The sequence below is a fragment of the Aotus nancymaae genome, unplaced genomic scaffold, assembly GCF_030222135.1.
Source record: "Aotus nancymaae isolate 86718 unplaced genomic scaffold, 86718_ANA_hifiasm-v0.15.2.pri h1tg000040l, whole genome shotgun sequence".
Lineage (NCBI taxonomy): Eukaryota > Metazoa > Chordata > Mammalia > Primates > Aotidae > Aotus > Aotus nancymaae.
In genome coordinates this window covers 18,348,805-18,492,983 of record NW_026988454.1, presented here as the reverse complement: position 1 = coordinate 18,492,983, position 144,179 = coordinate 18,348,805, and the positions used below count along the sequence as shown (strand labels likewise).

At 37.1% G+C, this 144,179-nt stretch overlaps 1 protein-coding gene and 1 pseudogene across 3 annotated transcripts; one reads left to right on the top strand and one right to left on the bottom strand.

The window, feature by feature from the left end:
• The first annotated feature begins 44,728 nt into the window (after positions 1-44,728).
• On the top strand, positions 44,729-141,572 carry TAB2 (TGF-beta activated kinase 1 (MAP3K7) binding protein 2). Of its 3 annotated transcripts, XM_064360584.1 has the most exons (9): positions 45,055-45,120; positions 69,199-69,347; positions 77,901-78,018; positions 95,637-95,827; positions 103,962-105,462; positions 128,098-128,258; positions 128,470-128,563; positions 129,608-129,688; positions 139,523-141,572. In XM_064360584.1, exons 4-9 carry the CDS (start codon positions 95,726-95,728, stop codon positions 139,663-139,665), a joined length of 2,082 nt encoding a protein of 693 aa, XP_064216654.1. In that variant the 5' UTR covers positions 45,055-45,120; positions 69,199-69,347; positions 77,901-78,018; positions 95,637-95,725; the 3' UTR covers positions 139,666-141,572. The 3 variants fall into 3 exon arrangements, with proteins under 3 accessions (XP_064216655.1, XP_012307989.1, XP_064216654.1); XM_064360585.1 differs by lacking the exon at positions 77,901-78,018 and having other exon boundaries at positions 44,729-45,120; XM_012452566.3 differs by lacking the exons at positions 69,199-69,347; positions 77,901-78,018 and having other exon boundaries at positions 44,729-45,120.
• On the bottom strand, positions 124,181-125,525 carry LOC105717356 (GA-binding protein alpha chain-like; annotated as a pseudogene).
• Positions 141,573-144,179: the final 2,607 nt, after the last annotated feature.

Here is a 144,179-nt window from a genome sequence, read left to right as displayed (position 1 = left end):
AGCATATTCACAGACTTGGGGGATTTGCCTGTGGTCAGCTTTAGGGAGACATTATTCTGTATCCCTTACCAGGACATGGACTTTTAGACTTGACATCAGGAAAGCTGGTCACCCCATTGCCACAAGATCTTTGGCAATATCTGAAAACATTTTAGATGATCACAATTGTCATCTAATGCAGGGGTCCCCAACCCTGGGGCCACTGGAGAGTGAATCCTATTGTGAACTGTACATGTGAGGGATCTAGGCTGTGTGCTCTTTATGGGAATCTAACTAATGCCTGATGATCTGAGGTGGAAGTTTCACCCAGAAACCATCACCCCCACCCCCTTACTTCCCCTCACCTTTCTCCCCATATCCGTTGAAAAATTGCCTTCCACCAGACTGGTCCCTGGTGACAAAAAGGTTGAGGACCACTGATCTAGTGGGTAGAGGCCAGGGATGCTGCTAAACATCCTGCAATGCACTGGCCAACCCTCACAACAAAGAATTATTCAGCCCAAAATATTGATAGCGCCAAGGCTCAACTCAAGATTAGTGGTACCTAGAAAAGCCAAGAATGGCATCCTTAGATGGTGAAATTGATGATTTCCTTTCTGCTGAGCTGAGGCGGGGGAAAGAAAATGGAGGGAAATGGTAGGTCTTAGAGACGGGCAGCAGTGAGAGGCATGATTTTCTATTCTTGGCATGGAGCAAGCATTTCAGTTTCCTGTGGGTTGACTGGCTCTTGTGGAAGCAGGCTGGGAGGAAGCTGCCCTGTCAGCGCCATGCTCTGAAGGTCTGTCCACCAAGTGAGTGAACTCTGGCAGCAAGGGCAAACTGCCAAGGGCTGGAGGCTGGACCAGGGTAGGCCAGAGCAAGGCCTTCCAAAAAGGGAACTGTGCAGTGGGGGAAGCTTCGCATAGCCTCCTAAGAACTTATTTGAAAATTCTGTGGGCGAATCAGCCTCTGGATGCCTGCCACAAAGACAGCATCCACAGCCCATCAGGTCATTGCAGCAAAAGAAGCTGTAACAACCAACATGAGGAGATGGGGGTTGTGTCCCCACTTTGTCTCGAGTCCCTCAGAATGAAATGATGAAAGAAAACAGCAAGGCAGGACACACACCTTCTGTGTTCGATATCCTTTCAGCCAGAAGTCTGCCCTGTGATGGGACAGAGAGAAAGTTTTAAATGAGATGTGAGATTCGAGTTTAAACCAAACTAATTTCAATAAATTGGAAGTGACTAGAAAAGATCAGCCCAAGGTGTCTGAAAAAACTGCTGCTACTTAGTAGAGCAACAAGAGTGGACAGACGGTAACTGAAAGCAGTGATTAGAGAAAAAATAATTTCATTCTTCTACCTCACCAAGTTGTCTTCAAAGTGTAATATTTCTGACCAGCATCATTGTTGGGATCATAAAATGACCTCAATCCATAACTCAAAAGTGTGGTAGAATCTTGCCCAGGGCCCAGAAACATCAGTTTTCCATGAGACATAAATAATAGTGCATTAGAATTGCTATGGCTGGGGGGTCTTGCCCTCAGTCACCCAAAGGCCTCACAGGAGCCGCTGACCCAGTTAAGGGATCCTGTTGCTAAAGTATGTCACGTGACCTGAGTACTTGCTCTCTGTAACGAATTCACAGACTCTACAACCGCACAGCAAATGTTTCTCTTGTCCCATAACTGTAATTAAAAGCAGCTTATTACCTTAGCTTTCTATACCCAGATATCTGTTTATGGGAGGAGCCATACTGAAATATTATCATGGCTTTGTCCTCCCTCTATTTCTCCCTTTCTACCCTTTCGAGCAAGTAGACAGATATTTTTGTGCCCTGTGATAATGGGATGTCTAAGAAATTACAGAGCCTAAAGCAGAAGCTTCCTGCAAGATAATTCCCTTTCTTTTGAAAAAGGCAAAGTGCTTTAAAGAGGCTGCACTCATTGTCATGGAGGAAAAGTTCCTTTGAGAAAGGGTTAAAAAAAAGAGTAACGATTTGAACCTTCATTGAAAAAGGGAAGGTCAGGGTTCCAGACAAAGTGAGGGCCAGGGCAATGCTTATAGAAGGCCCTGGGTAGTGCCAGATGCTGGAGTGAGGGCTGTACCTGTACCCAGAGCTGGATCCTCTCCTCACCCCAAGTGTGGCACAACGTCATGGAGCATTAGAACCAAAGAAGACCACGTGGGCTCTGACCACAGGCATCTCCACAGTAACCAGGCCAGAGAGAGAACCAGCTCCAGTGCCTTGGGGCTCCACAAGACCCATGGACCCTGGTGCAGCTTTGAGCGTAGGTCCCCAAGTACGTTCAAAACAGAATGTCTTGCTTCTCTCTCCACCCTCTGAAGGACAAGGGGTTAGATTTAGATGAAGGAAACAACCTGGAGTTGAGGACTAATACTGTAACAATACCCCATCGTTTCCCCAATTTTCTTTTCGTTTCTTCTTTTTTATTTTTTTATTTTGAGTTGGAGTCTTGCTCTATTGCCCAGACTAAGAGTGCGTTGGTGCTCACTGAGCCTTGAACTCCCTTGGGTTCAAGTGAGCCTCCTGCCTAACCCACAAGCAGCAGCTGAGACTACAGGCACACACCACCACACCTGGCTAGTATTTTACCTTTTTGGGGTTTTTTTGGTAGAGATGGGGTCTTGCTATGTTGCTCAGGGTGGTCTTGAACTCCTGGCCTCAAGCAACCTTCCTGCCTTGGCATTGCAACGTGCTGGGATTGCAGGATGAGCCACTGCACCTGGCTCATCTCCCCAGTTTTCAACAGAAGCCTATATTCTAAAGTTACATAACTACAATAGTTATTTTTTATTTTAGAAATCCTGCTTTTCAAGAGGCTAGAATGATCCATGTGGGAACAGATTGGACTTGGAGATGTCAATATGAATTCACACTTAGTTTAATATGGATACAGATGGTTACATATAGAAATATTTGTAGATATATATGTATACTCAGGTTAGTATACCTATATGTATTTCCTCACTCTGTCAACTGAGAGGACCTAAAAGCCATTACTCTGGTAAAATATCCCTTGAAAGTAGACTGAGCAGAGTTAAAGCTATGTACAATAAACTCTAAAGCAACCACTATAATAACGAAGTGAAGAGTTATAACCAATAACCCAACAAAGGAGATAAAATGAAATCATAAAAAAAACTTGATTAATTCCATTACTGGGTGCCGCTGTGCATGCCTATAATCCCAGCTACTCAAGAGGCTGAGGCAGGAGGATCACTTGAACCCAGGAGTTCAAGACCAGAGTGAACAACACATCAAGACACCATCTCAAAAAAAAAAAAAAAAGCTTGATTAATTCAAAGGGAGGTATAAAAAGAAAAAAGAGGGGAACAAAGAACAGATGGCACAAATAGACAACAAATATCACGGTGGTGAATTTAAACCTAACCTTATCAGCAATCATATAAATGCAAATGGGACCTAAGCAACCCAATTAAAAGACAAAGATTCCCAGGAGAAATGTTGGTGATTAAAAAAAAGGAGAATAAAAAGAAAAAGGCGGCCGGGCGCGGTGGCTCACGCCTATAATCCCAGCACTTTGGGAGGCTGAGGCGGGTGCATCACGAGGTCAAGAGATCGAGACCACCCTGGTCAACATGGTGAAACCCCGTCTCTACCAAAAATACAAAAATTAGCTGGGCATGGTGGCGCGCTCCTGTAGTCCCAGCTACTCAGGAGGCTGAGGCAGGAGAATTGCTTGAACCCAGGAGGCAGAGGTTGTGGTGAGCTGAGATCGCGCCATTGCACTCCAGCCTGGGTAACAAGAGCGAAACTCCATTTCAAAAAAAAAAAGAGAGATTAAAAAGAAAAAGAAAAAGGCAAAGATTGCCAAATTTAATAAAACAGACAAACCCAACAATATGTTTCCTACAAAAAAATACACTTTACATATAAAGACACAAAAAGATTCAAAGTGAAAAAAAGAAAGCTGGAAAAAATATGATCAATTGCATTAATGCATTTTCTAATATTAAAGGAAACTTGCATTTCTTATAAAACAAGCTGGATCACAATCTGTTTTATATACATGTTGTATATATACATTATATATGTGTATATATATTTTAAGACTATGCATATATATAGATATATACATAGTTGATAAAAGAAAGCTGGAGATGCTATTTTAATATCTAACCAAAAAGATTTTAGAGCAAAGAATTTTTTTTTTTTTTTGAGACAGAGTCTCACTCTGTCACCCAGGCTGGAATGCAGTGGCATGATCTCAGCTCACAGCAAACTCTACCTCCTGGGTTCAAGTGATTCTCCTGCCTCAGGCTTCTGAAGAGCTGGGACTACAGGTGTGTGTCACCACACTCCACTAATTTTTTTATTTTTAGTAGAGACAGAGTTTCACCATGTTGGCCGGGGTGGACTTAACTCTTGACCTCAAGAGATCTCTGCCCGCCTTGGCCTCCCAAAGTGCTGGGATTACAGGCGTGAGCCACCACGTCCATCATCCCCACACCTAACGTCCACAGAGCCAGCAGCCTCTAGGATAACAACCTCAGAGGTACTGCAAGGAGCAGGAGAGCGCTTTGGAATCTGGGGCACCGTCACACAGAAATGAAAGATGTACCTGCTACATATACATGCTTTGGGATCCCATGGTTTGATTTCTGTTCAGCCTCTGACTCATATCTCTGTGACACTGGGCAGGTTATTTTACCTCTCTAAGTCAGGTTTTTAAGAGGCTACATTCTCCTGGTTTGTTGGAGGACTAAATGATGTCATCTCCTTTGAGTTCTTTAGAAGGCTATGTGGTAGCCTTCCAGGAAATGTCAGTTATTACCCACAGTACCCTAATGGGCAGACCGAAAGCAGGGGACCCCTGGGGGTAAAGAGAGAAAGCTAGAGGGCATCAAAGACAGCCCTCAAATACTTCCCAATTGTGCCTGGAGCCTGAAGTCTTGTACATTTCACTCAGCCTTTCTTTACAGGGTAGTGGTCTCCCATATCATCCAGAGGTAGGACTAAGCCCATCCTATACAAAGTGATCTACCTCCTCCTCAGCTTTTTTCACATTTCTGCTTGTTGCCCCCAACTAATTCTGCAAAATCTGGAAGCAACAAGGAATCCTTCCACCACATGAGGTGTGAAAGACGGAGATGGTTCTGAAACTTGTCTGTTATTTACACACCCTCTTTGTCACAGATGACCACGTACTAGGTACACTGAGTGACTTCTCCAAACATGTGGATAAGGAAGGTGTATAAGGCAGAAAAACCCCTTCTATACCTCAACTGGTTGCCCATGGCTTCAGGTGAAAGTGGTTGGGGTAGGTGGACAAACTAACTTGCTTGTAAATCTTAAATCAATGGTTTTCAGACTCAGCCATGCATCAGAACCACCTGGAAGACTTGTTAAAATATGGATTGCTGGCACCTCCCTGGATTTCTGATTCCTGAGGCCATGGGGCCTGAGAATTTGCATTTCTAGGAAGTTCCCAGGTGATGCATCTACTGCTGGTCTGAGAAGGCACTTTGAGGACCACTGCTCTACAGAATACACCATGAAGTTTAGAACAACTACATTTTAGTTTTATTTTCAGGGAAAGAAAGGGACCACATATATTTTATAAATTATTTGAGTGTTTCTTTAAAATAAGATATTGTTCTTAAAAAACGAGGTATACATTACCAAAAAAGTCTCTTTTTATCAATAAGTAGTTCCAATCAAGTTTTTCAAACTTAATTACACACTGCTATTTAATTGTTATTAATGACACGGTCTTAAGATTTGAGAGTTAGAAGAAATTCCAGTTGGTATCAATGGACTTCCATATGCAGTATATGCACAGAACTTGAAAAACTATTTTCAAATATTATTGATATGGTGCACATCACTATTCAAGTTGTTTCTGTAGATCTAAGACAATTATTTTCTTTTTATGGTAATTTAATTTTTCTAGGTTACTAGCAATACTTGATATCATTCTACTTTGCTTCTTCAAACACGATGAGAAAAGCATTTTTTAAATCTCTTTTAAATTAAAGCCAGAGAGCCCATCATCTTTTGAAGTACTTCCACAGGCGAGAACTGGTTCAATCTTTTTGGAGATAACTTTACCAATATGTATCACAACCCCTAAAAGGTTTCAGACGTTTTGATTCATAAATTCATCTTCCAGAAACCAGTCTGGAGGGAAATTTCTGACAGAAGGTTTATGCAAAAAAAACTGCATTATTTATAATGGCAAAAACTGTAGACTCAATTATCACAATAGGGGATTCGTTGAGTAAGCTATGATTCGTACATACATTGACATATTTAGCAGCTCTTAAAAATGAAGAACTTTTAGTAGCATGAGAAAATACTTATAATATTAAGGTGGGGGAAGGAGGTTTAAAAAAAATTAGATATTGGCTGGGCACAGTAGCTCATGCCTGTAATCCCAGCCGTTTTTTTTAGGCAGGTGGATCACCTGAGGTTAAGAGTTCAAGCCCAGCCTGGCCAACATGGCAAAACCCTGTTTCTACTAAAAAATGTAAAAGTTAGCAGTGTAAGGTGGCAGGCGCCTGTAATCCCAGCTACTCGGCGGGCTCAGGCAGGAGAATAGCTTGAACCCAGGAGGCAGAGGTTGCAGTGAGGCAACATGGAGCCACCGCACTCCAACCTGGGTGACAAAACCAGACTCCATCTCAAAAAAAAAAAATGTAGATATTGTTTAACTTCAACTGTGTAACCATAAAAAGTATATACTGAAAAAAGACTCAAAGCAAAACCCAACATATTGACCTGAGTCAACAGATGAAAGGATTGAGGATAGGTGAGTTTTGTTTGCTTCTTTATATTTTTCTACATTGAGCATGTATTACTTTTATAACAGAGAAACAATAAGCACTGTTTTAAAAACAAATAGATAAAGCTGGAGAAAGCCCTGAACTATGTACATTTATGTCCAAACTAGAAACGCTTCCAGAAATATTAAATGGGTAGAAATAATAAGCTTACCCTACACATAAAGTTACAAGGGAATATAACAAGCAAACTTTGTTTTACTTTTTTCTTTTTAAAGAAAGTATTAGGAAATTGGGACTTTTTCAAATGGTCAATGAATTCTGCTTTTTAAAAGTTGTTGTAAAGGCATTTCTTTGAATGCAAACTCCTGATGTGTATATTAACTTCCTCGCCAGCAGACAAAACACAGGGCACTCTCAGTCAGCTTGTTACTGAACTTGCTTTCAATGTGGTACTGTGCCTAGTTTTAGTCTTTATATGTGTTAAAAATAAAGACACTGTACATGCTTAAACTGCCACATATCACTATTCTCTGGGGAGAGAAATTCAGGAAAAGGCAGGTTAGTACTGCACATTTGCTCAAGTGGATTCATAAATAACAGCCCTGAGCACCTATATATGGGGCATGTTATTTATAAGGAGGTCTTAAGCATTAATCTCAATGTGGCAAAACTTCACTAAATCATTTCTCACTATATAGTGTTTGGAGCTTTGATTCACTCCTTAAAAAGTGAAATGTTTAAAATCAATCCCAAAATTATGTTAAAGAAAGAATTAAATTATGGTTATAATTTGTTTTTGTTTTTGTTTTTGAGATAGAGTCTCACTCTGTTGCCAGGCTGGAGTGCAATGGCGCGATCTCAGCTCACTGCAACCTTCGCCTCCCGGGTTCAAGCGATTCTCCTGCCTCAGCCTCCCGAGTAGCTGAGACTATAGGTGCATGCCACCATGCCCAGCTAATTTTTGTATTTTTAGTAGAGACGGGGTTTCAGCGTGTTAGCCAGGATGGTCTGGATCTCCCAACCTTATGATCCGCTGACCGCAGCCTCCCAAAGTGCTGGGATTACAGGCATGAGCCACTGCGCCCGGCTGATTTGTTCAATTTTTAAACACATATGCAATAAAGAAATAGCAAGTATTTTTAAGCCTATACTATGGGCCTAGTACTATGCAAACTACCTATGCAGACTATCTTATAAATGCTCAAATCACTTTACAAAGTGGTACTATCATCTCCAGATGACAAACCTGAGGTGCAAATATCCCAGTAAAATGGTTCAAGTGTCACTCAGTCCCGACACCATGATCTGCTTGGTAGAGTAGATGTTATCACGGTTCTCTCTGCCTTTCCATTCACCTCAATGCAAAATAGCAGAGAAGAGAGTTACACGTGCACAGAGACTACGGGCCTCCTGCCCCGTTGTAGACTCTACACCCTTCCAGGCAATGGCAGCAAGCAGACATGGCTCCTCTGTGGCCCCATATCCTGTCACCAGCTCATTTTCTCTGGTCCTGCCCATCTCTCAGGCCCCGGATCCATGAATGATAAGTGAGGGGCATGGGGCACTGTCACAATATCAGGAAAAGAGTCTTTTCCTCTTTGTTCCCTAAAACCTCACCAACCCCAACTATGGCAGAAAAAGTAAGTCCAATTAGTGAAAAGCTTAATTCCAGAACACTTGTCAAATAATGCAATTATACTATGAATGAAGGAACTTGAAATATACTTTACAAGTATTAACAATAATTGATATCAGGACTTACAGGATGTCTTATCATATTCCAATAAGAGTCACTTGAACTAACGTTAGTTCTTTGTAAGACTGCACACAAATAGCTTTATTTCAAGGCAATGGGTTCCCTGCTTCTGCTCTTGCCCCTCAACACAAGGATCAGAGTGATTCTTTCCTGGGTTCAAGTGATTCTTTTGCCTCCGCCTCTGGAGTAGCTGGGATTGCAGGTGTGCACAACCATACCCAGCTAATTTTTTTGTATTTTTAGTGGAGATGGAGTTTCGCTATGTTGGCCAGACTGGTCTCAAACTCCTGGCCTCAAGTGATTCACCTGCTCAGCCTCCCAAAGTGCTAAGATTCCAGGTGTGAGCCACCGTACCCAGCCAAAGTGATTCTTTTTTTTTTTTTTTTTTTTTTTTTAATGTCAAATTGCAGGGTCTTTATTGCCGGCATCCACGGAGGACTCACATCTCTCCAACCCATGGCCCCAAAAGGAGGGTGTCAAGACCTTTTATACCCGTAAAATCACCTCGGGAGTGAGGGTGAGGGACAGGGGTGGGGGTGAGGGTCTTCAGACGTTCTGAGGGGTAGTGGATTCTGTAAATCACTTCCTGGGCGAAGATGAGGGTGAGGGGCTCTGGACATTCCGAGGGCCAGGGGACTTTTGACATTCTGATTGTTACTTAAGTGGTTCACAAAAGCAAAGATAAGCATTTGTTTACACATTGGCTGGGTAGGGTGGAAATTACAGTCCTTAATTATTCACATCTGGGTTATAGAGAGCAGTTTCAACAGAAAGCTGTGGTATGGTTGAGGTATGCAGTTTTATGGCGCTTTTACCATGTCACATTCCCTCCTTGTTTTATTTACAGGAATTAAATCATTGATTCCTTCAACAGGTTAGTATTGTTTGTTGGTTCTAAGGGCTCATATCGAGACCTTAATATCATTAGTCTATATTTTTTTTGGTGTATCCTGATATAGTGGAGATAGTCTTAGCTTTGGTGAATCAGGGGATGAGTGTTTGACGCTCCATTGTCCTTCCGGTGGGGCAGTCTTAACATGGGTGTGATGAATCCAGGTCATTAGTCCGTCCACCTTGAGTGCAGTGGGTGTGGTCAGGATAACTGTGTAGGGTCCCTTCCAACAGGGAGTGAGGCCAGAGGTGGCGAATCTTTTGACAAGGACAGAGTCTCCAGGCTGGAAGGGGTGTGTTGGCTGCTCTTCAAGGTCCAATGGGGTGGGACGGGTGTCCTTAATGAGCTGGTGTATCTGGGATTGAACAGACTGGAGCACCTGTAAGGACTCCGGAGGTTCCTGGGACCCTGAGGAATTTGGGTTGAATGTCGGCCGGGTAGTCACTCATCCTCCACAGGGCTGGAACTCTGGAGCCCTGGAACATCTCAGGGGGTGCCTTCCCTAGAGGTCCCCGATGTGAGAGCGGCTGCCCGGGCAAGACACCGAGACGGCTTTTGTCTGGTGATGGACAAAGATAAGTCTCTGTGGGACCTCCAAAATGTGGTACGGGCCCGAGCATAGAAAGTCAACACCAAGACAAAAGTACGCCAAATTGCAGGGTCTTTATTGCCAGCGTCCACGGAGGACTCACGTCTCTCCAACCTGTGGCCCCCCAAAATGATTCTTTTTAAAAGATAGATCACATATCTGCTCAAAACCATCCAATGGCCTCCATCTAGCTCAAAATAAAAGGCAAAATCAGGCAGAGTACAGTGATTCATGCCTGCAATCCCAGAATTTTGGGAGGCCGGGGCAGGAGGATTGCTTGAGCCCAAGGGGAATAAGTTCATGCCACTGCACTCCAGTCTGAGTGAAAGAGCAAGACCCTGTCTCTTAAAAAAAAGGGCCAAAGTCCTTACCATGGCCTAAAGGCCCTCATTGATCATTGGGGAGACCTTTAAAGCCAGAGAAAGTGAGTCAGGGCCTGGGCTTGAGTCCTTAAAAACTCCACAGGTGTTTCCTACATGCAGCCATGTGGAGAATCACAGTCCTGCCTGATCTGACCTCATTTTCCAACTCTCTCCTCGCCCAGTCCACTCCAGCCACTGGGCCCCTGGCTGGGCCTGTGCCTGGAAACTACACACCTCACTGCTGCTGATGAAAAGAGTCAAACTCTGTAAAATATTTGAGAAGATTTATTCTTAGCCAAATAAGAATAACCAATGGCCTGTGACACAACTCTCATGAGGTCCTGAGAACTCGTGCCCAAGTTAGTTGGGCTACAACTTGGTTTTATACATTTTAGGAAACCATAAGACATCAATCAATACATGTAAGATGTACATTGGTTCTGTCTGGAAAGAAGGAACAACTGGAAGCGTGGGGTGGGGGGTGGGGGGCACAGTGGGGGTGGGGAGTTCCAGGTCATTGGTGGGTGACAGTTATTATCTAAAGACCTGGAATCAATAGAAAGGAATGTCTGGGCTACGATAAGGGATTGTGGAGACCAAGATTTTATCATGCAGATGAAGCCTCCAGGTAGCAGGCTTCAGAGAGAATAGATTGTAAATGTTTCTTATTAGAATTAAAAAGATTCTGCCCTGTCAGTCTTAAGTTCTCTGTGTTGATGTTTATGCTGGTCAGCTGTGAGGCAGGTCCAGCTTCCACTTCCCATCATGACCTGAACTAGTTTTTCAGGTTAACTTTGGAATGTAATTGTCTGAGAGGAGAAGTCCATTCAGATGGTGGAGGGGCTTCGAATTTTATGTTTGGCTTACACTGCTTTTGCAGGAACCCATGACTCAGCCCTCACTCTTGCAGGTCTTTGCTCAAACATCATCTTTTCAGGGGATGTTTACCTAACCACCCTCTGCGCCCTTCACCCCTCATATATTCTCTATTTTCCCCATTTTTCTCAATAACAATTGTCATCCTATAGATTTACTAATTTTTAATTATATTTTCTGTCCCACTCTACTTCACTAGAATGTAAACTCCACAAAGGCAGAAATCCTTGTCCCTTTTGCTTTCCTATGAATCCCAAGAGTCTAGAAGACTGTATGATATTTAAGCTGGGCATGGTGGCTCATACCTGTAATTCCAGCACTTAAAGAGTCCAAAGTGGACAGATTACTTGAGCTCAGGAATTTGAGACCAGCCTGGACAACATGGCAAGATCCTGTCTCTACTAAAAATAGAAAGAAAAAAAAAAAATAGCCAGGTGTAGTGGTGCACACTTGTGGTCCTAGCTACTCCACAGGCTCAGGTGGGAGGATGGGGTGAACCTGGGAGGCAGAGGTTGCAGTGAGCTAAGATTGCACCACTGCACTCCAGCCTGGTCAACAGGAGTGAAGCCCTGTCTCAAAAAAAAAAAAAAAAAAAAAAAAAAAAAAAAACCAGTATATGGTATTTAGCAGGGACCAAATAACTTGCTGTAGAACAAATGAATGATTTAAGTTTCTTCACCTTCTTTACATTAATAATTTACAGGGTAAACCCTATTTTCATAGCTAGAACAAAGGTATACTTCACCCTACTCCCTGTTTGGCATTTATTACAAAGTACAAAATAATGAGATGCAAATTGAAAAGCTTTTCTTCTATTTGGGGTTTTGTTCCAATTTGTTAAAATCAAACACAAGCTCTGAGTTCCTGCTTTATGCAGAACACCACATAGTGAACTCTTGTTTATTTGGAATGACTGGGGAGAATATACTCTGGGATCTGAAAATGAGGACATACATTTAAAATTCAAGGTTGCTGAATTTCAAAAAATTGGACTATAGCATGAAACTCAGTTACATTTTCTTTGATTATTCAGAAAACACCCTAGAATTTTCCTGTGACTGGATGTCATCATTAGAAATATTATTTTAAGCCGAGCACAGTGGTGCCTGCCTGTAGTCCCAGCTACTCTGGAGGCTGAGGTGAGAGGATCGCTTGAGCACAGGAGACCATATTTGATGCTAAAGTTAGTGCAGACACCTGATCAGCCAAGCCCAGGCTGGATATTGAGCAGATCAAACTCTCACACTGGGCTGGGCACGATTGTTCACACCCCTCTTTATAAATGAGAAACTTTATAAAGGGATAATTCTGGATGAGAGATCCAAGATGGCCAGTTAGGAGCAGCTCAGGATTGCAGCTCCCAGTGAAAGCACAGAGGGTGAGTGGACGCTGCATTTCCAGACAGATTTTTATTGCCCACAGACCAGGAGATTCCCAGGTGGAGGAGCTCCATGGGTCGCCAGCTTGGCTGTTTTGGCCGGTGCAGCTGTTTTGCTGGTGCCCCAGTGCAGCGGTTCTCACTGCAGAGTAAATGGGACTGGGTCCCCCCCTGTTAGCCAGCAAGGGGTGCTCCAGGAAGCTCCAGGAAGGCAGAGTCACTAGTTCATCTGATTGAAAAAAAGGGGACTGAAACAGGGAGCCAGGCCAGGAGATTCCCGGGCAAAAAAGCACCACGAATCTCAGTGCCGCTGTTTCAGCCAGCACAGTGGGTCGTCACACAGGAAATCACACAGATCCCGGTGCCTTTTCAACAGGCGACTATTAACACCTGGGAGAGAGCCGACCATTCAACTAAAAAAAAAAAGGCTCTGAGGCAGGGAGCCAGGTGATCAGGCTCGGCTGGTCCCACCCCCACAAACACACACACACACACACACACACACACACACACAAACTGCAATTGGAAACGCTCTGGGTTGAGAGTTTCACAGCAAGCACAGCTGAACCTGGGACGGTCCAGCTCTGTGGGGGAGGGGTGTCCACCATTACCGAGGCACTCCACCACTACGGAGGCAATCCCCCATTGCTGAGGCAGCCTGCCATTGCCAAGGCAACTCATCATTTCAGAGAGAGTCCATCATTACAGAGGTGGGCCACCATTGCCAAGGCAGTTCTAACTACACCCATATAAACAAGACTGCAGGGAAGTTCACATGGCAGCTGGGTGGAGCCCACGGCAGCTCAGCAAAGCATCTGCAGGCAGACAGTGACTAAGCTGCCTCCTTACTGGGCAGGGCAGCCCTGAAAAAAAAAAAAAAAGGCAGCAGCACAGCGGAAACTCATAAATAAAGCCCTAACTGCCTGGGACAGAAGACCTGGGGGAAAAAAGGGGGTTTATGAGAGTTCTGCTGCAGCAGACTTAAACGTACCTGCCCAGCAGCTCTGAATGAACAACAGAGCTCACAGTTCAGCACTTGAGCTACTATAAAGGACAGACTGCCTCCTCAAGCAGCTCCCTGACCCCCATATATCCAAAGAGTCATCTCATAAAGGAGAGCTCACACTGACATTTGGCGAGTATCGTTCTGGGACAAAGCAGAAGAAGAAACTGGTAGCAACCCTTACTGTTCTGTGGCTTTTGCAAGTGATCCCCAGGCAAGCAGGGCCTGGAGTGGACCTCAGAAGTCCTACAGCAGAGGGGCCAGACTGTTGAAGGAAAACTAAGAAACAGAAATAATTTCATCATCAACAAACAGGACGTCCACTCAGAGACCCAATCAGAAAGTCAGCAACTACAAAGACGACAGGTGGATAAATCCACAAAGATGGGAAGAAACCAGCACAAAAAGGATGAAAACACCCAAAACCAGAACACCTCTCCTCCTACAAGGGAGCACAACTCCTCACCAGCAAGGGAACAAGACTGGATGGAAAATGAGTGTGATGAAATGACAGAATCAGGCTTCCGAAGGTGGGTAATAAGAAACTTCTGTGAGCTAAAAGAACATGTTCTAACCCAATGCAAAGAAACCAAGTAGCTAAAAGAACATGTTCTAACCCAATGCAAAGAAACCAAGAACCTTGAAAAAAGATTTGACAAAATGCTAACGAGAATGGACAACTTAGAGAGGAATATAAGTGAATTGATGGAGCTGAAAAATACAACACGAGAACTTTGCGAAGCATGCACAAGTTTCAACAGCCGAATTGACCAAGCAGAAGAAATGATATCAGAGGTGGAATATCAACTCAATGAAATAAAAGGAGAAGGCAAGATTAGAGAAAACAGGTTAAAAAGGAATGAACAAAGTCAACAAGAAATATGGGACTACGTGAAAAGACCTAATCTACATTTGATAGGTGTACCTGAATGTGATAAAGAGAATGAATCCAAGCTAGAAAATACTCTTCAGGATATTATCCAGGAAAACTTCCCCAACCTAGCAAGGCAGGCCAATATTCAAGTCCAGGAAATACAGAGAACACCACAAAGATATTCCTCAAGAAGAGCAACTCCAAGGCACATAATCGTCAGATTAACCAGGGTTGAAATGAAGGAAAAAATGCTAAGGGCAGCTAGAGAGAAAGGTCAGGTTACACACAAAGAGAAGCCCATCAGAATCACAGCAGATCTCTCAGCAGAAACCCTACAAGCCAGAAGAGAGTGGGGGCCAATATTCAACATCCTTAAAGAAAAGAATTTTCAACCCAGAATTTCATATCCAGCCAAACTAAGCTTCATAAGTGAAGGAAAAATAAAATCCTTTGCAAATAAGCAAGTACCCAGAGATTTCATCACCACCAGGCCTGCTTTACAAGAGCTCCTGAAAGAGGCACTACACATAGAAAAGAACAACCAGTACCAGTCACTCCAAAAACATACCAAACGGTAAAGAGTATCAACACAATGAAGAATCTGCATCAACTAATGGGAAAACAGCCAGCTAGCATCAAAATGGCAGTATCAAATTCACACATAACAATATTAACCCTAAACATAAATGGACTAAATGCCCCAATCAAAAGACACAGACTGGCAAATTGGATAAAAAGCTAAAACCCATCGGTGTGCTGTATCCAGGAAACACATCTCACATGCAAGGATACACAAAGGCTCAAAATAAAGGGATGGAGGAAGATTAATCAAACAAATGGAGAGCAAAAAAAAGCAGGAATGGCAATTCTCATCTCTGATAAAATAGACTTTAAAGCAACAAAGATCAAAAGAGACAAAGAAGGGCATACATAATGGTAAAAGGATCAATGCAACGAGAAGAGCTAACGATCCTAAATATATATGCGCCGAATTCAGGAGCACCCAGATACATAAGGCAAGTTCTAAATGACTTATAAAGAGACTTAGACTCCCACACAATAATAGTGGGAGACTTTAACACCCCATTGACAATATTAGAAAGATCAACGAGACAGAAAATTAACAAGGCTATCCAGGACTTGAACTCAGACCTGGACCAAGCAAACCTAATAGACATTTACAGAACTCTCCACCCCAAATCCACAGAATATACATTCTTCTCAGCACCACATCACACCTACTCTAAAATTGACCACATAATTGGAAGTAAATCACTCCTCAGCAAATGCAAAAGAACAGAAATCATAACAAACAGTCTCTCAGACCACAGTGCAATCAAGTTAGAACTCAGAATTCAGAAACCAGCCCAGAACCGCACAGCTTCATGGAAACTGAACAACTGTCTCCTGAATGTTGACTGGATAAACAATGAAATGAAGGCAGAAATAAAGATATTCTTCGAAACCAACGAGAACGAAGACACAACATACCAGAATCTCTGGGACACATTTAAAGCAGTCTCTAGAGGAAAATATATAGCAATAAGTGCCCACATGGGAAGAAAGGAGAGATCTAAAATTGACACCCTATCATCAAAATTGAAAGAGCTAGAGGAGCAAGATCAAAAAAACTCAAAACCTAGCAGAAGACAAGAAATAACTAAGATCAGAGCAGAACTGAACAAGATAGAGACACAAAAAAACCCTTCAAAAAATCAATAAATCCAGGAGCTGGTTTTTTGAAAAGATCAACAAAATAGACAGACCACTAGCCAGATTAATAAAAAAGAAAAGAGAGAATGACCAAATAGATGCAATAAAAAACAATAAAGGGGATATCACCACAGATTCCACAGAAATTCAAACCATCATAAGAGATTATTACAAACAACTCTATGCACATAAACTAGAAAACCTGGAAGAAATGGATAAATTCCTGGACACTTGCATCCTCCCAAGCCTAAACCAGGAAGAAGTCAAAACCCTGAATAGACCAATAACAAGGTCTGAAGTTGAGGCAGCAATTAAAAGCCTACCACCCAAAAGAAGCCCAGGTCCAGATGGGTTCACAGTGGATTTCTACCAGACATACAAAGAGGAGCTGGTACCATTCCTTCTGAAACTATTCCAAAAAATCCAAAAAGAGGGAATCCTTCCCAAATCATTTTATGAGACCAACATCATCCTGATACCAAAACCTGGCAGAGACTCAACAAGAAAAGAAAACTACAGGCCAATATCCATGATGAACATAGATGCAAAAATCTTCAATAAAATACTGGCAAGCCAATTGCAACAGCACATCAAAAAGTTTATCCACCATGATCAAGTAGGATTCATCCCGGGGATGCAAGGCTGGTTCAACATACACAAGTCTATAAATGTAATTCACCACATAAACAGAACCAAAGACAAAAACCACATGATTATCTCAATTGATGCAGAGAAGGTCTTCAACAAAATTCAACACCCCTTTATGCTAAAAACCCTCAATAAACTAGGTATTCATGGAACGTATCTCAAAATAATAAAAGCTATTTACGAAAAACCAACAGCCAGTATCATACTGAATGGGCAAAAACTGGAAGCATTCCCTTTGAAATCTGGCACTAGACAAGGATGCCCTCTCTCACCACTCCTATTTAATATAGTACTGGAAGTTCTAGCTAGAGCAATCAGGCAAGAAAAAGAAATAAAGGGTATTCAAATAGGAAAGGAAGAAGTCAAATTGTCTCTATTTGCAGATGACATGATTGTATATCTAGAAGACCCCATTGTCTCAGCCCAAAATCTCCTGAAACTGATAAGCAACTTCAGCAAAGTCTCAGGATACAAAATCAATGTGCAAAAATCACAAGCATTCCTATACACCAATAACAGACTTAAAGAGAGCCAAATCAAGAACGAACTGCCATTCATAATTGCTACAAAGAGAATATAATACCTAGGAATACAACTAACAAGGAACGTAAAGGACCTCTTCAAGGAGAACTACAAATCACTGCTCAACGAAATAAGAGAGGACACAAACAGATGGAGAAACATTCCATGTTCATGGTTACAAAGAATCAATATCATGAAAATGGCCATACTGCCCACAGTAGTTTACAGATTCAATGCTATCCCCATCAAGCTACCAATGACCTTCTTCACAGAACTGGAAAAAACCACCTTAAACTTCATATGGAACCAAAAGAGAGCCTGCATAGCCAAGTCAATTCTAAGCAAAAAGAACAAAGCAGGAGGCATCACACTACTGGACATCAAACTATACTACAAGGCCACAGTAATCAAAACAGCATGGTACTGGTACCAAAACAGAGATATAGACCAATGGAACAGAACAGAGGCCTCGGAGGCAACACGACATGTCTACAACCATCCGATCTTTGACAAACCTGACAAAAACAACCAATGGGAAAAGGATTCCCTGTTTAATAAATGGTGTTGGGAAAACTGGCTAGCCATATGCAGAAAGCGGAAACTGGACCCCTCCCTGACACCTTACACTAAGATTAACTCCAGATGGATTAAAGACTTAACCATAAGACCAAACACCATAAAAACCCTAGAAGAAAATCTAGGCAAAACCATTCAGGACATAGGTGTAGGCAAGGACTTCATGACTAAAACACCAAAAGCATTGGCAACAAAAGCCAAAATAGACAAATGGGACCTAATAAAACCCCACAGCTTCTGCACAGCAAAAGAAACAGTCATTAGAGTGAATCGGCAACCAACAGAATGGGAAAAAATATTTGCAGCTTACCCATCTGACGCTGATATCCAGAATTTACAAAGAACTAAAAAAGATTTACAAGAAAAAAACAAACAAGCCCATTCAAAAGTGGGCAAAGGATATGAACAGATACTTTACAAAAGAAGACATACATGAGGCCAACAAACATATGAAAAAATGCTCATCATCACTGGTCATTAGAGAAATGCAAATCAAAACTACATTGAGATACCATCTCACGCCAGTTAGAACGGTGATCATTAAAAAATCTGGAGACAACAGATGCTGGAGAGGATGTGGAGAAATAGGAACACATTTACACTGTTGGTGGGAGTGTAAATTAGTTCAACCATTGTGGAAGACAGTGTGGTGATTCCTCAAGGACCTAGAAATAGAAATTCCATTTGACCCAGCAATCCCATTACTGGGCATATATCCAAAGGATTATAAATCGTTCTACTATAAGGACACATGCACACGAATGTTCATTGCAGCACAGTTTACAATAGCAAAGACCTGGAATCAACCCAAATGCCCATCGATGACAGACTGGACAGGGAAAATGTGGCACATATACACCATGGAATATTATGCAGCCATCAAAAACGATGAGTTCACGTCCTTTGTAGGGACATGGATGAACCTGGAAACCATCATTTTCAGCAAACTGACACAAGAACACAAAATCAAACACCGCATGTTCTCACTCATAGGCGGGTGTTGAACAATGAGAACACATGGACAAAGGGAGGGGAGCACTACACACTGGGGTCTGTTGGGGGGACATAGGGGAGGGACAGTGCGGGGGTGGGGAGTTGGGAAGAGACAGCATGGGGAGAAATGCCAGATATAGGTGAAGGGGAGGAAGGCAGCAAATCACACTGCCACATATGCACCTATGCAACAATCTTGCATGTTCTTCACATGTACCCCAAAACCTAAAATACAATAAAATAAAAATAAAATAAAATAAAGGGATAATTCCAATACTTTGGGAGGCTGAGGCGGACAGTTCACTTGAGGTCAGGAGTTTGATATCAGCCTGGCCAACATGGCAAAACCCCATCTCTACTAAAAATACAAAAATTAGTCAAGCATAGTGGTGGGTGCCTATAATCCCAGCTACTCCAGAGGCTGAGGCAGGAGAATCACTTGAACCCGGGAGGTGGAGGTTGCAGGGTTGCAGTGAGCTGAGATCGCACCACTGCACTCCAGCCTGGGTGACAGAGTGTGACCCTGTCTCACTGTCTCAGTAGTAGGATCACACCTGTAAATGGCCACTACACGCCACCCTGGGCAACATAGTGAGATCCTGTCTCTAAAAAAAAAAAAAAATCCATATATATTATTTTAGATTTCTAGGTGAATGGGTGCTAATCACAGTGATGTTACTGGTCATATGAATAGTAGAAGACATGGTACCAACTCATGAAGGTTTATAGTCTAGCTATGAAGACAGATCATAAGAACTAAATAATTAGAAAAGTTATAAACTAACATACCAATGAACATTCATGAAAATTTTTGCAAATTAAGATCTAAACGAGCAAGTTTATAGAGGGGTCATCTTAGAAGTCTTCTAGAGATGTGATCAGGGACTGGGTTTTGCCGAATGTAAGTATAAAAATGTTAAGCAGATTGATTCACTAGACAGAAGCATGATGCCTCTAATAGTACAAGGCTCTGCAAAGAGTAAATGGTTTAGTACATGTTTTACAACAAAAACTGATTCCCCTCATTTTCCAGTGCCTTGGAGCATCAAAAAAAAAAAAACCTCTTTCACAATTGGAGTGCACGTGAACTGAACAAGTCAAGATAAAAAGCACAATTTTAGAATGAGTGATTGATGCAACTAAAATTATTAGTAAGCAACAGATTGGCTCTAAAGTAACAAGTTTAAACAATGAGACCATGCCAGTAAGCATTTCTAGAATTTCTCCTTACTTTGAAAAAGATAATAAAATCACCTTTGAAAAAGGGAATTTAAAAAATTGTTTTGAATGGAAGAAGAACCAGTCATTAAATCTTATTTTTTAAAAAACACTAAACTATGTTGTTGACAGTATTCAAACAGGTAAATTAAGGAGCATAAAAATGACATATAAAGAAATACAGCATATTTTTGATTTGTAACAAAAGCACCCCTGAAGTTTCTAAAATCAATGTACTGTACCTTAATCAAGCAACAGTGAGCTTTCTCTGGAGTTTTTTCATAGCTAACCATATGACCTATTTCTTTAATGTTCTTAATCTTAATTAAATTCCTTTGTTTTTCGTTAATAAAAGTACCATATAACCTAAGCTAATTATAAATGTTTTTATTGTTACTCAATATATGAGTAGTAAATTAAAATCCTTTTACCAGATAAATAAATAAATTTCTCCAGGTACATATCTTCACTAGTTTTCCTGATTGAAATGTTGGCAAGTTGGGAGTTTCCCACTAAGGTTTGCTTCCCATGAAAAGAACCATGTGAGCTACAGAAATTGCCTTTTCAGGCCAAGCTTCATAAGTTCAGGCCTTCAGTTAGAGGGGCCCAATAATGGCAATACATTAGAAAACTTTTGATTTCTTCTTCTTTTTAGAATTAGTGAGAGAGGAATTTGGGGGAAAGCGTAAATGGAATTATTTCATTTAAAAAAATCACTGAGTGGCCGGGTGCAGTGGCTCAAGCCTGTAATCCCAGCACTTTGGGAGGCCGAGGCGGGTGGATCACGAGGTCTAGAGATCGAAACCATCCTGGTCAACATGGTGAAACACCATCTCTACTAAAAATACAAAAATTAGCTGGGTATGGTGGCGTGCGCCTGTAGTCCCAGCTACTCGGGAGGCTGAGGCAGGAGAATTGCTTGAACCCAGGAGGCAGAGGTTGCGGTGAGCTGAGATCATACCACTGCATTCCAGCCTGGGTAACAAGAGCGAAACTCCGTCTTAAAAAAAAAAAAAAAAAATCACTGAGTATAAAATGTTCTGAAATTTTTTCCTCTTTGATGTATAGTATAAATTTGTTTTACATAAATCTACCATCTCATTCAGGATGATTAGCAATCTACCTCTTTTAATCCTTGAGAGAAGGCTGGAAACTGCAATTGAAATTTTTCTCTTTTTGAGTCATCTCCAGTAAGCTGTCATTAATTCACTTCTTCTGTGTGTTGCTGTTGTTTATTTGCATGGGTTTTCTGATTTCAAAATAGAACTGGTCTCAGATGCAGCTGTCCTGGCTTGTTGTTTGAATCTTTGCACATTCCAATACCATTTTCCGCTGGAATGTTGAATTTAATGAATGAAAGACCAAATGTTCCAGGTACATTCAGCCTGGGTAGAGAAGGGCATAAATGACAGGGTCTCAATACTTTTTCAGGTAGTTAATAAATTAGCATTTATGTTAACTCTTCAAAAATATCTCCCCCTAAATATGAGCATAATATGTTCTGTTAAAGTGAAATGTTTATCTTCCAAAATGTTGTTGGATCACTTCACAGATCATACAACCTCATTTACATCATCTGATATTATGAAAGTAACCATCATAGAAGTGGCTATTCTGCTATAACATAATAACCATGAAACCTCAATTGATCCAATATATAATGTTATGAAAAATTTGTTTCAATAGTAAAAAGTAGAGACTAGAGAGTGTCAAATACTCAGTAGCAAAGTTATTTTCTCTGAAGAAAATTAATGGAAGGTTTTTAAGGTTACAAGTGAAGAACTAAAAAACCTAAGCACTGCTGTATAAATCTAGTATCTGATTATATCTGGTTTTGCTGGAGAGTAATGGCCTTTATTTTCTTTTAGTCAGTAGCTATGTTAGCTGGCTGGGGCTGCCATAACAATACCACAGACTGGGGTCACTTAAACAACAGAAATGTATTTTCTCACAGTCCTGGAGGCTGGAAGTCTGAGATCAAGGTGTAGGTAGGGTTGATTCCTACTGAAGGCTTTGAGGAAAGGGTGTGTTCCAGACCTCACTCCTTGGCTTGTAGATGGCGTCTTCTCCCTGTGTCTTCACATGGTCTTCCCGCTGTGCCCATTAGTGTTCAAATTTTTTCTTCTCAGGACACCAGTCATATTGGATTGGGGTCTATTCTAATGGCCTTATTTTAACTTTACCTCTTCAAAGACCCTATCTTTAAATAGAGTCATATTCTGAGATACTGAGGGTTAGGACTTCAACCTATGAATTTTGGAGGAACACAATTTAGCCTATAGCACTAGAATATACTTTGAGCATCTCCTCTTTTCATAAGCAAAGTAAAACAGCTGCTTTGGTTAAGTTATAGCTCCTTCCTTGTATCTAATTCCATGGTCATGTATAGTTTGGTATTACTTTATAGCCAACAGCACATCATGTAATATAAATTATGTTTCCCAAACAAATGGATTACTTTATGAACAACTGTCATTAAATTGAATGCCATAGGAAGATACCTACAAACTGGGTTCTCGTGCAAATTCTCCCACTGGCCAGCTTTGTGACTCCACTTCTTAGAACTTTAGTTTTCCTCAAAGAATTGTGACCATCAGATAAAATCATTATTGTAAGAATGTCTTGAAAAACAATAAAAGGTTATGAAAACATAAGGCTACTAAAACATTTTTAGTGTAAAATCTAACACACAAATAAAGAAAAAGACACAGTCATATCATGTAAATTACAGTTTTCTTTCTTCTTTCCAGTCATTATACTCTTATGTTTCCGTCTCACCTTACTGTACTGCCAAAATCTCCCATACAAAGTTGAAAAGAGTTTTCATCATGAGTGAAGGCTAAGGTGAACACCTAAAACAGGCTCAAGATCCTCTGGAAGAATTTGTGAGACACCTGATTTCTTTCATAAATGTTTAGTAGAGCTGCCAGTGAAGCTATCTAGGCCTTTACTTGGCCCCATCATCACTCCTTTGAAGATAATCTGTCTTTTTTTCTGTACTAAGACTTTTTTTTATCATTGGTTTTCTGCTGTTTCACTACAGTGGATTGGTTCTAAGTTAGGATTTTTTTGTTTGTTTGTTTGTTTTATTTACCTGGCTTGAGATTCACTGGGGATCTGTAATCTGTGAATTGGTATCATGAAAGATACCATGAAAGGCTGGAAAATTCTCAGCCATTGTTTCTTCAAATATTACCTTTTCCCATTGTCTCTGTCCCCTCCTTCTGGAACTCCAGTTAAACCTATGCTAGATCTTCATGCAGTATCCTTTATGTTTATAATCCTCTTTCATATTGTTTCTATATGATTTTTCCAGAATCATTTCTTCTGATCTGCTTTATAGTTTGCTGATTTCATCTTTAGTTGCCTCTAATGTTAAAATCATCTGCTAAGCTCAAAACTTTTAGTTATGATTTTAATGTGCTTTTGGTAGTTACATTTGATTATTTCAAATGTGTCATATTTACTCTTCTCAGTTATCACTTATCTTTGTGCCTGGTTATCTTTTTTTTTTTTTTTTGACACAGAGTCTCATTCTGTCGCCCAGGCTGGAGTGCAGTGGCGAGATCTAGGCTCACTACAACCTCTGCCTCCAGGTTTCAAGCAGTTCTCCTGCCTCAGCCTCCTGAGTAGCTGGGACTACAGGCATGTGACAATATGCCCAGCTCTCTCTTTTTTTTATTTTTAGTAAAGATGGGGTTTCACCATGTTGGCCAGGCTGGTCTTGAACTCCTGACCTCGTGATCTACCCACCATGGCCTCCCAAAGTGCTGGGATTACCAGCATGAGCCACCGCTCCTGGACATGACTGGTTATCTTTGATGTATTACACATGCATTTTTAAAGGATTTATAGGAATAATTTGAGGCTTATGGTAAAGGAACTTTGCTTGAGAAAGGATCTGTGCTTGCTCCTGCCCATGAGGGTCAAAGGCAATTCAAACTGACAAGGGGATTTGAACAAAGCTGGTTGTCTTGCTTGTGCTTCACCCCCAGGTTGCAACCCTTTGAAGTCTCAGCTTATTGTGAGAGGCATCACTGGTTCAAACCCCACTCTGAGCAAGCTCTGGACTTTGATTTTTGTCTTTCAGGTCCTCAAGCCTGTCAAATGAGGGTTCTAATATTAAACAATTATAAAATGACCTCAATGCAAAAGTGACTTCTTTCTTCATTTCTCTCTGGGTTCTCATTTTCCTTCCATGTTTGGCCTTAAAAATGTCTTACTGTCTTGTCATTTCTTCCATATTTCAAGAAAATTTTTAAAATGTTATATGCAGACTTTTTTGTTGTCTTCTGCTGGAGGAAGGAGAAGGGAAATTGATTTGAGTAATTTAAATTAACATTACTGTAAACAGAAAGTTCTCACATAAGTTACTATTAAAGAAAATGGATGTTAGTCTAGAGGAAAGGAGAACCGATATGTATTGAGAATATTAGGTCAGGACATCTTTCGTATAATTCTTGAAAGAATGCTTCAAGGTAGGTAGCATTTTTATTTTAAGGTGGTAGAGCTGAATTCCTCAGAGGTTAACTAGCTAGGTCAAGGTCACCTGGCTATTAAGTAATTCGTAGTCTGGAATTGAACACGGATATTTCTAGCACCAAATAGCTATTTTCATTATAGCACATTGTTATGATGTATTCTATTTTTTCCCTCTTATTCTTTTTATTTTGAAAATTTTTAGACCATTAGAGAAGTTGCAAGAATAATACAATAAAATCTAGTTATTTTTACTTAGATTCACCGGGTAAAATTGGTAAAATTTCCATAGTTGCTTTTTCTCTCATTCACCTTCTCTCTCTTTCTTTCTTTCTTTCTCTCGTTCTTCTCCTCCTCTCTCCTTCCTTCCTTTCCTCTCTTCTTTTCCTTTTTCCTTCCCTTCTTATTCCATTTGATGGTTAGGCACAGACATCTTGACAGTTCAACCCAATACTTTATCACATATCTCCTAAAAACAGGGATGTTCTTCTACATCCACAGTATAATTGTCACTCTGAAGAATGTAAATATTAAAACAATGCCATTATCGATACAGAATACATTTTAAATTCCTCAGTGTCCCAAGTTCTTTAGTGTCTTTTGTGTGTGTGTGTGTGTGTGTGTGTGTGTGTGTGTTTTTTAGCCAGAATCCAACCAAGGATCATGCATTTCATTTACTAGTCATATCTATGCATTTTATTTACTGGTCATATCTATGACTTCTCATTTTAAAAATGAATGATTAGAAAGATTTGACAAGATATATACACACAAATAATGATGTGGGTGAGGAAGAGGAACTCAAACTTTTTAGTTCATACCCTACTGCATTTAATTTTTTTCAGTTAGCATGTTAAATTTATGTAATTTTTAAATATATATATACATATATATGTGTTATACACTTTTTTCTATTTTCTTTTTTTTTTTTTTTTTTGAGATTGGGTCATGTTCTATTGTCCAACCTGGAGTGTAGTGGCATGATCATAGCTCACTGCAGCCTTGAACTCCTAGGGTCAAATGATCCTCCCAGTTCAGTCTGCTGAGTAGCTAGAACTATAGGGTTATGCCACTACAACTGGATAATTCTTTTTATTTTTATTTTTTTGGGGAGACAGGGTCTCACTGTGTTGCCCAGGCTGATCTCAAACTCCTGGCCTCAAGTGATCCTCCCACCTCTGCCTCCCAAAGTGCTGGTATTACAAGTGTGAGCCACCATGCCTGGCCTGAAACCAATGTATGTTTTAATGAAAGATCACTTTTTAAAATAATTTATGATGTTCATAAAGCATTGCTATGTCTGCTGCTTAGTATTTTTCTTATTATACTACAGGTTCCCTATTTGCTGAAAAATATTTGATTTTCTGGGACAATACATTGGATTATGAAAATGAAAATTCTGAAAACAATTACTTTATCTTTCACAATATCATTATAAATTTAGTCTGTTTTGCCTAAAATGTAGAGTTAGCAACTTAAAATACTCAAAGCATCCATTGGTACTAAATCATAATTTAATTGAAAAAAAATTAAGCAATCTTAAAGGATTTCAGGGTTATATTCAAGCTACTATAGCATTTTGGACAAAGAAAAAATAAAAATAAAATCAGAAAACATTATTTCAAATCAAGACTCCACTATTTGCCTGGCATGTGGCTCAGCCACTTGTAATTCCAGCATGTTGGGAGGCCAAGGTGGGCAATGACTTGAGTCTGGAGTTTGAGACCAGCCTGGTCAATATAGGGAGACCCCATCTCTACAAAAAATTTAACAGGTGTGGTGGTGCACACTAAGGAGACTGAGGTGGGAGACTTGCTTGAGCCCGAGAGGTCAAGGCTGCAGTGAGCCGTGATCACACCATGATGACAGAGAGAGACCCTGTCTCAACAACAACCAAAAAAAGACTCCACTATTTACTACACCTGTGACCTAGAACAGTCATTTAACCTCTTTGGACTTCAGTTTTTTGTTTTTTTTTTTTTTAATAAATTGGAGATTATAGTATTTGCTCTTTAAGTTTATTCTAAGGAAGAATTAGAATGTGAGAGACATTTTACAAAATCTAAGACACACACACATGCACACACACAAAGAAGTGTTAATTTTTCTTATTTCAGACACTAACTCTATAAAATGATATATTCTCTCACTCGACAGAACCTGTTTGAAAATTTTGAAGATAATCTCAGCTAGAGGGATTAATTCCATAACAGGCTAACTACATTCCTTCTGCTTATGTTAATTTTGAATTAAAAACATGCTTATCTCTATTATTCCTATCAATCATAACTTTTCACTGGGGATTTGCTTAAAGAATCTTGAATATGGGAGTTATTTTTCTTCCTTGACTGCACAACTATTAACATTTTTATGTATTTCATATATAGCAGAAAATGAAAGTATTACAGTGGAAGAGAAAAACTATGTTAAGAATCTGTCTGATTTTAGTGGAAAATTTTCACAGTATAGCATTGGCTTGAAATATTTAATTCTGGTCAAGAGACTATAGTAATTACATCAGTGTCTATTGGTCTCTGGTCTTACCAGCAGCCATTATAATTCACATCAGAGGCCGGGTGCAGTGGCTCATGCCTGTAATCCCAACACTTTGGTAGGCTGAGGCAGGCAGATCACTTGAGGCCAGGAGTTTGAAACCAGCCTGACCAACATGGCGAAATTCTGCCTCTACTAAAAATACAACAATTAGCCAGGCATGGTGGCACGGGCCCGTACTCCCAGCTACTCAGGAGGCTGAGGCAGGAGAATAACTTGAACCCAGGAGGCAGAGGTTGTAGTGAGCTGAGATCATTTCACTGCACTCCAGCCTGGGTGACAGAGAGAGACCCTGTCTCAAAAAATAATAACTATGATAATTCACATCAGAAAGAAAGTGAATATACCTGATAATGTAATATAAATTAGGGCAAACCTATTCTATACATTTATAACAAATACATGTATTTGTTATAAAATGAAGCTAAATAAAGCTAGATAAACTGGATAAAATTTTCACTACACCAGGGGCAGGGCTCATACCTATAATCTCAACACTGGGAGGCAGAGGTGGGAGAATCACCTGAGGCCAGAAGTTCGAGACTGGCCTGGGCAACACAGCACAGTTTTACAAACAATTTTTTTTTATTAATTGGCATGGCTGTGCATACTTGTAGCCCCAGCTACTCAGGAGGCTGAAGCAGGAGGATCACTTGAGCCCAGGAATTTGAAGTTACAATGAATGCCACTGCACTCTGGGCAACAGAACTAAAATCTGTCTCTAAAAGAGAAACTTTTTTTTTTTTAATTTTACTAGATAAAGATTTCTGGATAAAGTTAGAAATATATCTTTTTTCTTATTATTTTTGAAGAATTTTCCTTTCTATGTATTAACAATATAAGAACAGTATCTTGTATAGGACTAGGAAGATGGTAAACTAAAGATAGAACCTATAATCCTGGTGAATCCAGGTAAGGGATCCATCCTAAAGTATCTACATATTGTTAACAGTTATTCTGATTTTTTAAAAAATTTAAAGCCCTTATTTGTATTTTTGATTCTAATAAAAATAAAATAGAACAGAGTGGTTTTGATTAATCAGATGTGTTTGCTGAATTGTGGGTGTGAGGTTGACAGGGTCAGATAATTTTGGTTGTAGAGCTAGTGCTCAATAACTCTGACCTTGAGCAAGTCACATCAGTTTCTGCAGAGAAAAAATAAGGGAGTTAAGTGAAAAAGTCTTTAAAATCCCTTCCAGTTGTCAAATTACACAGTTCTGTGAGGTATTTTAAAATTTAATATTGGACTGAAAGTGACTCTTCGGGATCATTCTCTTTCCTTCAGCCTTTTCCTGATTCAGTGTTAATCCTTGAGCGTAGCTTAGTGTTATACAACATAACCTTTTGTCAGTCATGGGTTAGGAACCACCTTTTTCCCCACCCTCACCCTCACCCTCTTCCCCAGCACATACCTTCCACTGTGGTTAAAAGGAAGACCCAATGTCAGACTGAGGAAATTCACCCTAAGGAGGCAGTGGCAGGGAAGAGTGGGCTGAAGGTCAGGAGAGCATTGAGGATGAAAGGAGTCAATACCAATGATCATTGGATGCAACTTAGCAAAAATGAACCTATGTGCAAATTGAAATTGCTGTATCAGGTGCCATGCCATTCAGGGGTTAGGGAGTTTTGCTGTGGGATAACCCTGGTAGAATTTGGATGATGACAGGAGGCCATCTTCCTTCTCACCGTTGGAATTATCATGAACTAGACTAACAGGCAGAGGTCCACATTGGGATGGCTGGAGCCACATCTCTGCAGGAGAGTGGAGGCTCTTGGCAAGGTGGTCAGCAACCACTGAACATTTCCAGGGACAAATCCCTCTCACTTAGGACAACCAAAAACAGAAGGCACACCAAGGAGCCAGCAGTTACAGAATTTAGCCTCAAGGGACATTTGGGTTCTCTCTCCACCAACAGACAATAAAAGGAGAACTAGAACAATGCTGGAAGAAAACTGGGAAGCCTGCTAGTCAAGCGATGGGGGCTTGGGGCCATTATAAACTGGAGTATTAAGGGAATTATAATCTTATCTATACATGGAGATTGTTGAAGCCTGCATATATAGATTACATTTTCAACTATAAAAATGTCTTAAAGTGAAGGCCAGCAGGAAGTTAATAAGAAAATGAAATTGTTATTTCTGTGCATTACACATATACATTCATCAAAAAAGCATGATTGGGAGAAATAACAATTCATCCTTGTAGGTCCTAACTCAATGAATACCAGGTCACGTTTTTAAATCCTTTTGCCTGTTTGTTTCATTCACGTAAAAGTTGTTTCATATCACAAGAACTATATCTTCATTTGAAGTTTCCATATAATATTTCATCTTCAGTCATGTACATTGTGACTAAGAAGAGCTCTAGGTATTCAACCACTACTTTTCAACAAACACTATTTTACTATTTACATATATACACATATATTATGATCATATATATTTATATTTTGTATTTATGTGTGTACACACATTTATATATGTGTTTATATGTGTGTATATATATACACAAATACATGTGTATATGTGTGTACACACACAAATACATAAGTATGTATAAACATATATATGATCATAATTTTCTAGCATTTGGGCAATTCTAGTATCTGCTCCTCAGTCTATCTTGGACATATTTTATTATTATATACATACACAAACATAAATACAAAATATAAATATGTATATATGATCATAATATATGTGTATATATGTAAATAGTAAAATAGCGTTTGTTGAAAAGTAGTGGTTGAATACCTAGAGCTCTTCTTAGTCACAATGTACATGACTGAAGATGAAATATTATGTGGAAACTTCAAATGAAGATATAGTTCTTGTGATATGAAACAACTTTTACATGAATGAAACAGAATTTAAAAACATGAACTGATATATATGCACACACACAAATACATAAGCATAGAAGATATATAAATATATAAGCATATAACATTATATATTAGCAAATATATAAGCATATAACATTGCATATATACACTTAACCCAAAAAGGCATATATCAAAATGTTAACAGTGGGTAATTCTAGACTTAGACTTACTTATAAGTTTTATCTTCTTTCAGTTCATTTTCCAGGTTTTCTAAAATATGTATGTATTATTTGTGAAGCATAAATATTTATTGGAACCCTATATATGAATATTTTATGGCTTGGAAAGATGGTCCTAGTAAAAGGTGGTTAATTGGTAGGCACTTCCAACTACAAGGAGTATAATTGCCCAAAGGCCTCTGCTGCTGTTCTTCAAAAATCTGTCCCTAGGATGGGCATGGTGGCTCGCGCCTATGATCCAAGCACTTTGGAGGCCAAGGCGGGCGGATCACCTGAGGTTGGGAGTTCAAGACCAGCTGACCAATATGGTGAAACCCCATCTTAAAAAAAAAAAAAAAAAAAAAAAAAACCTGTCCCTGTATTTGTGCCAAATTACTACTGGACTGCAGTTACTATTGCAGTCCCATTCTTGGGAAATGTAGACTCTTCTGATGGTGGAGGAGTCCACATCTCCCAGTCCTTTTACTGAAGAATTCCTCAAGGTCTTGCTGAACTTTCTCTGCACTACATGGCAGTCTAGGATATCATCAAACACCCTCATCTTTCTTTGCTTCACTTGGGGTCAGACTTATTTCCCCATTCAATTGATCTATCCATCTATCTATCTATCTCCCAGCCTCTCCCCACTTTCTCTCACAGATTCTTATCTTATTAGGGGTCCCCAACTTCTAGGTCACAGACCAGTACCAGTCTGGGGGCTGTTAGGAACCAGGCCGCACAGCAGGAGGAGAGAGGCAGGTGAACCAGTGAAGCTTCATCTGTATTTACAGCCACTCTCCATCGCTCCTATTGCCTCCTGAGCTCTGCCTCCTGTCAGGTCAGCAGTAGCATTAGATTCTCATAGGAGCATGAACCCCATTGTGAACTGTGCATGCAAGGAATCTAGGTTATGTACTCCCTATGAGAATCTAATGCCTTATGATCTGTCACTGTCTCCCATCACCTCCAGATAGGATTGTCTGGGGTTGATGAGAGATTGTCTACTTACAGAAAAACAAGCTCAGGGCTCCCACTGATTCCCACTGATTCTACATTATGGTGAGTTGTATAATTATTTCATTATATATTACAATGTAATCATAATAAAAATAAATGTAATGCTCTTGTGGCCTTAGCACAATAAATGTAATGCTCTTGAATCATCCCAAAACCATCCTTTCCACTGTCCCATAGTCTGTGGAAAAACTGTCTTCCACAAAACCCATCCCTAGTGCTAAAAATGTTGAGGACCACTGCATCTAATCATGTCTTGATGTCTGATTCTCAGAGAAGCTGAAATAACACAAGCTACAAGAAGGATAGCCCATTATTATATTTTGGTTGCAAAAATGTATATGTGTGTGTGTTCACATTATATATTTATATATATAAACACACATATATCTATGTATGTTTACAAATAGAAGAAAATGCAGAAGAGTGGCTTTCTCTTGATAGCACAATTATAGGTAATTTTTGACTTTATCTGTATTTTCTTAAAGTTCTACAATAAATATGTATTATTATGCAATAAAAAAGTAAACTTACATGTTATTGATTTCGTTCAATCCACAACAGATTTATTTGTACCTAACTGCACTTTACTGGACTGTTTAAAGAATCAACATATTCATTTACTTCTTCATGAAACATTCGCTATGCCTACTATGGATGAGGTCCTGTGCAAGGGGCCACAGCAGATGGAAAGGTAAAGGTGAATCAGCGAAGTCAGGAAAGTGGGGCTCTAAATGGAGATGAGTGGTGCGTGCCTCGAGGGAGGCGCAAAGCCAGTGCTGCAGCTTCAAAAGATGAAAAGAGAGCATCCTTCTGAAGGACTGGCAGGAATAAGTGCAGAGGTGGCATTTCAACTAGACACTGAAGGAACAGGAAACTTTCTTTTTAATTTGGAATTTTGTTTAAACAACCTCTGCAGTTTGGATTACAGCTTAGGAGTGCTTCAGAGTTTGAGGCTGAATTTGTTCATTCTCTCCCCTATATCTGAGCATAGGTAATATTGTTCACAGCACTTGCTACCCCCACTTTCTCACCCACCAACTTTCTCCCAATGGGGTCTCCTTGTGATCCCAGTCCTGAACCTAAATCAGGGAGTCATTATCTAAGGTTAGGATACTCTTGATTTTATGGCCACCTGGTGTGGTTTCCTCAAATTCTTTTCTAAGTTTAAAAGCAATCTCATTATTTTTAAAGATGCTTTTCATTTTTGTAGAGATCACATCTCCATTTCTACTGATCGACAGGCAGCCCAATTTCCTGCTGGCTCTTCCTATTCCTTCAGTAACAAAAGTCTGTGAATTCCATCTGAAAGTGTCTGCTTTAGTTGGATCAGTCTGTTTCTGGAGCTTTCGAAGTGGGACACGTCCAGGCTCACCAGAAGAAGACATGTTATGGAGCAGGTCTTATTGTGATAGGTAGAAATAGAAGAAATGGCAGACACAGTAGCCAAAGCCTAGGTCCTGACACTCTGCCTTCACTTCATAAAGCAGTTGGCTTTACAGATATGCCACACACATCTGATTTCTCTATGGAAAATAGCATCGGTATGCCATTATCAGGATTTCCTATCATCTTATCTAAAGGACTAGAATCATTTGTTTAAAAGTGGCTTAGTACAGTCCACTCGCAGTATCCTCAGAGGATTAGTTCCAAGAATACCTCCATCTCTAGTCCCGAGGGACACCAAAATCCTCAGTTGCTCAAGTCTCTTAATGACATGGTGTTTTCTTATCACCTATACACATCCTCCTATATATTTTAAATCATCTCTAGATTATTTATAATCTATGATTTATGGTAGCAAATACAATATAAATGCTACCTACTGTATTTTTATTTGCATTAGTTTTTAGTATTGTATTGTTACATTTTATTGTTTTGTTACTGTTATTTTTATTGTATATTTTCTGTCCACAATTGGTTGGATCTGTGGATGTGGAACCCACAGATACAGACGGCGACTGTACCGCAGTCTTTCCTAGTTTGGAAACATTACTTGGAAAATGTTTTAAATTGTTTTGTCATGGATGGAATGTCTTTCTTCCTGTCCATATGCCTGTCTGATATATTGATTATTAGTAAAAGTGGGATAGAGCTGGCGTAGGAGTATGCCTTTTTAACATAATCTAGTGTCAGATTCTGCTACATGAGCCTATGTTACTTGGCTCACCACAAGCTTAAAATCGAAATCCTGCATTAGCTAGTCACTTTGAATACATTTCCTTTTTCAAACGGCCCTATCCAAGTCTCACAAGATTGTTCAGACTCAGGAACCATTAAACATATAAAAGCACCTCCTAATTACTTCCTTATCTCAAATGACCTGCCTGTTCTTTGCTGTTAATAGATGATGCTGTTAATAGATGAGAAACTAAAAATCCTGACATTATCACATGGAAAGAAAAGTAGTTCAAAGAAAAAAACACAATAGAACACAAAGTTCTTCAGTGAAATGCTGACTTTGAGAGTAACATAGACAAAGCAGTTATTCATAAATCTGAGGTAATTTTCTTTTCACTTTTATTTAAAGAAATGCTATAGTAGCTGAAACTGGAGTCTACAAATGTTTCCTTCACATGTCATTTTTTCCTCCAATTCAGATACACAGACTTATGATTAGAAAGTTCTTCAGAATGCATAAGGTTTTCCATTTTACAATAGCAAGCATTTTCACATTTATTTTAGAAAAGAAATGTTTAGAAAATTTTGTGAATTTTGCTAGTTGGTAAAGCAATGATGAGGCCTAGGAACATGAAGATGACCAACGCCTCTCTTTTGCCCCACCTTTAAGCACCGCCACAATCACAGTTTGTTTTCCTTTTTTTGTAATTTGTGTGCGAATTTTGTTCTACGAGAAGTAAAATGAAGGAAAAGAAGTGGGTGGGCTGTTCTACAGTGCTATACAATTTGGACTGAAGAGTCTTGTTGAAAACTTGTCATGTGGCCAGACACGGTGTTTCACGCCTATAATCCCAGCACTTTGGGAGGCCAAGGAGGGAGGATCGCTTGAGGTCAGGAGTTTGAGACCAGCCTGGACAACATGGCAAAACCTGTCTCTACTAAAAATACAAAAATTAGCCACGTTTGGTGGTGCAGGCCTGTAGTCCCAGATACTTGGGAAGCTGAGGCAGGAGAATCACTTGAACCCGGGAGCTGGAGATTGCAGTGAGCAGAGATCATGCCACTGCACTCCAGCCTGGGTGACAGAGTGAGACTTCATCTCGAAAAAGAAAACTTGCTGTGTGCTGGGCATCATGCCCCTGCTGGGTTCACCAGGGCAGGAAAGTTGGAGGTGGGGATGGGGAGAGGGATACTGCATATACAGAGATACAAATACAGGAAAGGCCATACTAAGTTTATTATCTTAATTTGTAGTTAGTAAACTTTTGAAAATAAGAACTCCTTTTTAATTTGTGTTTTAAAATGTGAGTCCCCACATGACAGTAATTGTCTTTTTGTCTATTTTGTTTTTGAAACTTGGGTCCTATATAAAATCACAGATTCCTTACAATCACCCCATAGTCCCCAAAAGCTGCTGCTCCTCCAGCCCCCAGATCTGGGGCTGAGATATCCTTGTTGTCTGTTCATGGATGGGTACTGTTGTGAGTCACAGAGCATTTCTATTGCAAATATGACCAGCATTAGGCCGCCGAGTCTCACAAAAGACTGGGTTGAATTGGGGAATTTTTCTGCCACCTTAGCACAGTTGCAAAGCCAAGGGAACTCTATGGCCAGATAACAGGGCAAATAAGATGACATTCAACCAGGATGGGAGAAGGGTGACAAGAACAAGGGGAGTAGTTCTCTTGCACCCTAAAGCCTACTATTTGGGGAAATTTATGAAGTTTGGGGAAATGTAAGGCCAACAGCAAACCAAGGAAGACATGAGATCCTCATTTATCTTCCATTCGACCACACTCCCACCCTAGCCAAGGAACCTATTTCAGAAAGGTCAGTGCTGCTCAGATTTTTTTTGTCTGCTGCCCTCTCAAGATTTCTTTTTCTTCAATACTTTTAACTGTTGTGGAAATGAGGTCAGGACTCTGTGATTGTCATTTTGTTCCAAATTCTTGAAATATTTTATTATTTACAAAGGTTTCCCTACTGACTTAGGACAGGAAAAAATATGAATGTGTAAAACCTGAGAGTCCAAATAATAAAAATTTCAGTTATCATGGCTTTGGTTAAACCAAAGTTATTCCCAGAGAGTTTTTCAGAAATATTTAAGGAACAACTTTTGAATAATTTTATTTTGACATATTAGTAATGTAGTCATTGCTAAAATTTCAGAAAATACTACCAAAAAGGTAGAAAGAATAAAACAAAGATTTTACCACTCCAAAGCACTCTGTTATGTTTTAGAATCTCTCTCTCTAGACTTTTTTCTATACATACCCACATTCAGACATATACCCAAATTTTTTAAATGGGATTATTGTATTTTTGACAACCTGCCAGGAAAACTACCTCCTTCACATAATATTGTATTATGACCTTTTTTCACGTCAATGTATATAGATCTACATTCTTTTTAACCACCATGTCATATTCTATTGTACCAATGCACCATAATTTAACTTATTACCTATTAAGATGTATTAAGGTTATTTTCTTTTTCTTTTTTTTTTTTAACTATTATAAGGAATGTTGAGGTAAGCATCCTTTAACATACATCTTCAAATATACATCCAATTATTTCTTCTTAGGAGTGGAAGAGGTCAAACAGTTTGCATATTTAAAATTCCAATACGTGTTGTTAAACAGCCTTGCAGGCAGCTTACACTTTTTATACGCCCATTCCCAGGATACAAGAATGCCTGTCTCCATCATGCCAACACTGGAGTTTTTCTTTTAAAAAAACTTTACCATTAATAAACAAAGAAATATATATTATTAGTTTCGTTAGAGTGAAATTGACTACAGAGATTGATTTTATTTTCCCTATATTTTTAAACAATAGTGATTATTTTTTAAAAAAAATTCTCTGTGCCCTGTGTGGTTTTTCTCTTTTATGATTTTTAATAACCTTTCATGTATTAAGAATATTAACTCTTATTTTCTGTAGACTATAAATTCCATGAGGGCCAGACCATCTCTTTCATCACCGTATATATAACCAGCCTCTAGCGTAATGCCTGACCCAGAACAGATATTAAAAAAATATTTGTGGAATGACTGACCTTGCTCATCATATATGCTCTAAGTTTATTTTCCCCGTTTGCTGTATTTCATCTTATTTTTTATTTTTTCCCTTCCAAAAGTTTTTAAACTTTATGTAGTAAAAATCTATCAAGATATTCTTTCGTGATAGATGACATTTAAGTCATATAGTCCACATTTCAAGGTTATGACAATAATAGTAACAAATATAAAGAATTAGAGGCAATGTAAACAAAAAATGTAAAAAAAAAAGAAACAAATATTTATGTGATACTTCATGTGCAAAGAACTGTTACAAACCCTTTACATATGTTCATTCATTTAATCCTTGTAACAAGCCTTTTGTGTAGTCAAGTATGTCATATCAATGCCTCCCCATCCCCAACACCAATTATTCCTCTTCCAAATAAAATGGTCTAGCTATTTTTCTTCATTGATTTCATTAATTTTGATATGTAATGTGTTTACATTTTACACATTGCATAAGTCAGAAATAGGAAAGGGGATGAAATGAGATATCTCTCTCCTTTATCTTAGTTATCCATTTCCCTTCCCAGTACACAGAGTGTGTGTGTGTGTGTGTATGATTTTTTTCTTTCTTTACACTACTCATAGCATTCGATACACATTGTTCTGCAACCTGGTTATTATATTTCACTTAATAAAATATTCAGGTGCTTTTAAAATCATTTTGTCAACTTTTGACTGTGACAGTTAAATTTATAAATGTGGGGCAGGGCGCAGTGGCTCGCCCTGAAATCCCAGCACTTTGAGAGGCTGAGTCAGGCTGACCGCTTGAGCCCAGGAGTTTGAGAACAGTCTGGGCAACATGGTGAAACCTTGTCTCTACCAAAAATACAAAAAAATTAGCCAGGCATGATAGCAGGCACCTGTGGTCTCAGCTACTCAGGAGGCTCAGGTGGGAGGATCGCTTGAGCCTGGGAGGCAGAGGTTGCAGCGGAGGGAGATTGTGCCACTGCACTCCAGCTTGAGTGAGAGTGAGACCCCATCTCAAAACAAAAACAAAAAACATAAATGTGGGGGCAATTTTCATCCTTAAAATATTAAAACTTTCTATTCAAGTAGATGTTATTTCTATTTCTCTCCAGCTTTGTTTCAGTAGGCTTTTTAGATTTCTTCTTATAAATCCTATATTTTTCTTAATTTACTTCTGAGTAGTTTGTCTATTTTGTTTTCTCAATCTTTATGTGATAGGCTGGAAAATAATATATTCTTTAAAAAAAAAAAACTAAGAAAAGAGGGAAAAAAAGAAAAAAACTCACATTTACATAATTACCAAGGAGGCTGAAGTCTTTTGTATGTTTATCGACCATTTGCATTCTCTGTAAGTTCAGCCTGTCATTCTTTTACATCTGAACGACAGAGAAGGCTCAAGAAGGTCCCCAAAGAACTAAAATCATTGTACAATACATAAAAAAAATCTGACTCATCATTCCCATCAAAAGCAGTATCTCTACGTTACTTCATTGTTTTTGTTAATAGAATAACAATTCTTCCTTACTCAGGCTCAAAATCGATAGTCCTCTTTGATATCTTTTTCTCTCACCCCGTATTTTCCTTCATTTGCCTAAGGTAATAAAAAGAAAAAAATCTACCACGGAAATTTTTCTTGCTTCTCACTCTTTTTATTACCACAAGTGCGTTTGGGTTCCCCATACCTTTGCCTAGTGATGATTGACACCATGGTCTCCCCACTTCCTTGCTCTTCCTTCTCTACCTCAATAGAGGATAGATCAAGCATAGATCTAATTATGTTCCATTGTTCATTAAACTTGAATGATACACCACCACGTACGAAATTTAGTTCCCATTGCTGCCTGCTTTGTCTTGTCTCCCACCACTATCTTACATTTTTCCTACAGTTCTGCAAAATCAACTTCATGTTCCCTAAATATGCTCTATTTTTTTTGTCTGATCTTTTTTCCAGCTATCGCAGACACTGGAAATGCCCTCCCACTTTTTCTGTCAATTGAAATTTCAACTCTGCTTCAATGTTCATCTGGAATATCATCTCCAAGAACCCTCTCCTGTGGTCTCTTGGAACTCTCAGAGTAACCTAATTTCTCTTAAACTCCCTACCCATTTTATTATTGCCATTTATAGTTGTTTGAAAATTGTTAAAGCATGGAGAATATGTCTTGCATGATGGTATGGTGAAAGGACCCAACGTATGGGGTCAGAAGATATATTCAAAGTCCCGCTGTTCATTTACTAGTTATTTTAGATTATATAAGTCATTTAACCTCTTAAACCTACCTATCTTTAGTTGTGAATTGGTGGTAGTAGCAGTAATGATACCACTATCAATGCTAGTGGTAGTAACTGGTTTATAATTAGTAAATATTGTATGCCCCAAATTCCTATCATATTTGTGCTTTATACCCATGTATCAATATGCCATGTTCTACATGAGACAGTAGCAATATTTTCTAAGGTCTTATATTGGAATTTAGTTTCAAAAATGGAAACCATCATTGTTGGACAGTTGGGAAGATAACAGAATTTTTAAACAATATAAAAATATTGGATATAAAAACAATATAAAAATTTGGATAGCTACCCAAAGGTGAGGAAGAATCTTAAATGTATTCAGCACCCAAGTTCAGCTTAAAGATAGGTGATGTTATGACAGATTGTAAACAACTGCCAATTATCCTGACCAAAACCATTCTGAATGAAACATATTTTTATGAAAGAGACTATAATATGTCATGAAAGGAAGAGGCAGAGATGAGAAGATAGCTCATTCTAATTCCTTCTGTTTTCAAGTCTAGTCCTAAAGCAAAGGGTAACTGAGTAGGTGAACGAGACTGTTGATTTCTCATGGACCTCACTGTTAGTATTCTCTGAAATAAATTTTTTAATCATTTGTAACAACTTCAGGTGCTTCTCCATACAGTGGCATCACAACACATACATGTCACATTTTGTGCACATAAGAGTATGCACACATAAATTACCTCATTTATTTTAGAGAAATAAGACAAAAATGGATCAATGACATTCTTCCTTCATGTCACATCTGTTGATATCATCTTTCCATGTGTTTTTATTTTTTTGTATCTATTTATTTATTTACTAAGACAGAGTCTCACTGGTCACCTAGGCTGGGGTGCAGTGGCATCTTGGCTCACTGCAACCTCAGCCTCCCGGGTTCAAGAGATTCTTGTGCCTCAGCCTCCTGAGTAGCTGGGATTACAGGTGTGTGTCATACATCTGGCTAATTTTTGTACTTTTAGTAGAGACAGGTTTGCCATGTTGGCCAGGCTGGCCTCGAAACTTCTGATCTTAAGTGATCCACCTGCCTCAGCCTCCCAAAGCTGGGATTACAGGCATGAGCCATCATGCCCAGCCTCCACGTTTTGCAACTCCTTCCTAAGATTCTTTGCTTTTCACATAGGCCACCACAACCTACCACTGAGTGAAAAATTCTATATATTGATCATGTACAACACGGTGTCTTGAAGTATATACCTTGTGGAATGACTGAATTGTGCTAACTAACATATCACCTCACATAGTTATTTTTTGTGGTGAGAACACTTAAAATCTTCTCTCCGATTTTCAAGGGTACAATATTTTTATTCACTGCAGTCACCATGTTGCACAATAATTCTTTTAAATTATTTCTCTTATTTAACTGAAATTTTGTATCCGTTATCTCATCTTTGTACTCTCAATCTTTCACCTTACTTTGAATTTTACTCCAAGCCTAAAAACATGGCAAGGGCTTTTTGTTCCCTAACTAAACATATGGTTTTTAGCCTTACAGTTCCATCAGATTACCATCCTCTGTCTTTGCCACCTAGTATTTTAAAATATATGCAGATTTTCTTTTTCTTTTTTTTTTTTTTTTTGAGATAGGGTCTCACTCTGTCACCCAGGTTGGAATGCAGTGGTACAATCACGGCTCACTGCAGCCTTAAACTCCTGGGGTCAGATCCTCCCGCCTCAGTCTCTCTCCTCACAGCTCCTAACACTGTTGGCCTTCCTGAAACTCCATCTGTTGCCCTTGATTTCTGTACAATACATGGCCCAGGTCTGCCTAGCTCTGACCATGTCTTTTCCGTTTCCACCTCTCCCTCCAGGGCTGTCTTGTGAGCCCTCACCCTTCCTCTCCTTTGGAAATCTCATGGCTTTATTTATTTTCTTTCTGCAGATGACTTCCAATGTACATCCCCAAGTCTGATCATTCTGAACTCCAGTCCCATCTTTTCATCTGCTGGTCATATTCAGCATACATCTGGACTATTACAAAAATCATCTTCTTTCCTCCCATAACTTCTTTCCTCCTCTTGTTCCCTAGTCATTTTACTCAAACCCTCAGAGTCATCTTTAACTCTTACTTCTCCATCTTTGACTCCTTGACATTTGTTCCACCAAGTAGACCAGGGACTGATTCAGGAAAGAGCATGCGATTCAACTATGGCCTAGGATATGAGAGAGGAAGGGAAGGGAATTGAGTCAGGAAGTATGGGGAGCCATTCTGGGAAACATTTTCCCTCTCTTAAGATGATCTCTCTTTTTCTGGACATTATGGCTTGCATGCTTGGAATGGCCACTACCATCTTCCATCTTGTTATTAACCAGACAATGATGCCTGCACCCAAGATAGCAAAGCAGAAATGGAAAGGACCTGGTCTTTGATGATGTTACTGAGTTTCTGAATCTTTCAGACCTGGAGTCTATGCTACTTTGGAATTTCCAAATTTGTGAGATGTGAAATTCTTTATTAAGCCATTACAGATTGGGATTTAAATTTAAAGTTAAATACATGAAATAGACCACACAATACCAACTCTCTATTTAATCTCTAATTTGGGTTATTACAGTGCTATCTGGTCTTTGTGCCTTCAAACCTCATTTATTTCATATACCTGATAGATTATCCTTCCTAAAGAACTATTTGTTCATGTGGTCTTGTCTAAAGACCTTTATAAACTTCCTATTGCCTAGATAACCGCCCAGGCTCAGCAGTTCAGCATTTGTGGTTTTATACAGCCCTATCCTTCTTTACCTACCTCCTGTTACAGATACACAGACTGAAGTGCTATCTCTCACGGATCTCTCTCCTTTTTCTGCTATGTTCATGTTTTCTCTGCCTGGAATAATCTTGCTTCACTTTCACCTGCATATATGCAATCTTCTTATAACTGTCCCACTTCCACCCTGTGCAAAGTAATCCCTCTTCCCCTAAGTTTCAATGATGTTTATTGCCAGCTACTTTGTATCAGTGCTATTTATATAGAGCAGTCTGTTCTACTACAAGCCCTGTTCGATAGAACAGATGGAACACACGGTTTATTGAGCACTTTAAATGTGGCTAGTGCAGCTGAGGGCCTGAATTTTAATTTGAATTTGAATTCAAACAGCCCCAGGTAGCAAGTGGCTACTGTATCAGGACCATACTAGACTAAAAGGCTCTTGAATGTAGTATATCTTTTATCTTTTTCCTGTAATAACTACAGAGAGCACCTGAAAGCCAGTTTTGTTTTTTTCCTTCTTATTTTCTCCAGAGTCTTGAGAATAAAAGACACGGAATATTTACTGAATCAATAAACACAGAAATTACATTTATCAAATACACAAGGACTCCTATTTTTGTCCCAAATTCAAATAGATTAAATAAGGAAGAAGAAAAAGCTGAATGACCAACATTCCAGTTAGTTACTCAGAAACAGATGGACAGTTCCATTGTAAAAGGATTTATCATCTCTCTACCTCATAACAGTTCTCCTCTTAGTGAGGTATAGGAACTCTCTGAGGTTTAAAGCTCTTGGGTTTCAAACAAAAACTGTTTACTTAGCAATAATTTCATGTTTACCAAAAAATTGCAAGAACAGTACAGAAACATCCAGATCCACCAAATTTTAGTTTTTTTATTTTAAAAATAACCCAGATTCAACACCAAGTTTTAAATTGTATCAGTCTCTTCTTCCTGTATATGTGTATAAAATACATGAGAAATGTGTGTGTGTACATGTATATATTTTATTTTTCCTGAATCATTTGGGAGAAAATCACATATATCATGTTCTTTTACCCCTTAATATTTCAGTGTGTTTTCACATGATCTTAGCCAAAAGGCCGAGAAGCGATTCAGTGTGTTTTCTTATAAACAAGGATATTCTCATGCAAACATATTCAGGAAATTTAACATTGACATAATTATTCAATCTACAGTCCATATTCCAATTTCATCAATTATCTCAATAATGTCCTATATAATGTTTTTCTCCTCCAGTAAAGGATACAGTTCAGGGTCACATATTGGATTTTGTTGCCATGTCTTTAGTTTCTTTTAGTCTGCAGTCTTTGTCTTTTATGACATTGACCATGATTTAAGAATACAGGCTAGTTATTTTATATTTTATTTTATTTTCCTCTACTTAGGTTTGTCTGATGCCTCCCCATGACTAGATAGATCTAAGTTAAAATTCTTCACTGTTGGTGAAAGGATATATTTGTTATACATACCTTCTCTGCCCCACACTAGTTTTTGGACTTGACCTACTCATAAGTCTATAAAGCATTATATTTCTATTAAAATATGTACACGTACATCCCATAAATTTCTTTTTAAAATCTGCATAAAATACATAATCCTACCATTTCAAAAGCAATTGTTGGCTCTGTGCTTTATAATGGTTTCAAAGACAAGTGAAATTTACTTAATGGATTCAATCTAAAATTATTTAATCAACTATTTTATCATTGAGTATGGAAATAATTCCTCAGAGAACTGCTGTAAAGTATTAAAGTTTAATGATTTCTTATTGCCAGTGAATAAAACTAGAATCTTTCCAACTTTGTAAATCCTAATCTACTTTTACTTCTCTTAATATCATCAATGGAGAGAAAATAATTAAATTCTGATATTATAAATCATAAGCACTTGCAGCTTTTGGTGGCAAAGTATTTGAATTGGTGTTATAGCCTAGATTTCAGGTATTTTTAAAGGATGAATGAGAAAAAAGGAAATGGGGAGAAAGAATTTTAACTGTGAGGAACGCTCTACTTAAAAGATACTTTAAAAAAATCTCACTGTAACTACACCGCTTAAACTGGAAATAAAAGAATAAAAATGGTCCTTTAGGATTTTTCTCGGGAGTAAGGATTGTTTCAAGGAAGAAACTGGCAGGGATATGGACATTCTGGACAGGGGCAGAAAAATGCCCTAGTGTTTTGAACACCATGAAAGCGCTAGAATTTTTAAATAAATATTTTACATTGTGAGAAATTTCTGAGTGTTAAATACGTTTTTTTCTCCCCCTAGGGGAAAACTAAACAAATCTCTTGAGACAGAAACTTTAAGTCCCTTCTCCCCTCAAAGCTAAAGTGTCTTTGGCTCTGTTTCTAGGACTTCTAGGAAAGTGCAATTAAAATAAAATCGAAGCAAAGAAATCCTCGCAGTATTTAGATTTCTTTTCTCCCCGAACTACTCAAGAAAAGTCAGAAGCCGACACTTTTTTTCGAGTCTACAAGCTGCCAGTTGTGCGGCTCCCAAGACGTCTCCCGCACGGGTCCCTCCGTTAGCCCGCGGCCTCAGTGCAGTCGGGCTCCAAGGGGGTGTGTCCCGGCTCGCAGCACCGCGGCGCGTGCCTCTGCCGCGGGCCCACCTGCTCCCCTGGGCCGCCGCAGTGCCCCGGGGTCCCGCCAGGTCCCCGGACCCCACGAGCGCGGCGCCGCCGGCCGCCCGGCAGGTCCAGCCACCCGCTTCCGGACCCGGCCAGCCCCTCCGCGAAGTGCGGCTGGGACTCGAGCTCAGTTCCTTTCTTCCCTCAACCCAAACTGCTAGCGGCCCCCGTGGCGGGAGGTGGGACCCGCACCCCACCCCCAAGGATGGGGGCCCGGTAGAGAAAAGGGGTCCCAGCCCTCCCCGGGCTGCCGGCACCGGCGGTCCCCTTGCACCGCCAGGCGGCAGGCCGCGTCCTCCCTCCAGCCCTCGCAAGACGGGCGTCGAGACTGCGAATGTCGGGGGAGGGGTGCGGGGCGGAGGAAGAGCATCCCCCAGCCGCCGCCGCAGCCGCCACCGCCACCGCCACCGCCACCGCCACCGCCACCGCCACCGCCACCGCCACCGCCACCGCCACCGCCGCCGGCCTCTCCCCAGCGGCTCTGCCGGGGGAGGCCTCGTCGCAGCCGCCGCCTCAGCCGCGGCCGCAGATCTCGCGGTGTTTGCCGGCCGCCGCGCCGCCATATTGTGTGACAGTATTTTGATTTGGACTGGGCTGGCGGAGCCGCGGCGAGAGCGGGCGAGAGCGAGCGAGAGCTGGGGGGGTGGGGGGAGGGCAGGCGAGCGCGAGGGGGGTGGGGGCAGAGGGAGGTGGGGACGCCGAGCGAGTTGGAGCCGAGGATCGGGGAGCGGCGACGCCGCCCAGCCTTCGTTTTTGATCTGCTGCAGCCGCCGGTTGAGCGACCCAGCCCGACCCCCTCCCCTCCCCCTCAGCCACGAGCGGTGGCGGCGGCGGCGGCGGCGGCCGGAGGGAGTTGGCGGCGGCGGGCGAGCAGAGGGGGCTGAGCGGGGACGGAGGGAGGGCTGAGGTGTCCCCCCTGCCGGGTGGAACCGGAGGCGGCGGCGGCGCTGGCGGTGGCCGCGGTGGCGGAGGCGGCGGCGGCGACGGTGGAGACGGCTGCCCTAGTGGGAGAGGCGGCGGCGGCGGCCGAGGAGGAGGAGGGGGAAGCGGCGGCGGCGAAGGGTAAGCGGACAGAGCTGCGGGGCCTCGGCGGGATCCCCAGCCCGGCTCTCCCCTCATCGCCCCGCACCCCACTCCGTCTGGAAGGGGCTCTGCCGCCTCGCGAGGCCCATGCAGGGCGCCCGCTTCTAACTCGCACTCTTTCCCTCCGCCTCTTTGCTTCCCCTGTGGCGAGGCGGAGAAGGAGGCCCCCCAACTCCCCCAGTCCGGTGGGGGTGGGGAGCATCGGGCCGGGCCTGGGGAGCGGGGCGTCCGTGCGGGGGGGAGGGGGAAGCTTCATTGGAGTCAAGCGCCAGGGAGAGCCCCGAGTGGGGGAGGGCGCCAGGGGCTGGGGAGGGCCCCTCCCTGCACCGGCGCCCCCGACCCGCCCCCAGGCATGTGTGAGGTGGGGGCGGGGGAGGAAAATCTTCTGGGGAGCCGAGGTCTGGTTAAAGATGACTTAGGGGTGGGGGTTTTGGGGAGAGACACAAGTCAGTTATGTGGGGGTCAGGCGGAGGTGGGGAGAACATCGTTTCCTTGCGGATCTTGGATTTCTGCAGACGTCTTTGAAGTGGGGGGGCAAGCCCTGCTGTGAATATGTGGCCCCTTAGAACTCACTGGATATTTCTAGTTTTCTGTCCGTCAACTTCAAACCCTACGATTTTGGTTGGGGCAGGGAGGCTGCAAGGGTCTCTTGGCGTTGCTGAACAGGTGACAGGTGGATCTTTCTGTTGCTGATGCTGTGGGATGTTCAGGCAGAGTTGTACACCGAAGTGTCAAGAGACCGTGTGAGTTTGTATTTATGTATTTGGCTGTGTCTCATTCCATATATAGTATATTTGAGATGTTAGGGTTCCATTCTTCAAGTCAGCTTAATTGTTGTGGAGAAATTCTTCAAATGTTTCTGATAAGAGGAGTTTCCAGGAGAGTGAAGGGAATTTGCAGCTTCACAGGGGTTTCTCCGTAGTTCATGAAATTCAGGCCCCCAGTGCAGGCTGTTGAGTGCCCTTATTCATTGGAAAGTTCTTGAAAACTAAGATCGTATTCAGAGCAACTGTGCGGCAATATAATTTTGCATCCATTTTGTCTGTTTTAGGTAAGTTTGTAAAGTGTCAAATTTTGGGGTCAGATTGATGCACATTTTAGAAAAAGAATTTTGTTTCCACTTTAGCGTAAAGATTATAATGATCGTTATGCAATTACAGATTTGGCCGGGAATTTTGGTGGGCACAGAATAGGGTATTTGCTTTCAGTTTTTTTTTTCACTTCAACTGCTTACCACACTCTTCATACAGTAGCAGAGTATTGACACCTTTTCATAAATATCTTTAAATTCTTTGTAACAATGAAGTCACGATTTTAAACTTTGACGATTTGAAACTTTAACATTTGAAACCATGGCAGTTTCTAATAAAGGGAGACTTGCTTTTCTTTTATTGTATGCTTTGGCTGAGCATTTTAATTAGAAACAATGGGAAGAATTGTTAGACAAATGAGCTCTAGGCTAAATTAGGGTACAGTTAGTTTGAGGATTCTACAGCTTTTAAAAAACATGTATGGAACAAATATGTTGAAATATGGTATTATCAATGTGTTAACAGGAAATAGAACAAAAATTCCAGTGATTCAGAACTTCTGTTTGGGTTTTTCCCCCGTAAGTCTATAATCAGTTTCTATCAGTTTCTAATAGAGGGTGCTTAAGTTTTAAGTCTTTCAAGAATCAAACTGAAAGTTGAATATGTCAATTATAGATAAATAAGTCCCTGAATGTACTCCACTTTTTTTTTCTCTTTCTCTTGTGTGCATGGAATAACTTTTCCTGAGTTTAAAAGTATTTTCTTAAGGACACCGATGAAATGCTACTATTGAACTGTCTTTAGTGAACTGTCTCATAGTAGAACCTGTGCTTTAGTGACTCATTAAGAAGTAAGATGATCAGAACCTCATCAAATACCTACTTTTTGAAAAATAAATTTTAACCTAATCCTATTTGATTAAAATTGCACCTACACTTGGTCCTTTATTTAGTGGGAAAAAAAGTACTTGCCTTCAGCTAAGGGTATTACTAAAACTGAGATACAATTATTTATTTATTTATTATTATTATTTTGAGACAGTCTCGCTCTGTTGCTGAGGCTGGAGTGCAGTGATGCTGTCTTGGCTCACTGCAACCTCCCCCTACCGGGTTCCAGCAATTCTTCTGCCCTAGCCTCCCAAGTAGCTGGAATTGCAGGTGCTTACCACCATACCCGGCTAATTTTTGTAGTTTTAGTAGAGATGGGGTTTCACCATGTTGGCCAGGCTGGTCTCAAATTCCTGACCACAGGTGATCCACCTGCATCAGCCTCCCAAAGTGCTATTACACCTAATGGAATGAGGAGGTTTTTAAACTCTTCAGTTATGTAGATAGACCGTCACTTAGGTTAGTACTGAGAATTGCTTCATTAGTATTATTAACATCTTACACTTGGGTAAATGTCTTATGACATTTGTGTCTTGGTAGAAATAAAAGTTTATTCTACTTCCATAATTTCCCCAGTAAGGAAAATTTCTTTTCACAAAATATTGTTTAGGATGAAATGCACATATATGTATCTGTGAACCTACTGCATTTTGAAAAATATGTATAATGTAAACTGTTTTACTTTATGAGTTACATGCAAAAAAAGTCCTTGAGGAATGTCTGTTTTCTAAAACAGCATTTTTTTGACTTACATAAACAGATCAAGACTAAAAGTTTATTTTTTATCATCATACTTTAGAAGATAATTTTTGCCTTGTTATAGATGTTTTGGGGAAAAGTTCCTGATAATCTTTACAATATGTAAAATTCATAAATTAAACTGTAATTCAGAAATCAAAATTTAATTCCATTATATCTCTGGCCAGGTTCCCATGACCCAGAGAACACTAGTAGCACTTTTCCTTTGTTTCACTTACGTCATCTTTATTTGATCTAAGATTGGGTCTCTAGAATAGAAGGATTATGAGGTAATAATAGAGGCACATGTGAAGATTGGGCAAACAGTAATAAGGAGGAGGAGAGACAGAAGATAAGATGCTAGTAGAGAATTAGAAGAGCAGTTTTAGGCAGCTGGGAATGTGGAGATGTGGGTAGCGGTGGTTGCCAAGCACAGGAGGATGATCATGCTGAATTGTATGGAGATTGTCTCTGAACCGTTTCATAGGTTCTGACACTCTATATATGTCATCTTATTTAAAACCCTCAATATTAAAATGAGAAGGATTTGAAGAAATTGAAATTATATCAAATTTAAATGTATGCATGTTCATATGTATTTGCCGCCAGCTGATATTTCCAAAATACTTATTAAATATTTTGTTTCTTGTGATTCTGGTCCTAAAGAATCAAGGATATGGCTTACTTAGAAAGCTAAAAAACCTGAGTAAGTACCCTTAGGAGTTAAACTTTTTATGTTTTCTTTAGTTAATCACTAAACTTGACTGATCTTGATAAAACCAAAGAGAGATTGGCAGGAGAGCACTTTCTTAAGTATCCTATCTCTCAAAACAGTCTGTGTGCTAGTTAGTGGTGCTTTACCTACATTCAGTCAGCCTCCTAGGATAAGAAAAAGATGCCAGAATAATGATAACAGAGCTACTATATTGAGGTTATGTGTTTCACTTAGATTTTCACTTGGATTTTTACTGACTTATTTTATAGAATATGCTTGCTTTCTTTCCTGTTCCTTAGAAAAGGAGTGAGCACAGTGAGAAGTGTCAGCTGACCAGTGATGTTTCAGGACATCCAAGTCAGAATTATCACAAAGTGAATTGTATATGGTTTTTTGTTTTGTTTTGTTTTTGTTTCTGTTTTTGTTTTTTCAGACAGAGTCTTGTTCTGTATCCCAGACTGGAGTGCAGTGGTGCAGTCGGCTCACTGCAACCTCCGCTTCCTGGGTCCTAGTTCAAGCAATTCTCCTGCCTCAGCCTCTTGAGTAGCTGGGATTACAGGCGCTCACCACCATGCCCAGCTGATTTTTGTATTTTTAATAGAGACAGGGTTTCACCATGTTGGCCAGGATGGTCTCGATCTCTTGATCTCGTGATCAGCCCACCTTGGCCTCCCAAAGTGCTGGGATTACAGGTGTAAGCCACCGCGCCCAGCCAATTGTGTATGTTTATATTAATAAAAGATGTCTATGAAAATTTTGGCACTTAAAAGTGCATTTGTTCAAAATTTAATTTACATACACCCTCTTACCTTTATGCGTCATAAATGAGGCTTTGCTGAGAATATGACTTTTTGATTTGCCTTACTCATTTTTAATTTTATTTCATTTCTAATCATGTATTCCAGTTCAGATTATGGTACCCAGGGAGTGACAGCCTACATAATAAAGAGAAAGGAACTAATATATTGAGTGCCTACTGTATGCCAAGTTTTTCTTTATTTCAAAAAAATTTATTGAGCACTTATTATGTGCTAGGGACTCTTCAGATGCTGGAGGTGCCATATTGAAGAACAGACAAAAATAGCTGTTTTCATATAGTTTACAATTAGTGGTGAAAGACTTAATAAATGAGTGCAATGTAATATGCCTGGGAGAAAAAAAGTACTGTGCAGGAAGAAACTGAAAAGGGAATTACAGAGTGAACATTGCTTACTGATCTTTTTAAAATCTCTGTAATGGGTATTATCCTTGATTTCAAAAAGCAAAGCCTATCCCATACATAAAATTTTTCCTTTAAGAATACACTTCAAATTTCAGAACATGATTGTATTTGTGCTTCAGAGTTATGGAGTTTCAATAGCTGTTTTCTATTGTTAGTACTTCAGAAAGCTGTTTTATGGCTGGGTAGAAAATTGGAATCTTGAATCCTGGTTTTACCACTTAATAGTTTTGGGACTAGATTTGAGATGGTTACAATTTGTTAGTTTCTCTGAGCTTGTTCTGGGTAAATGGATACGATATCTTTTTCTGGTGAAGGAACATGGTGTCATAGCTTGTTGAATAGGTTGATGAGCTAGATCTCAGCATTTTAACAAGTAAACAACAAATATTGTACAAAATTCCAATTCATGTAAATACTTGTAAAACAGTACAGTGCCTGGCACATAGTAAATATAGAGTAAATGTTTGCTTTTGTCCTTATTTTACTTGTTAATTCAAAGATTCTATTATATGAAGTATTAAGGAAAGTTTTTGCAAAGATAAGATAACTCAAATTGTGAATGGGATTTTTGAGGGAAAAGTGGAATAACCATGCAAGTTGCAATACTTATTTTTAGATTGGAAGATCACGAAACAGCATCTCAAGGGCAGAGCATGTCTTCCTTTCAGTCTTTACTTCACAATATTTTCAGTGGTTGCCCTGTAGTTAAGAGCTCAAGAATTACTATGTGTTAAATGTTGAATGGTTCTTAGTGATAATTTTTCTGTAAATTACAGCTTTTTGTAGTAAAATCCTGAGTCTGAAAGGTGGCTGCACTGGAATCTCTACTTTTAATTTTTAGCACTGATTAAGATATTACGCAAAGTCTTTTAAATGCTATTTTTTGAATCTAGCCAAAAATTCAAAAAATATTCTAGAAATTGAGAAGAAATCAGTTATTTGTAGATAGATTAGTCTTCATTAATTAACTATTTCTATGATGTTGGCATCAAAGTGAAAAAGTAATATAGTAGTTTTTAAAAGAGTAGAAGAAAATTCATGAATAGTTATTTGCTCAACTGTTAAAGAACAGGTTTATCTTATCTTTTGAATATTATTTCAGTGAAAGTGTAGATTTGTCCTGGCTTTTGGATTAAATAGCTTGGTCATTTACTTACGTTTCTCTGATACAGGAAATATTGATGTTTTCATTAAAAAGTGAAAACATCCCACCACCATCTCACCTCCCATCTTCATAGTAACCATTCTTCAGATGCTTAAATCTTAGTACAAGTCAACTTTTTCCTGTTTTGTTGGAAGTTATCTTCTACCTAAAGAGTAATAATTTTAGCTTTCTTCAAACTTAAAGACTTCTGACAAGTTCTGAGGCTTTTAGTAATTTACCCAAAATATTTCTTGGATTTTTAAAAAGTTCCTCACAAAGCATGTATAGTGTGCTTTCTATTCAAATATGAACAAATAGGATGAAAAGTATTTCATTCTAGTATTTGGTATGCCACAATCTGTTTTGGAAATGAGATAGAAATACATACAACTGAATATTTTACACTCTTGTAATTTCTTTGTTTGCTTGTTTTGAACATTAACAGTCTACTGCAGGAAAGAAAGAATTCCTGCAAGGTATCAGTTTGAGTAGCTTCAGAAAGGAAGTCTGATTTACCTACAAACAAGTACAACAGACAAGAGCGGTATAAGAATTTGTAGTATTTTAATTGTCTTGTTAAAAGAAAATGGAATTCTTGTTTCACTTAAGAAAAAAAACAAAAACTGGCCTAGTACCAGTGCTCCTAGTACAAGTCACAGAAGCCAGATAATAAAGTAGAGTTTGGAAAAGTCCTGCAGAGAGAGAGAGAGAGAAGCAGCAAGAGTATAGGACTGGGGATTTAAGCAGAGATTTTGGTAGAAATATGTGAATGCCTATTGTTATTAATAGAATTGTCTAAAATAATCCATTAAAGTGTGTGTGAAAGAGTGATTTTTGATCTGTAAATGTTTGTTTCCCAGTTTATTAGCCATCATCCGAATCATTAAATAATATTAATATTATTTTGAATTTTAGCTTAAAGTTTTACTCTTATATTGATATTAAGGAAAATCGTTTTTGACCTTTAATATCTTAATGCTTACCTTTTTAATGTTAGCAGAATTGAACACATCACAAGTTTGCTTTCTGTCAGTTTGCCAGTGAAGCAGGCCGAAGATACTGCTTGATTCATCAGTATAGAGGCAGTGGCAGTCCAGGGAAGTGACTTTCCATTCCTCATCAATGAGAGAAAATAGTTGCTCATGCAGATGAAAGCTTGAACTCAGCAACTTGACCTTGTAAAACATTGTCCTCAGGCCAGGCAAGTTTTGGTTAGTCAGAGAAATCAACCAAAGCAATAATTCTGATGTGAACTGAGGCCATGGGGGTAGAAGAGACTTTACCTGGTTTTAAACTGGAAAACTTTTTTTTTGGAGTACAGTGACACAATCATAGCTCACTGCAATCTCAAACTCCTGGGCACAAACCTTCCTCCCACCTCAGCCTCCCGAGTAGCTGGAACTACAAACGTGTGCCACTGTGCCTAGTTGATTTTAAAAAATTGTAGAGACGGGATCTCACTTTGTTGCCCAGACTAGGAAAATATTACTTTTGATTTTGAGTTGATCTCTTGTTAATTTGTCAGCTGCTTGGCCTCCACCACTTTAACTAAGTGTCTTAATTTTACCATGTTGGGAGTCAGTGAAGGGTAATAAGAAAAGTTTTGGGCTTTAAAATCAGATGAGCCCAAGTTCAAATCTGAATTCTCTTGCTGACTATAGCTATGTGGTCTTAGGCATCACTCGTATTCTTTGAGCCAAGGAGTTTTCTTTAGAAAAATGCATATGGTAATATCTACCTTACATAGAACAAGGTAAATTCTTGTTCTAGTTACATTAGGATATGTAGCTTAAATAATGGGAAGTAATTTTACTTGTGAAATTTTGCTTCGTTAGATTTTTTCTTCAGGATATTTATCCACTTCATTTTTCCTCAACAAATAGAATGAAAAAGAATTTCTATACTGTTTAATTTACTGTAACTGTTTAGACCAAGGATGAAATAAACAAAACATCACCATTATTTTTTAACTACAAAATAAACATGCAGATAATTCTTTGTATTTTTCTTACCTGTGCTGCATTTTCAATTTGAAATTAGTTCACAGATCTATAATTTAGTTCTTTTGTAGGAAAAGCATTAGAAAATTGGCATGTATAAGATTTTGAAAACATGTCAAATATGAAGTTCAGTGTAATACTACAAAACTTGTACCACTTTATCTTTGTAAAATGATCTTTGTACTTTTATATTTCTTTTTTTAAGACAGTGTCTCACTCTGTTGCCCAGGCTGGAGTGCAGCAGCACAACCACAGCTCACTGAAGCCTCAACCTCCCAGTCTCAAGCGATCCTCCCACCTCACCCTTCCAAGTAGCTGGGATTACAGATGTGCACCACAACACTCAATTTACTTTTTATTTTTTTGTAGAGAAGTGGTCTTCATATTTTGCTTAGGCTGGTCTCGGGCTCCTAGGCCCAAGCAATCATCTTGCCTTGGCCTGCCACCAAAGTATTGGGATTACAAATGTGAGCTACCACACCCAGCCTGTTTTAACAGCACTTACAGCAGTGGATTTATATTTTGGTAATAAGTTATCTGTATTACTATAGTACCAGAAAGAATAAACAAATGGTGTTACTATGTTTTAAAATATTAGTTATACAAACAGCATTCAATACTGATTATTACAGCAAAATATTCTACAACAATTACACTGGTTTATTCAATAGATTAAGAAAAATTTTTATCCTGGATGACAAAGCAAATCCCCATCTCAAAAAAAACAGTTTAAAAAACTCATTGCATTATATTAAGTTCATAGGCTTACAACATTCTGTAAGGTATATACATGAAATCTCTTAGCCTAGAGGTAATAAATACTCTTTAGTCTTACACATGTGCAGTTTTTGTGCAATCTGTAAAATAAAACCAGAAGCACAAATACTGAGGAGATCCAACCATTAATCATAGGATAAATGACATGTTATTATGGCAGAAAGAATTTTAAGGTACATATTGGTCTTTTTAGCCTTGTTTTTTTAAAGCTGTTTTTAGCTTTTGCCGTTGCAGAAGTCAACATGTAGTGTGAAGTATTATGCACGGAAGTTTGATTTTTGTTTTGATCAAATACCATTATTTAGAAACCTAACATTTTCAAATCTTTTTGATGGGTCACTTAGTTCAAATACCATTATTTAGAAACCTAACATTTTCAAATCTTTTTGATGGGTCACTTAGTATCAGTAATAATTAGATCAGCAAATTAATTTTGCCTTTTCGTAGTTTGCAAGAGTTTATTTTATTTTCAGCAAAGTTAATAATTGCATAAAAATTTAAGTGGGAAAAACTGCCCTTTAAACATTAATATTCAGATCTGTGACATAAAGCCTATTATATAGATATTTGCTTCCATATTCTTGACATTCTATGGACTATTTTGTCTTTTATGCTTTTCTTTTAAACTAGCCTTTCCTGAGTGTAGTTTCTGTTAGTGTTAAGTCATCATTTTAAAATATAGGCAAGAAGATAGTTGTTTTTTAAAAAATTTGGGACAGATTAAATGTTCCATTTAATTCATTGAGCACAAATTGTGGCATAGTTGCTTGGTTAATTTTATTTATTTGTTGTTTTGTTATTTATTTAGAAATGGAGGTTTTGTTGTTTCCCAGGGTGCTCTTGATTCTTAGGCCCAAGCCATTCTCTTGCCTCAGATTCCCAAGTAGGTAGGAGTGTGACATGCCACTGAGCCTGGCAACTTGGTTAATTTTTAAAAGGCAATTAGTGACCTGATAAACATGAGCATCTGCTCTTCAGAAGTTAAGCAGCTGTATGTTGCAGATGTACGTAGGTGTCACAGTTGTTACTAGAATTGTGAGAAAATGTACTCAAGGAAACATCCAAGGAATCTATTTCGAAAGTTGCTAGAAATACATTTTATAATTTGCGTTGAGAGTAACTGTTACTGTTTACTCTGTGATTAGCATGTACCTGAATTGTACTTGACCAAAGTACTGTTTGCCCCCCTTGTGATGATTTTACAGGAAATGGAAAAATAAGCACATGGAAATGGGGATTTCAGAAGAACATTTCCACTTCTGCATATGGCGATTCTGCTTTTTGGCATATAAATGTGCATTGACACATATTGAATGCCCTTTGAGATTTGTCTAGCTAAGGTAATTGTTTGGCCTGCATGAGACATACTCATTCTCTTCATGAGATTTTTCCCTTCATGAACAGTGGCATACATTTAAAGGATGGCAGAGCCATTGCTGTAATTTAAATGGAATGATGGTTCATGGGAAGTTTGAAGTGGTGATCTTAACCAAACCAAGCCATCAGTACATCAACTTTTATAGACTATCATGTGATTTAAAAAAATAAAAACTCCAGAGTGTGTTTCATATGCCCTCTGTGACATGCCTGTGCAAAATAGCTGGCTAACCCAAGAAATCTTGCCTAACTCATTCTTCCATTGTGTCTTATCTCTGCCTTTTTTGTGTGTGTGTGAGACAGAGTCTCACTCTGTTGCCCAGGCTGGAGTGCAGTGGCGCAATCTCAGCCCACTGCAACCTCTGCCTCCCGGGTTCAAGTGATTCTCCTGCTTCAGCCTCCTGAGTATCTGGGACTACAGGTGCATGTCACCATGCCTGGCTAATTTTTTGTATTCTTAGTAGAGACAGGGTTTCACCGTGTTAGCAAGGATGGTCTCGATCTCCTGACATTGTGATCCACCTGCCTCGGCCTCCCAAAGTGCTGGGATTACAGGCGTGAACCACTTCACCTGGCCTCTACATTCTTTATTATTCAAACTACCTTACTTATCCAATAGTTTTGAGTTCCTGCTGTGTGATAGTACTTTGCTAGGTCAAAGGGGTGGACAGATGTGTAAGATACAATTCTTGTCCTTAAGAGATATAGATACAGACACATGTGATATATTGTGATAGATGCTGTGATAGGGTTAAACAAAATACTTTAGGAATCCATAGGAGGTAGTTATCTCCTGTGGATGAAGATTAGGCAGTATCTCCTATTCAGCAAGGGTTGAAAGGATATGACAGGGAAAACTTCCTAGGAAAAGTGGCAATCTGAGTGTGTATCAAATAGGCAAGGAATAAAGTTACAGGTTGCAGATAGAGAGGTCTTTTTAGACAGAGAGAAACACCATGCATAAAGGATGGTGGTAGGAAAGTCCACGTGTATAGTAACTGTGAGTAGCTCTACAGTGCGTTAGGTACCAGTGGTGGGTTAGCTGGATGTAAGGTGGAAAATAAGAAAAAAAGACAGCAGCAAGATGCCTGTATACTCCGTAAAGGAGATTTGACTTCATCTTTCAAATGATGGAAGAGAAGTTCTTAAATTAGCATTCTAGAAAGATTCTCTGACTGTAGTGTAGAAAATACTTTAGAAAAGAGACGGGCTTGGGAGGAAGAGGTAGGCATGTAAGTATCTATCTAAGAGTTGATTAGGACCCAGATTAAGGCTCTGATAATGGAGTAATTAAGAAGAGTAGGTAATGTGTTTGAGAAAGGAATATTGAGTGTGAAGTAAAGCTGTGAAGATTGCACATGTCCTGGCTTGAGTTCCTGGGTACATAGTTGTGATGGTGATGTTCACCAATACAGAACAGACCAGGGTTGCAACAGGTGAGGAAGATGTTTAAGTTCTGTTTGTTCTTTATAAGGTTCTATGGAAGGAGAAAGAGGAAGATTTCACTTTATATGGGGGAGACAGAGAAGGCTTCTCTTATTAGATAATATTTGAGCAGGTACATGAATGAAAGTAGAAGCAGTAGCAAATGCAGTGGCCTTTAGGTGGGATGTGCTTGCCATCTTCTAAGAGCAGGAAGGCAAGTATAATTGGAGCTGAGTCGGGGAGCTGGGGGAGGTGAAAATAGGGTAGATGAAATCCAACTGTGTATATGCTGTTCATGTAGGGTATTTAGATTGTGACAAGGACTTTAGATTTTACTCAGAATGGAGTAGGAACTCACCAAAGGATTTTAACATAAAATCTGACTTGTGTTTCCCCCCTCACTTCTTAGAACATGATTTATTTATTGGCATTTATATGTGTATGGTTCTATAACATTATTTATATGTATAAATTCATGTGACCTTCACAATTAGGCTATAAAACTGTTTCATCATCATAAAGAGACTCCTTTTTGTTACCCCTTAAGTTTCACTTTTCCTTCCAGCCTTAACTCCTGGCAACCACTCATCTGTTTCTGTTCTGTATCACTATAAATGTCACTTCAAGAATGTTACATAAATGAAATTATATATGATGTTTCCTTTGGAGATGGGCTTTTTTTTCACTCCGTATAATCCCTATGTAATCCTTCCAAATTGTTGCATGGATCAATAGTTCATTCCTTTTTAATGCTAAAGAGTTTACCATTATGTAAACTCTTTAGCATTATGGATGTACCACAATTTGACTTTTGAATTTCCAGCTTTGTATGGATGTACCACAATTTGACTTTTGAATTTCCAGCTTTGGGTTGTAAAAATAAAGCTGCTGTGAACAGGTTTTACAAGATTGTATGTGAAAATACATTTTCATCTCTGTAGGATAAATTCCCAAGAGCGCAGTTGTTGGGTTGCATGATAAATATATGTTTAAATAAGAAATTGCCACACTTTCAGAGTGGCTGTACCATTTTACATTCCCACCAGCAATATGTGAGAAATCTATAGTTTCTCTGCATCCTCCTAGCATTGGTATTGTCAGTATTTCTTATTTCAGCCAGTCTAATAGTATGTAGTGACCATTAATTTGCATATCTCTAATCGCTAATGATATTGAACCATATGTTTATGTGCTTCTTTGCTGTCTACAGATCTTCTTTGGCGATGTGTGTTCAAGTCTTTTGCTCATATTCTTTTTTTGTTTTGTTTTCTTCTTGTTGAGTTTAGAGAGTTCTTTATACATTCTAGATCCAAGTCCTTTGTTGAATATGCGAGTTACAAATGCTTTCTCCTGGTACATGGCATGTCTACATATCCTCTTAACAGAGTCTTTTGCAGGGCAAAAAAAAAGAAAATTGGCTTTGATGAAGTTTATTTTATGTAGTTTTTCTTTTATGGATTGTGCCTTTCTTGTCAAGTTTGAGAATACTAGCTAACCTTAGGTCTCAAAGAAAAAAGACTATTCTTCCTTTATTGAATTACTTTTGTACCTTTGTCCAAAGTCAGATAGCCATAATTGTGAGGATCTATTTGTGGATTCTCTGTTCTATTCCATTGATCTTTGTGTCTGTCCCTCCACCAGTACCACACTGTTTGATTACTATAGCTATATAGTTAGATATTGAAATTTCTCCAACTTTACTCTCCTTCTTCAGAATTGCTTTAGCTATTCTAGTTCCTTTCCACGTATGACTTAGAATCTATAAAAATGTCAGTTTCAGGGAAATTGACGTTTTTATTTTATTGAATCTTCAATCCATGAACATGGTATGTCTCTTATTTAATTCTTTTATTTTTTTATCAGCATTTTTAAGTTTCTAGCATAAAAATCCCATGCATGTTTTGTTAGACTTATACCCAGATGTATATTTTTTGGAAAAATTGTAAGTGATACTATGTTTTTACTTCTGATTTCCAATTGTTCGTTTCTAATATGTGGCAGTATGGTTGGTTGATTTCTGTGGGTGGACCTTATATTCTGAGACTTCACTAAATTAACAGTTTTAGGAGGTTTATTTTGTAGATTCTTCAGGTTTTCTAATGTGCCTGTGCATAGTTTTTTTAGATTTTTTTTCTTCCCAATCTGTATGCCTTTTATTTCCTTTTCTTGTTCTACTAAGGTCCTTTGCAGTGCTATTTCATAATAGTGGTAGGAGCTGACAAACTTGTTTCTGATCTTAGTGGAAAAGCATTCAGTCTTTCACCATTAAGTGTATATTAGCTGGAGGTTTTTTGTAAATGCTGTTAATCAAGTTTAAAAAGTTCCCTTTTTATTCCTAGTTTGTTAAGCATTTTTATCACCAGTGGGTCTTAAAGTTTTTCAAATGCTTTTTTTCTACATTGATTGATGTGATCATATGGCTTTTCTTCTTTAAGCTGGTAACTAGTGGTAACGTCTCTTTTTAAAGATCAACTCTGACCACTCTGTGTAGAGCAGACTTTGGAGATAGAGCAAAGAGTTAAACAAGGAAACTGTATTAGAAATTATTGTCATACTCTGGATAAGAGTTGATGGTGGCTGGGACCAGGACGTTAATAGGAAAGGGTGAGAAGAGATCAGATATTGGATATGTTTCAAACTCTGTGTGGGGAGGAATTGCTGACAAATTGGATCTGAGGCATAGAAGAGAATTCAAGAATGACAGAGATTTGTGGCCCAAGCACTTGGAAGTATAGAGTTGCCATTGACTGAGTTTGGGAATGTGGTAAAGTAGCAAGTTTAGACCGAGCAATCAGGAGCCTTTTTTTTTTTTTTTTTAGACATGTTAACTTTGAAATGCCTTTTAGACATGTAACTGGTGATACCAACTAGGCAATTCATTCAGTATAATGGAATTCAGGCAAGAGATTCAGATTAGAAATAGGAATTTGGGAGTAATCAGTGGAATTGATGTGAAAGAAGTTATAGTGGTATTTGTTGAAAACTATACCTGTAACTGCTTACTAGTTACTGTAATTTAAGATTTATTAGCAAAAAGCCAGACTCTTCTAACATGTGAAAGAACTTTGTGAAAATTTGGATTAGTTCTGCTGTGTATGTGACATGAAATGCAACAGAAATTATGTGATTGGGAGGTGATTTGGGGATGGGTACTTTAATATGTACTTAATCATACTTATTTGATAAGTAGATGGCTGTGATAATGGTCATCTAATAGTGTCTTACTTAGAGCTTTGTTCTAAATTTTAATAAAATAAAGTAACTGTGTTGTGGAAAGGCTTTGACACTGTTACTAAGTGCCAAATGACTTTCTGTGGCAACATTTGTCTTACAGATGAAAACAGCCAGAGAGATAAATGAAAAAATAAAGATTAAAAACAGGAATGTAAAATAGCTAGCAAGGAGAGACTTAGAGCCAGAAATAAATCAGTAAAGGGAAACAGGTCAGTCTCAGTCACAGAGATTTTGTAGAAAGGCATATCTTCTGAGTCCCACTCTGATAATGTTTACTTTATATTAGTGTATTTTGGAAAATATATTTTAAACGCCACAAGTTTTTTCTGTTGTAACTGATTATTAGCTCCAATAATATTTCCTTATTGATAATTTGTATCTTTCTAGCACTTTGTTTTATTTACCCCATTGCAAGATTACCATGTTGTATTATAATTATCTGTTTACTTTTCAGTTTCTCCTGCCAAATTTAAGTTTTTATAGCCTGAGTATGATACCTTGGCACTTGAGTGCTCAATAAATATTTGTGAATGAGTGGACACAGACTACTAGAGTTTAAAGCTAGTAAACTTGATTATTTTTAAAAGTAAATGAGTTTTGGGGATTCTGGAGTACAGGCTGTGGTTGAATGTCTTTCTGATGCTTCCAAACAAGCATTCTACCACTAGAGATTGCACCCATACATAGCAGCGTCACCAACCCAGGGTTGGTGAGGCATACATTTTGCCTCTTGCTCTTTTTTCTCTTTTCTCTAGTGGTAATGGATTTCTGCAAATTCATCTAAACTTTGGCCCAGACTTCTTGTGTTGAATGGAGTACACATTGCAAATAGTAGGCTAGACTTAGAGTTAACTCCATAGTAGCATGTCTCATAGGGAATTTCTTGTGCACATTTTAAAAAGAAGGAATGTTTATCTGTCTACCTTCTACCCAGTCCTTTTGCCCATTTTCAGGTAGATGGTAGAAGTATAGGCCAAGTTTCTTTTCAGTATTTTTATATGCCTTTTCTCTTTTGAGCTTTACAAGACAAAAATACCCTTAGCCCTTACTATTTCAGTGCAGATTTAAATATTAGGAGATTAGGTATTTCTAAAACCATATATTCTTTTATTTCCAGATCCATTGTGTGTGTGTGTGCGTGTGTGTGTATGTATGTGTACATACATGTATATATGTCTATATGTGTGTACAGATACATATATTGTGTTAGTCCATGGCAAATTACCAAAGTTTGTAAGAAGAATGGCTTTCTATGGTATTGTTGACACCAACAAAATAAGAATGTTTAAGTGCTCTGTTTTAAGTTTATTGGGGAATAAGGAAAGGGAGCTGTATAAAATAATTCTTTTTCTAGTAAGACAGAACTATGTAGTTAACTGAGTCTCCATATAGAAGTACCTGCTCACATGATTATTGGGAGCATTAAATGAGTGAATGCATTATAAATCATTTGACCTAGTACCTAGCACTTAGTAAATGTAAACTATTAATAGAAAATTTATTGCTATAAAATTATTATAAAAATAATAAACTTTAAACTTTATAATCATTTTTGTTACAACTCTTCATTTGCCTTTTTTGATGCCATTCTTCCCTGCATTTTCTCTGCCTAATTTTTCTGACTTATTCTAAATTCTTCATCCTCTGGTCTCCTCTCTCTTGCCTTTTTTTCGTTATTCCCTACATCAGTGTCAGCATCTTCTGCTGAAAATCGATACAGCATATCTCTACAAAATCTCTTGCCTTTCTTAGGGAGGAAAGTGACATGATTCAGGCAGTATTTTAGGAAGCTAGCAAAGTTTGTTACCACTGTGAAATACAGTTTAAAAAGGCTTAGCCAGGCATGAAGCGTGTAATACCAGCGTCTTGAAAGGCCAAGGCAAGAGGATTGCTGAAGCCAAGAGTTTGAGACCAGCCTGGGCAACATAGCAAGACCCCATCTCTAAAAATAAAAAGCTAGCTGGGCAGGTAAGGTGCACCTGTATAGTCCACCTACTCAGTAGGCTGAGTTGAGAGAATCGCTTGAGCCCAAGAGTTTGAGGCTGCATACCTATGATTATACCACAGCACTCCAACCTGGAAAACAGAGTAAGACTTGGTCTCTTAAAAAAAAGAAAAGCTTAAGAGTAGAATAAGCAGTCAAGAGGTCATGGTGTTAGGTGATTGTCCAGGTAACAGATGCTTAAACAAGGAATAGAGAATAGAGGTGGTGGAATAGAGAAATTTTTGTGAGAGTAATCAGTGAAATTAACAGAGAAATATATTAGTGAGTAGGAGGCAGTGAGTTGAGTTTTGGGCAAGATAACTTTAGGTTGCTAGCATGGTATTATCAGGTTATTAGTTTACTTGTTCCAGCCCCATCCCTCCCTTCCCCCACACTCCCTCACTCCCTCACTCACTCACTCACTGAATTCCATTGCTATTAGTCTAAGAATTTCCCTTAGGAAAAGTAAGTTTTGTTTTTTTTTAGTCACAGCAGTAGAACTTGAAACGTGTGGAGAGCAATTCCCCATTTCCTACCCACATTCTCATTATCCTCTTTAGGTCCATTTCCCCAGGGAAAAAGATTAAGATTAGTTAGAATAATATCTACTGCCATCATTACTACCTCACTACCCCACCTCTAGGAAATTGGTTAAAAAGTTTATATATGTATTTACATACATATATTTGTGACAAGGTATTACTCTGTCACCTAGGCTGGAGGGCATTGGTACAGTCATAGCTCACTGCAGCCTTAACTTCCTGGGCTCAGCCTTAACCTCCCACCTTAGTCTCCCAAGTAGCTGAGACTTCAGGCACGAGCCACCATGCCCGTCTAATACTTTTTTTAGAATATTTTGTAGAGGCATGGTTTTGCTGTGTTGCACAGGCTAATCTCAAACTCCTGGGCTCAAACGATCCTACTGCTTTGGCCTCCCAAACTGCTGGTATTACAAATATGAGCCACTACACCTGGCCTGTTTTTTAATTTTTATATCAAATAAATGAAGCAACTTGGCAGGGCTCTTTGAAGAAAAATAAAACTTTTTGAAGTGTTTGTGATTAAAATATTAATAAGCAGAGTAATACCTCATTCATCTAGTATCTTTAGTTAATAAGTATATAAGATGACTGAAACTTACCCCTTCATCTGTTTTAGAGATTTTATAATATATATATCATGTGTAGTAGATATTCATAGCTCCAAATCTATTTCTTTATAGTGTTTCACATACTTTGCTGCTTTCTGAAATAGTAATACCTCCTCCCCTTTCACCCTGCATAGTAAACCTTTTCTGGAAAATAAAAACAACTTTGTTTCAGAGCTTCAGAATGAGTCAGGAACCTCGGGTTCCAGTCCAAGGCCTGGCACTAAGTTGTTATATGAGAACTGAATTATAGACTCTAGAACAGTGCCTGGCATGTGGTAGTGCTTAACCAGTATGTTTGGAATGAATCATTGTCTTGTGCTGAGTTTAGTGCTCCTTCCTTGATTTATTACTTGGAATTCATTGCTGCCTAGTAAATAAGCTTCTGGGTTCTTAATTAAACAGGAGTATCTAGGTTCTGATAGAGGCGAACTTTAAGCGTAATTTATGTCCATTTTAACTGCTTAATGGAACTTTTGGCCTTATCTTATCTTGATGTATTTTCTGGTACTCCAAGTTGCCAAGCAGATGATTTTCTAGTGCTTGATTTATTGGGGGCACTTGCTGAGTACTTTTTATGTGCCTACATTAATGTATATGCAGTGTTCTATGCTTAAGCACATAGCACATGTCTCCAGGGATCTTATAACTTAGATGAAGAGACACAGAAGTGGAACTATGTAAGAGAATAATTAAATGGTGAATCGTAAACCATTGACCTATTGGTACATTAGTAGTTCTAGGAAAAGATCCGTGTGGGCTGAAGCAGGATAAAAAGGATTCAAGTAGAAGGAGAAATTGGAATTGGTTTTGAAGAGATGGTTAAGATTTTGATAAGCCTCAAGGTGAAGACATAACTTTCTAAGGAAGGGCAGTAACATAGTAAGCAAAGAAAGGAAAGTATGGGTTGAACATGTTCAGACAGGCCTGCCCAGATTCCTAAGGGTGTGGGGACTGCTGGGAAATAGAAGCAGGTGAATTTAATAGAGTAGTTTTAATCTACATGTCCCTGAAGGAATCCAGGGATAGAGTTTAGAGGGCTGCATGTATTTAGATGAGAAAACAAGTGATATCTTTATGTTTTGATTAACTTTGAACTGAAATTTAGCATGTCCTTTTAATAAGATTTTAAGTGGCAGACTACAGTAGTATTAGCAGTACCTATGTCTCTTATTACTAATAGAAAAAGCACAGATATTTTTAGATTACTTTACAGTTGTGGGTATCCCCAAATATAATTTATGCATATTACTACTTCAGAATTATGGTTTTTATTAGACTTCTGCTAGATTTTATTGTATTATTACTAAAGAAGCATGTGTATATCACATAAAACGTTTTTAAAAACACTTGATAACTGTGTTTCAGTATAATTGGTTTTCTTGGTGATATTTTATGCACTTAAAACCACATTTTCAAAAGCAATTAACTGTATTTTAGTAAAATTAGCTTTCTTTATAATCCTAGGTATTGTACTTTATGCATTTAAAACCTTTCTGAAGGGAACTCTGTAGCTTCCTCCAGACTGTCAAAGGGATTCATGACCCCTGATCTAGTGGAACCAAACTGGAGAAGGCAATGAAAACCACACTGAGGGGTTTTAGCTGAAGTGATAAGCAGGAAAGGAGCCTTGCCAGTTTTGTTCGTTTGTTTGTTTTGTTTCCGTTACAGAATAAATATGTTAATATGGAAAATTTCAAAGTTCCAACAAGTTTAGAAAAAAGGTCAAACTCTTCTTAGCTCACAACTGTAGATAAACTGTTTAAAAAGATAATAGAAACTCATCTTGTAATACCACAGTCACTATCCTCCCTCTTTTATTCTGTATTTGTGTATTAAATTCCTGTGCAATTGAGTGAAATACTTGAAGTGGTTATATAGGAAAATTTCTCTATCTGTTGTATTATACTTACACAGCAGGTGGGAAGACTGTGGCAGGGAGGTAAGCAATGAGTCTGGTCATTTATATTTTAGAAGATAGGGATAGCATGGTAAATAGTAGAGGTAGAGTAGAATTGCTAAAGACGTTGGAAAGAAAAAATTATAGAACTTGGTGGTATGGGAGCTGAGATGCATGGAGTCGGGTAAGGGAGAGTATCAGGAAGAAAGTTAAGTATAGGGTGCCTAAATTAGGATTCTTAGAATAATATTATACAGATTCACAATGCCTTATCTGAAACCCTGAGGCCAGCTATGTTTTAAAGTTCAAATATTTTTGGATTTTGGAAAGGTAACATGTATATTGTATATGATACAATTCACCCAGCAAAGTCTGAGTGATCATCCTGTAACTAGACACTACTGTTTCTGCAGTGAAGTTGAAAATATTCACAGTAAGTGGGCTAACTCAAGCCTATAAATAACCTATATCAGTTCAAGTCAAATTTTTGTCATCACCAAATGAGTTTCCCTATGAAGCTTCATGGAAAAATCTTGTCCTAACTTTTTAGATCTCAGTACTGTGGAAATGACTGTGGACTGTATTGACTGTAATAACCAGTGAGGAGAGTTTTAGGAGTTGTATTTTGAGGATTGTTATTTACAAAATGGATGAGATTTGAAGGAATTGGGTAAAGGTAACAAAAGAGAAGAGAGAAGAGTTAAGGTAACCTCACTTTTCAGGCTGAAAAGAAAACTGCTACTTCTGACAAAAATGGAAAGTTGAGGAGGGAAACTAGTTTTGGAAGAGGGTAAGTTTAAACATAAGTACAATTAAGAAGAAACAACATATTTTTACTTCACATGAAAGCTTGAAAGTTGTTGGAGTATAAAATTTCCTTTTAAAATGAAACCTGCAAGAAGCCTAACAGCAACCTACAAGGAGCCTAACAGACTGATATTGAGATCTTAAATTGTTTCTGAGTTGATAACAGAAATTATCAGTTGAAAAGGTGTGCCTAAATAAGTGAGGATTGTCACCCTATTCATGGAACTAAACCTGGAAAATAGAATAAAAAAGGTGGAGTGAGATAATTCACCCTGTAACAGGATTCTTTTCTGTATGGTTGAATCATTCCTATGGCCATATTTATTATAATGTGACTATATTTAGAGTAGTGATTGTTCAGCAGCAGTGGGAGCTGCCATGTGCCAGCACTGTTCTAAGTGCTGTAGCAAGCAGTCCATGCTGTTTTTGTCTTTTGGACTGGGTCAGGACATCAACTCATGTGGGAAGCTTTAGCACAGGTAGCAGTGTAATTTTGTTAGAACATCTAGGATATAATTAATACATGAATATGTAAGATTGAGTAGGTTTTAACTTTTTTATCTGCCATTCTGTAATTTTTAAATTCACTTTAATAAATGGACTTATACATTGACACTGTCATATAAGTAAAATCCTTAGAAATAGGGGTAAGTATTTTTTACTTACTTAACAGAAAAGAAGCATGGCCCAATAATTACTTCTCAACCTCCACCTCCCGGGTTCAAGCGATTCTCCTGCCTCAGCCTCCCTAGGAGCTGGGACTACAAGTGTGCGCCACCAAGCCCAGCTAATTTTTCTATTTTTAGTAGAGACAGGGTTTTGCCATGTTGGCCAGGCTGGTCTTGAAGTCCTGACCTCAAGTAATCCACCCACCTGGGCCTCCCACATAGCACTGGGATTACAGGCATGAGCTACCATGCCAGCCTCAATAATTACTCTTAAAATTCATTTAATTGCTTTGTTTATTTTATATAAATGTATGCATTTATTTTACGATTCATAAGTAATAAGGCGAATTTTTTGTGTTAACTTTTATTCAGATTCTACTGATACTATTTTGAACTTTGTTTTTCTTCTATTAAATAAGAGTGTTGGACTAGATAATCTATAAGACTCCTTTCAACATCAAATCTATGATTTGGAATCTTAAGTTTCATCAAGTAGAATAAAAAGCTTAAACTACAATTTAAAGGAGATGCTCCTTAGAGTATGCTATAAGTATAAGATGCCAGAGGAACAAGTGAGAGAATGAATGTTATAACTTTGCACCTACATCTTTTTGGCAAACATTAAGAAGAGGCATAGAAATAAGAATCCTAAGAAACTAGAATGCACAGTGTTGCCCGAAAGAGAAGTTTTCAGAAGAAAAGTATCAGTAATGTCGAGTTAGTACAATAAAGAAGAAAGCTTGGACATGAGGTTAGAAAGCTACAGATGCATTTCTGGTTTTAACTCTGCCGCTTATTGGAGTTTTGATAATCAGTAAAAATTACTTAACACTTTTTTTTTTAAAGAGTAAAGGCAGATTCATTATAATTTGTAGATAACGTTGAATACCTGGAAAAGCCAAGAGAATCAAACTGAAATATTACTGTGAGTAATGAGATTTCAGTATGATGGCTAGTTATAAAATTTTAAAAGTAATGGTTTATCTGAATGGTTTATTTTTTTCCTTGATGTTCTTTAAACTGAAAGCCTATCCATATGGGTTACTAAATGGAAATCCTTAAACTTAAATACCCTTTCCCCTTCTTTCTAAGGAGTATAGTAATTCAAATCTTATCATCTAAGTTTTAGTATATTTTGAATAAGACACTTCCATGTTAACTTTTTTAAACTATTTTAAAATAAAGTTGTGGCAGAGAATACATTTAAAATGACTGTAAGGAAATCATTTTTTAAAATTCCTTGTGGTTTGTGATACTTGCTGTATTACTTGGTAGTGTTAGAGAGGGTGTAATCTGATCTTTGAGCCTATTTGGTAAATAATAATTTTGTGTGGAACCCACAGTTCTATCAGTAAGAGGAAAATTATTGCCCATATATAAGGCTTTTTTTTTTTTACCTTAAAACATTTCCTGACTTAAAGACCAAGTTATATCATGCATTGATTGCTTTTATGTTTTTTTTATAAAAAGCATTATACCAGATCTATATATAACTTTTTAACAAGAGGTGTGTTGACAGAAGTATTTTCTACTTTACTTGAAGGAGAAGAAGAATTATTTTTATATACTAAATATATATTGTTATATTTTTATTTATCTTCAGCTCTCAAAATTGACCTCTCTCATATACTCACTTTGTGGCTATTCTGGAAGATAATTAGTTACATATCTTAGAATGTGATGTAGATGAATTATTTAAACCTAAATCCTATTACCTAGTTGTTGCTTTAGCATTTGTGAAAATGAAAACTTTAAGTATACCCACATGTTTAGAACAAGAAAATGTGTTTCATTTTTTAATAATGAAGAAAAATATACTGAATGCCTTTATGTACCACACTGTTAGGTTCTTTACATACACTTTAGCTCAATCTCATGGCATTAGGGTGGGTAGTGATATCCCATTTAATAGAAGGGAGATTTCTGCAGTTTAAATTTAATGCTGTTCTGAAGTCAGATCTGAACTTAGACTTCTCTCTCCCAGAATTTTTTTATCCTACAATGTGCCTTTACAAAAGATGGAATTTTTACATTTTTCACAAAAACTACTTTTACTCTATTTTGCATTTAATATTGCTAGTTACTGGAAATGCAGGGAGTTCAGTTTTTGGATTTTTGTCTTCACTACTTTTTTCTGGCCTGTTACAGTTTTCACAATATCTATTGAGAGCAGCAGAAAATTCTGTTTTGACTCCTGTGGGATTAGTTTCTTAGAGAAATTCCTAAGGATACCAGCCTAATAAGCATAAGGACATCATTTCCAGGCTTTAATAATCAAAATAGTACAACATTCCACCATTTGTAATATCCTATCATTTCTGTAACCTTTGTAGTTGCAAGTTTGTTCTTGGTTTTTGTTTTATATGGGCCTCACAAAAAATTTTTTTAAAAAAAATCATTGAATCTATTTTGGTAATGGAAAAAAAGATTTTCCAGTGTGGTTAAGAACCACATCTTATGAGCTGTTCTTTGCCTCTCTCTTTAAGAATTACCAAGTATTTTTAAAAATTGGAACTTGACATTCAGTTCATTGCTTGGATATATCTTAAAGCATTTCTTAAGAAACCTCTGAGAATTGATCATAGGAAATTGGGGGAGCAGTTAGAAGATGATTGGAAATACAATAGCAAAAGGGAAGAGCAAAATGACCTGAAAATGAGGACTTTTGTTGTTGTTTTTCTCTTTCTGTTAGAGTTACTCTGTGGTCTCCTGTTGGACAGTCTGTTGCTAAAAGCCATTAGAGATTTTATAAAAACTACTGTTTTGAGTTTCTGGAATTGAGAGTCCAGAATAGGGTTTGGTAGGTTAAAAGAATGACTTAACTAAAGTAAACAGCATCCTTTGGTAACTTGCAATTTAAGGGACCCATTTTCCCTTCAGAGTATTTTATGTGAGAGACTTTGGGGACTACCTTACTGCTATTACATCTCATAATGTTATCTGGTCACATTTCTTGTTCTGCCTACCTTTAGTTTACTCTAGTTTCTCTTCTGCTTTCAAGGCTCCAGACCCAGTTCCTGGACCTGCCCTGGAAAAGAAGTATCCCGTAGAGATGAGCTCACTGCAGTTACTTAATTAACAATTTGTAAGCTGCAAAAATGGCAATGGGCCAACCAAGAACAGCTACAGTTTGAATTTTTCTATTTCCAGGTATGCTCAAGTCCATGGCACCAGTCAAGCTTAGCCTGTGTAACTGCCTTATTATTAAATCTATAGTTACTAAAACTTGACTTTCAAAACTTATAGTCATCTTGCTTTAAAGTATAGTAACATCTCTAACATCTAGGTAACATGAAGCTAGTATTGAGTTTAACAAACCCTTTGCTTGAATATTTCTAATTTAATTTGTTTGCTAGTAATAGCAAACTAATGCAAAAATATTTTAAGAAAATTAAATTTGAAATGCTATTGAGTGAAGCCCTATAGACGTACAAAAAAAAAAATTGAAAAACAAACATTGAAAAACAAAACAACAAAACTGCCTTCCTTTAAAAGGTTACATTGAGTAAAAGCAGTATAAGGAATTCAATTAATGAAACTACTCAGGAAGAGGGAACTCATTCCTGAGATCCTCAGCTGTTCTACACTACTAATGCCTTTACCTAAAGAGTTAATATATTCTTACATGGCGAAACCCCGTCTCCACTAAAAATACAAAAAAATTAGCCATGTGTGGTGGTATGCACCTGTAGTCTCAGCTACTTGGGAACCTGAGGCACAAGAGTCACTTGAACTCGGGGAGTCAGAGGTTGCAGTGAGCTGAGATTGCACCACTGCACTCCAGGCTGGGCAACAGAGTAAGACTCTCTCCAAAAAAAAAAAAAAAAAAAAGCTTAATACATTCTTCAGTAATTGGAAATTATAAGTAATATTTCTGGATAGAACCAAGCAATGTATTATAGTACTTTACCTGAATAATTTAATTATATTTTTAAACTAAGTGTATAACTAATATTTGCTAATTTTTTTTACTTAGTTACCCAAAAGAAGCCAGCCAAGAAAGTTATAAATAGTCAGAATCATCCTGGAGTGTAACAGCAAAACCAGAAACTGAGGTTTCCTAATGCCTTACATTTTTAACCAAGAGAAAGCTACCCATGAATGGCTAGAGGGCTAAGATCAGTTAGCTTTTAAGGATATTTATTGCTTTTACCAATTTATATAGATGTAGAAACTGAATTAATCCTTGAAAGATGAGTTTATTTATTAAATGGGTAGATAATCATAGTCTTTTGATTTTAAAGTTCAGTTCATCTAGGTTAGAGATTACCCAAAAATGAAGAGGAATTTTGTATCCCAATTGTGAATTTAAAAGGCAATCCTAATATTCTAGCATGTGCTTAACTCCTTCCTTTTATCCCTTCCTGCAGTGTTAATGCATAATGAATTTAATGTCTGGCAATATAGTCAGCATTAGGTCACTGATTATGTACCACATTATTTGTTTGGTGTTGAAAGAATTATATGTCACTGAGTGTTGAATTAGAGCTGAAAAGGGAGCTACTAGTTAGGGTCATTACCACTGTTATGTGAATTGAAGTGGAAATTAAAGAAGGAATTACATATGAATATCAAGTCTTGATAGTTATTTTCAGTGGTGCTATTAGTAATGGTGAAATTTTTCTCCATTATTCAATGTAAATTGTGTGTAAAACAGTATGCTAGACACAGCAAGGATGTAGAAATGAATAATCCTTGTTTTTAGTGAGCTTATAGACAAGTAATATGAAAGTATCATAATAGAAATGCATACAGCATAAGAGTACTGGAGAGAATCAGCTTTGTGGAGAAGGTAATGTTTCTACTGAACCATGAAAGATAGATAGAATTCTTTAGAGAAAGTGGCAAGAGTATTTTTTAAGTAATGGAGATGAAAGTATATGATATATTATAGAAATTGTGAGCAGTCCAGTGTGCATAGAGAATAGTTGGATAGAGAGAGGTGTGATGGGAGATGAAGCTATGTCATGCTTTTGAATGTCAAAAAAGACGTTTGGACTTTAGTAGTCAATGGGAATCCATTGAAGATTTCTTAGAACTGGTACGTGTTAAGTCAGTGACTCTTTTGAAAAACTGACTACCATAGTGTGAGGGTTGAATTGATGAAGTTAGAGATTATAGGCAGTAGTAATGCCCAATAAAGGACATTTACTTTATTTGTCAGGTATTGTGTAAAGAGTTTTACTTAATCCTCACTACAGGAATATTTTAAGAAGTAATTGAAATAATACATGTTTAAGGCATTTAGCACAGGACTTAGCTCATAGTGTAGAACCAAAGCGATTATACTCTAGGCTCAGAGAAAACAGTGTGTCTTGTCCACCTTTGTGTATGGTAGCGCAATAACTTTCCATCAAGGTATTATGTTTATTGAGGGACTCTTAGATTTAATAGTAACAATAAACCTACTTAATTTTCTACCACCCCTTACCTCTTTCCTTTAATTAATTAAACCATCTCATTGATGGATGTGTAATACTTAGTTTGAGTGCTTGAATAATAAATAGTTCACCTTGAGTTAGCCTTTGGTTAAAAAAAAAAAGTTACCTGGCTTCTTTGTTTTAACCAAGGATTACAAATTACGAGACTAAGCTTAGACATGGTTAATCATGGATGGACCTACAGATATAAATTCATAAGTGACATTTAAATTAAAAATTAACTGTAAATCTCATCTATTAATCATCTTGATAATTCGTCAGTGCTGCAGCTGTTAACTGCACTCAATAACAGTTTCAGCATAGAAAATACAGGTTTTGAGTTATTTGAAAGTACCTGTGGTTGGCTAATACAGGTACTTTCAAATAACTCCTTCTGTTCTACTCTTACTCTGTCTACATGTCAGAATACAAGTCGTGTTATGGGGAAATACATAAGGAGTAACTTTAGTAATGCATGAATATGTATTATAAAAATTAGGACAAATGACTAAACCTCCTTGGACTACCTTCCATCCATGTGTCCTCCTACTTAGCCTCCTCTCCAAAATAATTAGTGTGTGTATACGTTCAGAATCTTTCCTATACAATCATATAAAAATATCTGTTTCAAATACATCTATTTTCAGCATCATAGGAAAGGACAAAACAATTTTAAATAAAATACATCTTTGTATCTTTATTTTTACACAAAGGGTATTATACATGGAATCTGCATTGTTTTTCAATCAATGTCTTATAGGTCCATATAATTATTTGGACATATTTGTCCATATAATTATTTGGATATCATACTCCACTAAAAAAACAACAACAACAACAAAGCTGCATGATGTTTCTTAGTGTGGCTATGCAATAATGTACTTATTTACTTATTTATTCCCCTTAGATGGGCATTAAGGTTTTTAGAGGCACACAGTGGGGTGACCGTCCTTGTATACCCCACTTTAAAAATGTGTTTTTTCTAGATTAGATACTTTAATTCATAATAGCCGGATAGATAAGAAGAGAAGGAGGAAGGGATAGATGATAGAAAGCTAGAACTCTGATACTTTATTAGTAATAACAAATATCCATGTACATTCTATCTAACTTGAGACCTTAATTATCACACTCCTAGTACTATTGTGCATGCGCACATACCATCTCCCTTAGCAACTGGCAAGTACTCCACTATGGGAAAAATTCAGCTGAGGGCCATGACATTAGAAAGAAAATTAGCAGGCTGGGCACCATGGCTCACGCCTGTAATCCCAACACTTAGAGAGAGTGGCTTGAACCCAGGAGGGATTCAAGAATGGCATTCTCCTAGGAGAATGGCTTGAACTCGGGAGGCAGAGGTTGCAGTGAACCGAGATCGCCCCATTGCACTTTAGCCTAGGTGACAGAGCGAGACTCCGTCTCAAAAAAAAAAAAAAAAAAGAAAGAAAGAAAATGGGCAGAATTATATGAGATGAACAGAAAAAACAACGGGACCAAGTAAGGGATTGAAACTATACATGGGGATCCAGTTGGTTTTTTTTTTAACACACACACGCGCGCGTGCAGAGTTTCACTCTCATTGCCCAGGTCACTGCAACCTCTGCCTCCCGGGTTCAAGTGATTCCTGCCTGTCTCAGCCTCCTGAGTAGCTGGGATTACAGGTGCTGGCCACCCTGCCTCCCATTTTGTATTTTTAGTAGAGACGGGGTTTCACCATGTTGGTCAGGCTGGTCTAGAACTCCTGACCTCAAGTGATCCGCCTTGGCCTCCCAAAGTGCTGGGATCACAGACGTGAGCCACTGCACCCAGCCAATGATACTCCTTATAACTTTCTCTGAATATTAAGGTGCTGTTTTAAATTAATATTTAACCAAATTATTAAGATTTCTACACATTATTGAGTTAATTGGTTTGTTATAAATGTTTATGGTTGGTGTAAGATGAAAATTGGTTCTTTCAAGTGCTTTTACTCTCTTTTCTCCTTGTTCCCTTTTACCCATAAATAGGAACTTGTTATCATACTTAGCTCCTGTTTTCTTTTATAGATGATATTTATGCATAGGTAGATTATCCAAAAATTAGAGTGAGAGGGCAATGAATGATAACGTATTGGAAAACAATAATGAGATATGAATTGTAAAATACACAAAAGGTAGTCAATTATATAATATGTTTTGGTGAAGTATAGCCGTTCCATCTTAGATTTATTGCAATTTTCTTGATCCTTAAAATATGTAGTACCTACCACAAAACCACAATACATAAATTGCCAAGTGTGGCCAACTTGCACATTCCTTTTAGAAGAACTTATAACTGCTAAGCCTGTTAACCATCAGAAGTTGTCAGCATTCATGGCCTTGAGGCAATGCATTAAATGAGAAAATTGGGAAATTTTCTCTTTAAGAGGAATTATGCTACTTTATTAATGTTTATTGTTATTCTTTAGAAAGTAAATTATAGGCTTACAAAATTAAGAAATCTAGTTTTTCGTAACAATCATTTGCTCCCTTCAAATTTTAAATCACTCTAAATCTGAACATAATAGCTAACTTAAAATAAGTAGCATTTGGATTCTATTATTTTTGCAGATAACTGATTATCTGTGTGAAATGATTTAGTATTATAACTTTGTGATAAAGTTTTATGGTAAAGATTGATTGTAGTTATCTTTTTTTATCATAAATGGAGATAGTAAAGTTTGCTTTGCCTTGATAGAATTGTAACATCATGCTCCAAGAAATATAATTCCAATGATTTACTATAAAAAGTAAGCTTTAAAACTTTATGTTAACATTTGTAAATTATTTTAAAGTTAATTAAATGTGAAGTGCACTAAGTATTTCCTAACTGGTATATGAAATGATATTTGTATAATGTGTCATAATGTAAAAGATACTTAAATCGTATACGTAATATGATTCTTTATGTTTAATTTTTGAAATCTTCATTGAAGTCAAAAGCTTTTAAAATTTACTTTATTTTAAAAAATTATGGCATCATTCAGCTATTCTAACTGCATTATCAACACTTCTTTCTGTGGTAAAGATATTATTTAAGAGTAATTCATGACAGTGTGATAATGTCAGCCAATTCACAGAAGAGATGGAAATTGTAATTAATAATAAGAACCTGGCCCATGCACAGTGGCTCACACCTGTAATCTCAGCACTTTGGGAGGCCAAGGTGGGAGGATCGCTTGAGTCCAAGAGTTCAAGACCAACCTTGGCAATATAGGGAGACCCTACAAAAAATACATATAAAAATTAGCCAGTTGTGGTGGCGTGCACCAATAGTCCCTGCTACTCAGGAAGCTGAGGAGGGAAGATCCTTTGAGCCCAGGAGGTTGAGGCTACAGTGAGCCATGATTGTGCCATTGCACTCCAGCCTGGGTGACAGAGCAAGACCCTGTCTCAAAAAGAAAGAGAAGGAAAGAGAAGGAGAAAGAAGGAAAAAAAGAAACTGTTAGCATCAAATTGACAGCTAAATAGATAGGTTGAAACATTCTGCCATCCCATTTGGCATCCTGGAGAGGTTAATCTTAATAGTCAATTGTTGAGGCAGAGGCATGTTTCTAAATATCACCATGCTATGCAAAGTCATACAAACATACACATACAGCTTATGGGGAAAAAAATTGGAATTATGGTCACCTGTGACCCACACTTGGAAACGTCACCTGTGAACATTAAAAAAAAGTTAAGGTTGGGCATACCTGTAATCCCAGCACTTTGAGAGGCCAGGGCGGGTGGATCACCTGAGATCAGGAGTTCGAGATCAGCCTAGCCAACATGATGAAACCCTGTCTCTACTAAAAATACAAAAAATTAGCCAGACATGGTCATGGACACCTGTAATCTGAGCTACTCAGGAGCCTGAGGCAGGAGAATCGCTTGAACCCAGGAGGTGGAGGTTGCAGTGAGCCGAGATTATGCCATTGCACTCCAGCCTGGGCAACAAGAGTGAAACTCTGTCTCAAAAAAAAAAAAAAAAAGATAAGAACTTAAAGATAACAATTTTATTCATGTTAAATGGTTAAGAAATATGTAAATACTGTAATGAATATTGTACTTTTCCTTGAATAAGACCTAAAGTTTGCTTATGGAAGGGGAGCATAGGAAGAGTTGCAGCTTGTGAGTTATTGTAAAGTAGTCAAGAAAGGGTTTTTTGAAATCAGTAATATAGCTGGGTGTGATTAATGACATACAGATGTGTTAAGCTGAGATAGCTGGTAAATATTTCAGGTGTGTTCATGTTTATTTTTTGTATATTCATATGCGGTTTGTTTCAGCTCGATATGGCTTTCTGTGTTTACCTAGTGTTTCTTATAAATGAAATTACAGCAAAATTCACTTAATGTTCAGATTGTTCGCTCATATATCAATCATGATGGAACATATTTACATTTTGAAAACAGATACAGCAGCACTGACTTATAGTTGAGGTTCAGGGAAATGCTTGAGTTTGGGGGTGTAGAAAACCGTAGTCTTCAAAAGCTGTATGTATTCTGATGTTTATTTAGAGACTTACTGCAACAAGTATTTACTGAGATCCATTTGACGTATATTGTCTAAGTTCTTAGGTTATACCAGTGAACAAAATAGTCTCTCTACTTGGGAACTGACATTCATTCATTCATTCATTCATCCATTCATTCAGAGATGGAGTCTCACTCTGTCACCCAGGCAGGAGTGCAGTGGTGCGATCTTGACTCACTGCAACCTCTGCCTCCTGGGTTCAAGCGATTCTCTTGCCTCAGCCTCCCGAGTAGCTGGGATTACAGGTGCCTGCCACCACGTCTGGCTAATTTTTGTATTTTTAGTAGAGACAGAGTTTCACCATGTTGGCCAGGCTGGTCTCAAACCCCTGACTTCAGGTGATCCATCCACCTCAGCCTTCCGAAGTGCTGGGATTACAGGCGTGAGCCACTACATCCGATTGGGAACTAACATTTCTCATGTAAAGAATTTTGTTTGTGACCAGGGCTTGGTTTTAAGAGGTAAATTGGATTGACTGGGAGAAAAGAAAGTCTAACAAGGATACGACTGGACAACAAAGCATTTTTCAGAATTCTTGAATTATACTTTTAAAGATAACTTCCTAGAATTCGGTCCAATTCAGAATTTTATGGTTTACAGAAAAAATTACCATCTCTAGTGATTACTTTGGAAACCAGAATTTGCTTGTAGCATATGTTGAAATGGAAAAATCTTTTCCTTACATTCTTGTCCATAAGCTAAGGAAGAATCCTAATGCAGTTGAGAAGTGAATTTTATATAGTTCTTCCTACTACTGTTTGATATTCAACATGAACCATATTTCATGTCTTTTTTTTTTTTTTTAAAGACCTCAGTCACCCAGGCTGGAGTGCAGTGACACAATCAAAGCTCACTGCATCCTTAAACTGGGCTCAATGGATCCTCCTTCCTCCTTCCTTAGCTGGGACTACAGGCATGTGCCACCATGCCCAGCTTACTTTGTTAACATAATTAAATTTGTTCCAGCAAAACTCATAATCATTTAAGAATGGGGCAAAGATAAAATTATATATATATATACACACACAAACATATATATAGTTTTACATATATTAAAACCTTACCATTAGTGTATCTCAAGGTCTTCTCTGATAAAGACCACTATACCTAGAAACCTTTATTCATCTTTCTCGTCTTCTCCTGTAACTACTCCCCATCCTGAGTACCTTCTGCATAATCCCCTTCTTTCCTCTTGGTCCCTCCTTTCTTCCTGCTGCAAGACAGGTGACACTATCCCCAGAATCTGCCTTACTTGTCTTCCTTTATACTTTAAGTTTCGATGTTTCAACACTTCCCCATTTCCTCCTCAGCCCAGAGATATCTCTTTGAACATCTATTATAGCACAGTTTATGCCACTTATCTAGCACTTTGCACAACCTAGTACTGTTGAGTTTGTCATGTAGCTTTGTCAGAATTCCCCAACTGCAAGTTTTTTGTCCCATACACATTGAAAAGGAAGGCCTTAAAGGTTTAATCCACCCCTACATTATTCTGCAGCCAGGATAATATGCAGCCTTGTAAGGTTTTGTTTCTTTGTACTTTGTGGAAGTTCAGGACATTTAGAATAAATAATTACTACTACTACAAGTTTGTGCTTTTTGCTGTAGTCAGGACAGATATAATGCTTATCACTAATCCTTGAAGCTCTTTGAGTTGTTTTCACCGTTTTACAAAAAATGAAATAATAGTATTGATATTTTATTTAGATGTATACTTACTATGTGCTCTTTTTTATTATCTTACATAGATTACTCATTTAATTCTCATAACAATCCTATGAAGTAGCTATTCTATCACCACCATTTTATAGATGAGGAAACTGAGGAACAGAGATATTAAATTATTTGCCCAAGAAGTTACTGCAAGTAAGTAGCATATTAAACTTCATAAATGAACCCATGAAATCCTAGAATTTATACTTAACCAGCTCTCACTATGTATCAAATACTGTTTTATTAAAATACATTATATCATAATTGTCTCATCTACTTAGATGAGACAGTGTGCACTTATGACATTGAGGTTGAAATATTTAGCAACATTAGGTTATCTCTGTTTTAAACTATTAACAAGTTCTTTCATCAGAAAATTTTAGAAACATGCATGGCTAAGGTAGAATACTGTTTCTTTTAATTCTACTCTTAGGAAACTCTACTCCAGGAAAGTTTATGCCTGTCTCAGAGTAACGTTTTATTTATTCATTGGTTCCTTTTCTTTGTTAAGATTTTAATAGTAAAGGCCAATACTTTGTCAAGTTTAAATTATGTAAATGAAGTAATTTATGTGAGATACATTACTAGTTATTTTTATTTGTAAAAATTAGATCTCTGGGAATTTAGCTTTGCTCCACCATTTACTTTGCATGGTACCTTCTTGATAGTAAAAGATTTTTCAGAAATTGACCTGGCTAAGAACAGTTTTTATTTTATAATAAAGAAGCTTCATTTTTAGCTGACCTGTGGTAATCCATATGTGTTTATTGTACAACTACATTTGTCCTGTGCTCTTAAATATATAGTAGTTGTAGAACCTGTTTGCGTGTATACTTATAGAGGTAATTTTTTCTTCCCCCAGTTATTTCTTTCCCATTTAATCAAGTTACATAAAAGTTTCTAACCATTCCTGTTATAGGCTTGTTGGTAATTGACTTCATTTTAATAATATTTTTATTTCATTGCCTTTCACCCATTTTTTTAAACTCATGAAATTCCGCACCCCTTTTTGTCTCTATTTTCCTCCCTTAAACCAATACTTTACTACAAGCTCCTCTTATATGTGATCCTTTGACCATAGTCATCTTGGTTTTTGATTAGTCCCTTCCCTGCCTTTCATTTACTGTATATCAACTAGAAGTTTTGTAGGAACTGGAGTAAACTTTACTTGAAGAAACATTCAGGTGAGCAGTTGTCATGAGAGGGCGCATCACAGTGGATTCAGATATGAATCGGGGAACATACTTCGGCTTTACACTGGGGACTTTGATTCAGTAGGTCCAGGATGAAGCCCAGTGATTTTGTTTCAGGTGGTCTACAGACCAAGCTAAAAAATGCTGGCCTAGAAAACACAGCCTTTTCTTGATGAGGAAAGTTGCCGTTTTTGTACCATCTTAAATCTTAAGGAGCTTTTAAGGTTTGGCATCTTTTTCCTCTCCTACTTACACATTCAACTTCGTTTGCTCTAAGATTTACCTGTTTTGAACATTGTCAGCCTCGTGAAATGGAATTACTGATTCTGTGGTTCTCTACCTTGACTTCCAATAACAGTTACTGGTGGAGTATCTTGTTTTTGCTTTGAGTAACAGAGATGCGTGTGTAAGCCCTACCTCCGACACTCATTATTAGGGTTGAGTTACCTCCCCAACTTTACTGTGCTTTTCAAAGCTCCATAGATGCTGCTGCTGGTAGTGGGTTGCTTTTGCTGATGCTGATGCTTTCTCCTCCTTACTCCTTCCCCTTATTTCCCTCTTTTACTAGATAACACAGGAATATATAGAATTCAACAAGCACAAAAATGTATACAGTGAAAAGAAAGTCTCTTAAGTCTTCCTCCCCAGCCCCTATTCTCCCAGATTCCCTCTTCTCCTTCCTCAGATAATTATTATCAATTTCTTCCCCAAGTGATTTCGACGTGCATCCAGAATGGAGAAACACTAACTTAGTGCTAGCAAGCAGGATATTACAGAGGCATTAGGAAAAAATCAAATGGGGAACGACACCTTTAAGTCTTTATAAAATAAAGATGAAATCTAAAGGCTAACCTTCATATCGTTGCCTTGACATTGTGAATATAAAGTCATGTTCTGAGGAAATAACTTAAATATGGAAATGTTCCATGTACAAAAAACTTTTTGTGTTGCTTTCTAGAGAAAAATTGGAAGGAACCTAATTACTTGTTTACAAGTCTGGCTAAATAGTAATATATTGACCTGATGGACTGAGGTCAATTAAAACAGTCAGTTAAAACAATGTTATTTTCTAACTTTTCTTCAGGTGTGTATTTTATTTCTCTCTCTATATATAGAGCAAAAGATTAAATATATATATATATTTGTGTGTATACATATGTAAGGAGACATACATACACATACATGGTTTTTAACCCCAAAATTTTTGGAGTTCAAATTACATTTATGCATGAAAGTTAAATCCTGCTCCTGTTTGCTTTCTTCTCGATGTTGGCAGCCGTCTAGATAAAATGTAACTAAGTTTCTCCACAACGTCCTTTACTGGATACTGGTTTTTTTATAACATGCATCAAAACCTCAATTGTGTGCATCTAATTGGTCCCAGCTTCTGGTATCCAAAATGAAATCATGCCCTTTGAACACAAACACCTGCTTACCTTAATTAGTACATCTGTATCCCTTCTTATGTTACCATATCAGTTTATTTGATCCTGTAATCAAAGGAGAAGTAGGTAAACAAGCACTCTATAGAGACTTATTTTGGATTGTGCAAATCTCAAAACTTTTGATTAAATAAATACTATTTTAGAAAGGTAGATCATGTCACAAAATCATGTCATAAAATGTAATCTCAGTTTCAGCACTTGAAGTCATCTCGGAATACATAACAGTTTGAAGCACCTTTATTTCTCCAAGTCTGAATTGTAAGATGAGATATAAAACACATTATTTTCACTTTTTGTTAAATCTATTTTTGATTATAGAAACAATATATTGAATAAAATCTGTGATTTTGGCTGGTCCGAGTGCAGTGGTGTTTACAACTAATTGATCACAACCAGTTACAGATTTCTTTGTTCCTTCTCCACTCCCACTGCTTCACTTGACTACCCTTAAAAAAAAAAAGAAAAAAAAAATCTGTTATTTTAATTTAAATTATGTGTGTGTTTTTTATTAGATCCAGAAAGTGTAAAATAAAGAATAAATCTCCCTTAATTGAGTTTCCTAAAGGCAGGCAGCATTACCAGTTCTTGTGTATCCTTCCAAAGATACTCTGTGCATGTAAAAGTGTGTCTGTTCTTCTGTATAAGAGAATACAGAACACCGTTCTGCACTTAGTGGTGATAGTTTTTTAACTGAGTATTGTATCTTGGGGGGATTATTCCATATTAGCACCTCATAATGGCTATATAGTACGTTATATTCTTGTGAATGACTATAGTTTACATATTACTATTAACAGATACTTAAGTAGTTTTTGGTTGTTTATCATTACAAACATGCTTTGGTAAATATATGTAGTTTTCTGTGTGACTGTATCTGCAAACAGATTCATAAAAGTAGAATTGGAGATCAAAAAATACACGCAATTTTCATTTTGATAGAGATTGCACTCTGAGGACATATAAATGCTTGTGTCCCCTTCCCCTCACCAAGTGATGTGTTAGCAGACATTTGGATGTTAATTTAAGATCATTTTTTTAAATAAACCAAAGCTCCCTTGATCTGCCACTGTTTCCCTTTTTTGTTTTGTCTACAATTTAAAATTTTCCCCAGTGAAAATTATTTACATAATGTCTTTCAATTTTTGCCAAAAATTGCATGACTATTTCCTTGTGTTTCTGATGTTTTATTAAGTTTTAATATATGCATAATAGTCAAGTATTAATAAAGTTTGAAAAGCAGCTCTCCAAAAGTTAAGCTGTTTGTTTCTTTTTAGGTTTTTACTGTTAGAAAACTATTTTAAACTTAGGCCAGGTGTTGTGGCTCAAACCTGTAATCCCAGCACTTTGGGAGGCTGAGGCAGACAGATAACCTGAGGTCAGGAGTTCAAGACTAGGGTGGCCAACGTGGAGAAACCCCGGTCTCAACTAAAAATACAAAAATTAACCAGGGTGGTGGCAGGGACCTGTAATCCCAGCTACCCAGAAGGCTCAGGCAGGAGAATCACTTGAACCCGGGAAGCGGAGGTTACAGCAAGTCAAGATCACACCATTGCACTCCATCCTGGGTGAGAAGAGCGAAACTCCATCTCGAATATAATAATAATAATAATAATAATAATAATAATAATAATAATAAAGAAAGCTATTTTGAAACTTAATGTTGAATTATTTCTTTAGCATAAATTCCTAAGACAGAAAGAGGTATGGCTGTCTTTTGATTACCTTACATGATACTATTTATGTGTTTCCTACCTCAAGTTTATGGATAAATGGGATCATGCCTAACGAAATTTGGGAAGTATTGCATCTGTTGCCACTACCTAAAGATTCACAGTGCATATTAAAGTCCAGAAATAAAGAAACCTCCTTAACTTTAAGTAACAGCATTTCTCAAACATATTGCCACCAAAAAAAAAAAAAAAAAAAAAAGTATTTTTCCATGTAACACTTAAAGCCATTGAAAGACACTTTGAGAAGTGATAAATGACAACGTAATATATTGGGTTTTCAAACAGATTTCTTAAAATTGGAATTATTGAATCTGTTCTAATACCTCCTAATTTAATCGTATTTCCTAATGTCCTAGAGAATTCCAAATTTTTATTTCCTTTAACTAAAGGTAATGGTAGTTCTACTCAAGCACATCAAAATTAGGACGCTGCCATTCAACAGGTATTAATGGAAAACTTAGTATAGCCTTATTAAAGACAGGATTTCACAGTGCTGCTGTGACTAAAATTGGGAATTAACTGAAAGTGAGACTCAGCTTCATTTTATACACATAGATGTGGATTGTCAAACTGAGCAATACTTAAACAAGGTTACAGAAATAAGGTGATAATCTTAGTTTATTCAGGCTGCTGTAACAAAGTACCATAAACTAGGTAGCTTATAAACAACAGAAGAGAAGTTTATTGCTTATAGTTCTGGAGGCTAGGAAGTCCTATATCAAGGCACCAGCAGATTAAATGTCTAGTGAGTGCCCACTCCCTGGCTCATAGGTGGCACCTTTTAGCTATGTCCTCGCATGGTGGAAAGGGCAGATGAGCTCCCTCAGGCCTCTTTTATAAGGCCACTAATCCCATTCATGAAGGTTCCACACTCAATCCTGATCACCTCCCAAAGGACCCACTTCTAATACTGTCATCTTGGAGGATAGGGTTTCAACATATGAATTTCGAGGGGACATAACCATTCAGACCATAGCAGACGAGGATGATTCTAAAGCAAAGAAAATCTTTCCAGACATCATCTGTAGATCTTGACATCAGATGTTGAATATTCACGCTTATGGTGTGGAATTGAGAAGTGGTTTGTTTTTGTTTGGTTTGAAATGAATTCCAGCATTTAAAAAAATATATTATATGATTAATTTGCTACAGACTTTCATCTTTTCATAGAATTTACTTTTAATTTATTTTTACTTTTTAAAAGTAGTATGTTTTCAATGTAAAACATTTTAGACAGCCTTGATGGGTATAAAGTTATAATAAAGACTCTATTAATCTGAATATGGATTACATTGTACATTGTTTAGTCATATGCTTCTCCCCCCTTGAACAGTGTTAATGAACATCTGTCCATGTCAGTATATTTAGATGAACTTAATACTATACAACATTTAACTTGTTTCTAAATTTGTTATCAATTATACTGTAATAAACATCTTTTCATATATATCTTTTTTTTTTTTTTGAGACAGTCTTGCTCTGTTGCTCAGTCTGGAGTACAGTGGTGCCATCTTGGCTCACTGCAACCTCCGCCTCTCGGGTTCAAGCAATTTTCCTGTCTCAGCCTCCCAAGTAGGTGGGATTATAGGCATCCACCCCTAGGCCTGGCTAATTTGTATTTTTAGTAGAGACAAGGTTTCACCACGTTGGCCAGGCTGGTTTCGAACTCCTGACCACAAGTGATTCGCCCACCTTGGCCTCCCAAAGTGCTAGGGTTACAGGGGTGAGCCACCACACCCGGCCTTTTCATATGTATCTTTTTATGATTGTCTGTTTTCTCAAGTTCCTAGAAGTGAAGTTGCTGGGTCATAGGGTCTGCAAATTAAATTAGATCTGCAGTTATGTTCTCTCAGAAATGTATATATACAAGTTGAGTATCCCTTGTCAGAAATGCTTGGGACCAGAAGTGTTTTGGATTTTGGATTTTTTCAGATTTTGGGATATTCGTATGTACATAATATTTTCAGGATGGGACCCAAGTCTAAACATGATACTGATTTATATTTCATGCACACCTTATACACGTAGCCTGAAGGTAATTTTATACAGTATTTTAAATTATTCTGTACATGGAGCCAAGTTTGTCTTAAGTACTTATGTGGAATTTTCTACTCGTGGCATCCTGTTGTACTGAAAAAGTTTCCGGTTTTGGAATATTTCGTATCTTCAGATTAGGGATGCTCAACTTGTTTTATTCTATTTTCTCGCATCTACTGTGACTGATTAGAAGTTCATCAATCTAGTTATTCCTTTGTAGGTTAAGGCTCTCTTCTCTCTGATTGCTTTAAATATAAAATCTTTGTCTTTGGTACTCTGCCGTTTCACTGCCATATATCTAGGTGCAGATTTCTTATTTTTCCTCTTCAGAACTTTGTGTGGGTGTGAGTGTGGGTGTGTGTTCGGTATATTATAAAGAAACATATTGTCAGTGTCTCAACCATCATCTCTTTGAATTTCGCCTTTCCCTTATTTCACATCTTTCTTTGTACAAGTCCTCTATTAGTGCAGTACATAGTTTCATTCTGTCTGTTTCTCATTTTTCCTTCCACGTATTATTCCATTGCTTTATAAGCTCTGCTGCTTTCTGGTTGCTATTCTCTTATCCATCTTCCAGTTCACTTTTCTCTGGTTTCAAGTACCTTCTGCTGTTTAACCTATTCATTGATTTTTACATTTTATGATATATTTTCTAGAAGTTTTAACTGATTCTTTTTCAAATTTTGCCTTTTCATTTTATATCTTAGTCTTATGATTTCCTTTTATCCGCACAATCATTTTAAATATTTTTATTTTATAACTTGTTTCAGGTTCTGTTCTCCTACATTCTCAGATTTTAATAATCTAATTAGTGTTCCTGATCTTTACTCATGATGGATTATTTCTTTGTGCTTTTGAATTTTACTCAACACGAGCTCATTTTCAACATAATGTTGTTTTTCATTTTTTACCTCTAGAACTCCTTTGCTTCCTGGGTTAAAGAAATAAGATTCCATAGCAGTTTTCCTTTTGTTTCTGCCAGAAATCCTATGGCATCACCAGCCTCAGACCAGTTTTTCTGTTAATTTCTATTTTGAGTTTCTTTTCTATACCTGTAGTGTAAATCTGGATTCCACACCTGTGCATGGTGCAGGCTTCTGTCTTTTAATTTTGTAAGGGAGATGTTTCCTTCCCACTCATGGCTGTAGTGAATTTCAGTTGTTCTTGTGGCTTCTGTGTTGCAATGGATAGAAGTTTAGCTGCTTTTTCCTAGTAAGGAAGGACTTTGCAGAATCTAGGCTTTATACTACTATTTCATTTAAATAAAGATGTATTCCTGGTATGGTCCTGTAGTGTGTCTCCTTTCCACATAAGCATTAAAACCCTAGTTTCAGTATGTCTAGTTCTGATAACTGTATCTCTCTCCTTCCAAACTCCTCTCCCCCACATGTTGCCATAGTATTTTAACTTAAGCACTTATTATAGTGGTTTTTAATTCTTTGTTTCTGGCACCAGGGAATTTTTTTCTGGCAGGCTCTGCTGTTAGCAAACAAGTCAATCATTTTTTCAGTATTTCTGGTTGTTCAGAACAGAAGAGGTCTGAACTAGCTCAGTACACTGTCATTCTGGAACTGAAATTAAGACTAAATTTTTAAACTGGGATACCTATAATAAATCCAGCTCTATAGTTTGTATGCTTTGTTTCCTAATCGTTTATTCAAAATGTTTGCCAGTTTTTTAAAGTAAATGCTCTTGGTATATAGGTATTTCGTTTGCTTTATTTGAATTTAGGTTTTTACATCAGAAGATGGTAGAAAAACTTTATCATAAAAAAACTTTTTTTTATGATAGCCTGTGTTCTTCTATAAAGAAGTTCCCAAGACTGGGTAATTTAGAAAGAGTAGGGGTTTATTTGGCTCCTGGTTCTGCAGGCTGTACAGGAAGCATGTTGCCAGGCATCTGCTCGCCTTTTGGTGAGACTTCAGGAAGTTTACAGTCATGGCCAAGGCACAGGGAGAGCCAGCGTGTCACGAGGCAAAAGCAGGAGCAATGGAGGAGGAAGTTTTAAACTTCTAGATCTCGTGAAAACAATCCTGAGAACAGTGCCAAGGCGGGTGGCACTAAACCATTCATAAGAAATCTACCCCCATGGTCCAGTCACCTCCCACTAGGTCCCATATCCAACAATGGGGATCATAATTCAACATGAGGTTTAGAGAAGACAGCATCCAAACTATATTATTCCACCCTTGCCTCTCAAAATCTTATGTTCTTCTCACATTCCAAGATATAATCATTCCTTCATAATAGTCCTCTAAAAGTCTCAACTCATTTCAGCCTCACTCAAAAGTCCAAAGAATCATCTGAGACAAACCAAGTCCCTTTTACCTATGAGCCTGTAAAATCAAAACAAGTTACTTACTTTCAGGATACAGTGGGAGGTGCAGGCATTGGGTAAACATTCCCATTCCAAAAGGGAGAAATTGACCAAAAGAAAGGGGCTACAGGCTTCATACAGATTTAAAACCCAGTAGGGCAGTAATTAAATCTTAAAGCTCCAAAATAATCTTTGACTCCATGTCCCACATCCAGGGATTTGGGCAGCCCTGCCTCTCTGTGTCTGCAGAGTTCAGCTGCCACAGGTGTTCTCATGGGTTGGAGTTGAGTGTCTGCAGCTTTTTCTGGCACAAGGTGTAAGCTGCTGGTAGATCTACCATTCTAGGGTCTGGAGGACGGTGGTCCTTTTCCCCAGCTCCACTAGGCAGTGCCCCCATTGAGACTCTGTGGGGACTCCACCTCCACATTTTCCCTCCATACAGCCCTAGTAGAGGTTTTCTGTGAGGGTTCTGCTCCTGCAGCAGGCCTCTGCCTGGCCGCCCAGACTTTCTCATATATCCTCTGAAATCTAGGTGGAGGCTGCCAACCATTTTTCACTCTTGGCAATATGCACACCTGTAGGCTTAACACCATATGGAAGCTGCTGAGGCTTAAGGTGGCTTGCATTCTCCAAAGCAGCAGCAGCCCAAGTTATTCTTGGCCCTTTGAGCCACAGCTGGAGCTGGAGTGGCCTGGATGCCGGGAGGAGTCTCCTAAGCTGTGCAGTGCTGGGCCTGGACGCCAGAACCATTCTTTCTTCCTGGTCTCTGAGGAAAGATCTCTGAAATGCCTTCGAGGCCTTTTTCCCATTGTCTTGGCTGTTAGCACTTGACTCCTTTTTAGTCATGCCAATCTCTCTAGCAAGTGGTTGCTCCACAGCCTACTTGAATTCCTCTCCTGAAAAAGCCTTTTCTTTCTCTGCCACATGGCCAGGCTGCATGTTGTCCAGACTTTTATAGTTCTACTTCCCCTTTAAATATAACTGCTAACCTTAAGTCATTTCTTTGCTCCAACATCTGAGTATAGGTTGTTAGAAACATCCAGGCCACATCAGAAATTTCTTCTGTCAGATGCCCTAAGTCATCACTCTTAAGTCGTCTCTCTTAAGTTGAAACTTCCACAGATCTCTAGGGCATGAACACAATACAGCCAAGCTCTTTGCTAAGGCATAACAAGGGTGACTCTGCTCTGGTTCCTAATAAGTTCTTCATTTCCATCTTAGACTTTGTCATCCTGGCCTTCCCTGCCCATATCACTATCAGAATTTTGATTACAACTATTTAAACAGTCTCTAAGAATTTTCAGATTTCCCCCCATCTTCCTGTCTTCTGAGTCCTGCAAACTCTTCTAACCTCTGCCTGTTACCCAGTTCCCAAATTGCTTCCACATTTTCAATTATCTTTATAGCGGTGCCCCATTCCCAGTACCAGTTCTCTGTGTTACACCATTCTTGCATTGCTGTAAAGACATACCTGAGATTAGGTAATTTCAGAAAGAAAAGAGGTTTAATCAGCTCATGGTTCTGTAGACTGTACAGGAAGCATAGTGCTGGTCATCTGCTCTGCTTCTGGTGGGACCTCAGGAAGCTTACAACCATGGCAGAAGGCAAACGGGGACGCTGGATATCACATAGAGCAGGTGCAAGAGACAGGAGGTGCCCCACACTTTTGAGCAGCCATATCTCACAAGAACTCACTATTGTGAGGACAGTGCCAAGGGGATGGCGCTAAACCATTTATGAGAAATCCACCCCCATGATTCATTCACCACCAGGCCTCACCTCTAACACTGGGGATCACAGTTCAGCGTGGGATTTAGAGGGGATAATACCCAAACTATATTATAACCTTTTAAAGTAAATTGAAAACTGAAATCTGTCTAGACTCTGGAACAATTTAAACAACACAAAAATTACCTTTTTTTGGAAAGTTTTAGAAAACTGCCCCGTCTGGCTTGGTGTGCTGGGGAAGGGGAGACTAGGCAAGAGCAGTTAGCTTCAATCTTTGACAGACTTTGCCATATTTTTATAGTCATTGTTTTGGGTTTTTGTTTTGTTTTTAATATCAAGGCAGCTTGCGTTCTAGAAAATAATACATCTAATATAATCTATAACTTAAGTAGAATAGTAATATTTCTCTTTTACCCCTCCCTCCCATTTCTCCCGATTTTCCCTAGTGTTAGAATTTCGAGAGCTTTGTTATTTTATCAGACTTAGTTGAATACCAGCTTTGGTCACATATGATTAATATTCTACAGCTTTTTAAATTAAAATTAGACTTTTTTCCCTAAATACTACTACAGGAAGGGACCTTGGAGACTTAGTCCATCTGTCGTTATTGACTAAGTATCTAGGCTAACAGTATTTATAGGGGAAAAAAGTAATACAAACATTGAATATTGATTAAACAAAAATTATAAAATAAGTGGGTAGCGGAGTATAGCAGTGGAGAAGTATGGTGTATATATAGGGTAGGCACTGAGTTCTAAAGCTAAATCTTTATTTTCTCATAAATGATGCTAAACCATTTATGAGAAATTTACCCCGTGATTCATTCACTGCCAGGCCCCACCTCCAACAATAGGTAGGAATGTGGAGAAACAGCTCAGTCTTGACCATGGTTACCTCTACAGAGTAGGAATCAAAGGTGCAGAGGCATGAGGCAGGGGAAGTTTCCCTGATGAGCTTTGTAGCACTTGCTAGTTTTTTAAATTATTTACATGTTTTCTTTCTTAAGCATTTTTTAAAGTTTCACTACAGGATAATGCCACATCAAAATATTTTCTGAACAAAAAAATTCATTAAGATACTTGAAAATCCATCTTTAAACATAGTCTTCAGTTTTTTGAGGATACAAAGAATGTTGACCATTCTGAAAAACTTAATAATTACTATATAATGTTTTATCTATAATATAACTAATGACATATTTAAATTATATGGAAGGATTATCTCGTTCACACTTAGTTTTTAATTAACGCCAGTATTAAAGATGCCTCTCACATTTTTATCTGCAGGTCAGATCTGTCCTTTGAGCGCTACACCCATATATTGCAACTCCCTGTGTAATATCTCTATTTGGATGTTTTAAAGGTACCCTAGATTCCACAGTTTCAGAAACAAACCAGTAATCCTTCTCTTTGTTTGTACTCTTGGATTTTTCCCATTGTTTCCTAATTGGAAATCTGACCACGATACAGTTGAGCAAATCAGAAATCAACCTTGACACCTCCTTCTCTTTTACCCCAATTTCTAATTTGTCATCGGATTTCTATACATTTTTACTTCCTAAATATCCTTTAAGGTTTTACATTTCTCTTACCTAGTCTCCATTGCTATCCACAGTACAAACTATTACCATTTCCTGGCTAGACTACAGCAGTAGCTTTCTAACTAGTCTTCTCATATATTCTTTTTCCCTTTTTCCATACAATAGCCATTTTTTTATTCACACATGATTTCTTGATCATGTCACCTTTCCTACCTCTGACTTTTAAATCCTTCAGTGGCTTCCCAAATTTTAATGTCCTATGAGGCACTTCATGATTTGGGCCTACCTATTTTTCTTGATCTTTGCTTTCTACAATTTCTTTTAATGTACCATGTTCCTATGTTCTACTTTGGAATGATGTGAAAGATGAAAACAGTGGCTGTGGTAGCCACAAGAGAGATGACAGACAACAGACCCAGTAGCAGAAGAAGGTAGACAGAAAATAAAATAATGGGCAAGTTAAAATAGTTATCTAAATTATAAACTTGTATTTATGTGCCTTTAACCTAGCAATTTCTGTGATCTGCAGGGCAAGGGCATTGACTCTAATACTTGCACTATTTTCAGCATGGTATCTCTGCATACTATACACTCATTAAATGTACAGTTGATAGATAAATAGATGATGATAGTCCCTGTTTTAAACATTCTTATCTAGTTGCCTCATAAATGTTCAGATTTTCATCATACCTATATATTCAGTTGCGTTCTTTGTTTTTGTTTGTTAGTTTGTTTTTTTAATCTGGAGATGTGATCTGGTGTTAAACAGTTAGCTTTTGTATACTCTTATAGCCCTAGAAACATCCGCCATGATAAACCTTGCTGAATATAAAGCATAACTTACAGTCTGAGTAAACCATTAACCAGTGCTTAGTACTCTTCACTGTAATAGTTACTGAGAAATCAAAAATTGTTTCCTTAATCTTTAAGAAAGGAAATAATACAGCACATTTTATAAACCTTTCCAATATGTTTACTTATATTTCGTAGTCCTGTATATACTCCTCTGCTATTTAGAATCCTTAAGGAATTAATCCTCCTAGATCATTTTAGCTGGTGGAAGTTTAGATGCCAAAACCTTATAACTGTTGCTCCAAACATCTTATAAAGTGTGATTTCTTTATTCTGATTCTCAGGAGAGGGGTTATCTTGCATTTTAACATAGAAAATATGTGTCTGTTTATTATGAGAAATAATTTTACCGAGTAAGCTTACAAGGTATTTCTTGGTTTTTATTTTGAAATTAAGTAAATGCCAGTTTCAGTAATGTGTTTGGGTTGTCCATACAAATGACTTATTGCTCCACAAAGGCTACGTTTTCAAATAGTTATCTTGCCTTCATTCTTAAAGTTTACTTTTGCTGGCTATAGTATGTGGGTTGACAGCTTGGTTTTTTCATCATTCAGTACTTACGTTATGTCATTTCGCTATCTTCTGGCCTACATTGTTCCTGATGAGAAGTCAGCATTCATTTGAATTATTGTCATTCTGTTTCTTTGGTTGTTTTCAAGATTTTCTTTTTGGTTTTTAGCAGTTTGGCTATCTTGTGCCTATTGTAGTCTTTGACTTTTTCTGTTGGGATGTGCTGGTATTTTAAATCTGTAAATGTATACAGTTTACTAACAAAATGTTTAGCCACAGTTTGTTCTAATATTTTTTTCTACCTCATTCTTTCCTACCCTTTCCTTCTGGATCTCCAATTACAGGTATGTTAAAGCTTGTGATACCTTGCCACGGGTCCCTAAGGTTCGGTTTCTCTCCCTCCCCACAGTCATTTTTCTATCCATCCTTCATATTGGATTATTTCTATTGCTTTGTCTTCAAGTTCACTGACTCTGTCACTTCCCATCCATGGTTAAGTCTACTCAGTGAATTTTTTCAGATATTTTATTTTTTAGTTCTTAAATTTTTATTTATTTGCCATATATATATATAATATTTCCATTTCTTTGCTGAGAGTTCCAAGCATATTTGCACTTAAATCCTTCAGCATAGTTAAAATAGCTGCTTTAAAATACTTATGTGCTAATTCTAGCAGCTGGCTCATCTTAGGCTTGATCTCCATTGGTTGCCTTTTCTCTTGAGTATGGGTCAGTTTTTCCTGTTTATGTATAACAATTTTGGATTTTATTTAGGAGATTCTGAATGTCATTTAGAGACTCTGCATTCTGTATTCCTCTAATGAGTATTGATGTTTGGTTGCTAACTGTTTTGAGCCAGATAACTTGACTACACTTAAAGTATAAGCTCTGAAATCTCAGTTCAGTTATTTTAACCTTAGCCTGGCTGCTTGAATGGAATCTGTCACACATATGTATAGTTTGGAGATCAAAGATACATACAGAGTTTATACACAGAATTTAGGGCTTCCTTCTGTGGTTCTCTCCTTCCTGTGATTTACTCACTAAGCTTTCAGCTGTTGTGCTCTCCTTTGGTTCATCAAGCAAGTAAGACTGCAGGTATTTTTTATGAGTTTTAGCTACCCAAACTAATTGGGGCCTGTTTGAGTGAAAGCCATTTTAAAAAAATGGAGAGTTACCCTTGCTGTTTGCTTCTTCCAGTTGCTGACCCCTTCTTCCCTTCTTCCATTTGTTTCTGCCGTCAGGTAGTTTTTTATGCATTTCTACTCTTTGTAGTTGTTATTCGTGAAAGATTTGGTCTGGTAGGAGTTACTCAGTCATTACAGGAAGTAGAACCCATAAAATAAAATTGTACAATTGAAGAATGTTATCATTTGTGTACTTAATCGTCTTTATTAGAAAAGCAGGCAAGTGTAGTGAGAGATTTCAGTATTTGTTTTAATAATGTGTTGAAATCTGTTTTCATGATTCATCCTCCTTTAAATAATAAAATTGTGTCTCATCGGACTATTTGCCTTTCCCTCAAGTTGTGTATAAATTATTTTTTCCCCCAAATCTAGACTATTTGAAATGTGTTTTGGAAGCCTTATAGAAAGAAACTGTAAAGAAACCTTATAATAAAATATTCATTATATCCAGCAAATGTTGCATCTTCTGTGAGCCAGGAATAATGTAGAGCCTGGAGATGAACTCCAGTGAACTTCAGTGTCCTTGATCGAGTGGAGCTAATGTTTTGGGGATGAAGAGATAATATATCTCAGGTATTGATATATGCTATGAAGAAAAAGCAGTATGAGGATGCGATGGTGGGAGATGGAGAAGAGGTATGGAATTGTTTTAGATAGAGGGGATCGGTCAGGGAAACTGTCTCTGAAGAACTGGCATTTTATCCACATTCTTAGTGACATAAGAGAAGGGAGCCATTCAGGTGGATCTAAGGGAAAACTGTTTCAGTAGTAACGGAGCAGTAAATCCAAAAGCCCTAAGGGAATTACAAGAGTGGCTTCTTTGAGAAATCACCAGAGTGCCATTTTGAATTGAGGGAATGAGGAGAGGGTAGAAGATGAAGTTAGAGTGGTGGTAGATAGCCAGGGAAGTGATGACTCTGATTTACTTTTCACAAAGATCACTCTGCTCAGTAAAGAAAGGAACTGGGGACAAGGGGAGGGGTGGTATGTTGGTGCAAAGAATGGAGATGGGGAGGAGGCCAATTGAGGAAGCCTTTGCAGTAGTAGTCTGGATGAATTATGATGGTGACTTGGACAAGAGCAGGTGAGAAAAATTGGTTAGATTCAGAATACCTTTTGTATATAAGCCAAGAAGTCTTGATAGATTAGATGTGGGAAGAGAGAAAGACCAACTGGATGAATGATGGTACCATTTACTGACATGGAATAGACTGGGAAAGGGTTGATTTGGTTGGGGGAGAATTAAGAGTTCGATTTCGGACAGCCTGAGCTTGAATTAAGTGAGATACAAAAGGAGATGTCAGATAGCCAGTTGGATATGTTAGTCTCAAAGAAGAGATTGGAGTTGGAGATCATAATTTGCCAAGCATCATTTGCTTTTATTTAAAGCAAATATTTGAATGAAATTACCTTGAAGAGGAATGTAGATATAGTTGAAAAGAAACCATAGTTCTGAACTCTACCAGCCACCAACATTCAGATGTCCAGAAAAGGAAAACGATCCAGCAAAGTAAACAGAGAAGAACCAGAAGTGTATAAACCTCAGAAGCCTCATGAAGAAATTGTTTAAAGAATGAGGGAGTAGTGATTGAATGGGTCCTAAGCTAGAGAGAGATCTAGTAAGTTGAGGACTGAAAATTTACCATTGGGTTTCATAACCCGTAAGTGTATAGTGGCTTTGATAAATGTAGATTCAGTGGAGAAAAACTATGAAAGCCTGACTGGGGTAGTTTTAAAAGAGATTAGGAGGGGAAAAGTGAAGACATTTACATATAAACAACCTTTTCCAGGAGTTTTAGCCCAAAATTGGGGGGGAGGGGGAGAAATGAGCTGATAGAGAGTCAAGGAAGGCTTCCTTAAGGTGAGCAGTTCTATAGCATGTTTATTGCCACTTAAATTATTTTAAAATATCATTTACTAATTTCTAGTACTTTTTCTCCTGCAACACATTTATAGAAACACTACTTTTGAATGCTAAAATTATGTGTTTACATAGAAATACTTTTGGAAAATCTATAATGCTTGATAACTTGATTTGATTAAATAACTTGATTTGGCAGTGATTTTATCCATGAGATGTAACTAAGCTAAAGCAACACAGACAAAATAATTAAGTACGATTTAATCAAGTGATGATAAAAAACTAAGACTTATTATTACTATTCGTGATGTCTAAGTGAGCATTTAATTGAGCACTCAGGAGTTCTACATCTACTCAGAACTATTTTAAATATCTACTATTATGCCGAAGACTTTTTATAAAGTACTAGATACACAATAATAAATAAAAGAAACCCAATTCCTACATTATGGAATTTGTAGACCTGTATTTTTTTAGGCTTATATCAACGAGGTTAAAAGAGAAATACTACAAATAAGAAATTAGTTTTAAAGAGATTGTCTTCTTATGGAATTTGTCCTAATGAAATGTATTTTCAAATAGCATGATTTTAAATGTCTTAATATTTTATTTAGGTTAATGTACTTATTTCCTATTTATATCTCCAAAAGATTTTTCAACATTAAACATGGTTTACATTAGAAACAATAAAAATAAGGTAGGTAGTTTTCAACGTTGACCACACATTAGAATCACCTGGGGATCTTATAAAACTCCATATGTCCAGGCTGCTCACTCTTCAGCCAATTAAATCAAAACCCTAGGGAAATATTAGTGTTTTTTAAATACTGATTTAACAGAAGCAGAGGGAATAAAATGCTACTAAGTTCCTTAGAATGAATTGATTGTGCATTTAAGGATTAAATATATCTGAAAGATAAAGCAAAATATTGAATGTATTGGGTTTTAAATCATTAAGTTTTAGACAAAACATTCAGAGTCATTTGTAGTACCAAATTTTATTAACATCCAATTTAGATATTACTCACCTCGAGCTAATCATTAAGAAAAATATCAGTGATGTTATTCCTTCTCCCTTTTTAAAAGAATCTGGAAAGACAACCTTGACAGTAATTTCTTACTTGAATGCCTTTTGGCTCAGCCGTTATGGAGCATATAAATACATAGGAATTAGACAGTATAAAAGTTTACCATCAGAGGTTATACTGAAAAGATAGTATAACTATATGGAAAGCATTTTAGGTCTAAATATTTTTATAGTTTGTAATGTTAAGTGCTAAAGCACATATTCTTTTGTATTGAAATTTTAAATCCACAACAATATTTCTTCTATAATCAGTTCTCATTAAAATTTTTTTTCTTTCTTTCACAGAAAATGCTTGGACAGAAGAGATGAGTACTATTTCCACTAAGGCCTAGAATTGCCTGCTTTACAAATAGTCCTGATCAGGCAATATACGAATGGCCCAAGGAAGTCACCAAATTGATTTTCAGGTTTTACATGACCTGCGACAAAAATTCCCCGAAGTACCTGAAGTTGTTGTATCCAGGTGCATGTTACAGGTCAGTGTTAAATGATTTCCGAATTTATTAATACAAACCTGGTATTTCTTTAAACATTGGAAGAAGACTCTTTTAGGTTATGTTCTTATTGGCGTTAGTGTACTATGATGAAAAGAGATAAGCTTTGGTGTCTGATAGTCATGTGGAGCTTTCTGTACCCATCTGTAGTATGGATAATACTTATAGAGTAGATGTGAGAGTTAAATGAGATCTGAATGTAAAGCATTGATAATATTTGTACTTACTAGATACGAGCTTTCTTAACTTTTCTCCCACCTGTTCTGCCAGGAGAGCTAATTTCAGATCTTAGTATGAAAGTGAGAAAAATGATTAAGGAGTTAGGAAACTTAGGTTATAATCCTAAATGGGCATCCGGATCTAGCATATCTGATACTGAATATGCCCGCTTTGTGCTTTAGGTTTTTTTAATCTGTAAAATGAAAGAGTTTGACTAGACAATGCCTAAGGTCCCAATTCCAAAGAAGGGGGAAAAAAAGATCTGTTTTTATATTTTTTTAATTTAATTTGTAAGTTTTCCAATTAATATCACTAATCCTCTAATTTGTACATTGTTCTTAGTACACACAATTTTAGAAATTCACAATTCCAAATATTAAAAATACCAAAACTAGCTAGGCGTGGTGGCCCATGCCCCTGTTCCCAGCTACTCACAAGACTGAAGCACAAGAATCGCTTTAACGCAGGAGGCAAAGGTTGCAGTGAGCCAGGATTGCGCCACTGCACTCCAGCCTAGCAATAGAGCAAGACCCTATCTCAAAAAAAAAAAAAAGTATCTGGGGCTCAGTCAAGCATATTTACTCTCAACAAGTGATTTTTAAAGTTTGAAATTGTGTGAAATTTTTATCAAATCTATAAAATGACTACATTTTGTTCACACTCTTATCCCCTTTGTCACCTTTCAGTTGGTCTACCTGCCTTTAACTTAACCCAGTTTTAACTTAACTACATTTTGTTCACACTCTTATCCCCTTTGTCACCTTTCAGTTGGTCTACCTGCCTTTAATTTAACCCAGTTTTGGTCTCTCCAATCTATCCTCTTACTTCTGCCACAGTGCAGAGCTGTTCACACATTTAAAACCTGTTGATTGTTCCCTATGCCCTTCTGAATGAAGCTCATATAGCTTGACGAGGGCATACAAGATCTGTGATCTAGAATCCTGGCTGCTTCTACACCCTAATCTTTTGTCCAGTCCTTCCTCTTCATACCCTATGCTCTAGTCATCCTGAGCTGCATGGAATTCTTCCACCAGTAGTGCCTTTTCTTATAGTATAATGGTTAAGAGCCTATCTTTTGGTGAAAAACCAGACTGAGTTCAAGTTTTGACAGTTACTAGCAGTAATTTAGTTAACTTACCTGACTCATTTTCTGACTTTCATTTCCTTAACTGTACAGTGGAAATAAAAAAGGCTTCACAGAGAATTAAATTTGACAATGTAGGTAAAACAACCAATAGGATACCTGATTCATAATGAGTATTCAATAAAAGCCAATACTAAAAGGAATAACAGCAAAAGGCCCATAATAAATATTTGGTAAATGAATCAGTAGTTTACGTTTGTTAATATAGAATGTGAAAGAAGAAATGAAAGAATAAAAAAAATGTAATAAGGTTGGAGTCAGAAGTTAAAAGAAAGTGTGGGAAAGGAGCAGAGATAGTGGGGGAAAAAGTCTCCCCCTAGAATCCAAGTACTTCTCCTAACTTTTCAAATAAAAGAACATTCAGTGGTAAAATAAAGCTATGCTGTTCAGAGGGTTATTAAAAAACTAACAGGAAGATAATGTAAGTTCTTTGATAAAATTCTGTAGACTTCATATTGAAAGAAGTGTCCAGAACACTTCCCTACATATGACGCAGGTATAGAGATTTTGAAATACCCTAACTGGGAGTAAAACATAGAGCCTTTCGTAGAATTACTTCAAAATATTAAAAAATAGTAATAAAGCTCTCTAATGTACTCTTACAGTGTAATCTCCAGTATGTGTTAAGAAAAACAGGTAGAGCAGAGTATATAGACAGAGCAAGGCAAATAAATATCTACATATCCATGTATTTGTCCCTGTTTGCACAAAGAAATATTGGAAGAATTAAAAACAAAATTAATGAAAGATGGTTATCCATAGTGGGCAAGAGGGAACAGACCAGATGGGACAGAATTAGGACTCAGACTTAAACAAGTATCTTTTTTTATTGCTTTGATCTGTGTCTGTAAATTACCTATTTAAAAATAAAATAATTAAGCATGTGTTCAGCTTTTCCCAAAAATTAAAAATAGATGATTTTGCATTTCTTTTGGGCATCTAGTAATATCACCTTCACTATGTTAATCTGGCTTTACAAAAGCAAACTCTACTTAGCATGCTTCCCAACACCTGGTGTTAACTAAAATGAAATGTTTTGCTTGCATGAAACAGACCACACTTTTCAAAAGTTAGTTGATAATAATTTAGGGTATCCAGGTAATGTACTTTTTAGCTGATATAACAAGAAATCTGATAAGAGAGGAACAAGAGGGGCTTCTTCCTCTGTGGTTACAACTAGGGTGCAAGTTTTCCCAAATTTAGAGAAATAGTTTTAAACTGAAAAGACAAATTAAGCTACCAATGAATGACAGCATCTCTTTTGGGGCTGCTCTTCATTTCTCAGTTGGGTGGGTTTCTGTTCTTTCTCTCAACAGATCCTTCCTACAGTATACTGGTTCCAAACTTTTTTTTTTTATTTGATATGAAGTCTTGCTCTGTCGCCAGGCTGGAGTGCAGTGGCATGATCTCGGCTCACTGCAACCTCCGCCTCCCGGGTTCAAGCGATTCCCCTGCCTTGGCCTCCTGAGTAGCTGGGACTACAGGCACCCACCACCATGCCTGGCTAATTTTTGTATTTTTAATAGAGACAGGATTTACCGTGTTGGCCAGGCTTATCTCCTGACCTCAGGTGATCCACCCGCCTTAACCTCCCAAAGTGCTGGGATTACAGGTGTGAGCCACTGCACGCAACCAGTTCAGAACTTGTTAAAATTAGTGAAGGATCATGACATGCTACCAACTCTCTGTACATGTTCTTTTTAAACCTCTTGCTTCTCAGGAAGAGAACAGAAGTTTCTATCCTCTGTTGTTCTCTTCTTATCTGTTGCACAGTTCCCTCTATTTGGAACTATTCATATCTTTTCCTTCTGTGTGGATTCTCTAAGATAGCTTATATAACCAGCAGGTGTAATTTGTATCTTCAAAGTTTATTTTTATATTTGGTGGTTAAATCTTAAAACTTAGAAGAATATGAAAATATTGCATAGTTTTCACTTTGATTTTTAACTGAATTTTTTTACTGTTTTTAAATTCTCTTAATATGACAATTGAATCTGTAAGTTTAAAATTGATATTGTTTTTCAAAGTACTGTGTTAAGTATTGTTCATTCAGTATATGTAACACTTAATATTTAAGTGCCATATACTTAGTAGAACCTTCCCAGATGACCTTCACCCATCATCCTTATCCATATTTCTATTATAACACCTACCATGCTGCATTTCGTTTGTGTTCACATTAATCTCTTCCACTAGACTGTGAGATTCTTGGGATCAGCAGTCATATTCCTTTCCACTTGCCTAATGGATGCAGCTCCCCTGAGAGGACGTTTCTCTAGGTTCTTGGTCTCCTGCCCTCTCAAGAATGAGAGCGGGGACCATGGCGCAGTGTGCAGTAAATGCCGGACTCAAAAATGTTTGTAGAAAGTGATTTATTTAGAGAGAGAGAAAGAAACCAGAGGAGGAGAGAGAAACAGCTAACTCTCACACTGAGAGAGAATCCAGAAAGATGGAGTCCAGGTGAGGAAAGCAGCTTCCACACTGAGTGGAAGGGAATAGAAAGAGCTAGAGTTTAGGAGGGGAAGACAGGCTTCCACGAGAGAGTGTGGAAGGGGACTCCAGAGGGAAAATCCAGGAGAGAGAAAGATGGCTTCCACAAAGGGAGTGTTGGTGGAAGGGGACCCAAACATGGAGTCCAAAGGGGTGTGGGAGAAGGGGACTTTTAACCTAGAAGGAACCCCCACCTTCTGTAAGACCCCAGGCCAATGAAAGGAGTTCCTCAGAACTTCCGCTGGAGTGATTTGACTCTTTCTAAACATAAACCGTTAAATCTCCCAGGTGAAGAGAGATGGGAAGGGGGCATGGCGCTAGGAAGTTCTTGCCCTTAAAACTACACCCCCTTGTGGACCCGGAAAGAGAACACATTCCCTCAATACGGTATATATACTTCGATACTATCTGTAATTTCTGTGTCTGTGCAGAAGAATGATGCAGACATTTTATAGCTTTGAAGAGAATGAAGATTTGTGGCTGTATACTAAAAAGCAGTGATTTTTCCACCTTTTAAAAACTCATATCCCATCCCTTTTGATATACTTCAAGAGAGTCCTCTACCCTTTCTCACTAAAAGTAACCAGGGCTTTTTTGAGAAATGGCTGATTCCAAGTCTGGAGTAGATGCACATGATTAGCTGGAACATCTTGTCATGTCAGAAAGCAGAGAAGCTTTGAAAAACTACTGGATTCATGTTATATACCCAGGAGCCAACTTGAAGCTGTTCCCAGTAACATAAAGAGGGATAATAATGACCAAAACTGATTGAAACACATCAAAATATTAAAGATACATGAGTTTACAATGATACTAAAAATAAATCAGTCACCTTTGGAGGTTGCTGGGGACCAAATTTATTATTCTGAAAACTGGAGAAAAGAATTTTTTTATCCTGCCTCTTCTGTGCAGAATGTAACCAAATAGTCGAAGAGGGCAAGTGTTCAAGGAAGAAATGCTGCTAAGAATTGAAGATGAAATCCTTTTTATTTATTTATTTATTTAGGAGACTGGGTCTCGCTCTCACCCAGGCTGGAATACAGCAGTGGGATGATCGTGGCTCACTGCGGCTGCAGGTCTACTGCCATGCCTGGCTAATTAAAAACAAATTTTTTTAGAGACAGGATCTCACTATGTTGCCCAGGATGGTGTCAAACTCCTAGGCCCAGTGATTGTCCCACCTTGGCCTCCCAAAGTGCTAAGATTACAGGTGTGAGCCACTGTGCCTGGCCAAAATCTTATAATTGGGACATTCCAATATTACTGTTTAGTATCCCTAATAAAATAGTGTTTCTAAGCAGTGATCATCAATAGCTGCCAAAAATCATTAGTTGGATCAAGCTGACAACATCTGAATCTATCAGTCAGTTTTAAAATCACAAAAAGACAGGCAGACATTGATGTGTCTCCTTGTGTGATGTGATAGTGAACATCTATGAATGGTCTTACCAAAAATTCAAACATGAACTTGCTTACAGTGAAATGCAGGGGAAATTGATTGACCACAGGGTGCAGTCCAGAATAGGGGAAATTCTATACAAATACCAAGTTTTCTCAACAAACAAATGGCTAGAAAAAATTTTAAAAGAGGGAAGGGGCGGATTATTAGAAGAAACCTAAAAGCCTTATCAGCCAAATGAAATATATGGGCCTTACTTAGATCCTAATTTAAGCTAACTGTACAAAGACATTTTTGAGACAGGGAAATTTAACACTATTTGAGTATTGGGTGATACTAAGAACTATTGATTATTTTAAGGTATGATATGGCATTGTGGTTACATTTTTAAGTCCCTGTCTCTTACAGTACATACTGAAGTATTTACAGATGAAAAGATGAGTCTGAGACTTGATCTAGTTTGGTAGGGGAAGTAGCTGAGGCATATACATCAAATGAAAAAAGACTCACCATATATTGATATTGTTAAAGATGGGTGATAAGTGTGTGGGAGTTTATCATATTTCTTCTCTATTTTCATATATGTTTAAAATTTTCTAAAATAAAAATTGTAATTAAAAAGTACATTTCCTCTTGTCCTATTTAATCTTCCCCTGTAAGTTCTTTTATGTTTCACTGATAAGAAAGTAGTATCTGTAGAGCATAAATAACATGAGTGCACATAAATTATGGTATGGCTGAACTAGAATATTGCTTTTTAATATGAACATATTGAATAATTACAGAGATTATAAAGGATTAAAGGGATTTTGAGAGCTCAAGAGAATTAAAGAGGAAGACTAAATATGAGTATCAAGCTTTTACAAAGGAAGTGTGGAATTGGATTTAAGAGGGAATATAAATTTTAATCTGAGAATTATGACAGAGAGGAGGTGAGAGGAAGATAAAGTCACCAGGCTTTGGCTTAGAAGGAAGAAGAATTTACTTGGAATGGCAATAAATTTAACTTAAAGCAAAAGCACCAGTCAGGTTTGGCAAAAGATAAGGTCTAAATATAATAAGGAATCGTTAGTCAATAAAGATTGCAATTAGCTTTTCAACTTTATTTGAAAAATTAGTATATATCAATTCAGAGTTATGAGTAGGATAAATGGATTTTTATAGCATGTGAGATTTAAATTGTTGGTTTTAGGAAGGGTTAAGTCAAACCTTGCTCACTATCCTTTTCTTTTGTATTACCTGTTCAAACAATGTGAGCTGTCATTTCCTTAAGCATCAAGATGCCTTTTTGTCCGCTTCCTTCTTACTACGATTTTATCTCATATCAAACTGCCTCTGAACATTTTAACTTGATTATTCCTCTTTCTTAAGTCTAAAACTCCCCTTTCTGTCAGGTTCTTAATCTTCCAGGCTTATTTGAATTCTTTCTCTCTTGTGACCAAATTATGTTGACAATTTATATTTTTTAAAAATTTATTTCCATCATCAAACTCTCATTACTTCATGTCTTCTAACTGGCCATTTTGTCAAAAGATTTTTCATCTTTTTATTCATCATAGGTATCAATAGACTTCTCTTCCCTGAATACCGTTTGTATCTTTACCTCTCTCTTCATCTACTTTCAGTAGCTCTCCTCACTGCTTATAATAGAGACCAAACTCTTAGTGTGACTCATTTTTCAAAACTCTTTCATGATTTACTTCCAATCTGCTTTTGCAACAATTTGTTCAACAACATTTTCAGTACAAATCTTTAGCTCCAGCCAGATTTGTTCCAGCCACCTTGTGTGGAACATGCTTTTACCTAACTCTCACATTTATGTTCTTGTTTACTTGTGCCATTCTCTTCACCAAGAATTGTTGTTGTTGCTGTTGTTGTTCAAGTTCTACATATTCTATGAAAACCATCAGGCCATACCTTCTTCATTAACCCAGTCCCTTCTTTGGTAGCCTACAATATGAATTCTCTGTTGAACTTCAGTACTACTTAATACTTGGAGTGTACTCATGTTACCTTTTCAGAAATCTGTGGTTTGTCTCCGTGAGTTACAAACTCTTCTAGGGGAAATGTTTGGTTTTATATGTCTTTGCTTTTTCCACAGGCTCACAGTGCTATGCATATAGTAGGTGTTTGGCAAACATTTTCATGGATAATTTATGACTACTGGTTAGTCAGTGTCTTTTGAGAATTCTTTAGAAACAATCTGAGTTTTGGGGCTTTTTTTATTTCTCTGGAGTAGATTTTTATGATGTTATCTAAAGGCAGAGAAAGGAACTAGTTCTTCTGGAGGCTACCTTGAGCCTCCAGAGAAAGAGAGAGAGTGAGTTTGCACAAGTTAAGACGAAGCATGTGAGGAATTGAGATGACTTTTGTATGAGTTTCAGAACTTTAAATGCTACAAATGTAACTTTAAACATTTAGTAGTTTAAACAAATTTGTATAGCACTTGAATGTGCAAGCATTATTAGACTATTTTTTCCATTTAGCTTTTTTAAAATGTTTATATAGTTTTATATACTTAAGTTGAATGAATATATTTTGTTCAACATTAAAATTGCCTTTTTAGATAGGTTATAATTTTACTATATCTGTCTGAATCCATTTTACTCTTTTTATCCATTGTAGCTGCTAAAATGGAACCATGATTTGATTCATTTTGTTAGAGAGAGCTTTTCCATTACATTAGTAGTGAGAATTTTTAATTCAATTATTTTGCGTAAAAATACTTCTGAAATTTAAATATCCAAATATATGTTATAATTGTATTAGCCAGTTACTTGTTAATCATGCATTTTGTAGAGATGCAAATGTAAGCATTAGCTTCTGATTGTTAATACCAGTTTGTTTTTATTTTGTTTTCATAGAATAATAATAACCTGGATGCCTGCTGTGCTGTTCTCTCTCAGGAGAGTACAAGGTATCTTTATGGTGAAGGAGACTTGAATTTTTCGGATGATTCTGGAATTTCTGGTCTACGCAATCACATGACTTCTCTCAACTTGGACTTGCAATCACAGAACATTTACCACCATGGAAGAGAAGGAAATAGAATGAATGGAAGTAGGACTCTAACGCACAGCATTAGTGATGGACAACTTCAAGGTGGCCAGTCCAATAGTGAACTATTTCAGCAGGAGCCACAGACAGCACCAGCTCAAGTTCCTCAAGGCTTTAATGTTTTTGGAATGTCCAGTTCTTCTGGTGCCTCAAATTCAGCACCACATCTTGGATTTCACTTAGGCAGCAAAGGAACATCTAGCCTTTCTCAACAAACTCCCAGATTTAATCCCATTATGGTAACATTAGCCCCAAATATCCAGACTGGTCGTAATACTCCTACATCTTTGCACATACATGGTGTACCTCCACCTGTACTTAACAGTCCACAGGGAAATTCTATCTATATTAGGCCTTACATTACAACTCCTGGTGGTACAACTCGACAGACACAACAGCATTCTGGCTGGGTATCTCAGTTTAACCCCATGAACCCTCAGCAAGTTTATCAACCTTCACAGCCTGGTCCCTGGACTGCTTGTCCTGCATCTAATCCTCTGTCACATACCTCATCTCAACAGCCAAATCAGCAAGGCCACCAGACCTCTCATGTCTACATGCCAATCAGTTCACCTACTACTTCACAACCACCAACCATTCATTCATCTGGTAGCTCACAGTCTTCTTCCCATAGCCAATATAACATTCAGAATATTTCAACAGGACCTCGAAAAAACCAGATTGAAATCAAACTTGAACCCCCACAAAGAAACAATTCTTCAAAACTACGTTCTTCTGGACCTCGAACTTCTAGCAGTTCCTCTTCAGTCAACAGCCAGACCTTAAATAGAAATCAGCCCACTGTTTACATAGCTGCCAGTCCCCCAAATACGGATGAGCTGATGTCCCGTAGTCAACCTAAGGTTTATATTTCAGCTAATGCCACCACAGGAGATGAACAGGTCATGCGGAATCAGCCCACACTCTTCATATCCACAAACTCTGGAGCATCTGCTGCCGCCAGGAACATGTCTGGGCAAGTGAGCATGGGTCCTGCCTTTATTCACCACCACCCTCCCAAAAGTCGAGCAATAGGCAATAACTCTGCCACCTCTCCTCGAGTGGTAGTCACTCAGCCCAATACGAAATACACTTTCAAAATTACAGTTTCTCCCAATAAACCCCCTGCAGTTTCACCAGGGGTGGTGTCCCCTACCTTTGAACTTACAAATCTTCTAAACCATCCTGATCATTATGTAGAAACAGAGAATATTCAACACCTCACAGATCCGACATTAGCACATGTGGATAGAATAAGTGAAACACGGAAACTGAGTATGGGATCTGATGATGCTGCCTACACACAAGGTAATATGAATACTGAAGGTGGGATAGTTTTCCATGCTGGGCTTGTTGGTGTACATTTTTCACAGCAGAAATGGGTATTAGCATTATTATTGCATTGTTTAAATATTGCCCCAAATAATGTTATCTTAACATTTGAGAGTATTCATATACATTTTAATTTTGTTTTATTATTATAAAACTGGAAGTTTGAATAATTGGCTTATCAGCTCTTCAGAGTGATCAGCTCTGGTTGGTTGGTTTGTTAATGTTTATAACACTTTTCAGTTAATCTTACACCTGTGGTGATGCTGACTTTCCCTTTAAATTTTCTGTAAAAATTTCTGGAAACACATTTTAATAAGCAACTAGTTAACTCTCTTGACTAATATGGTAAACTTGCCTTCTTTGACCAGATATTTGAAGAATAAGTAATTCTTGGCTGGCCATGGTGGCTCGCGCCTGTAATTCCAGTACTTTGGGAGGCTGAGGTGGGAGGATCATTTGAGCCCAGGAATTTGAAACCAGCTGGGGCAACATAGGGAGACTCTGTCTCTACAAAAAGTTTTGAAATTAGCTAGACATGGTGGCACACACCTGTAGTCCCAGTTACTCAGTAGATTTAGGTAGGAGGATAGCTTGAGCCCAGGAGTTCGAAAGTTACAGTGAGCTATGACCATACCACTCTGCTCCAGTCTGGGCAACAGAGTGAGACCCTTTCTCTGGGGTGGGGTTGGGGAATTCTTCATTTTTCTAATACAACATTTTAGTCTTATTTTATATTAAAATCTATTGCTGCTAAGTCTTAGAATAATTTATCTCAAAGAGAAATTTGAATCTTGTTCCTGGTATTTGTCCCTTTCATCCTCCCTTAAATGCTGGTTAAGATATTTCTTTTTATTTGGAATTACAAGGACATTACTTTTAAATCTATTTTGATTGATTATCCTTTTCTGAAATAGACTAGTTGATATTGGCATAATACTAAATTATATCTATATTAATTCAAATAGAGAAATTTCTGCTATATGTTTTATCTGACTTCTTAAGTTACATGATTTTCAGTAGGACTGTTTAATTCATTTAGATGAGAAGGTGGAAGTTGTTCATTTTCTTGAATATTTATGTCAGTCTGTAGATAAACTGAGTCTTTTAGAGTAAGGGCATATCTTAGTCATCTATGTATCTGCAGTGAATCATTTGATGTATCAGATGTAAGTTGGAAAATACATCACCCTCAGGCAGCATGCAGCCCCTGCTATCACTAGTATCCTCATCCTTTTTTACATTTCTGATATAGTGATTTTACTGCTGAGTCTCTTAGAGGGTCCTGATTGTTTTGGCTTATTTTATGTTTTAAACATATTGTTAATCCAAGCTCGGTTGTGGTGCTTTCAAATTCCATTATCATGGAGCTTTAAAAAAATTAGCTGGGTACAGTGATACCCCCTGTAGTCCCTACTTCTCAGGAAGCTGAGGTGAGAACAGAAGTTTGAGGTTGCAGGCCACCACTGCACTCCAGCCTGGGCAACATACTGAGACCCCTCCTCTCAAAAATAAAGTACCAGGGCTCAGCCCAAACTTAACTAAAGTAAAGCCTAGGTATGCGTGTGTATGTTATTTGTGTGTGTGCGTGTTAAGGGTACATGAGTGATACCACAGTCTTCTGCCCATAGCTAATGGGCAGAATTGCCCTGGAAATTGTGTTAAAACTTTCATTTTCCTGGCTAGGCACGGTGGCTCACGCCTGTAATGCCAGCACTTTGGGAGGCCAAGGCAGGTGGATCATGAGGTCAAGAGATCGAGACTAGCCTGGGCAACATGATGAAACCCCGTCTCTACTAAAAGTACAAAAATTAGCCAGGCATGGTGGCATACGCCTACAGTCCCAGCTACTCCAGAGGCTGAGGCAGGAGAATTGCTTGAACCTGGGAGGTGGAGGTTGCAGTGAGCCGAGATCGTGTCATTGCACTCCAGCCTGGTGACAGAGTGAGTGAAACTCCTCTCAAAAAACACAAAACAAAAAAACTTGTTTTCCATATATCTGCAATTAACTACAAACATTTTGGTGTAGTTTCAGCAGTTTATAAATGTTATATACTATTATTTTTTTCACTGATAACTTATTTCTCCTCTTCTCCCAGAGTCCTCTTCTCTTCCTCTCCTTCCATCAAAACATCAGGTTTCCTATGTTTGGATAGTTGCTGATTTTTAAGTAGCAATTGTTTTATGAAGATCATTTGGTAAGGGAAATTGTCAAGTAAAGTAGGCATTCACATTTAATAATATTAAAAACATAATCATATTTAACTAGAATGTGAAAGTATAATTTTTCTTAAACTTCCTATCTCCAATTCCCCTCCTCCTATTCCTTTTTTTTTTTTTTTTTTGAGACAGGGTCTCGCTCTGACATCCAAACTGGAGTGCAGTGGCATGTTCGCAGCTCCTTGTAGCCTCAGCCTCCTGGGCTCAAGTGATCCTCTCACCTTAGCCTCCCTAGTAGCTGGACTACAGGTGCACACCACCACATCCAGCTAACTTTTTGTATTTTTTTGCAGAGACAATGTCTCCCTAGGTTGCCCGGGCTGATCTTGAACTCCTGGGCTCAAGTGATGTGCCTGCCTCAGTCTCCCAAAGTGCTGAGATTACAGGTGTGACCTTCATACCTGGTCTGTGACTTCTTACCACACCCATCATTACTACTCTGGTCTGAGCCATCATCACCTTTCAAATGGATTGTTGCAGTGACCTACCTGGTCTCACCCTTGCCTCCTGTGGTTTTCTTTCAACTCAGCATCCAGGGAGATATTATTAAAAACATGCATCAGATCATATCACTTTTCTGCACATAATCACTTTCTATTTCATTCAGAGTAAAAGCTGTGAAGCCTTACAGGATCAGCAGCTTCTCCCCCCATCTCTTCCTTTTGCTCACAACCTGCTCACTGTGTTCAAACCCTCCTGGCCTTCTTACTCTCTTTCTTAAACATAGAAGGCAAACCTTAGGGCCCTTTTACTTGCACTAGTATTATTTTTCAGATTAAAACATTGAAGAACCAGATACATTAAATAACTTGTCAAAGAACAAGTGGCATAGTCAAAATTCTAACTAGAAAGTTAGCAAAGCCCACAACCTTAACCACTACAATATAATGTCTTTCTTTACCGATTTTCAAAATACACCCTCTGGAAAGATACTTCAAGTATATCTTGTAGCTTCATGCATAGCCAATATACAACAAACAGTGTGGGGGCCATATGTGCCTCAATTTGAGAGCTAAAAATCCATTAATTAAAAAAAAAAAAAAAGGCAACCATAGGGAAAGATATGACAGTAAATAGATAACAACAAGTAGAAATAACTTGAAACAGTAAAGTAACACCTGGATAGAACTAGAGAGCAGCTTCAGAAGGTACTTGAAAGTAAAGATTAAAAAAACTTCCTGTTGAGAGAAGTCTCTGGTTTGAGAGCTTAAAGCCTACCGAGAAAGCAGGTTTCTCCAGAATCTGCCACTCAAATTCCTTCTCTTAACTAACAGCCTTCAGACAGCTCTAAACCTTGATAATCACCGTCTTTAAATGTACATACAGAATTTTGTAACATTTATATGACTACATAGTCTTACATTATCTATGTGTGTGCACACTGTTTTGGGGTTGGTGCTGTTCTCCAACTTTTCTTGCCCTTGTTTCTGTTTCCTATGGAACTGGTATTGATCCAGATCAACCTATCACCCAAGTGACACAAACCTTTTTTTTTTTTTTTTTTTGATATGGGGCCTCACCGTCACCCAGGCTGGAGTACAGTGGCACAGTCTTGACTCACTGCAATCTCCACCTCCCAGGTTCAATTCTCCTGCCTCAGCCTCCTGCGTAGCTGAGATTATAGGCGCACACCACCACGCCCAGCTAGTTTTTGTATTTTTAGTAGAGACAGGGTTTTGCCATGTTGGTCAGGCTGATCTCAAACTCCTGACCTCAAGTGATCCACCTGCCTCAGCCTCCCACAGTGCTGGAATTACAGGCATGAGCCACTGGGCCCGGTTTAGTGACACAGTCTTGATCTAGTGTTTCATTCACTTAATTCAAGACAAAAGAGGCCTTCGCTGGAAAATACATCTTTTCTGCTTTTACCCTACATAGTTGCCAAACACTCTCAGCAGTTATTAAATGAGGTGGTCTGAATAATCCTGATCTTTAAGCAAGGATCTTTTCTAAACTCTGAGTGGTATGGGTAAGAAAGAGAAAAGAAGTATCTCTGTCTCCTGCAGTGAAACTGATCTTTCTAATTCTCCTGGAAATACTGTTTTAGAGTAGAAAAATAAGTTGAACCAGGTAGTAGAATCATAGGAAAATATTTTTTCCAAATTGAGGAGGGAACATACATACATAAATTTGGTAACCAAAAAGCATTCTTTTTCTTTTAATCCACCATTTGAAATCTAAAAATACTATGATAAAAATTGTTAAAAATGAAAATTTCTGTTGGTGAAAAAAATAGTTTGATACACCCTCTGCTATAGAGGGAGACAAAGAAAAAGAAGTAAATTAATGAAACGTCAAGATCCCACTCATCTCAGCACTAAGCCTAACTGTCAGCACCACCATCCCTCCTAAAGGAAATAAATTAAACTTGTCTTAAGGATCGAGTACTACAGGAATCAGACAAAAATGAGTACCATTAAGGTTAAAGAGAAATTTTCAGTTTAAAGTTTGTAGATATGAAGAAAATTTTTATTTTACGCATTAAGAACATAAGTAGAAGTGAAATTTTCTTACTGGTAGTCAGTGGGTACATACAGCTACATTTTCCCCCCTTGAGTCATACCCCCCAACTCTAGCTTCCAAAAAATATTGAAAACTATCATTCAGCATATTCTGAGACATTCTAGTGTCGTCTCTTCATAGTGATATGCCTGTTATAACACTGGCAACTTTTATACGTATGGAGGACAAACTGCATTATGCATTCCAACAAATTTTCACGGTGGAGAGAAAAAAGGCCTACTTTCTTATTTTGCTGCAGGAGCCAGGAACTCTTAAAAGAACTAACATTACTGCCAAATACGATTTCCACAGAAATCCATCTGTGGTATTGACTTAGCTGGTAAACTGTTTTTATTATTTAAAGAAAAAACTTACATATATAAAATTAAAAATATTTTTAATAATACTTTAATTTTTTTTCCTAGTTATGTTTAAAGTCCTACCATATAGTGTTAAGCAGTAGCCTTGACTTTGAACCTAAAATACAAATACAAGTAAGAAAAATTATGAGTTGAAAATTAGCTTCTTGGACTTTGTGTTTCTCATTCCTATTTTTCACTAGTACATCTCTCCAAATCACCACACGTTTCTTTTTAATGAGATTTAATAAAAAATGCTCATTATGGCACAGTCAGTGAGCAAGATATTCTTTTTGAAAGAATTTTACTTAGTTCAGATTCTAAAACATATACTTTATGTATCTGTCAGTTGGAAATGCCTTTTTGTTCTATGTTGACACTGAAATCACATTATTAAATAACAGCCTGGTTCAAAAGCATGTGCCTGTAATTCCAGCTACTCAGGAGTCTGAGGCAGGAAGACTGCTTCAGTATAGGAGTTCAAGACCAGCCAAGGCAATGTAGCAAGCTTTTGTCTCTAAAATAATAAACTCAGTAATTAAGACTAGTTGATACTGGACCACTTACAGAATATTTTTTTTCAAATTATCCCTAGTACTTGTAAGTTCTTTCCAGTCTTAAGACTAAATACCTTTTTAATTTGGGTTAAATGTCAGGGTTGGAAGAGACTTTAAAGGGCATGAAGAATTCTGGTCCAGAGCTTATCCAGTCCATGTACCCATGCAGCCTATCAAGTGTAAATCCATTCTATACTTTAATTCCTATGAGACACAAGCTGCCTTTTAAGGTAGCATGTTCTGTTTTTGGAGAGCTCTACCTACTAGCTAGTTATTTCTTACATTAAAGTAATACCTTTAAAAAGTGTTATGAAAATAACACACATGGTAAAAGAAATTTTTAAAAACAGAAATACAATAAAAATGTGTCTCCTTTCAACCTTTGACCTGTTACTTCCTCTAGCTTTTCCATTATTTAACTTAGAGGTTTTCTCCATTGGCAGTTGTTTATCCCCTTCCCATTATATTCACTTAGTCCCCTTCCCATTATATTCTCCTTCCCATTACATTCATTCCCCTTATATTCACATACACATACGTATGTGTATGTATGTATGTGTATACACATACAGTTTTTAAAGCAGGAACACACTATGCCCATGGGTCTGTGAGCATGTGGGATTGTACAATATATACATATTCTACAACATGTCTGACAGACATTCACTAAATGTGAGAACAGTACACATTTTGCTTAATATATTAAGATATTTAAATCTATTTTATTCTTTAAATTTTTTTAATGTTTAGTCATTATTTTACCAGCTTTATTGAGATATAGTTAATATACAGTGCAGTTGACTTACAGTATATGTCAGTTTTTATTTACTGATACGTACATCCATCACCAAGCCAGTAGAACACTTCATCTCCTCAAGGGAAACCTCATAACCTCCCTGTCCCATTGCCCCCCACCCTCAGCACTAGGCAACCATTATCTACTTTCTGTCTCTATAAATTTACATATTCTGGACACTTGATATAAAATGGAATCTGATCTTTTGTGACTCATCCATGGTGTGGCAACATGATCGTTCCTTTTCTGTGGCCAAATATGCCATTATGTAAATATACTGCATTTTATTTATTCATTCATCAGTTGACAGACATTTTGTGTTTTTTTTTTCCCCCTTTTCAGCAGTGGAATTGTTGCCATACTGTTTTCCAAAGTGACTGTACCATTTTGCGTTCTCACCAGCTGTGTATGAGGGTTTTGATTTCTCTACATTTCACCACCACTTTTATCTGACTTTGTGTTACTTGCCATCCTTGTGGCTGCAAAGTATTTCATTACGGTGTTGATTTGCATTTCCCTATTGGCTAATGATGTCAAGCATCATTTCATATGCTGCTTATTGGCTATTTGCATATTTTCTTTGGAGAAATACCTATTCATAGCTTTTGCTTATTTTTAAATTAGGTTATTCGTCTTTATTATTAAGTTCTATGTCTTTATTGTTAAGTTCTATGATTTTTTGTATATTGTAGAAATAAGTACCTTAAATGATTTGCAATTTTCTATCATTCTGTGTATTGTCTTCTCACTTTCTTGATAGTGTTTTTTAAGCACAAGTTTTTTATTTGGCTGAAGTACAAACTCTATGCATTTTTTCTTTTATTGCTCTTGCTTTTGATGTCCTATAATCAGTTTCTAAATCTGAGGTCATGAAGGGAAAATAGGGTAAATCTTTACCCCTGTTTTCTCTCCTAAGAGTTATGTAGTTTTAGTTCTTATATTTTGGTCTTTGATCTTTCATCCATTCTGATTTACTTCTATATCATGGCATGAGGTGTAAAGATCCAACTTCATTCTTTTGTATGTGGCTATCCAAGTATCTCAGCAGCACCATTTGTTGAAAAGACTTTTTCTCCTCATTGAGTGATCTTGGCACCCCTGTTAAAAACCAGTTAATTGTGCTGGGTGCGATGGCTCACGCCCTAATCCTAGCACTTTAGGAGGCCGAGGCAGGCGGATCACTTGGTCAGGAGTTCGAGACCAGCCTGGCCAACATGGTGAAAGACAGTCTCTACTAAAAATATAAAAATTAAGCCGGGCACGGTGGTTCACGCCTGTAATCCCAGCACTTTGGGAGGCTGAGGTGGGTGGATCACGAGGTCAAGAGATCGAGACCATCCTGGTCAACATGGTGAAGCCCCGTCTCTACTAAAAATACAAAAAATTAGCTGGGCATGGTCATGCGCACCTGTAATCCCAGCTACTCAGGAGGCTGAGGCAGGAGAATTGCCTGAACCCAGGAGGCGGAGGTTGTGGTGAGCCGAGATCGCGCCATTGCACTCCAGCCTGGGCAACAAGAGCGAAACTCCGTCTCAAAAAAAAAAAAAAAAAAAAAAAAATTAGCCAGGCATGGTGGCAGGCGCCTGTTATCCCAGCTACTCAGGAGGCTAAGGCAGGTTAATCACTTGAAACCAGAAGGTGGAGGTTACAGTGAGCCGAGATCACGCCACTGCACTCTAGCCAGGGTGAAAGAGCAAAACTCCATCCCAAAAAAAAGAAAAAAGAAAAAAAAAACAGTTGACCATAAACATGTAAGTTCATTTCTGGACTCTCAATTCTTTTCCATTGTTCTATATGCCTTAAGTAGTTGCTAATCTTGTTTTTACAAACAGTGCTGCAATAAAAATCCTTGTATATACATATTTGTACCCATATCCAAGTATCTTGGCAGACTGTGAAATTACTAGGAGTGAAACTGCTGTGTCCAAGGATATATGTATTTTTAATTTTGATAGATGTATCTTTTAGGCTTGGTTATGTTACAGTAACAAGCCATGTCTTGAAAACAACAAAGATTTATTTCTAGCTCACATTTCTTGTCCAATATAGATTAGCTGGTGGCCTCTGTTCCTCATCGTTCTCACCCAGGAACCCAGGTTAAGGGAAGCTCCATCTCTGTGCTTCCATGACCAAGGAAACATAGCAGGTAAGCAGTGGCTCTGTAAGCCTCTGCTTCAACGCATATTACTGTGTAGCTAAAACAAAGCACATAGCCACACGTAATTCAGCGGAAACAGGGAGGCACAGTTCTACCGCATACCTGGGAGACAGAGAGCCAGAACAATGTGGGGAAGGACACTAACAACTGCCAATAAATGTTGCCAATTTCAATTTTGAGGCTTTCTATAGATTTTACCAGTTTATGCTCCCGTACTTATAAATGGGGAACATTTTTGGTAATATTTATAAGAATATTCTTTCCTTCTTCCCTTCCCCACTCATCATGTTTGTAGGTAATTGAAAAAAAATGTCAGTTTAATAGGTAAAAATGTATTGTTACTTTGGGTTTTTTTAATTTTTATCTTTTTTGGGGGAGCTTAAATAAAATTTTCATCTCTAAATATGATTGAGGTCGAACATCTTTTCATGTGTTCTTTTTCCAGCGATTTGTATTTATCATCTTGTGAACTTGCCTATTTTTGTAAAATGCCTAGTCTATTCTTTCTACTTTGTTATTACTTTTTACTTAGTCACTAAAATTTTTATGCCATATAAATTTTTTACTTTTACATATTCAGACTTCTCAGTCTTTTACTCTAATGGCTTCCGGGTTTTGAGTGTTATTTAGAAAGCCTTTCCCTATTCCAATATTTTGAAAAAAGAATAACAAATCTTATAGTATATTTTCTCTTTAGTATTGCCTTGAAACCATATTGAACCGATCTCATGGCATCCCTTCAGAAACTTGGAAACAGCTACCATATCTTCTTTTAAAGCATAAACCTTTCTAAGCCATAAACACTCCCACTTCCCATATGGTTCATCCTGTTACATTGATTTGAGACTCTTGATACCTCTATCCTGTTTTCATTCTGTCTAAAATAAAAGTTTTAGATAATATCCATATCTTAATGCTGTAAGATTACATGCACAGTCTTAATTATGTAAAATAAAGGCCAGCAAATTATTATCTAGCAAGAGATCTCACCAATTATGATAAAATGACAAAAATGCGTCTCTTATTAATACCTTTTTATAATTTAAGTTTCTTAAAAATAATTACAGAGATGAAGCATCATTCCTCATACTTTTGTTTTACATCTGTTGCCCAAATTACGGGCCTAGTTGCAGCACTGTTACAAGACCTGACTTCAAACTGCCTTTAAAAATGACAAAATAGATTAAAACAGTTTGCTTTAAAGTTATAATTGCCATCTTTGAATCTTTTATGACTCAATCACCAAATAAGTAACTATGGTAATACAGTGATATATAAAATAGATATGATTCCTGTTGTCAACAAAGTTACAGCCTAGAAAAATCTTAATTTATTTTAGAAGCTGACATTGTCCTTTCCTAGGTACAATGACTTAGTTAGGCGTGACTTAGGCTTGTGTCTGACTTAGACATGTAAAATTGTCATCATAGACAAAAAACAAAAAGATACTAGAAGTAAGTACCTATTAGGTTTTTCAAAACTTCTGGAGAAATTTGATATTATTTACAGTAAAGAATAACTAAAATTAATAAAACTAACACCATCTAGAACTTCAAGTGTGTTTTTTAAATTTCAAATAAATTCAGTAAGAAATGTTCTCCGTTCATGAGCTGACAAAAGTTGGGTAAGTACTGAGCTTTCTGCATAAAACATTTCGAATGCTTGCAGCAGTGGTTTAAGAGCCCTGGTGCTTGAATTCACTTAGTACTCACTTACTTTAACAACCACAAGAGAGGGTTACATGCTTGAATTACCCTTATCCATTAAAATTTAACTTTGAAAGATTTAAAAGATACTGAATATTTTTTTCTTTACCTGCAGTATACAATCAAGGTGTTAAATACACCACTTAATTTCCTTGGTAGAACCAGCATTATATAAAAAAGCCACGTATCTGCAGCATCAGCATCTTAAAAGTCTTGCCATATTTTATAATGCATTAAATTCTTGTTAAGTGAAAAACAGTAAAGCTAAGGAGACATCAAAATAAATGTCAAGTTTTTGTTTTATCAGTTTCTATTTCTTGGACTTAAAATTTATATTTTGCTCTATTCATTAAAAACCAAATTGTCATTATTTTACATTTAATAGATCTTTATCTAGTGCCTACAGTTGTCAAGGTGTAAAACTAGATGTTAAGTGGCATAAAATTGAATTCAGTTTTTACCCTCAGAGCTTTAGGTTTAATTGAAAAATATATTTGATAATGAAAAACCTGAAATGCTCAGTTTTTCCAATTGCAAGATGAAATGAACTAGTCTAACAAAAAAAAGATTATCTTTTAATGTGGTGATGATTTATAAATACAAGTAATAATTTGTAACCTCTTGAAATTGTTTCCTTAACTTTATTTCTGTCCTTCACACTTCACTCATGATAATTTTATTTAATGCCTTTTGAAAAGGTACAAAATTTAACTTCATTACTTTTCAAATTATCTTGAATTTCAGAATAGTGAAAACTTAATGTATATTTGACTGAATAACTAAAACATCATTACAGTGTAAATATCACAGATGAAATTGCAGCAAGCCTTTATGCCTTATTATTATGGTTTAACTACTTGTATATAATTAGATATTTTAATTTTAACAGGGTATACATATTTTTATACATACATTTATATATACTCAATATATATTGTAGTATATTATATTTCTGCATGTAATTACATATATGTATTATAAAACATATTATATATCGATCTATATCAAGCTTCAATGTAGCTTTTTAAATATATTTATGCTGTTTCATCGCCTTTAAATTGTTTTCTGCTAACTTCTTGCTTGATAAATAAGGCTTTCACTGACAACACGTAGACTACCAACACCTCTTATTTTCTCTTCACTTCTCTTCCCAACTTGTGTCATCTTTATTTTTACTTCCATAATATGTATTGATAGTAGATAATGTTCACATTTTGTTTGTAATTTTTGTCTCAGTCCGTTCAGGCTGCTGTTCTAACAAAGTACTGAGTAATTTATGAATAGAAATGTATTGTTCACAATTTTAGATGCTGGGAAGTCCAAGATCAAGGCACCAGCAGATTTGGTGTCTGGTGAGGGCCCTTTCCTCATAGTTGGTATTTTCTCTGTGTCATCATATGGCAGAAAAGGCTGAGGGGGAGAACAAGCCACCCCAGGCCTCTTTGATAAGGGCACTAATCCCCTTCCAGGGCACAGAGCCCTCCCTACTTAATGACTTCCCAAAGGCCTTAACTTCTTAACACCATCACAGTGGGGGTTATGTTTCAACATGCAAATTTCAGAGGAACACAAACACCTAGACCATAGCAGTTATATATTGTGCTTGGTTTGTAGGTTGATTATGAAAGCTGAAACTTAATAAATGGTGCATAGATGTGTGTGTGTGTGTATATATATATACACACACACACACATACATACATATATACATATGTGTCTGTGTATGTCAGACTATTAAATGTTCACGGCAGAGCCCAGTCATTTATCTATTTTCCTTGGAATTTTTAATTTTTGTTGTTCTTGTTTTCTGCCTTTATCATATCCTTTTGGCACCTCCAAGATACCATCTGTTCCTTTTTCCTGGAGTCCTTTCTTTCCCTGTTATAAATTAGAGTCACCATTCTTGGATCTTATGTTATCATCCTTCTTGGTTTTTGCCTTCATTTTGCTAGAATGTTTCTTTTAAGTATTTTCCTAATGAGACTTGGGAGATAAATTCTCTTAAGTCCTTAAATATCTGGAAATCCCCTCATATTTTTAGCTAGATATAGAATTCTTGGTTGAATATGATTTCTCCTCAGAAAAATGTTGTGATTTCTTTATCCCTGAGGAAATCTGATGTCAGTATGATTCTTGTACCTTTGTATGTGATCTACTTTTTTTCTTTCTGGAAATTTTTAAGATCTTTCTTTGTCTTTAGTAGTCTGAAATTTTACAATGGTGTAGGTTGTTTTCTTTTTTTTAATCATCCTGTCCTACATTTAGTGGACTCTTCCATTTTAGAGGCTAGTATCTCCCTTCAGCCCCGGGGAAATTCTTTTCTGATCCCCACTGTGGTTTTTCCATTGTCTCTTTCTAGATCTTCTCTTGTTCAGCTATTTAATGCTATCAATTTCGCATTACATCTTCAGTATATTTCATATCTTTGTCTTTCTTAGGGGTGTCTGGAACAGGGTGTCACTGTTGCCCAAGCTGGAGTACAGTGGTGCTATCTCATCTCACTGCAGCCTCAATTTCCCAGGCTCAAGTGATCCTCACACCTCAGCCTCTCAAGTAACGGGACTACAGGCATGTACCACCATGCCTAGCTAATTTTTAAATTTTTTTGTAGAGAAAGTGTCTCCTTTTGTTGCCCAGGCTGGTGAAACTCCTAGGCTCAAATGACTCTCCCTCTTAGGCCTCCCCAAAGTGCTGGCATTGCAGGCATGAGCCACCATATCTGGCCCCTCTTTGTCTTTCCATTCTCCATTTTAGGAGATTTCCTTAAATTTTTTCCCAACTCACATATGAAATTTTCATTTTAGCAGTGATGTTTTTAATTTCCAAGAGCTAGCTTGATTCTTTTTCAAAGAAGATTGTTGTTTTATGGGTACAATAGTGTCTTAAATCTCTTAATGGTGTTAATCAGAATTTAAGTTCTCATCTCTCTACTGTGTTGTCTTCACTTAATCTGGGTTTAGTTTTTTTTCTTTGTTTATGCAGCCCTTTCACATTCATATCAGATTTTCTTCAAGTATAAGGTGATCCTTGGCTGTTAGTTTATATTTTAAGGATGAAGTACTATGAAGGCTGGCTGAAAGCCCTGGGTATGAAAGTGAGACTTACCACTTGGCTGACTTGGCTTTATGATGAATAAGTGAAGACTCAGCTACAACAAGAGAATACTCCCTCATCACCACCTAGTGTTCTGTGTATAGGGGGGTCAGGGTGGGAAATGTGGGGGTGGAGGAGAGACTTAAAAATAAAACTGCAGCTACCTGCCCTTTAGGATAGGGAGAGGTTGACTGTTCCATAGACAGATAGCTAATTAAGCCTCTGTTTCTGGCCCGGTCCTAACTCCTGCCTTCTGTTGTTACCTGCACTTTCCAAAGTCAAGAGCCTTTTTAGGTTTCTGCAGGGCAGATGGGCTGCCATTTAGTCTACAACACCCTCCTTGTCCATGAAACTTCAGCTTTCTCCACTCCTTCATTTGGCTGTCATTTCATCTGCTTCTAGCCTTCCAGAAACTTGTTGACATCTGTTGTCAGTTGATTGCCTTCTTCTTAATTGTTGGTGGATTGTACCTTTTTCATTCATACCTCATTTTTATGGGGTTTCAGGAGACAGAAGTTTCTTTCAGTATAATGCTCAGTCAGCCAACTTTAAACAAAAGGCCTGGCTAATACTATTATTTATCTATGTGTAAATAAATCACAAAGTTAGAGAATTTTTTTTTTCTTTATTGAAGTCTGTGTAACAAATCATCCCTCTGTCTGAGTATCTATTACTTGATTGTGCATGAGCCTAGTTCATCTATATGTGTGGTTTGTATGATTTTGTTTATAAATTTTTCTTTACATGCCAATACAAACAAAAACCAAAAAGCCAGTATAAGTGACTATCTCTTCACTATTTACAGTCATTCTTTATAACTTAGATATGAATTTCTGGTTTCACATAATAACAGTGGCCCTTATTTTGTAAGCCTGCCACTCTTTCCAACCTGTCTTCTTTTGGGCCCTTGAAGTATAATTGTCATTTTTCTTTCTCTCTATTCAGCACTAAACCTTTTTTAATTTATTGGAGGCTAATTAGAGCAAAACTTGTCTTTGCTGTTTAATTATCCTTCTTCAGTATAAGTCTGATAACGTTGTTTCATAATGGGTATTAGGTATTATTTTGTACAATCAAGGTTAAATTTGCAGATAAAACTCAGAAGAGTTTAGACTTAGCTGAATTTTTAAAGTGATTTTTAGAAATTCACTTTGACCCCTTTTTTCTGTGTAATTCATCTTTCTCAAATTCCTATCTAAAAATCTCAAACTGCAAATGAAAAGTGAACTAAACACATAAAAATTCAGCCACTTAGAAGAAAAAATTGCTAAGAAATAGAGAACCACTTTCCTAGCATATTCATAGCATTTTTAGCTTGTTTATAACAGTCATACCTAGACACATCAACCAACTAGGTATGTCATTTCTAAATAATATAGTCATTATAACTCTAAAATTTTGTTTAAACTGGAAATAAATGCCTCATAAATAAGTTGTAAGTAATTGTAAGTGGATTTGCAATATTTTACTTTAGATTTTCAGACTGATCATAAGAGATACCTTGCCTTTAATCCCAAAGGTAAGCCACGTTTTCAGCCATTGCTAAAACCCCTTTCTTTGTGAATTTCTAAGAATGCAATACTTAATTTCAGAAATACTCTGAAGAATTTGCTCTTTAACCTCAAAACACCTCACAATCATATGTGTAGCAACTGTGGCTCCTTCAAGTTTCCTAAATCATCTTTGAATCAGATTTCTGCCTGCCGTTAAAGTCGGTCTCCTACTAATATTGGCCTGTGTATCTCTCAAGCTCTGTGATTTATAGAAACATTAGGAATGTAGGATTGGGGATTGCTGGTGGAGCTGTGACTGGGAGAATGTTCAACCTTACCCTGGAATGTATGCTTGATGATGTATTAGTTGGAAAATAAATTAGATTTTTTAAAACTGTATAATAGTTTTATTTTTCTCACTTTACTATTTTTATATTTTATGGACAAACACTCTTTATCTGTGTGAGAATAGAAAATAACAGTTTTATATAAAATTAAAAATTAAAACCACAAAGAAATTCATAATTGTCATGACAGTGTAAGTGTCGATGTCGTTATTTAAAGAGTAAAAATGTATGCAAAATTCCTTTTCCCTTTTACAAAAGATTGCGAATTTTTTTTTTCCTGGCAGCAAGTGAAATATTGAAGTACTAATATTTTTACACTCTTTAGATCTGAAGACATTTAGTCACAGATTTGTTTTGCAGTTATGAATTTTAAAACATTTTTGTGCTATTTCAAGTTCTTTCTTAAAGGCAGTAGCATAAAATCATGAATATGGAAAACAGCAGACCTCATAAAAATATTTGGTGGTATAATTCTTTTTGTATCATACTTGCGTATCACCACTAATCAGGGGAAAAAACAACTAAATTATTTTTTCTTAATTACATGGCATAGACTGATAAAAAATGAATGTGATCAGTCAGTACCTGAAGATCAACCACACATAGCAGTTCTGCCTGATGTGTTTGATTTTCTGATGCCAACACAAATATTTAGACTTTAGGCTAGTGAGATATGTATGAAAGTTGGCTCAATAAAAACTTCACATGGAAAACATGTTTTAAAACAAAAAGGAACATTAAACTTCTAAGGTACAAATGACGACCAATTTTATCTTTCTTCCTTTGAAGATATTGTAAATTCTATGAAAAATGCATTTGTAAAAACACAGCAAAGAATTAATAACATGAATTTTATTTTCTTTTATAATATAAGTTTTTTTAAATAGAAGAAAAATACTACCTGGCTTTCTGATAACTGTAACCTCAGTAAGTAAAACAAATATTTTATACATAATTTGAGGCAAAGTAATGAGTTTCTTGAATCAACTGGAGAAAGTCATATTACTTTACCTATGTCATGCATAAATGATGGTAATCAGTGAAGAAAAAAGAAAAAGCATCTGATCATGTATGAGGACTGTCTCTATTCAAATTATGATGAGAAATAAAATGAAAATTGCCAAAGAAAATGAATAAAATATGATTTTTTAAAAAGCATATGGAAATCGCATAGATGAGAAAACATTTTCATTCTAGGGATCTAAAACCAATGTGTTTCTAGGTTTAAACACACACACACGAACACACACGTATATAATTAATTGAGATATGTCTGTCATCTTGGCTAAAATTTTAATATGTGTTTCCCTAAAAGCATTTTAAATATAAAAGCCAAGATTCCTCAGCTCTTGATGATATACCAGAAGGGGATACTTTCTTATATTTTTAAAACTACAAGCATCTTGTCAACTCCCTAGGCCATAAGAGGATGGTGCAAAACCTTCCTAGCTTTCTATTTGTCATCTGAAGCTAGAGCTTCTGTATATTATTTATATTGTTATTTTACTCAGCTACTCTTACAACCACAGTGTCCAAATTGTACTAATAATTTGTCACTATATTCCCTTTCAAAAAAGTAAAAATGGAAACATAAATTTTACTCTGCTCAGATATCCACTGCAGAAAGGACTTAATATAATAATATAAATGAATTAAAAGAACGTGTTGTAGTAAAATTATGCTTTAAGATTACCAGAGAAAGAGATCAAAGATCCCTCCTGTCTCTCTCCTCTCTTCCTTGTCCTTAAGATTTCTGTCTCTTATGATTCATTCCAAACCACTACCAGAATGGCTAACAAGTCCATCTTGCCTGTATTACCATGCCCTTTGTCACCCAGGCTGGAGTGCAATGGTGCAATCTCAGCTCACTGGAACCTCCACCTCCCAGGTTCAAACGATTCTGCCTCAGCCTCCCGAGTACCTGGGACTACAGGTGCACGCCACCACACTTGGCTAATTTTTTTGTATTTTTAGTAGAGACAGGGTTTTACCATGTTAGGATGGTCTCCATTTCCTGACCTCGTGATCCGCCCCCAACCTCGGCCTCCCAAAGTGCTAAGATTACAGGCATGAGCCACCACACTTTTTAAGGGGACAGATTTGAAGAAAACAGTGAAGGAGGTGCATAAATATTTGAGAATCAACCTTCTCAAATCTGTAAGAGGATTAATAGCTATCTGCCAGTCTCATATAATAATTCATGTTTAATACCTTAAACAACAAAAAGAGTAAAGAAGAACATTTCTAGCCATTTTCATCTAGTGTTAGCTTATGTAAGCAATGTCATATATTGAAAAATTATTTAATTTGAACCTTAAAATGAGTTATTTAATTTTTCTTCTGCATATCTTTATGCCTTCATATGTTTATTATAAAATGATCAATTACATATGTATAGAGATATATATACACACATATATAATATCCAAAAGAAAAAACAAGTGGAAAAGTATTGTTTTAAAGAGAAGACTGCCTATGACAGAGGTCAAATTTTCCTTTTAAAACTGCAAGTAATTTGCTAGTGCCTTGAAAGGTAAAGTACTGCTGACTGACTTAAAGTCTTTACTAATCAGAAACAGGAATATAAGCTGCTTTGCATAATAAACTGGCACTATAGGATAATTTTTTTTTAAAAAGGAAGCCATAACAAACCAAATGTTTATTTTTTGGTTGAGGTATATACCTTTTCAGTTTTTTAAATCTCTGACAGGAAAAACAGATCACTTTAGAATTTTTGCAATTAGAATTAAATGCCTCTCTCAAAATAATTTAAATTCTTGGTCTGACATGAATAATTGGTACAGAAAATCCTTAAAACTGGCTTGAGTTAATAAGCCAGATTTAAACCTGGATCTCCTTCTTCAGCACTGCTCTTTTGCCAGTCAACTTCTTACTGTCCTTTGCTTGCAAGTATATAAATAACCTAATACTCTTAGTTTAGTAATTTATTAAAATAATTTTATTTGATACGAACATTTTAGTTCTGCTTGATTAGATGAAACAGGCACACATGCTTTCGCTGAGAAATTCCATTTTCTGGTTCTATGTAAAGCAGCATCTAAAGCAGCAGAGAGGGGAAACAGTTACATTTTCAAAAATAGTTAAGCCAGACTGTTTCCTGGAGATACTTCATTTGTTTTTCATTTTCAGATACTGCTGGCTCTTTTTGGTAGGGCTACACGTTACTACTGTCCAGTTTAGCTTTCCTGACTGTTAACAGACTATTCCACAATGAACCTGCCTTCACACTGCAGACATTGTGGAGATCCTTTAACATATATGTATTCTAAAATATATGCTCAAAGTAAAAAGATCCAAATTCACAAGAGTATGAAATATTTATTTAAAAAATCATGCATCAGATTGTATAGTCTAGAAATAAAAGAAGATTCAAATTCGGTAATAAAAGAGCTATTTTCTCTTAACATTTTAAGAAAGACTTTGGAGTCCCAGAATGTCCTGGGGCTCAATTATCCTTCTCTGTTTGCAGAGATGCAGTAGCCAGAGCTACTGCTGTGACTGGCTGGGCAATTCCATGGAGCTGCATCTTTGCAAGTTTCTTCTGTTCACCATTCTGCTGCACTGTATCCAGTAAGAGTCTTCAAGTCACAGACAAATGTGTACACAAATCTCTTGGCTTGAACTTTACAAATCATGTCCCCATTGTAGTAATACTTTAATGCATGACTGAGTTTCTCATAGTTCATCATAGGTCTATTTTTACATTGTCCCCATTTTTGTGCAACCAGTTCAGACTGATTTAGCTTAAATTCACCTTCATCACCAACCCAAGAAATAGAGTCTTGAGCATCCTTTATCAATAAGAAGTTCTAACAAAAACTGCCATAGTTGAATTTGACCATTTTTTCCTGTTCTGTTCCCAGGTGAGCTTCTATCTTCTCCTGAAATCCTCAGAGCTCTTTGTACTTTAGCTGCCTTTGCACTACTGTTTATAACTTTTAATAGTAGTAGGTGTGGTGGATTGCACTGATGATGGAATAATTTGCACAGGTTGATCAGTTGTAACTATTTCATTCATCTGTTGTTCTTGACTTGTCAATACATATTTTCAGAGAAGTTCCAGATGACTCCAGAGAATTTCTCCTGGAGGAACCCACTGAAAAAAAATATTGGTTGAGACTACGTAATTCTCTTCTGGAAATGTTCAGTGTGGTGAGGTCTATATCGGTTATGCTGAATTCCTTCATTACCCAAGCCATCCAATGCAGGACTTGGTCTGTGGACCACTGTATGGGATCATAGGATATCCCAAGGCATTCTTGTTCTTTTCTATAGCCTTCCAGTGCAGCAGCCATCTTGTTTACTTGTTCTGAAGTTTCATCTGAAATGTTTGTGATGTATTCTGTGCCATCAAGAGTTATCACTTGAGCTTCTTCAACAAGATGTGCTTCTGATTCAACATGGTGAGCATCTGGATCAATAACACCTTCAACAGTGTCCACAGGTTTAACAGTTTCAAGGATGTTTAACTTTGGTTCAATTCCTTGGTGAAAAATTACCTGTACACTAAGCTGTACAGTTCCATCTGTCTTCATTCTTTGGTCAAATAAACTTTGTTCTGGATCCAGCTAGGTATCTTGCAGGCAAATGTCATGAGCATCCAAAGAACACTGTAGTCTTGGTTCTAGCAGTTTCTTTAAATTGCTTATTGGTTCATTGATGTCTATGGCCTGACTTACACATTCAGCTGATGTGTAGGTTTGTTCTACAGTACTTTCTTCTGTGCACTCTTGTTTCTCTGTTCCATTAATCTCAATTTCCGTCAGCTCCTCTGCTTTTCTTTTAGTCATGGCTGAAGTATTTCAAAGGGTCTGTCCCTCCACTTCCTCCTCCTGTTTGGCTTCTGTCTCACCTAGAGCCATCCAATCGCAGACTGTCTCTGAGACGCTTCCTGTCTGCTGAGCGTCAGATGACCATAAACTAGATTATTTTTATGATTTCCATACAGAGAGTTGTATACTAGCATTTTTTCCTTGTATCATTAAGTAAAGCGCATCTTTATCTCATATATTTTGACCTAAAGTCAGATTTTTTCTGAAATAGATATATGAGGCTGCCCTCAAGATTTTCTGTCTTTGGTTTTCAGCACTTTGACTATAATGTGTCTAGGTATTTTGTTTTAGCATTATTTGGCAAATCTATGGGCTTCTTAGATCTGTGATCTGTTGTATTTCATTAATGTTGGAAAATTTTTGGTCTTTACCACCTCAGGTATTTTCCTGCCTTTTTTTTTCTCCTCTTTTGCCAATTACACATAGACTGTTTTATATTGTTGTGCATTTTTTTTGTTCTTTTTTTGACTTGTTTCTTGGCATGTCCAGTTTGGGTAATTTCTGTCTTCAAGTTCACTGATTCTTCTGTGTTCAGTGTGCTAAGTGTGTCCAAGGAATTCTTTATCTCTGATAAAGAATTTTTTTATTTCTAGCCATATTTCTTATTTCTAGCATTTGACCGTTTCATAATTTCCACCTCTCTCCTCAGATTGTAAATCTTTTTCTGCTTGTTGTTCACCTTTTAAACTAGATCCTTTAATATATTCATCATAGTTATTTTTAAGTTTTCTGTCAGGTAATTCCAGCTGCATCATCTTTGAGTATAGTTCTATTGATTGCTTTATCTCTTGATGATGAATTTCATTTTTCTCTTGCTTTTCTGTACATTTCATAATTTTTTATTGAATGCCATACATTGTGTGTAAAGGAACAGAGGAGACTGAAGTAAATAGTATTTACACCCAGAAATGAGGACATCTCTTTTTTCCGTCAGGTTGTTGTTATGAGGCATTGCATCAATTTAGTCAGAAGTGGAGCTGGGTTTGGGTTTTGTTGTTGCCTGCACCACAGTCTTCAGATACTTCCAGCAATTGACTGCTATTACTTTATGCTTCTTAAGAGTGGTGCCTGAAGTGCAAGTTATTTATTTTACTTGAATCCTTTTATTTTGAACCCTTCTGTGCTATGATGAATCTCCATTTTATTCAGAGTACTTAATACGGTCAGCAAGGCTCTGGATGATCTGGTAGAGGGCCAGATAGTAAATCATTTAGGATTTTGCAGGTCACATAATCTCTGTCACAGCTATTTAATTCTGCTGTTGTAAAATGAAAACAGCCATAGACAGCAAGTAAACAAATAAGCAAGACTATATTCCAGTAAAACTTGATTCACCAAACAGGCAGTGGGCGAGATTTGGCCCGTTGGCATAGATCTATCCAGGGATAGATCACAAAAACGTGTAACAGTATTTGTAGTTTAATATGGCTTCCCGAATCATTCATGCTGCAAGACTGATTGCTTATTTTGTTTTTTTAAAAATCTTGGAAAAATTTCTTCACAAAATATAATCTGAATATACAAAAATAAAAGTGGTGGTTGGGATAATTTAATGCTAACATTGATGTGGTATGAAATCAGTCAGTCTGCCTGTTTAATTTGTTGCATACATCAAAATGGATTCAACCCATTCCACATTCCCTTCTAGAGTATCTGTAACATTTTCATATTAGAACGCTTCATTCATAGACCAAAACATGACACTGAAGTAAGAGAGCTTGTCCTTTCCGAGGGTTAGATGTGAATTAGATACACTAAGTAGGTTAATTGAAAAGACTAGAACTGTTAGAGAAGTTGTAGCCTAAAAATGCTGTCTTCATTCATAAAGTGAATTTCTCCAAATCCCAAAAAAATTTAAAAAGTGGCATGTGCTTAAATAACTGCAACAATTTTTAAGTTAAAATTTTTGAAATTTGGCTAGGCACAGTGGCTCACGCCTGTAATCCCAGCACTTTGGGAGGCCAAAGCAGGCAGGTCAGGAGTTTGAGACCTAACCAAGATGGTGAAATCTTGTCTCTACTAAAAATACAAAATTAGGGGATTTCCAACTCTCTGGAATCCCCTACCACAGGGTAGGAGCTCCCTCCAGGATTTCCCCTCTGGAATCCCCTTCCACACTCTTCCTGGAAGTCTTTCTCTTCTTTTCCTTTTCTTCTCTTTTCTCTACCTAAATAAAATCACCTTTCTGCAACAACAACAACAAGAGCATACAAAATTAGCCAGGTGTGGTGGTGGCTGCCTGTAATCCCAGCTACGTGGGAGGCTGAGGTAGGAGAATCACTTGAATCCAGGAGGCGGAGGTTGTAGTGAGCTGAGATTGTACCACTGCACTCCAGCCTGGGCAACAAGAGTGATAATCCGTCACACACACAAAAAAATTGAAATTTTAAATGCTTAAATTTACAATATTTTGTTTTAATGTGGCTTCGGGATTTTTGACAAATTCCTGTTTATTTTGTTTTTTCAAGTCTGCTTAAAGGTTAATTAATTTAAATGGGTGAGTCCTCATGTTTACTAATATGTATTGCAGCTCTGTTGGTACACCAGAAGGCCAGAATGGAACGACTTCAAAGAGAACTTGAGATTCAAAAGAAAAAGTTGGATAAGTTAAAATCTGAGGTCAATGAAATGGAAAATAATCTAACTCGAAGGCGCCTGAAAAGATCAAATTCTATATCCCAGATACCTTCTGTAAGTCTTTATGTAACTGTTGGCATCTCTGTGTTTGAACATGAGAGTAGGCCATCTAACATAAGTGTAATATCTCGATCTAGTTTTCTTCAGATGTTCTTAACTCTTATTTGTTTTTCTGTCCTGACTTTCCCCTGCCAAACTCCATTCTTTATTAACTAATGACCTAAGAATTCAGTGCGAATCTTACTTACGTAGAATTATTTTTCAGCTCGAAGAAATGCAGCAGTTGAGAAGTTGTAATAGACAACTCCAGATTGACATTGACTGCTTAACCAAAGAAATTGATCTTTTTCAAGCCCGAGGTAAAGTTCAGTGCATACATAGCTGAAATTCACTTTATTAATTCACCAGCAGTTTTCTTGTGGCTAAAAACAGGCTTATCAATCATAATCTTATGTCTCAGAACACGTGGCTTTGGAGCCAGACTTTTAAGAATATATTTTAAAAGTTACCCCCATCTCAATAGCACTGTGTTAACTGATAAAGTAGAGAAGATAATAAAAATAAGGTTTAGACATTCTTTGGACAACGGTAGTTTTTTATACTTGATTTATTAGTGACAAGCAATGATTTCTTATAGTAAATAATGTTTACAATTTAATTCAGTTCCATAGAGAACTAAAGGAATTTTGTCACTTAAACCTAATTCTGAAGTTGGATAAATAATAAAAAGATACAAAATGGAAAAGACAGGAAGGGGAAGGAATCTAACCATAAGAGAAGTCTTTAATCACACTTTGGACTGTGTTTCAGAATCTACTAAACTGGAAGATGATTATTTTTATCTTATTTTTTTTATAATGTTGGTTAAGCTATTTATCTTTAAACATTCATAGAAAAATACCATATTTTAACTCTGGAGAGAAAAGGTCAGTGCTGTTCTAGAAACTACAATCCTGGAACTTAACGCTTTTTGTGTAAAATTTTAACCATTCTATTACATTAGTGCAAGATTTTTATATTTACTTAAGGTAAAGCTGTTTCATTGCTTAAATCCATGTTTGAACATTTAAAATTACATTTTAAATTGTGAAATTTTAAGTTATTTTAACTTGCCACATAGAACAAGGGTCTACTTCTACCTCTTAATGTCTTGCCAGCATTAATTTGACTTCTTTCACAATTTGCCACTTACCTGTGTTTATGAGTACTACATTATACCTAAGATAATATATTTGAAATATGTTTTGAAATCTTACATGTAATTTGAGATCAGAGGGGCAAAATAAATGAAAAGCATTTCTTATAGCGTGTTTTTTTTTTTTTTAGAAAGAAATGCTTGTTTTAAAAAGTAAAGTTGTTTTTGAGCTATAAGCATTGATATATTTACTTTTTATATATTTCAGGACCACATTTTAATCCCAGCGCTATTCATAACTTTTATGACAATATTGGATTTGTAGGTCCTGTGCCACCAAAACCCAAAGGTTAGTGTATCTATTAAGTGTGAAAACTGTTAGATTTTGAAAAGCAAAATTTTAGAAAATTTTTCCTGTTCAGCAACCTCCCTCTCTAGAATTGCTTCAAACTTTGGCATTCTTAAATGAATTCACTAAGAAGATATTTGTTTATTTTCATTTGCATGCTTGGGGTTGGGGAGGATGCAAAAATGTAATATACTTAGCTTTTTAAGAGTAATATGCACGAGCTTAGGAATCACTATGTACTCCCAACCAGTAATAGCAAGTCTTGGTTGAAAAGAAAATTAGTACAAAAATTTGTATTATTTAAAACTAGACAAATTGATAAGGAAGATACCTTAGGGAGGTGTTTTTTCCTCCCATGAATATTCTGTTTAATTTATATGTAACTTTAAGTAATCAAAATACCCTAAATTCCAGATGAATGGTTTTCTACCTACTGTCATTTTACATTATTGATATTCTCAGAATATATGCACAACAAACTAAGACATGTCAAAATATATGTGTGTTTTGATCCAGGCATCAAAATGTATATAGAAATGGAAATAGGTACATAAGTATCACTGCTGAAGGTAAAGATATGGACATATATGCAGATTAACACTAATTGTGGTATATCATTTACTTTCAACTCTAATAAGAAGGTTAAAAGGTAAAAATCTGTTAATGCATACATAATATTAAAAGAAGCAAACTGCAAGAACCCAAAAGTGTGGAAAGGTGGAGTTTGTAAAGATATGGTAGTATTTTTGTATGCAACTGAAGTTGTTATCAACTTAGAAAAGTATACCAAATATCAAAGTAAATCACGATTAAAAATCAAATAACAAACGAAGATTATAGGAGAAAATGGGGAGCAAAACAGTTGTCAAATAGACAGAAAGCAACAAACTGGCAATAGTAAGTCCTCACTTGTCAGTAATTACCTTAACTGTAAATGGATTAAAGTCACCACTCACAAGGAGTTGTATGCATGGATTTTAAAAACAGGATCTGACAGCAGCCAGTGGGAGGCCCCAGTGGCTCATGCTCATGCACACAGTGGGAGGGGAGGGAGCACATGACGTGCACACACCCTCTCCCTCATCCACCACTGCCACCTCCTGCTGCTACTTGTGCGCTGGTTAGGTGTGGACCTGCCACCTCTTTTGTGAAGTGGCAGCTGAGGAGATTCCAGTACTCACCATGGCCATTGAAAAGCCCATGGAAGGAGTCAAGATTGAGAACAAGATCATAATAATTTGAAGGATGATTCTTGTGGTGCAGTTTAAGATTAAGAGGCATACCCCACTTAGTAAATTAATGAAAGCCTATTGTGAACAACAGGGATTGTCAGTGAGGCAGATCAGATTATGATTTGATGGGCAATCAATCAATGGAACAGACACACCTGGACAGTTGGAAATAGAAGATGAAGATACAATTGATGTGTTTTAACAGCAGACAGGAAGTGTCTACTGAAAAGGGAACCTGCTTCTTTACTCCAGAACACTGCTTTAAAGACAAGGATTATTACTTTCTCAATTAGAAAACTGTAATTTGGTTCCACCACATCCTGACTACTACAGAATAGTTTACTCTTTCATTTCCACCTTCCGCATTCCTTTATTATACATTAAGTAACTGGTATATGTGCACGAGCATATTGATTTTTTTCTTCAAACTAAACAGCCAATGGTATGTTTTGATTGACATCAAGTGGAGACAGGATGGGGAAAAATACTGATTCTGTGAAAATACCCCCTTTCTCCATTCGTGGCATGCTCATTCAGCTCTTATCTTTATATTCCAGTAAGTTATTTTGCTCTCACTATTAACAAAAAAAAAAAATTCTCTCTTACCTTGTTCGGTTGGAGGATTTTAATGTTTTTCATTTATCATTGTGAAACCAAGGAAAATTTTATAACTTTTTTATACTTAGCTGTCACATGTAGGGCAATCTGTCTTTAAGAAGGGATAAATTACTTTTTAAAAAAGAAAGAATCCTAGATAGTTTTCCCTTCAAGTCAGGCTTCTTGTTCAAATAAACTTCTGGTTTAAAATGAAATAAGAAATAAAAATAAAAATAGGATCCAATAATATACTATCTACGAGAGACTCATTTTATATTTAAAAACACGCATAGGCAGAAAGTGAAGGGGTAAAAAAAGATTTATATAAATTGTAGCTAAAAGAAATAAAAAGTGACTATATTTATATCAGACACAATAGATTTTTAAGTATAAAACTGTTGAGACAAAGAAGATTATTATATAATGGTAAAAGGATCAATTCAGCAGGAAAATATAAAAATTATAAATACATAGCCCACAGCAGACTACATTAATATGTAAAGCAAATATTGACAGATCTGAAGACAGAAATTAACAGCAATGGGAGACTTCAGTACCCCCCTTACAGTAGTAGAATATCCAGACAGAAAATCAATAAAGAAACAGCTGATTTGAACATATTATTAAACCAAGTGGATATAGCAAACACAGAATTTTCTGCCAACAGCAAAAAAATAGACATTCTTCTCAGGCACACACAGAACATTCTGTAGGATGGATCATATGTTAGTTCACAAAACAAGTCTAAACAAACCTAAGAAGATTAGAAATCATACTAGCTATTTTTTCTTGCCACAGTGGAATGAAAACTAGAAATCAGTAACAGCAAGAAAACTGGAAAATTTGTGGAAACTTACACTCTTGAACAATCACCGAGTCAAGAAGGAAATCAAAAGGGAATCTTAAAACAGTATCTTCAAGACAAAAATGAAAACACAGCATACCAGAATCTATGGGAACACAGCTGAAGCAGTACTAAAAGATAAGTTTATGAAATAAACGAAAGGTACATTAAAAAAGAAGAGAGATCTCAAACAATTATGCCTTAAGGAACTAGTAGAATAACAACAAGCTAAGCCTGATGTTAGCATAATGAGGGAAATAATAAGGATTAGAGCAAAAATAAATCAAAGAGAATTAAAAAACATACAAAAAAAGTAAAACTAAGGTTTTAAAATTTTTTAAATCAACAAGATTGACAAACCCTTAGCTAGATAAATTGAGAGAAAAAGAGAGCTCAAGACAAAATCAGAACTGAAAATGGAAACATTACAACAGATGCCTTAGAAATATAAGGATCATAAGGGAATATTAGGAACGGTTTAATGCCAACAGACTAGTTAACCTAGAAAAAATTGATACATTCATAGAAACTTACCACCTGTCAAAGCTGAAGCAAGAAGAATTAGAAAGCCTGAATAGGCCAATAACAAACAAGCAGATTGAATCGGTAATCAAAAATCTCCCAACAAATACCCAGCATGGATTTAGAAAATTTTTTTAAAACTCCCAACAAAGAAAAGCCCAGAACCAGATGGCTTCATGAGTGAATTCTGTCAAACATTTCAATCAAGAATTAATACCAACCCTTCTTAAGCTCTTCCAAAAATTAGAAGAGGGAACACTTCCAAACTCATTCTGAGGCCAGCCTCACCCTGGTACCAAAACCAGACAAAGACACTACAAGTAAAGAAAACTACAGGCCAATATTCCTGATGAACATAGATGCAAAAACTCCTCAGTAAAATACCGGCAAACCAAACTCAGTGCATTAAAAGGACCATACACCATGACTAAGTGGAGTTTATCCCTGAGACTTAAGGATGGTTCAACATACACGAATAAATTAATGTGATACAGCAAACACTGAAATAAAATGAAAGGAATAACCATGTAGTCATCTTAATAGATGTATGAAAAGCATTTGAAAAAGTTCAGTTTTAATTAAAACTCTCAACAAAATATGTATAGAAGGAACTTAACACAAAAGAAGCCGTGTATAAAAACCCCATAGGTAATATAATCAGTGGAGAAAACTGAAAGCTTTCCCTCTAAGATTTGGCACAAAAATATAATCAGTGGAGAAAACTGAAAGCTTTCCCTCTAAGATTTGGCACAAGCAAGGGTGCCATTCTTGCCACTTATTTTCAACACAGTACTAGAAGTCCTATTGTGGTATCCATTTTTGTGTTGCTATAAAGGAATACCCGAAGCTGGGTAATTTATAAAGAAAAAAAGTTTAATTGGCTCACAGTTCTGCAGATTATACAGGGAGTATGGCACCGACATCTGCTCAGCTTCTGAAGAGGCCTCAGGGAACTTTTACCCATGGCAGAAGGTGAAGCAAGCAAGCAGAGGCATATCACATGGTGAGCAAGAAGGTGGGAGGTGCCTCACCTTTCAAACAACTAGATATTGCATGAACTCAGAGCAATATCTCAGTCATTATTGTGAAACCTCCACAAAACTATGGGTGCAGGATCCACCCCCACGACCTAGACACCTCCCACCAAACCCTACTTCTAACATTAGGGATTTACATTTTAATATGTGATTTGGAGAGGACAAACATCCAAACTATGCCACCTAGCCAGAGCAATTAGACAAGAAAAATAAAGGTATCCCAATCAGAAAGGAGGAAGTAAAATTATCTCTGTTTGCAAGTGACATGATCATATATGTTGAAAACCCTAAAGACTCAACCAAAACAACTGTTAAAACTAATAAATGAATTTAATAAAATTGCAAGACACAACAACAATGTACAAAAGTCCATTGTATCTCTACACACAAGCAACTATCAAAAAAGTAGATCAAGAAAACAATCCCATTCACAATAGCAAGAGGAAGAATACTTAGGAATACACTGAAAATTATAAAACATTGATGAAGGAAATTAAAGAAGACATAGATAAATAGAAACACAGCCTGTGTTCATGGATTGGAAGAATTAATGTTATTAAAACATCCTTACTACCCAGAGTACTCTACACATTCAGTGTAATCTCTATCAAAATACCAATGGCATTCTTTACAGAAACAGAAAAAAAAAAAAAATCCTAAAATTATGTGGAACCAGAAAAGACCCTGAATAGCCAAAGCAATCTTGAGTAAGAACAACAGAGCTGGAGATATTACATTTCCTGGTTTTTTTTGAATATTACAGTTATAGTGATCAAAACAGTGTGGTCCTGACATAAAAATAGACACATTGACCAATGGAACAGAATAGAGAGCTGAGAAACAAATCCATGCACCTATGGTCAACTTATCTTGGTGCCAAAGTTACAGTGATCAAAACAGTATGGTGCCGACATAAAAATAGACATATTAACCAATGGAACAGAATAGAGAGCCAAGAAATAAATCCATACATCTATGATCAACTTATCTTTGACAAGGGTCCCAAGAACACACAATGGGAAAAGGATAGTTTCTTCAGTAAATAGATACCCACATGCAGATGAATGAAATTGAAACATTACCTCACACTGTGTACAAAAATAAACTCGAAATGGATTAAAAATGTAAGCATAAGACCTGAAACCATAAAACTCCTAAAAGAAAACATAGGTAAAAAGCTTCTTGACCTGGTCTGGGCATTGATATTTTGGATATGACACCAAAAGCATAGGCAGCAAAAGCAAAAATAGGCAAGTGAGATTACATCAAACTAAAACGCATCTACACAGCAAAGGAAATAATCAGCAGTGAAAAGGCAGCCTACAGAAAGCGAGAAAATATTCACAAACTATGTAACCCCTAAAGGGTTTATATTCAAAATGTATAAGGAACTCATGCAAATCAATAGTAATAGAAACCAATAACCAGATTTTAAAATGGGTGAAGGACCTGAATAGACATTTCTGAAAAGAAGGTATACAGATAGCCAACAGGTATATTGAAAGATGCTCAACCTCACTAATCATCAGGGAAATGCAAATTAAAACCCAGTGAGATACCACCTTACAAACCTATGAGAATGGTTATTATGAGAAAGGTGAAAGATTACAAGCATTGATGAAGACATAGAGAAAAGAGGATCCTTATACACTTTCATGGGAATGTAAGTTGGTGCAGCTATTATGAAAAGAGGTTCAAAAAATTTAAAATTTTATGGTCTAGCAATCCCACTTCTGAGCATATATCCAAAAGAAATGTGAAATAAGTATCTCAAAAAGTAATCTGCACTCATGTTGCTTTCAGCATTATTCACAATAGCCAAAATATGAAAACAACCTAAATGTCTGTATATGGATAATGAAAACATGAGAGGTACACACATACATACTCACACACATAACACACAGTGGAATATTATTCAGCCATAAGAAAGAAGGAAATCCTGTCATTTATGATAACATGAGTAAACCTGGAGGATGTCATGCTAAATGACATAAGCCAGACAAAGAAGGACAAATACTGCATGATCTCACCTACAGGTAGAATTTAAAAATGTCAAACTTACAGAAACAGAGAGCGGAACAGTGGTTCTGGGAGAAGAGGGTATGGAAGATTGTGGTCAAAGGGGTACAGAGTTTCAGCTCTATAAGATAATAAACTCTGGAGATCTAGTGTACAACACTGTGACTGTAGTTAACAGTAGTTTATTATATAACTGAAATTGGCTAAAGGAGATCTTAAGTGTTCTCACCACAGTGGGGTGGGGGGAAGATAAGCTATATGAGGTGCTGAATATGTTAATTAACTTGATTGTAATAAGTTTCACAGTGTATACGTATATCAAATCATCAAGTTGTACAGCTTCTAATTTTTAACTGTCAACTATATATCAATAAAGTTGTGGGGGGAACAAAACAAAGACAGCAAAATAACAGTTTTCATTCATACAAATTCTGATAAGTCAACACACGTGGTGAATCAGGTCAGCACTCCTAGGGTTATATCATCCTCACTAGTGCACTGCAACAAATGCTCAAAACTTAAAATTTGTTCCACATATGTTTGTATTTTCAAATGTCTTCAGAGATAAAAATGATTTGTTACTTCTTCCTTCATAAGATACATTAAGGTTTTTAAAAATATGAAAGTCTGAATTATGGATAGGAAAATGCACATTTTTCCTGTGAAGCTGAGGGCACGCTAAAAAAATGTATGGTTACTGTTACTGAGAAATTCAGTGCCTAACACAGGGGAGGAAAAAGGAGAGGTTAAGAAAAAATTAAAACGTTTTATGAATCAGGCAGTTGTTCACATGCTTACATACTGGTAGGAATACCATGTTAAATTGGGTTTTAGACTAGCAGCTGGCAAACAGTGACCCATGGGCCAAATTCAGCCTTCCATCTGTTTTTGTCAATAAAGTTTTATTGAAAAAAAAAATGATAATAAGAAAGAACTAGTATATTACTGGTTCTTCAGTTCATTACAAGAATTTTCACATTCTTATTTAGTATTGTGTTCTCTCTGCTCCTTCATTTTTATATATAATTAGGTGTCACTCTGTCCTCAGATTCTATTTAAATGTTTTTAAACATAGTTGGAATACAATGAACAGTTATTACAGAGGATCATAGTGAGATTAGGGCATTTGGCCCAATAAGCAAATGTTCAGAGACTAGATGCTATTTGGATGGTAATTGAATAAAGAAATAGAGATGACAGCAGTATAAGCACTAACTCTTTAAAATATGCAAGATGGGTATTTCAGACACTGAATGAGTTTCCTTAATATAATCTTCCTACTCTTATTGAAAAATAAGAATTTTTTCTTATGAGAAGATTTTTGTTTTGCTTCAATGTAATCTGTTACTTCAGATTAATAATAACCTGTTATTTTACATAAGTGAGATAAAATTGGTATTGACAGTTGTTGAAGCAGGATGAGTACATGAAGGTTCATTTTGCTATCCTCTCTACTTTTATATATGTTTGAAATTTTCCGTAATAAAAAAATAAGAAAGGTCCAAGAAAAAAATCCTTTACTTAAAAGTTTTTACATCAAAGATAGAAGTTTATATGCTGGCTGTTTTGGGAGAAATAAGGAATCAATAATTTTTTGCAGTAAGGCTAAAATACACATTAACTTCATGAATAGAAATGTATTTAATCCTTGAAATCAGTTCTACTTCACAAGGTAGAGAGTTTTCTAACAGCTAAAATTAAATATATTCAGATCATTCTTTATGATCTAATTTCTTCTTCTTTTTTCTAATTTTGGTTATTTAGTTACAAATACCTCTAATAAGAAAAAAATTTATAATTCTAAGTACCAGTGAGATTATAAGAAAACCACTGGAGATTTTCATTTTAAAAAATTTATAGATCCCTTATTGATTGCCTTAGGTATTACTTAAATAATGAAAAATATGCTGACGTTTAATAATATGTTGAAGTGTAAAAAGGTACTTCCTTATGGTCACTCTCCGTAAAATTTTAACCTTTGCAGTTAAGCAGAAGTAGTCAACAAAGTTTTACTAAACATGCCAGGTGAAAATGTTTTCTATTGCCTAAGACCAAAATTCTAGTAAGTAGGATGGATCCCCAGATTAAAACAATTATTCTATAAAATATTTCCCAGATACAGAATGTGAAATGATTTTACATGATAAAAAGTCAAACTTTTTCTAACTATTTCTTTTCATGTGTTTCAGAGCATAGTAACTAGTATTGTCAGACCTTTGATTTTTTTTTTTAGATATTTTTACTTAGGATAAGACTTATTCAGTGTGTTTGTTTTAAAATTATTTAATTTGGGGGAAATACTATATAAATACTATTCAAGTTATGCATGTGGCAAAAATTGTGACAATGGAAAGCCAACACCTAAAGTTGAGGACTTAGTAATAACATTTGTATATGATGAATAAGTAAGGTACTGCTAAAAGGGTACAGAGCAAGGTATCACTTAATTATTTAAAATTTGTCATAAAATTTGACTACTGTATTTTCATCTACTTGTTATAATAGTCTGTCTTTTAAAATAGCAGAAAAGGTATTAGGGTAGGTGGAATTTGCATATTAATATACACTGTTTTAACATAGTTTTGATTCTTCAAGTTAATAACTTTAACAGGAAAAATTCAGCAACACGTGCACCTTTTACTTTAAACCTCCCAAAATTAATTTGTAGGAATGCTGTTCTAATTTCATTATGGGACCTAAATTTTTAAAAGTAGTTTCACAAGTGTAATTGCTTATTAGAGACAACCTTTGAGGAATATAATTATTTTCTGTATTTAAGATACCACTATCCATTTAAACATTTTAGAACATTGGTCTTTTAGAGTTACAGTGACCTTCATGTTATAAGTAAGAAACATGAGACCTAGAATGTATATTATTTATCTGAGATCACAGAGCAGAGTAATCAGGAATTAGTAACAGAGCCTGGAACAAAACTTCGTTCTCACAACTCTGAATTCTAATGTTCTTCCTACCCTACCATACTAAATGTGATTTTTAAATATAATTATGGTAAAATTTGTACAGATTTACTTCTCCAGAGTCTGTTGGTAAGATGTTAGAAATTAGTTTATATTTTATTTGTGTCATCCAAGGCTTCCATTTTTGGCAGGTAGAGAATGTGAACTAACAGAAGGACTTCTCTTTCTGGTAGAACAAATATAAATACTACTCTACTCCAGTGGGAAATGAAACTTTAACTTCAGTGAGACTTACATACACTGACAGTACTGTTTTTCAGTAGGACACCTTTTTACAATCTTGAGTGCTATTATGGGAATCTTTGCTATTAGATACCCTTTATTCTACTGTAAATTGGAGAAAATGATGCTGTTTTCTCCTTTAAGGAGATACAGAGGTAATTACATCATATTCATGTTGTATTTCCCAGAGGGAGAAGTGCCAACTAGATAGAGGCTGGTAGTGATCAAGCATGTGTATCAGTTCCCACTAGATGCTTCATGTGGGGAGCAAACTGTTTCAGGCTGTACAGTACAAATGGTTTTTAAAGTTGCCTGTAATTTTTTAGACTTTGTGATTTTTTTTTTACTTAAAAAATAATTTTTTTTCTTTCTTGCAGATCAAAGGTCCATCATCAAAACACCAAAGACTCAAGACACAGAAGATGATGAGGGAGCTCAGTGGAATTGTACTGCCTGTACTTTTTTGAACCATCCAGCCTTAATCCGCTGTGAACAGTGTGAGATGCCAAGGCATTTCTGAGCCAAATGGCCCTGTATCTTCTCTAAAACCACATCTAAAGTTCCAGAAACTAGTCTGCCATCGGGAAAGAGTTTCACTGCTACATAGGATTTTGTCAAATTGAAGGTGTGACAAGATGGTGTTGTGCTAATGTTAAATGTCAGCCCACAGAGCTAATAATACCTCAGTATAATGTCATGAGCAGTTGAAATTCATCACATGAAAAGTAATCTGCTGAAAGACTTGGTTGCCCACTGCCTAACTGTGTACAGTGTTACCAGTATCCCATTATGGATAATTCTCATATGTTAACGCCTAGGTGTTCCCAATACCTTTTTCCCCTCATGTCACTACTGAATTTTGACAGGAGGAAGGAATAGAATGATAGCTTCTTTTATTTGTAAAGCTTTCAGTGAAACACTACATACACGAAGAAAAGGAACAAGGTTTAACTATTTAAGAACTGTTTGCTGCCACATAGTGCCATTGGATAGGGGAAGGACTTTAGAAATCTGTGGTACTCTTGGCCTTGTCTTTGTCTTCCCTGAACACGTCTCCACTCTGTGAAGCCAGCATCTAGGGGCTAAAGATGCAAAGGAAAGCAGCATGCATTGTCTGTACAAATGTGCAGTGAAATACCCCAAAGCTTTTCCTACTGTACAGATCTCTCGAGTCTGCTTTAAGTGATTTCTTTTCTTCTTGATTATTTTCTTATATTTCTATATGTATAGTGTAATAGCCTTTTGTTAACTAATTTTCTTTTTTCCTTTTAGTAATTAAGCACGATCATGTCCCTTTTTAAGCCTTACCTGAGAGGAACAATGCCTTAAAATAAAAAAGCATTAATGAGATGAAACTATGCACAGAATAACTTTCCTCTACTTATTCTGTACTTTGCCCTCATGAGTTCCAATGTTGTGTGAAGACAGACAGATGCTGCACAGTGAATTGCAGATGATATTGCAGAAGTGATGTCTGTAGGGCACATTAAATACTGACTTGAGCAGTGGGTGACACAACACAGTGTTTTTTCTTCCACAGGGAAGCTTAAAACAAAAGATATTTTTAACCCACTGACAGAACAACAAGGTTAAGCTTGCTTCATCTGCTTGGTGTCCCACAGAACTTTCACAAGTGATTGTTACTGGGAAAGTACAGTTTCAAAACCAGCAACAGCAGCAGTACCTACAGCCCTTTTTTTGGAGAGAATTTTAAATGCTTTACTGTTGGGGCAGTCCATTTCTAAACCAGACTTGGTGACAGTATCATGTGTATTTATAAAACAAGGCTAGTCATATTTAGGACAACTGAAGAAAAGCTGGAAAAAAAGAAAAGCAAACTTGAACACTGAAGCAACCTCAAGCATCTCTTTATTTTGATGATATATTTTTGTAAAGAAAATAAATATTCAGATGATCAGGAATGTATATAAATGAAATCAAGAAAAAGAAATAACAGTATGCATTTAAAAAGACAGAATTAAGAAATTATATGAGTGCTTAGAATGGGGCTAAGGGAAGTGCTGATATAGAGCAAAAGATGGAAGATAATATAGACTATCACCCACTGTAAATGTTTGCCAGTGGCTGTGTTTTAAATAGGATTATTACAGTTGATCTCTATGAATGTCAGAGCCTTAACTTTCAGGCTTTGCATTTTGTATATGGGAAGAAATATGACAATCCTAGATAATTAAACCATAGACCCAAAGCCCTTACGTTTGATGCATTTTGTTTTAAAAATAGGCCTTGTTTTTCAGCTTCACCTGCAGTCCTATGTGAAGATTGATAAATCAGTTTTTACTTGTTTTATTAATAAAACGTAATTTGGATATCTTGAGTTGATGGTTTTGTGGTTTAGCTGGGTAAACTATCTTTGTAACAGATAAGTTATTTATAAAAATTAAAAAACTTATATTCTAATGTGGATTTTGTGACTTGTTTTCAGTTTGTGGGACAGGAGATAATTTTATACATCAGTGGATCATTTAAGCATTAATGGAAATCAGAGAAAAATTATTCTCTAGAGTCTCCTTGTGACATTGTGACATCCAGCTGCATTTCTGAGACTATTTTTATCAATTTCCCTAGACTTCTTTTTTTTTTTTTTGAGACAGAGTTTTGCTCGTGTTACCTAGGCCGGAGTGCAATGGCGCGATCTCGGCTCACTGCAACCTCCGCCTCCTGGGTTCAGGCAATTCTTCTGCCTCAGCCTCCTGAGTAGCTGGGATTACAGGCACGTGCCACCATGCCCAGCTAATTTTTTGTATTTTTGGTAGAGACGGGGTTTCACCATGTTGACCAGGATGGTCTCGATCTCTTGACTTCGTGATCCACCCGCCTCGGCCTCCCAAAGTGCTGAGATTACAGGCGTGAGCCACCGCGCCAGGCTAGACTTCTTTTTTCATAGTTTGTGATAGCTTTCCCTTTTATTTCCTTTGGATTTTTCAAATTTTTCCCCATTGTTAAAGACAAATGTGAGTTACTGGGCCATTTAACCTGAAGTAGACATTTAATTAATATTTGCTTAATGAAGGTACTGAGGATGATGGTGCTTCTCTTGAAGAAAACTTTTATATTTACAATTTTTAAAACATATGAAAACTCAGATGTTTTTTTGAGCTTGAAAAGAACAAAGTAGCATTTGCTGATCTCCCCATGATGCAGTTGTAGAAAGGTGTGCCTCTAGTGGTCTTTAAAACCTAGTAGGAAGGAAATACTCTTTGCCAGTGAATATGAGGACTGGACCTGTTGGTCATCTGGAGACCACCTTTGGGAACTTTAAGAATTTATACAGGTTTAAGAACCTCCAATGGAAAGATGGACTTCTAAGTATTTTTTTTTGACACAAATTATCCTTTGTATGTTTAAAAGGGGTTCAGGTCAGGGGTGGAGGAATTGGCAGTTCATGTAAACTAGACTTCTCAAGAAAATTTTTATATTAACAAAATAGCCAGTATCTTTTTTTTTTTTTTTTTTTCTTTAGACAGAGTCTTGCTCTGTTGCCAGGCTGGAGTGCAGTGGCACAATCTCGGCTCACTGCAATCTCCACCTCCCAGATTCAAGTGATTTTCCTGCCTTAGCCTCTTCAGTAGCTGGGATTACAGGTGCATGCCACCATACCTGGCTAAATTTTTTTGTATTTTTAGTAGAGACGGGGTTTCACCATATTGGCCAGGCTGGCCTCCAACTCGTGACCTCAAGTGATCTGCCCACTTCAGCCTCCCAAAATGCTGTTATTTTAGATGTCTTTATAGATTTATTCTGTAATCTTGGGATAGTTCCTTGCTTTTATTGCCTCTCCTTGTTGAATGGAGGTAATTAATGCTAAACCCGCCTCACAGGGGTGTTGCCAGGATTAATGTGAAACTATCATCTGAGCCAACCCCTTTTCTGTCACTAGGAACTGCATTTTCCTAAAAGTGGGTCGTGTTTTTACAGGAATGGGTCTTGTATTTTTCTCTCAACAGTATTAACAGATAAGTTTGCTATTTATCTGAATTGGTCTATGGATAGCTCAATGGATCAGAATGTGATGTTTCAATCACTGAGATTGAATTTTTCCCTCTTAATGTCAAAGGTTGATAGCTTTGCAAAGATTATAAAACTTTCGAAGGCTAACCTGAAGATCAGGTATGTTTATATTCTATTCTATGTTCAGCTGTCTTAAGAATGTACATTTTGTGATGGAGTATAACAAATTATTTCTCCAGGAAAAACACTTACAGAATTTACTCTAGTGTTTGCATGTCTGCATATGTGTTTTAAGCCTAAAATGGACCCAAAGCACACTTCTCTAGTGCCTCCCTCTTGATGGATCTCATTCTTTACCCGCTTCTTCCTCTTGTGAGGGCAGCCTTCCTCTGACATGATGTGGAACCACTATAACTTCCTGATCTTATTCCAGAAGTGTTTATTGATCCTCATAACCATGAACAAAGACTGCAGCATCTTCACCATTAAAATGCTTTCCAGTGGTTTTTGGTTTTGTTATTTAGAGACAAGGTCTTGCTGTGTTACCTGGGCTGGCCTCTTCTTGGGTTCAATTTATCCTCCCCCCTTGGCCTTCCAACTAGCTGGGACTACAGATGCATGCCACTGTACCTGGCTCCAGATGTTGTTTTCTTTTTTAATTTTCACCTTTGAACTCATCCGTGGATTATTGGTAGACTCCTCCCTTTCACAGTGTGACCTAATTGATTCCAAGTTCTTACTCTTTCCTTGCACACTGCAGCTGGATTACAGTGTATTACAGAAATAACACTACACCCACACGCTCCTGTTCAGAAATCTTTATTATTTCCCCATTGTTCGCTGGGCCTGCTTGTAAGACTGTTGTTTGTTCCTTACCTGTCTCTTCAGGATCATTACTTTCCAACAGAGTCCTCTTACAACTAAATTGGTCTTGGTCTCATCACTTCCCTTAATAGGCCTTGCACATCCCCACCAGTGTACTTTTGTCCATGCCATTTGTTCTGTCTCTGTACTTAAATTTAACCTTCCATCGATCAGATCAAGGGTCACCATCATGAGACC

What these genes read in the sequence shown, in the direction of transcription:
- TAB2 (XM_012452566.3), top strand. Translation starts at nt 95,726, where the DNA reads ATGGCCCAAGGAAGTCACCAAATTGATTTTCAGGTTTTACATGACCTG. An exon ending in TGATGCTGCCTACACACAAG is followed by an intron (nt 105,463 to 128,097) that starts GTAATATGAATA and finishes TATGTATTGCAG; the next exon opens with CTCTGTTGGTACACCAGAAG. An exon ending in TGATCTTTTTCAAGCCCGAG is followed by an intron (nt 128,564 to 129,607) that starts GTAAAGTTCAGT and finishes TATATATTTCAG; the next exon opens with GACCACATTTTAATCCCAGC.